The sequence below is a fragment of the Oryctolagus cuniculus genome, chromosome 6 (genome assembly GCF_964237555.1).
Source record: "Oryctolagus cuniculus chromosome 6, mOryCun1.1, whole genome shotgun sequence".
Classification (NCBI taxonomy): domain Eukaryota; kingdom Metazoa; phylum Chordata; class Mammalia; order Lagomorpha; family Leporidae; genus Oryctolagus; species Oryctolagus cuniculus.
In genome coordinates, this window is record NC_091437.1 from 140,812,392 (window position 1) to 140,956,570 (window position 144,179).

The following is a 144,179-nucleotide window of genomic DNA, read 5'->3' on the forward strand; positions in this document are numbered from 1 at the left end:
ATTAATGAGACGAAGATACTGTACTAGTTCCCATCCTCCACTTGGCTTTTGATCCCTTGAATTGAGGTGTTGCAAAGACTACTGCATGGTTTCAAGAGTTCCTGCACCTTAAAATTGCCTACTGTGGCCAAAACTGGAGTAGAAGACAGAGAAATTTGCTCCAGCATTTAGAGGAAAGTGTAGAGGTCTCCCTTCTACTATACGAACTACCTGGGACTCCTGGATGCTGATCTGATGTGTCAGTAGAGCCTGTAAACAGGGCCCTGAGCCCTTTAGTCCTGTGTGGGAGACCAATTGGGAATTCCTGACTGTGGAGTCCTTGGCCTTCAGGAGCACCCAAACGTCCAGTGGTCCCCTCTACAAATGGGACACAGCCCTGGGGGTCTATTCCATTTGTCAATCTTTCACTGTCCACTGCCTCTGCAGCAGTAGTATCAGGAATGCGGCTGTGCAACTGCCACCAGGAGCATATCTCACCTCCTATATTTTCACTCCTGCTTTTGGGTCCTCTCCTCATCCCTGCTTTAAAAGACCTTTAAGAGATTATCTATAGTGCTTTCAGGTCACCCTGCAAATTTTTGGAGTTTTCTCCTGGTGTCTGCAGTGGACTGGGTCAGTAATTGTTCCTTTAAAATTTCCTGTCCTGGGGCCGGTGCTATAGCATGGCAGGTAAAGCACCCACCTGCAATGCTGGCATCCCATATGGGTGCCGTTTCTAGGCTCAGCTGCTCCTATTCTGATTCAGCTCTCTGCTATGGCCTGGGAAAGGAGTAGAGGATGGCCCAAGTCCTTGGGCCCCTGCACCCACATAGAAGACCCCGAAGAATCCCCTGGCTCTTGGCTTCAGATCAAATCAACTCCAACTGTTTCCCTCTATTAAACAGACAATAGGATGCCTTCTTCTCCAATTAGCTGCAGGATCACTAAGGTCCCATCTAGGGTCTTTCTGGGGAATGGCCTACTGACCAGTAGGGAATGGCAACTCTTGTTCATAGATTGCAGTTTTCAAGGTCATGTCCAGAGGATACATACAATGCATTCCCAAATTCCTCTGCTTCCTATAAGGCTGCAAGTTTTTGTGATGTTGTTAGGGTTTGGCCAAGGAGCAGCATTACATCATTCCAGATTAACTCATACGCCTGTGTTGAGTTCTGGAAGGCCTCTATTAAGCGATCTGGGGCATCTATGCATCTACCCAGATTTCACTTAATCTGCCCAAGATCTTGCAAAGAAAAAGGAGTTGGACCCAAATAGGCTTCTGCCCTCCAGACATTTTTCAGAACAGGTAGTAAAATGGCATGAGACCGTGGAGGTTGTAAAGACTTGCTGTATAGAGGACAAATGGGGGAATGGGTGGATTTACAGGGAGGGCATTGTGGTTCTGGAGAAGATAGGGCCACTACGACAGCTGAGTCAATCCAATTTGTTCTATAAAGTTCTGGACTTGTCTCATGGCACAGAGAAAGCCTGGACATAAGAGACTTCAATAGAAGAGATCTAGTTTGGTTGACGCCGCGGCTCACTAGGCTAATCCTCCACCTTGTGGCACCGGCACACCGGGTTCTAGTCCCAGTCGGGGTGCCAGATTCTGTCCCGGTTGCCCCTCTTCCAGGCCAGCTCTCTGCTGTGGCCAGGGAGTGCATTAGAGGATGGCCCAAGTACTTGGGCCCTGCACCCCATGGGAGACCAGGAGAAACACCTGGCTCCTGCCATCGGATCAGCGCGGTGCACCAGCCACAGCGTGCTGGCCGCGGCGGCCATTGGAGGGTAAACCAATGGCAAAAGGAAGACCTTTCTCTCTGTCTCTCTCTCTCTCTCACTGTCCACTATGCCTGTCAAAAAATTTAAAAAAATTAAAAAAAAAAAAAAAGAAGAGATCTAGTTGAAGAATGGTACTGCAGTTAATACTTCCCTTTGGAGGCTAACTTTCTCCATCCTCTAGTTTGTAGCCAGGCCAGTAAAGGGTGCAGGAAAAGATCAGGCATTTCTTCGTTAAGTTCTGGGTGTCAAAGGAATCTCTACATCTGAAGATGCACCCTAAGGGAGTGCCTTCTGCACATGGTTTGTTTCCTATCTGGAATGAGAAGGTAAAAAGACATGCGTCCCTCAGCTTTTCTCTCTCCTGAGTTTGAGACATCTCTCAAACTTTCTTGCTGCCTGTGGCGTCCAGATGTGCACCGAAGCCCATAGGGAAGGGAGGGCCCCAGTTCTGGCCATCACTCCAGCCTATGATTAAGCAGGCAAGGAATAAGGGAGTACAGTGGGGAAAGGAAAATTCTCCCCTAGTCAGCCACCTTTGAGGTATGGGCCATATTAAAAGGACCTATGGAGGTGGACCCACTAGGAGAGACCTGAGAAGGGAAGAGGACACTGGCAAACATGCCAGAGAATCTGTCTCCACAAGTCCAAGTCCATGCCATGAGGGGATCTAGGCCTCAAATTCTGCTCCAAAATTAGCCAGATGTTTAGGGAAATACCAACTAATGAGATCAGGAATTGCAGTTTGCAAGAAATGAGGAGAGCTGGTGGGACCAAGAGAGAACCCAGAGGCCACAGAGTAGCGAGGCAAGCAAAAACGAGGTGCAGATCTTGTCAGAGTCTAGGGTAGAGTAAGGAGACACTGGGGCATTGGGAAATGGAGCCCATGGCCCCACCCATGTGGGTGTAGACCACACCCAGTCTCACGGAAGGAAGAACAGAGTGCCATTCTCAGCTGACAGTCTGACAAGCTGCTGGAGTCATGAGAACATTCAGGGAGCCTTTGAAAAATATCAGTGTTGCCCTGGCCTGAATTTCACAGTTACTGTAAGACTTTCTCCCAGTCTTGCAGGATGGGCCAATCCCCACCAAAGGAGACTTAGTTGGCAGGACCAACATTCCCAAAACCAAGACGAGAAGTAGAGAGGGTGGAACCTCTAGTGTTGCACCTCCTGAGGACTCTGAAGGGAGATGTCATGGGCACCCAAGTCTGGGGAAAAGTCAGGAGTCATTGTCTACTGGGCACAGAAACCATGGCCTTGCCCCAGCTCACACCCAGTCTCCATAGTGCCACGCCCTCCACGATATGTACTTCCCGTCCCAACACTGTTCTGGGCTGTCAGGGTCTGGAGTCCAGCCAAGAGACTTTCAGGAAGTCCTGGGGTGTAGCCCTGGCCACAGTCCATCAGTCATCTCAAGGTCTTCACCCAGTCCCTCCCAAAGGGCCAATCCATGCATGAGAGAGGGGGATCAGAACAGAATCTCAGCTCCAGGGGCACTGATCCAGCCCTAGGCAGCGATCCCGAGGCCTGAATCTTAAAGCCACTTTTAACTGGCTGACAGGGACCTGGTATTCCTGAAAAAGGGAGAGAGCTGCTACGGGGGAAAGTTACGCTCTCTGAAGAACACGCAGAAGCAGTATGCTCACCAGGCCAGCGAGGTGATCCAATGCTAATCTGAGCCAATTCAAATTGAATCCAAGTCATGGCAGCAAGCTTTGTGGGAGGATGAGGGCCGTCTTGGTTCTTGTCTCACGGTGAAGAATGTCCATAGACAGGGATAGTGAGCTAAGCGAGATTCAAGGTGAAAAACCTCTTGCCACAGCAGTCAGGGTGGGGGTTCCAGAGCAGCAGTTGCTGAAAAAGCCTGTGTCTGCCTTTTTCATGCATGACGTGGCTCTCTCTGATTGGCCCCATTCTGCAAATCAAACCTGGATTTAATGAATCAGGGAAGGAGAAGAAAAACAGCTCATCAGAAGGCAGGGATTACAGTCTTGTCTAGCTTTGGCAAAACTAATGTGGTTAACTGATCTAACCTTTCAACTGACCCAAGTAACCATTAGCCTGTCCAACTCCACACACCCTACTTCCTTCACTAACCCAGAGATTTATTATACATAAGAAAAGCTGGATGTATCCAATGAAAATATTGTTTTTTTTTAAAAAAAAAAAAAAAAAAAACTCTTCTTCTGGTAAAGCCACCTCCTGCAGTGTCTGCATCCAAATGGGCACCAGTTCAAGTCCTGGCTGCTCCACTTCCAATCCAGCTTTCTGCTATGGTGCTTGGGCCCCTGCACCTGTGCGGGAGACCTATAAGAAGCTCCTGGCTCCTGGCTTCAGATCGGTACAGCTCTGGCTGTTGCGGCCATCTGGGGAGTGAACCAGTGGATGGAAAACCTCTCTCAATCTCTCTTCCTCTCTCTCTCTCTCTCTCTCTCTCTCTCTCTGCCACTGCCTTTCTATAACTCTGTTTTTCCAACAAATACATAAAAAAAAAAACTCCCCTTTGACATTTCACATCATAATGTCCCCAAAATGCAGAGAAGGAAAATTGATAAATAATTGTAAGGGAGATGATGCAATTCTTTACAGGATCTCAAAGAACAGGGGTCAAGGCCGGCACCGCGGCTCACTAGGCTAATCCTCCACCTTGTGGCGCCAGCACACAGGGTTCTAGTCCCGGTCGGGGCGCCAGATTCTGTCCCGGTTGCCCCTCTTCCAGTCCAGCTCTCTGCTATGGCCCGGGAGTGCAGTGGAGGATGGCCCAAGTACTTGGGCCCTGCACCCCATGGGAGACCAGGAGAAGCACCTGGCTCCTGCCATCGGATCAGCACAGTGCACCGGCCGCAGCGCGCTGGCCATGGCAGCCATTGGAGGGTGAACCAATGGCAAAGGAAGACCTTTCTCTCTGTCTCTCTCTCTCACTGTCCACTCTGCCTGTCAAAAAAAAAAAAAAAAAAAAAAAAAAAAAAAAAAAAACAGGGGTCAAATTGTCATATTGGATATTTTGTCACTTTTGACAACATTTTTAGGTAATAAAATTCTTCTTAATTACTGTGTATTACAGAGACAAAAGAGTGAGAATAATAGAATTGTGTTCTGACAGCTGTGTACTTCCCAGTTTTTCACATTTTAATCCCTTTCTGTAAGAGAAAAATTTTTGCAAGGACATGACTACGTTCAACCCACACTCCCACACTTTAATATATTGTGTACTCTATACTGACCTATGTAATCAAAAAAAATTATAATCACTTTTCCAAATATGTTTTGAATCCCCTCTTAGTAAACCAGATGATTCTTGAAGAAAGTATGACAGGTCTTGCTTCTCTTTTGCTGCTCCTCGTAGTGACTAGAAATATGTTCTGCATACTCTAAGGACCCAATCAATAAATGTGGTTAAAGAATGGAACAAAACAAACAGCAGACTTTGTTAAGCAATTACATTAGAATCTAATACAGTTGAATAAAATCAATCAGCACAGATAAAAAATTACGGTATGGGTCACATCATGACCCATATCAGCATAATAAAGCACCAGAAATCTCTTGGTCATGTCTACATTAGCACCATACTACGTTATCATTATCAATCTCCACTGGATTAAACTCTTATAATTAAAGTTTGTAGCTGTAACTCATAGCCACTTTCCTTTTTATAAGAAGAGATTCAATGATATAAGTTCAATTTTTGTTGTTTTTTTTAACATTTTATTTATTTATTTGAGAGGCAGAGTTACAGATGGAGAGGGAGAGACAGAGAGAAAGGTCTTCATCTGCTGGTTCACTCCCCAGATGGCTGCAACCATCAGAGCTGCGCCGATCTGAAGCCAGGAGCCAGGAGCTTTTTCTGCGTCTCCCATGTAGGTACAGGAGCCCAAGTACTTGGGCCTCTTCCACTGACTTTCCAGGCCATAACCAGAGAGCTGGATCAGAGGTGGAGCAGCTAAGTCTTGAACCAAAACCCATATGGGATGCTGGTGCCACAGGCAGAGGCTTAGCCTATTATGCCACAGTGCTGGCCCCTATTTATCTTTATTAGAATACTGGACATTTCGGACCAGTTTATAAGATATCTTACTCACCTTTGAAATATTGACTTTGCCTGACCAGAGCTTCTGTGAGAATCCCAAACTGTCCACATGAGGTCCACAGGGTCAGCAAAGATCATACGTACCAATTCTCTCTTGTTCTGAATTTGTTGACAAAGTGGGTCATGCACACTAGTTAACATGATTATTGTACTTAGCCATATGTACAATCATGAAAAAATGCAAAGATAGAGACTAAAACAACAGATTCGTGCAGAAAAGGAGAGATGAGTGTCACAGAAACTCCTGATAAGTGAGTCTTATTTCCTGAGTTTAGCATTTTGGGCTCCATTTTACATGAAATCTGACTACACTTCAATAACTGCTTCTCTGCGTCTTTACAGTAACTTCCACCACCTTTCAATCCGAACAGTTCTGAGTGGGTGTTATTCTTTATGTTACTATAGACTAAATATAAAACTGAATACAGATATTAAATGAATAAAGTAAGGTGGCCCTTCAGATAGTTCATGGGAAATGGAATTAAAAGTTAAGTTTATTGTGGTGCAAAAACTTTTGAAATCCATGCATTAAAGGATCTACAAAAAGTTCCTCCAAAAGGTATATTATGAAATAACTGTGGATTTCATTTTTTCTTTACACAAAATACAGTTATCCTTTAATTCTATTGTCCGTCAACTATTTGAGATACCTTCAATAGTATCCATGACAATGAATGCAGAGCCACTTGAAAAGAATAAAAATGAAATCAACTTTAACTTAACTTCTCTTGCCTAAGGAAGCTTTTCTATGATAATCACACTTACCATCATAGATTCAAATCTATGCTGTACATAGTACAGAATCTAAACATAGATGAGACAGAGAGACAGACAGACAGAGACAGAGACAGAGAGAGAGCCGGAGAGAGACTACTCCTAAGTCTAATCTTAAATCCAGATTGCTACCCCAAGGGACTCATATAGTCTCCTGAGCCTGTCTACTTAAGTTTCTAATAACACTTTATGTTTAGAAAGTTAAAATTGAAGCTCATCATTCTTCCTATAAATAGTTCGTCTGTGGTATTTTCTATATTAGCTGTTTTCATTTTCTTAACTCAAGCTGATTTCTAAATTTTACTCTTGAATTTTTCATTCCCTCATCTCAATCCTCTGACCCTCACACTCCTGCCCACTGACCTCCTTATTATTTCTCCAGTAGTCAGCCTCTTCTTCATTTGTAGCACTACTGTTTTTATTCATGATCTCGCCTCATGCAGTCAAAGCAAAGGTAACAGGATCGCTTGCCTGTCTTTTAAGATAGACAATATTAGAAACCAAAGTATGAGTCATTGGAAATTTTCACTGCCCTCTAATCAGAGATGAGAACTGGAAGTAGCGGAAATAGTTTCTTTTCATTACTACTAGCAAACAATTTTTTTCTCTCCAAAAATCATCCATGGATTCCACCAAGATGTATCCTATGTCATGTCATTATCCTCTATCATTCCTACTTTTTGTTATTGACGCATTCGTCTTTCTCTTTATTTCTTATTGGTTTTAACTGTTTGACCACTTAAATTGATGGGACTTTGTTCTCATTTCTTGATGATTTCAACATTCATACACAAGATCTTTCTAAATACTTCACTATTAACTTTTTCTCCAACAAAAATCTTTCTTAGTCACCTTAACTTAACCAAAGCAGCATATCCTTTATAATTATAATTTTTGAATCCTACTTTCTGATCATCTCCCTAATTTCCCATTAATTCCCTTTAGAACACCAAATCTAAAAATCCCTTACCTATATTAGTGTCTTCTTTTGATCCTAACTACATTTAATGTCCTAATTCCTCTCTTCTCTTCTCTTTTTCACCAACATAGATTATATTGTACATCATTAGAGCCACCTCCCTGTATAGACTTAACTGCCTTGACCTTTCTCTCCTACCATCTTGTCTTCCTTGCAAGATCCAAAGCCCTATAGAAATACAATTCTTTTGTTTGTCTGCTTGATTGTTTTTGTTTGTTACTTAAACTAGAGGAAATTTAGTATCATCCCTTCACTCACATACAAAAAAGAGTTGGTACAGCTGAGATGAAATGCAATTCTTTATATATTCTGTACTATTCTTAGTAACCAAATGTGGTGAGGTAAAAGCACCTAGCTGAATGTGGTGAGATAAAAGCACATATTGATTAAGCTCAGGTGGGCCTTTAGGTCACGTGAACATTTCTTTCTTTTCCCCCAATCCTCCCAATCTCTTGTGACTGTTGATAGCTACTGCATATTCTCCTACTTCCTCAAACTTCAACACATCTTCCTTGCTTGCCACACTGTCACAAAAACAAAAACAATCAGAAGGAAAGCTCTACAGATCTATCCATCTGCGTGTGTCTGGACCCACGTGCTTTGGTCTGCAGCATGAAGAACAAACACCGTATCAGGTCCATCACTCCACTTGCTCTTTGGAGCCAAGTCCACTTTCAAGAATCCCATTCTGGCAATATTCTTACTTCTGCTACCTCATGAACTTGCTCCTCTCCTTTGGGTAATGTCAGCCCACAAACATGCTATGGCATATCTCATGTTACAAAACGACTCTATCTTAGTCATACATGCTTCTGCAAGTACAACCCTGCTCCTGTCTAGTGTCCTTGCTCCCTAGGCGTCACAGTCTTTAAAGGAGCGGGTTACACTACCTTCTTCCGATTTATCTTCCTGTTTTCTTCCCCACCTACTTCAAGCTGGCCTCCACCATTGCATGTTCCACCTTTCAGTGTCATCATGACCAACTTCATGACCAACTTCATGACCAACTGCTAAATTCAGTCAGGAATTCTCAGTTCTTCTCTCATTTGACCCGTCTGCTGCATTTACATCATCTTGCTGTTGAAAGTTTCTTTCGTGTGTGTTTTGGGACTCCATATTGTCTTCTTCTCCCATCTCCTCAGAATCCATTGCAGGATCTGAATTATCCCATTCTTCCAGACCATGCTTTCCTTTCCACATTCTAAACACTAAGTGCCCCCACAATGAATCAGCCTTTTGAATAATCACCGATTGTTCAACATAGTCACTTAGTTATCTATGTAGCTGAAGTCTCAAATTCAACATGAGGAAAATAAAATACCATGTATTTGCCATCTCCCTAAAAATATACTAGTGAATTGTTTGTCACTACTGTAAATAAATTCCATCCACCCACTTTCTTAGGTGAAAAATGTTGAGGATACTTAGTAACTACTACCATTCTCATACTACATACCCAGAATACTTGCCAATTCTAGCATTATAAAATTCAAAATATTTTTAAAAATTTGATAATGTCCTCCTAAATTATGTTCCTTGCTTCTTTATTTGCTAGCCCATTTTGTTCTCCAGTGAGTAACCAGTGAAAATATTTGAAAAATTAAATTGTAGTATAATTCTTCTGTTCTAAAGCTTTGAGAGATTTTCATATTACTAAAAATGGCCTGCAAAAAGTGGCGTACAAAGGCCAATATGTTTAATGTCCCATACCTATATTGTGCGTTCCATCGCCTCTCTGACTTATGAATATGCCAATGATATTTCTATCTCAGAACTTTAGCACTTATTGTTCCCGATTCTGAAAAAAGCCCTTTTTTCAAAAATTTGCACTTCTCTCTCTCTCTCCACCTTTCTCTCTCTCTCTCTCTCTATTTTTCTCTCCTAGTTGCTATTTACTCAAACACTAACACATGAAATCTTCCCTTATCACTTGACATCAATGGGCAAGCCTTTCTTTTACACACACCACATCCTACTTACTCATCATTGTTTTTATTCATATAACTTAATTTTATCTTACACGAAATATGTGTTTTGTTTCTTGATTTTTTCTATCACTCTCCCTCAAATGAAGCATAAATTTGAAGAGGATAGTAAAATCACTTGGTAATAGTTTCATCTAAAATCTGTGATGGTGCCTGGTATATATTAAGCAATTACTATCTGTTAAAAAGGATGAGTGATTGAATAGACTCACGAGCAGCACAGTTCTCCATAATTGGATCTAAAAGAAATTTTGTCTATAAATCCAACAATATTTTGATTAAGTGAACATCGTTAAAACTACCCCTGAAGTGAATATCACAAAAGTTTTCCTACTAGTTCTAATCATGTCTTTCAATATAGACTAATAACACAAGTTAAAATAATCCTTAAAAAAAAAAACAATAAAATATACCCCTTGGTACATACTTCACTGATAGACTTGCTTGATTCAGCAACTAACTCGACATTCTAGATAAGTAAATTAAAATTTGTCAGGATTATAGCTTTTTTCAACTTTTATTTAATAAATATAAATTTCCAAAGTACAACTTTTGAATTATAGCGGCTTTTCCCCCCATAACCTCCCTCCCACCCACAACCATCCCATCTCCCACTCCCTCTCCTATCCAATTCTTCATCAAGATTCATTTTCTTTTCTTTTTTTTTTTTTTTGACAGATAGAGTTAGACAGTGAGAGAGAGAGAGAGACAGAGAGACAGAGAGAAAGGTCTTTCTTCCATTGGTTCACCCCCCAAATGACCGCTATGGCTGGAGCTACACCGATCCAAAGCCAGGAGCCAGGTGCTTCTTCATGGTCTCCCATGTAGGTACAGGGGCTCAAGGACTTGCGCCATCCTCCACTGCCCTCCTGGGCCACAGCAGAGAGTTGGACTGGAAGAGGAGCAACCGGGAGTAGAACTTGATGCCCATTTGGGATGCCGGTGCTGCAGGTGGAGGATTATCTTTATATACAGAAGACCAACTTAGTATTTTCTAAGTAAAGATTTCAACAGACTGCATCAACACAGACACACAAGAATAGAGAACTGTTTGAGTAGTAGTTTTACCGTTAATTCACATAGTACAACACATTAAGGACAGAGGTCCTACATGGGGAGCAGGTGCACAGTGACTCCCGTTGATGATTTAACAATTGACACTCTTATTTATGACGCCAGTAATCACCCGAGGCTCTTGTAATGAGCTGCCAAGGCTATGGGAGCCTCTTGAGTTCACAAACTCCGATCTTATTTAGACAAGGCCATAGTCAAAGTAAAAGTTCTCTCCCCTTTAAGAGAAAGGTACCTCCTTCTTTGATGGCCCATTCTTTCTGCTGGGATCTCACTCAAACAGATCTTTCATTTAGGTCATTTTTTTTTTGCCACAGCGTCTTGGCTTTCCATGCCTGAAATACTCTCATGGGCTTTTTAACCAGATCTGAATGCCTTAAGGGTTGATTCTGAGGCCAGAGTGCTGTTTAGGGCATTTGCCATTCTGTGAGTCTGCTGTGTATCCTGCTTCCCATGTTGGTTTGTTCTATCCTTTTTAACTCTATTAATTATTATTTGAAGACACTAGTCTTATTTATGTAATCCCTTTGACACTTAATCCTATCTTTTTTATCAATTATGAACTTAGACTGATCACTTTAACAAGATGGCATTGGTACATGCCACCTTGATGGGATTGAAATGGAATCCCCTGGCACGTTTTTAACTCTACCATTAGGGGTAAGTCTGAGGGAGCATGTGCCAAACTGTACATCTCCTCTCTCTCTTATTCCAACTCTTATATTTAACGGGGATCACTTTTCAGTCAAATTTAAACTCCTAAGAATAATTGTGTGTTAATTAAAGAGTTTAACCAATGGTATCAAGTAGAACAAAAAATACAAAAGGAATATAATAGCAAGTTGTTCCTCAACAGTCAGGACAAGGGCTGATCAAGTCATTGTTTCTAGGTGCTCAGTTATTGTCTCCAATCAGGGAGAACATATAATATTTGTCCCTTTGGGACTGGCTTATTTAACTCAGCATAATGTTTTCCAGATTCCTCCATTTTGTTGCAAATGACTGGATTGGATGCAATCCCAAATGTTAATTTTGGCTTTGACTGCCTGTGCATCTGAGGTCTTTTCCAAGAAGTCTTTGCCTGTGCCTATATCTTGCTGGGTTTCTCCAATGTTCTCTAATAATTTGATAGTGATGGGTTGTAGAGTTAGATCTTTAATACATGCTGAGTGGATTTTTGTTTAAGGTGTAAAGTACGGGTCTTGCTTCTATGAAGACAGCATCACCTTAATTCCTAAACCTGAAAAAGATACAGCAGAGAAAGAGAATTACAGACCAATTTCCCTGATGATCATAGACGCAAAAACCCTCAGTAAAATTCTGGCCAATAAAATGCAAGAACACATTAGAAATATCATCCACCAGACCAAGTGAGATTTATCTCTGGTATGCAGGGATGGTTCAGCATTCACAAATCAATCATTGTGATACACCACATTAACAAACTGCAGAAGAAAAACCATATGATTATCTCAATAGATGCAGAGAAAGCATTTGATAAAATTCAACACCCTTTCATGATGAAAACTCTAAGCAAATTGGGTATAGAAGGAACATTCCTCAATACAATCAAAACAATTTATGAAAAACCCACAGCCAACATCCTATTGAATGGGGAAAAGTTGGAAGCATTTCCACTGAGATCTGGTACCAGACAGGGATGCCCACTCTCACCATTGCTATTCAATATAGTACTGGAAGTTTTAGCCACAGCCATTAGGCAAGAAAAAGAAATTAAAGGGATACAAATTGGGAAGGAAGAATTCAAAACTATCCCTCTTTGCAGATGATATGATTCTTTATTTAGGGGACCCAAAGAACTCTACTAAGAGACTAAGATTTCGGCAAAGTAGCAGGGTATAAAATCAATGCACAAAAATCAACAGCCTTTGTATACACAGACAATGCCATGGCTGAGGAAGAACTTTTAAGATCAATCCCGTTCACAATAGCCACAAAAACAATCAAGTACCTTGGAATAAACTTAACCAAGGACGTTAAAGATCTCTACGATGAAAATTACAAAACCTTAAAGAAAGAAATAGAAGAGGATATGAAAAAATGGAAAAATCTTCCATGCTCATGGATTGGAAGAATCAATATCATCAAAATGTCCATTCTCCCAAAAGCAATTTATAGATTCAATGCGATACCAATCAAGATACTGAAGAACTTCTTCTCAGATCTGGAAAAAAATGATGCTGAAATTCATATGGAGGCACAGGAGACTTCGAATAGTTAAAGCAATCTTGTACAACAAAAAAACAAGCTGGAGGCATCACAATACCAGATTTTAAGACATGCTACAGGGCAGTTATAATCAAAACAGATGGATAGACCAATGGAATGGAATAGAAACACCAGAAATCAATCCAAACATCTACAGCCAATTTATATTTGATCAAGGATCTAAAACCAATTCCTGGAGCAAGGACAGTTTATTCAACAAATGGTGCTGGAAAAAACAGGATTATAACTTAATAAATAAATTCTAGGAAAATGTTGGCTGTTTGTGAATCTAAGAGTATAGTGCTTCCTTATAGTGACCAAGGAGGATTATAACATGCTGCATCCATCAGTAAAGCATAGGTAAGTTTGCTCTCCTCTTGTAAAAACTGAGAAACTTTAAAAGGTCAAATGTGTAAATAAAAATCACCCCATTTTTGTCCATGTTTGAGTCAAGGGAACATGGATGGACAAGCCTAAAATTTCCTAGTCAACTAGTTTGATTTTATTCCAATACAGAGGGATCATCCAGTCCTTGAAATTCTGTCGTGAGAAAATCCAGTTATTTTAGCATACACACACAAAAGAAAAAAACCTTAAAGAAATATCAACATTGGCCATTAAAAACAAGAATAGTGAACAAGTGTTCTGAGCATAGGATCCTATGTTAAAATGTTTGCAAACTGAGACTTTCTTTGAGTGGCTTTACTACCGAGGTTATAAAATGAAGAATCTTTATCAAGTAGCATAAGTTTGGGCAACTAAATTGTGCTTTTTACCAGATATTTGCTACTAGTGTCAGCTCTGTAGGAGCTCTCCTTGTTCAGGAAAGGAGTTATTTTGCCTATACATGAACAGACCAGCAAATATAAATTAGATAATAGACAAGTAAACTTTCATCTATAGACTGGGGGTGAATAGTTTATAATAAAATAGGCAGAGGAAAGTACAAGTTTGACTTTACCATATCACCTTGACTACCCAATAAATGTTTAAGCTAACATCTACAGAATGCCTACCAAATATCTGGCATTGTGCTAGGCACAATGTTATTTTTATGCTAAAAAGGGGGCCTATTGACAAATGAGGATACTGAGACTAGGAAGCTTTAAGTAAATTGGCCTATAGTTAACAAATGAAGGAGCCAGTGCCTGGACAGTGGTAGCCCCTAAAGGTGAAGTGTTACACAGCATCCTCTACAGACTGTACCTAGAAGCAAGCAGGGTTGAGCTCAGAGAAGTTAAATGAAACTTTATGAAAGCAATGGGCGGGAGTCCAAAGCTATCACAAAAAATCAAGGTCCAAGACACAATGAAATTATATGTCTTATAACACAAGCAAAGAGAGAAACCAGGAGAAAACCTTAAGTCAGAGTTACAAACAGCCATGACTGAATATTGCTCTCAAGGGGCAGAATCAGTGATGATTAATTAGTTCTGGCCTTGTCATCTTGTTAACAAGATTGCTCAAAAAGACCTTTTTTGGAGCACAGAGAAGGAACAGTAGAAAGAGATTTAGAGAGTTTCTCAAAGGAACTGGTGCTGGAAGGAACAAGAGCATTTTGCCAGCAAGTCAAAAGAAGAGGCATTCCAGAGAAAGAAAAAACTGGGCAAGTGCAGAGTTCGAAGAAAAAAATGAACTCAGCAACTGCAGAGAATTGGAAGTGGGAATGTTGGCAGAAAGAGAGATTTCTTGAGAGAAACATGGTCAGGTGGAAAACTAGTTTAACTGCTGAAAAAATGTTTCCATGTTTCTAAATACACCACCATAGATAGCACCTTTGAAACCTAACTCTAGATTTTTTTTTAAGATTTATTTATTGTATTTGAAAGGCAGAGTGAGAGAGAAAGAGATCTTCCACCCATTGTTTCACTCCCCAGATGGCCACAATGGCCAACTGGGCCAGACCAAAGCCAGGAGCCAGGAGTTCTGCAGGATCTCCCATGTAGGGAGCAGGGGCCCAAGTACTTGGTCCATCTTTTGCTGCTGCTTTCTCAGGTACATTAACAGGGAGCTGGATCAAAAGTAGAACAGCCAAGACTCAAACTGGCACTGGCGTAGGATGCCAGTGCTGCAGGTAGCAATTTAACCAAATGAGCCACAGCACCAGCTAATCAAAGACTTAATAGAGCTAAGTCATAAAATTTGTTAGAGCAGCAGAGAAAACTAAGAATAAGACTAAGAAAAAACACATGAATCTGGATAAATTCAGAGAGAACTTAAAAGTGATTTGCTTGATTGAAATAGTGGAGATAAAAGTAGAACCAATAAAGGCAAAAAAGAAATTGGATAAGGGAAAAAACAGGAAATGACTAGCAGGCCTATCACTTTTTGGCCTTAAAGAGAATAGCATGATTAAAAGACAGAGTTGGAATTAAGGAAGATTTCTTTTTTTTTTTTTTTTATTTTTATGAGATCTTGGTAAAACTAGAAAATTCCATCTGAAAACAGATTTTTCAAATTATGAATTGTGGTCAGTCTTTCCTGACCTGACGTCTCCAAGTCTTCTGAAACTCATTATTAATTGTTAACTATAGTTCATCCAGCAGAAAATTGGCTATTGCTTTGAAATTGCTATGACATAGAGGCCAGCACACAACAGGCTGGAACCTCTGTGTCGTGGCTGATGGGGAAGAGCAGATTGTCTTGATCATAAAAGGATTTAACAACCCAAATTAGTTTTTCATATCAAAAGGATAGGTTTATATACCAATATCTGGCTTCATTTGGACTGTCATTAATAGCAGACTTCAATTTTCTGGGAGTAAAGTAGAAAGACTTTCCAATCTTTTCCATTAAAGGAAGTGATATGAACTGAACAATCGTGGTGTGATTAGAAGAGCCTCTTGCCATTCTGGGAGGACTGACAAGTAAACCTGTATCAGTACCACTGCTTGAAGTCACATCCATTGATATTATCAGGAAGTTTCCTCGACTTGTATAAAATGACCAAAAGACATAGGTCAAACAACTGTCAGAAGATGGAAGTCCGTAAACAGGGTACGAGCAGCATTGTCAGCATTTGCTTCTTTTTTCCTCCCTTTCTTTGGTTATTTAATTCCTACTTTTTCAATGTCTGATTAATCTTTGTAGCTTGATGGGAATAAAGGAAGGAAGGAAGGAAGGAAGGAAGGAAGGAAGGAAGGAAGGAAGGGAGGGAGGGAGGGAAAGAACAGAGAAAATACATCCACTACAAAGATTTGAGAGAATCAAGAATTTTCAGTTGGGCTGATTAGTGAAGGTCTTTCTGTCACACTATAAAGACTAAGAGGAGAAACAATTTTCTTAAATGTGTAGGTGCTATCAGGAAATTATACATAACATAAAGAAAAAGGTAGAAATGTCCCAAATGAATAAAATAAATCATTGGAAACAGATACTAAAGAAGTGAAGATACACAGACTACTTGACAAAGAATTCAAAATAACTTCCACAAATGATGCTCATGCAGCTCAGAAAAATGATTAATGAACAAAATAATAATTGCAAAGGAGAGATAGAAAACCAAATTTTGGAGCTGAAGAATGCAATAACTGAAATGGAAAAAATATTAAAGAGCTACAATAGCAGACTTTATCAAGTATAAAAAAGAATCAGTGATCTCAAGACATGTCTTTGGAAATCACCCAGTCACAAGGAGAGAGAAAAAAAAAAAGAAATGAAGAAGAATGGAAGTTCACAAAATAATGGCAAACAATGTATGCATTATGACTCTCAGAAGGAAAAGGTAAAAAGATTAGCACAGAAAGATCATTTAAAGATGTAATGGCTGAAATCTTCTTGAATTTGGGGAGGGAAAGGGACATTTGGATTCAAGAAGCCAAAAAGCTCCCAACCAGAACAAAACCAAAGTCCACACTGAGCCATAGTACAATTAAATTGTCAAAAGTCAAAGATAAAAAGAATTATGAAAGCAGCAAGAGAAAGCAATTCATTATGTAGAAAAGAAAAAGAGAGAACTTTAGAAATCCATCAGTTGATTTTTCAGCAGAAACTTCACAAGGAAGAAGAAAGTGAGATGATATATTTAAAGTGTTGAAAGAATAAAACTGTCAACCAAGAATGTCATATACAGCAAAAATGTGTTTTTAAAATGAAGGAGACAGAAATACTTCCCCTAATAAACCAAACCTGAAGGAGTTCATTTACACTAAACACATTATATAAGAAAGTCAAGAGGGTATCCTTCAAGATAAAACAAAAACCTACTAACAGTAATAGGAAAACATATGAAAAATAAAAGGCTTATGGTTAGAGTTAAATATATGGTTTTTTGTTTGTTTGTTTGTTGTTTTGTTTTGTTTTGTTTTGTTTTTTGACAGGCAGAGTGGACAGTAAGAGAGAGAGACAGAGAGAAAGGTCTTCCTTTTGCTGTTGGTTCACCCTCCAATGGCCGCCGCAGCCGGCGCACTGTGCTGATCTGAAGGCAGGAGCCAGGTGCTTCTCCCGGTCTCCCATGGGGTGCAGGGCCCAAGGACTTGGGCCATCCTCCACTGCACTCCCGGGCCACAGCAGAGAGCTGGCCTGGAAGAGGGGCAACCGGGACAGAATCCGGTGCCCTGACTGGATTAACTCTAGGCCGGCGCCGCTAGGTGGAGGATTAGCCTATTGAGCCATGGCGCCGGCCTAGAGTTAAATATATGTTTTAAAAAAGCAGAATAATTTAATATTATAAAGCTGTCCTCAACAAGGGAGGCTGTTTTCCTAGTGAACCAATCTTGTAGGTAAAGAATTAAAACTTTCACCCCCCCCCCCCACCATCACCTTGACTTCTGGGGAAGAAAAGGGAGCTGAAGGTTAAACCAATCATCAACAGTGAGTGATTTAATCAGATATTTCTGCATGATGAAGGCTCCATACAAACCAACAAGAGAGAACTCAAGTGTTTCCAGGTAGCTGAATATGTGGAGGTGCTCGAAAGTGGTGGTTCTCAGAGAGGGCTTGGAAGCTCCTCACCTCCTCGCCCATATCTACTCTATATGTCTCTTCTGCCCAGCTGCTTATCTGTGTCCTTTGTAATCTCCTTTATAATAAATAGGTAAACTCCGGGAAAGTGTGTTCCCGAGTTCTGTGAGCCACTTCAGTAAACTAATCTCACCCAGGGAAAGGATCATGGGAACTCGAATTTATAGCTGATTAGTCAGAAGAACAGTCACAACCTGGAACTCAAGTGGTGGTGGTGGGTGGCAGCCGTGTGGGAATGAATCCTTCAACTCTGTATCTGATGCCATCACCAAGCAGATAGTATAATAACTGAATGATAGGACACCCAGCTGGTGTCCGTTATGGAATCTGGTGTCAGAAGTGTTGTGCTGAATGTGCTATATAAGAACAGGAGATGATGGCTGGCACCACGGCTCACTAGGCTAATCCTCCACCTTGCGGTGCCGGCACACCGGGTTCTAGTCCCAGTCGGGGCGCCGGATTCTGTCCCGGTTGCCCCTCTTCCAGGCCAGCTCTCTGCTATGGCTAGGAAGTGCAGTGGAGGTGGCCCAAGTACTTGGGCCCTGCACCCCATGGGAGACCAGGATAAGTACCTGGCTCCTGCCATCGGATCAGCGCAGTGCGCCGGTCGCAGCGCGTCAGCTGCGGCGGCCATTGGAGGGTGAACCAACGGCAAAAGGAAGACCTTTCTCTCTGTCTCTCTCTCTCACTGTCCACTCTGCCTGTCAAAAAAAAAAAAAAAGAACAGGAGATGTGTTTTCTATTTTTTTACAATATCTTTTTACTCTATAATTTTGCTAAGACAATAGGGTTCATGTTATATAGTTTTACCATAATAATAAAAAAGAAATAAAAGGATTTTTAACATGATGAAAATTGGTAAAATGAATACAAATTTACTGCTAACTTTTTAAAAAGTTTTTTTAGGGTGTATTTATTTATTTGAGAGATAGAGTTACAGACACAGAGAGGGAGAGACAGAGAGAAATGTCTTCCATCTTCTGGTTCACTCCCCAAATGGCCACACAACTGAGCTAACCCAAAGCCAGGAGCCAAGAGCTTCTTCTGGGTCTCCCATGTAGGTGCAGGGGCCCAAGCACTTGGGCCATCTTCTACTGCTTTCCCAGGCCATAGAGGAGAGCTGGATTGGAAGCAGAGCAGCCGACTATGCCACAATTGTGGCCCCCAACTGCTAACATTTTGAAGCTATAACAACAAAAGGCACTCTTAAAACTTTGAAACACTGAAATTAAGACAAAAAAAAAATAGTAAGCTATATGTCTGATTGAATAACATTCAGGAAATGGTTATATGAAAATAGAAGTTCAGGTGAAAATATAAACAAGTCTAAGAAGTATTTCAGCAAATTAACAGATAATAACCTCAGAGGAAATTAAGAATAATTACAAAATTTCCCCTAGCTATTTGAAGTTAATATCCTAGAGGTTAGTGTGCTCTCTTAAGAAAAAAAAACTCTTGATGAATTTGACCTTTGTGTAGGTCAATAATTTTTATTGCAAGATCTCTTAGGCAAAAGAAAAAAAAAAAAAAACAAGAAGAACAACACCATCAGCAACAGAGATGAAGTAAAGAAGGAAACTCTCCAACACTTGAAAAGTTTTATGCTCAAAAGTGCTGATGACACAGCAGGGATTAAGCCTCTGTCCCTGAAGCTAGGACTAGTTAATATTTTATGAAGTCACCTCTCTTCAGAAGTAGCCAAATTAATTCAGTGTCTACACTGAGATCTGAGGGCGTACAAGCTCCTCACACACACATGCTTCACCACATCCCAGCTTCCTGGGAAAGCTGCTGGAGTCCTGTCATCACAGGGGAGCTGCCAGTGGAACAGCCTGCCATGTCATGCTGGTAGAAACAGAAACAGTGGCCATTCTCAGTAGAATAGCCCCAGGAAAGCTTATTCTCCCGGCATGCACCGAGCATCCTGTCAATGGCTGAATTTTAATCCTTAGAATTATCTGCTTTACCAGCAGATCATCTTCAAATGAAGTTCCATCTGGAAATCCAATATATAAAATGATAAACAGTACATACACCTAAGCTGATGGACATGAGCACTGGAGAGGCAGTGCTCTGCCTACTTCCTTGGATCCTGCATCCCCACAATGAGTCCTACATTTTTGCTGAACTCTAAGACTTTGCAAAACACAGATTTTAGTAATCTTTACAAAAAGTTTCACTCTTTAAACATTTAGGATAAAGATTAGCAGATGTTTCCATATGCATGAAATCAAGGCTAGATAATATATTCCATTTTTTTTTTTAAGTAAAGGCATTATTCCAGATTTTCAACTAACCTGTTTAACTAGTTTATCTGGGGAAGCTGTGAGACACAAGATCAAGAAAAATTGGTTTAACTGTGTAAATTCATTCACACAATATTTAATGGCATCTTGATCCACCAGGCATGGGTGAATCCTGGGGTCGCTCAGATAGCTTATAGAGCCCAGGGTTCACCAGTTTTTGCATACAAAATTTGGCCATATTTATTCATTTTTAAAGGTACATTTTACTTATTTGAAACACAGAATTATAGAAAGAGATGGAGGGAAGACACACACCCTCAAAGAGAGGGAGAGAGAGAGAGAGAGAGCTCTTCCATCTGCTGGTTCACACCCCAAATGACCACAATGACCAGAGATGGGAGAAGCCAAAGCCAGGAGCCAGGAGCGTCATCTGAGTCTCCCACATGGGTGCAGGGGCCCAAACACTTGGGCTGTCTTATGCTGCTTTCCCAGGTGAATTAGCAAGGAGCTGGATTGGAAGTAGAGCAGCTATGACTTGAACGAGCACCCATATGGGATGCCTCTATTGCCAAGTGGCAGCTTAACTCACTTGGCCACCTCCTGGCTGTATATTAACTTAGTGCCATATAAATCTCAACATTTTGAGACCCACTATGTTGGTTAGCAGGAGCTCACTCTTTGGAAGCTTCTTGCAAATATTTCTGGGAATTTCTTGAGATACATTTATGTATCCATCTACCATGTCTGGCAATACTATCTTCCTGCTGTTGTGGTAGGAATTCATATATATGGTTAAAGGCTTCAAATCACAAAATTAAAAATTCTAATAACCTTCTGGAAATAAGGTTTCTATTAACTATTCCCCACACACCTGTCCTATTTAATTCAGACACAGCATATGATACTACCACAAACCTTTCATTTTTGGAATTGCCAAAGAGTACAGAACATATGTGATCTTAATCCCTCACAGTCCAAGGAGATGTGCCTTCTCTCACTAAGCTCAGTTTACGCAGAGTTGTCTTATTACAGATGACAACAGATGCACAAGGTGGGAGGTGGGCTGTGCTCAGCTTTTACAGTACAGCCTGGACCAGCAAAGGGTCAGGTCTTACAAGGTGGAATGGAAATTCACCCTCACATTCCACCTGCTTCTTGCCCTATGCTTCATCTGCACCTGTATTAAGCACATAAGAAGTTACTTTCACGTGAGAGTGAGAGAAGGAAGAAGAAGCAATGGGAGAGGAGTGGCAAATTAAAGACAGGGAAGGAAACACTGGACAAAGGAAGACAACTTAGGAAATTTTGTAATAAATAAACTGCCAATGAATAAACAGTAGTGGTAGAAATTGGAAGCAGCTAACATCTGGATAAATTGTTAAGAGAGAAAATAATGCAATTGACTAGAGTATATAATTCATAAATGAAACGTGTCACTGTAATTATATGTTAACAAGTTATGTAATACAACCAAGATAATTAAAAAGCCCAAGAGATTGTTTTCAGAGATTGTTGATAACATTGTTACTAGTCTAAAGAGAAGCTCCTTTCTGGAGAGGGATTGTGATTGGGGCACTCAATGGCTGTCAACGATTCTGTAGCTACAAAGCCAACTGTTGGAGGCCATCCTCGTGACACTGCAAGTTAAATCACCACTTGCCATATCAGTTCTCCAAATCAAAGCTCCAGTGTGACTCCAGTTCCTTCACTTCTGATCCAACTTTCTGTTCATTTGCAAGAGAAGGCAGTGGAAGATGGCCTAAGCCCTTGGGCCCCTACCGCCTATGTAGCAGACCAGGGTGAAGTTCCTGACTCCTAGCTTGGGCAGAGCCAAATCTGGCTGCTGTCTCTCTCTCCCTTTCCCTCTCTCCCTCTCTCTCTCTCTCTCTCTCTCTCTCTCTCTCTCTCTCTATATATATATATATATATATATATATCGCTGCCTTTCAAATAAATGAACGAATAAATAAATCTTTTTTTTAAAAAATCCACTACTGGATTCCTACGAGTCTAGCTACTCAAAGTGTGATCCATGGACTAGCAGCATCAGGGAGTTTGCTACAAAAGCTGAGTTTTAGATCCTTTCAGATTGGGCAATTTGTATGCACATTATAGTTTGAGAAACACTACTACCACAGAGGATTAGGAAGTCAGGAATACTTTAAAACATATGTGTCCCCTTCAGGAACATGCAAAGAGGATCATAAGCAGAAAGCTCAGGTTAGTATAATCCGCAGGGAAACCCAGCTCAGGGAAAACTAATATAACATCTGCTAAACACAGTATAAAATCATCTTCATAACTAGGCAGTTTGTTCCATGACACTCAGCACTAAAGTACAATTTAACTAAAGCTTACATGCAGAATGTGAGAGATTCATGGGCAGTGAGAGAAATAGAGAAGTATATTCACAAAGGTAGTATTACCTGGGACAAAAATGATTCTAACAAAATGCGTGAGTAGCCACTGTAGCGACTAGCCATTCTAGCTACATAACTACAACAAAGACACCATTCCCACCAAGATGAAAGGCAAGTCAGGAATGACAATTGCATAGGAGAAACAGAACCAGGACTAGAAGTTTGCCTCTGATCACTTCGTTATTTAAGCCTCATGAAAATAGTTCAGTGGTTCAAAATTAGCAACTGTGAAATAATTGGTGTACTTAGTTGCAGATACATTTAAATGGGCTGCTAAGTAAATCCATGTATTATTTACCTCTTGAGTTACTTTGAATTTTTTTTCTTCCCAAAGGAGGAACCCAATTCATGTGTAGAATTTTGCTAAGTCTCATATTTATTACTCCTAAAGCGGTGTTTCTTAACCCATAGTCCCTAGATAGATCACCTGCAGAACCATATGAAAGTGCTTTTTCAAAAATCAGTTTCTGGATGCAACACCAGATAATGATTCATAATCTCTGGGGATCAAGCCTAATAATAAACCTAATAAAATTCCAAGGTGATTTTCATTGATTCATTCATTCATTTCAAATATTATACCATACCTGACATCACGCAATGAACAAGGTAAATACCTCATAATTGTGATGTAGAAAACAAAAGGACAGCCCTTATATAAAGCAATCAGGAAGGCCCCTACAGGAAGATGACTTGCAATGCTAGAACCCTCAGCCCAGACGCAAAGAAGACCTATTTCCGTAGTAGTAACTGGTTGATCCCAGATGCACAGGTGCTGCTGTAATGAAGTCCTGGAAGCTGGGGACATATGTTCAGTGACACTAGAGTCAGCTCTGGATGCTGTCAATAGTAGACATCATCATTATAACCATCTGGAGCCCAGGAGAAGGAAACAGAGGTAGCTAGGAGGCACCCAAGATGACTAACCGTTGAGAAGACAGTAGATAACCCATTAGGACCCTCAGAACCATATCAGGAAAAGGTAGAACTAAAGGATGCCTAGAGCACGTAGCTAAAGAACTAGGGCTATATGATTGGAATTTTTTTAAGATTTACTTATTTGAGAGGCAGAGTTACAGAGAGAGGGAGAGACAGAGAAAGAGGTCTTTCATCTGTTGGTTCACTCCCCAAATGGCCACAATGGCCAGAGCTGGGCCAATCCTAAACCAGGAGCCAGGAGCTTCATCCGTGTCTCCCACATGGGTGCAGGGGCCCAAGGACTTGGGCCATCTTCCACAGCTTTCCCGGGCCATAACAGAGAGCTGGATCAGAACAGGAGCAGACAGGACTAGAACCAGCACCCATATGGGATGCCAACACCACAGGTGGAGGATTAACCTACTGCACCACAGTGCCAGCCCGAGAATGATTTCTTAAGGATCATATCATCTAAAGGCTAGAATGGCCTTTGAGGACACCCTATCTAAATAACTCGCATTCTGTTTCTGGCATGCTGTGGACTTTGTATTCCTAGTAAACAAGAGAGTTTTAGTCATAGAATATCAATCTTCCTTTGGTAATGGGAGCGGAAAGTCATATGGAAGTTTTATCCTTGAATTTATTTATCCCTTGCTACCTAACTAATAAAGAACTCGAGAGAGTCCAAGATAGCAGATTAAGGAGTGATGTAAAGAGAAAACTGCACTGGAAATTCTACAAAAGGAAGAGGAATATCGTGGACCCATGTAGGAACTGCAGACATGTGTCATGAACACAGACACAGCACACAGCTGCAGCAGCCTAGAGCCTGGAGATTGGAGATGGAGATGAGACGAGGATGCAGCAATCCACGGTGATAGAGCCAGAGGGAGAGTGTGGCATGCGTATGTACTGGACCCCTAGAGGCTAGTAGTTACCTCTGGATGCAGTGGAAGTCAAAGGGACACATTTATCTCACCCTATCTTCTGCCTGGCTGAGAAAGGACAAGCACCATTCTGGGCTCAGGCAGCAGCTGTGGAAGCCTTTGTGCATGCATAGAGCATCTGCTTAGACAGGACACCATCTTCTCAGCAGTAACGGCAACAATGGCAGGGAAAGAGCAACATTTGGCCAGATGCTCTTCATATGCGTGTGATCCAGAGATTCTAGTGGAGGGAAAGATCTGTAATCCCCCACTGACTTTGAGGCTGGCTGGCAGGATTCACAGGTGGCTGGCCACCTAGATAGGATTATGAGGCACCCCCAGCCTCCCCACAAACACAGGCTTAAGCCCGTTAGGCAGAGTTGGCTCACGGAACATCTGCCTCTCTGTTGACTGGACAAACTGGCAGGGCACAGCCAAACTTCTACATCCAATGACTGTAGGAGCTTTGTGTGCTGAGACTATGAGGACTCAGTGGCTACACAAAAGAGTGCAGGGTATAGCTGGGTCTCTGGGCAATCACTGGGCACAGCTGCATATTCTCAGTGCTCCTTGGTTGCCTGGGGCAGATCAAGACAGCTGGAATCATGCTCAGGGCAAGGACTGCACAAATCATTTGTGCAACTCATACAGCAGAGTAGATGAGTGTTGAACTCACTGGAGACTAATGCTTGGCATTGCTCTACTTGGAGGAGAGGGGGTGAGGGGATGATCACACCAAAAGAGGTGACCATTTCCTGCCTTCTGTTAACAAGAGGAGATCTACAATGCCCAACTTTGATGTTACCCTGGGTACTCATCACACCCTGGAGCATTGACCAGATATCCCTGGCCACACCCACCACACACCTCTTGGTATTCACTAAAAGTGACAACATTCCACTAAGCCACAGAGGAAAAGTTCAAAGGTAAAAGCCATCAGAGGAAAAGACCAACAAGTAACTCCACAAATGCCTAAAAATAAATGCAAAACTCAAGAAACAAGAATAAGGAAGCCATCATGACCCTCCTTGCAAAGGAACAAAACAATTTCAATATTAGAATGAGAAGATGAAGAACTTGATGAAATGCTGGAAATGGAATTTAAAAAATTCATCATAGAATTACTCAAAAGCAATCAGAAGAAAATCCACAGACTAAAGAAAACTATACATGACATGAATGAAAATTTTTCCCAAGAAACTGAGATTGTAAACAGAAATCGAAATATTATAAATGAAGAATTTAATAGATCAAGTAAAAAATGTCGTGGAAAGTCTCAACAACACTGCAGTTAGGTAGAAGAATTAATATCCAAGTTAGAAGACAAATCTTTGAAACAAAACATCCACAAATCAAAACAAAACAAAATCAGCAAAATGAAGAGATGGTTTTTTGAAAAAATTAACAAAATTGATGCACCATTGGCCCAACTAACCACAAAAACAGAGAGATAAGACCCAAATCAATAAAACCAGAGATGAAAAAATGAAACACAACAACAGATACCACCACAGAAATAAAAAAATCAGGAATTACTACAAAGAGCTGTATGCCAAAAATTGGAAACCTAGAAGAAATAGACAGATTCCTGGATACATACAAACTACCAAAACTGAGTCATGAAGACATACAAAACCTAAACAGAACAATAACCAAGATGGAAATAAATCAGTAATAAAGACCCTAAAACTGAACACTTTGACTAGTGAGATGGCATTGGTACATGCCACCTTGATGGGATTGAATTGGAATCCCCTGGCACGTTTTTAACTCTACCATTAGGGGTAAGTCCGAGGGAGCATGTGCCAAATTGTACATCTCCTCTCTCTCTTATTCCAACTCTTATATTTAACGGGGATCACTTTTCAGTCAAATTTAAACTCCTAAGAATAATTGTGTGTTAATTAAAGAGTTTAACCAATGGTATCAAGTAGAACAAAAAATACAAAAGGAATATAATAGCAAGTTGTTCCTCGACAGTCAGAACAAGGGCTGATCAAGACATTGTTTCTCATAGTGTCCATTTCACTTCTAAAGGTTTCCTTTTAGGTGCTCAGTTAGTTGTCTCCAATCAGGGAGAACATATGATATTTGTCCCTTTGGGACTGACTTATTTCACTCAGCATGATGTGTTCCAGATTCCTCCATTTTGTTGCAAATGACTGGATTTCTTTTTTTTTTTAACTGCTATATAGTATTCTGTAGAGTACATATCCCATAATTTCTTTATCCAGTCTACTATTGATGGGCATTTAGGTTGATTCCAGGTCTTAGCTATTGTGAATTGAGTTGCAATAAACATTAATGTGCAGACAGCTTGTTTGTTTGCCAATTTAATTTTCTTTGGGTAAATTCCAAGAAGTGGGATGGCTGGGTTGTATGGTAGGGTTATATTCAGGTTTCTGAGGAATCTCCAAACAGACTTCCATAGTGGCTTGACCAGTTTGCATTCCCACCAACAGTGGGTTAGTGTCTTTTTTTTCCCACATCCTCACCAGCATCTGTTGTTGGTAGATTTCTGTATGTGAGCCATTCTAACCGGGGTGAGGTGAAACCTCATTGTGCTTTTGATTTGCATTTTCTGATGGCTAGTGATCCTGAACATTTTTTTCATGTGCCTGTTGGCCATTTGGATTTCGTCTTTTGAAAAATGTCTATTGAGGTCCTTGGCCCATGTCTTAAGTGGGTTGTTTGTTTTGTTGTTGTGGAGTTTCTTGATCTCTTTGTAGATTCTGGTTATTAAACCTTTATCAGTTGTATAGAATAACCTTCAGTGAAATGCCAATCAAAATAAGTTTCACTTCACTCCAATTAGAATAGCTCTCATACAGAAATCAACAAACAAATGGCAGCAAGGATGTGAGGAAAAAAGTATTCTAATTCACTGTTGGTGGGAATGTACACTGGTGCAGCCTCAGTGAGAAACAGCATGGAGATACCTCTGAATTCTCAATATAGACCTATCATATGATCCAGCCATCCCAAACCAAAAGAAATCAGCATTTGGAAGAGTTATCTGTCCCCCATGTTCATTGCAGCACAATTCACAATAGCGGAGATATGCAATCAAGCCATATGTTCATCAACTGTTGACTGGATAAAGAAATTATGATACATATATATTATGATAATCACAATATATATATATATCACTATGATATATATATATATATATATATACAAACTATAGAGTACTACTCCGCTGTAAAAACAAACGATGAAATCCTGTCTTTTGCAACAAAATGGACACAGCTGAAATTCACTATACTTAGTAAAATAAGCCATTCCCAAAAAGACAGATACTGTATATTTTCCCAGATCTGAGGTAACTAGTAGAGTACCTAAAATGTAATATATTGGAGTGAAATGTACATTTTGATATTCAATGATTATTTACAGCCCTTCTTTTGGAACAATTATTTTTTTTGGTTTTTCATATTGTTTTTTTATGCTATCTGTTGAACTTTTTTACTTACTGTAGGGTTAACTTTATGATCATTATGATTATTAAGTGAACTGAAAATAGATCTTTGTTAAAAAATTGAGTGGGAAAAAAAGGAGAGGTAGGAGGAAGAAAGGTTGGGAAGGATGGGCAGTAGGGAGGGTAGGGTGGGAGATATCACTATGTTCCCAAATCTGTGTGTATGAAATACATGAACTTGTATAACTTAGATAAATTTTAAAAAAAGATACTCATGACAAGCACAATTGAACTTTCAGTACTTACTTCAGGTCAGCTCGATACTACCTAAGATTTATACACAATCCTAGAGCTACTTGAAAAGTACCAAAATATCTACCCAAGCTCTCTAGAATCACTTACAGTTAAAAAATTAATGTTTATTTCGTGTTTTTAATGTAATAAAAGTGCAATTTTCTCTTAATTATATTTCTTCATACAAAATAGTAAATTAGATAATTTGCTGAGCCCCCAAAGAGTTATAAAGTTCATGAAAGAAGAAAATGTGAGTTCATCTACATAGAAAGTAAATTACAAAAGCAAAATCACCTAGTTCATTCAATTAGTTACATCTCCTTTGAAGTATGATGGGAAAAAGGTGAAGTAGGGGATGATGGCAAGTGTGGCTATAGAGGTAGACGGAACTTATTAGGGAAAAACATGAGAGAAGATGAAGAAAGAATTCAATAATGATTAAAAACACTCTCAAATGTTTGCAATGATTGTAAGACAGGATTATAAGGCTAAAGGTGTCATTTCATTTGGAAAGATTCCTTGTAAAAAAGAAAGCATAGTATTAACATGAAATGCATTATAAAAAAAAAAGAATGCTGGAAGCTGGCACAAACAGTATTTGAAATAAGGTACAACCAAAAAATAAGATAATTTAAATTGGCAGAGAATATAGTTACTAACTAGGTTTATATTTTACTGTGAAAACATTGACAAAATTATCTTAAAAAGCAAGTGAGAAAGATTATTCTTCTGCTGATACCCAATTATGATATTACCATGATATTCTACCACATAAAAATAATCGTCAACCTAGAAAAAAAACTATAACAAAACATGAAATTGCTTGATAAAATTTAAAGAAAGGATATTTTAAATGCATTTCAGGCTTCAAATGAGCAATATAAAAAAGAAAAGAGTAGCAAATATGTGCATTTTACTGACCAAATGATCCAAGTACCTAAAATACTAAATTTTGTCAGAAACATCATTAAAAAGTGAGTAACTGAACAACGAAGGCCAGAGGAATATATGTAGAGAAAAATGCTTACTTTGGCTAAATTATATTATAATTATGTAAGATTCAGGTGCTAAAAATGATAAAAAACCAGTATATCATATATAAAACTACTTAGTCATTTTTATAATTGCAGGTGTAACTTTCTTTCTTTTACAACTTACATATATTGTTATTTTTCATAAGTAACTGATTAATGTGTTTTAAAATACTTATGGGAGTTGAAATTCTTGACTAAATAGCTACTGGAATTGCATAATTAATCAAAATACAGTGAGCAAAACTCTAAATCAAATACACAGAATTATGACTTTATTTCTATTAAACCTTAGTCTTGGGATAAATGGTAATTGGTTCTGAGAACATGAAGAAAAGGAACCTACAGTCATATATAACAAAGATATAGTAATGAAGCCATAATCAAATGTATTCAAAACATTCCCTTAGGGATAACTTACACAGAATACAAAGCAATGTGGAGTTACTATCCACGCAAGCAATAAAGCACACCCAATGCCAGCCATCTTCTTAGCTGGGGTTATGGCTTAAGACTGATACTTTGGAACAAGTATTTATATGTACAGTTATTACTGCACGTAAAGTATTAAGGCCCCAGTTATAATTCCCTTCCCCAAAATGCTGATATGCTATACTATGAAGAACAAGGACCTTATCAATTGAATATAAACTCCTTGTTAAAATAGAAGCATAAATGGATATGATGTTTTTTTCTTTTTGTCAAGGAATAAGTACACAGAAAAATGACTGGCACACAGTTGGTACTCAAAAATATTTAAGCATATAATGCACAGAAAATGGAAAAGGATTCAGATTCAGGTCCTATTCAATCTAAAATATTATGTAATGGTGACACTATCTGTTATCCTTGATTGAAATACATTTTCTCTAAGTGATGTGTTTACAGTTTCAGTCTGAGTCCTCTTGTATTCAAACTTTCCTGTTTAAATTACTTCCTTTCATTTATTCTAAATTGTATCTTTCAGGCAACAAGAGATACATTTTGAGCAGGAATCTCAGGAGTGAAATAGGAAGATGAATTATCAGCATAGTTTGCCCCCTTTTTCTGTAATCCCTGTAATCCCTGCAGTTTCCTGCAATTTCTCCACTAAGTTCTTGGATCTCATCACTCAAGATGACGTAGATAAGGAGGTAGTTAGCAAGGAGGACCTGAGGTCGCGGTATCCCTGCCTGCACTGCAACCCCACGTGTACCACCCCAAACCTCCCCCTATCATGTAGCAGAAAAGCGCAGCTTCCACAATACTGCTGTTCAGAACTGGTGCTAGCCAAAAATATCTAACATGGCTGCCAATGTGTACCTACATGACTTCTAGCTCATTACAATGTCATTATAATAAAATTATCATGTCTAGCACTCCTACACCCATCATACAGCTGGCAAGGAAATGGCAAGTACTCAAACCCGGCCCTCAACCCTGCCCTACATGAATATTAATTTAAACCCTGTCTCAAAGACCACCTCCTGTGCCTCTGGGTCATAAAAAGGATGAACCCAAACATCATTTAGGGTAGCTGTTTCTTGAATATGATCATGCTCCTTGAATGTGCAATTCTACTTTGCGTATAAATAAATCTTGCCTCTCTGCTGACCTTTACTTACATCTCATCTTTGAATTGCTTTTTGCATCAGAGACAAGAACATGGACCCTGCCACCCCACAACACATCTAGGATGACTTGGAATGCACTAACTCCCATTTTCTCTCCATCAACTAGAATTAATTCTCCCTCAGATGATTCTGGTATGCTCCACCCAGTGCCAATTGAATCAGTATCTCTGGAGAGAGCCCAGAGATAAAATTTCCCCAGGCCAGGGGTGGGTATTTGATACAACAATTCGTACGCCACTACTTGGGACATCCACATCCCACACTGGAGTGCCTGTTTTGAGTCCTGGGTCCTTTACTCACCACCCAGCTTCTTGCTGGTATGCAATGGGTCAGGTACCCACATGGGAAACTCAGTTGAGTTTCCAGAAACTGGCTGTGTCCTGATCTAGCCCTAGCTGTTGTGTGCATTTGGGGAGTGAACCAGTGGTAGAAATCTCTCTCTGCCTATCTCTCTCAATATCCATATTTCTGTGCCTATGCTTTTCAAATAAAAAATTTAAATAAATAAATGAACAAATACTTTGAAATCCTCAGGTTTTGTTGTATATCCAACATAGAGAACTGTTGCTTCATTTAGTTAGTGTTTCTCAAAATTTTGCATGTCTTTAAGTCACCAGACTTCTTAACAAACAGCAAATAGTGATCCAATAGGTCTGAAATTAGAGTCTGAGATTCTGTCTCTCAAATAAGCCCCAAGTGATACTGATGCCTGCTGGTGTAGATCCTATCTTAGAGTCACAAAGTATCCTTTAAACATTTTGGAGGAAAAGAGATTCTTTGTACTTCCCATTATTGTGGTCCACAAAATTAGGTACAGGTATCACAGTCTGTTTACCTAGTCCATGTCCCCAAGCCTCTTGCTTGTTCTGTTTCAGCAGAGTCTAATGAGCATTTTGTCTCAGAGTTTGACCATTGTAGAAATTATTTTCCCATGTCTGAGGGAAAGGAATGGACAATATCCAAATCCTCCCAAAAAATGAGGGAGAGTATCTCATTTAGCAAATGTTTGAAATAATATCAAGAAAGGCAAGTTTACATGTTAAACAATCTGAGACTCCTTTGCCAGCCAGACTGTGCCATTCTGCATTCTGTAAGATAAAGTCATGCAAAGAAGTTGTCTCTGGAGAAAGAGAGAAACCTTATGAGAGTAAAAATATATCTATATAGATAAATAGATCATAAGTAGGTAGATGATAGACGAAAGATAGATCCAATGAAACACCCTTCTCCCTTGGTTTATCTTTCTGTCTCCATTTTTAAAGTCACCTAATGACTTCTGAACTCGGGGTAAAAATAGCTAAAGAACTTCCTAAGAGAGCAAAGCCTAAACCATGTTTAAAGTAATTGAATTAGTCTCTTGAGATGAGTCTGGGCATCTGTGTTTTTTAAATTCCCCATAGATACACACAGAGTGGGTTGCAATCAATAATACAGATGAAGAGGAAGGCTACAACCAAGACCACAGGGTCACTTAGATTTTTAGGTCTTCAAAAAGAATTGGTAGCAACAATTGAAAAGCAGTCAAAATTCAGAAGATTCTGAAAATGTTTTCATTAAAACTCAAAACTCGAGCATGAACTAAAACAAACAGCAAAAGAATGAAAAAGAACTTTTTTGTAAACTATTTTATCTAAATCTGCAGCAAGCATTTTGTCTTGTAAAACATTAGTCTTTCTTTTCCTTTTTATCTTTCTTTTTTTAAAAGGTTTGTTTGAAAGGCAGTGTTACAGAGAAGGAAGGTGAGACAGAGAGAGAGAGATGTATTCCATCTGCAGGTTTCACACCCCAAATGACTGCAACATCTGGGGCTGGTCCATGCTGAATCCAGGAGCCAGGAGCTTCATCTGAGTTTCCCACATGGGTGCAGGAGCCCTAGCTTTCAGGCTGTCCTCCATTGCTTTCCCAGGCACATTAGCAGGGAGGTAGATCAGAAGTGGAGCAGCTGAGAACTGAAATGGCACCATATGGGATGCCAGCGTTGCAAATGTTGGCTTAATCTGCTAGGCTACAACCTGTCCCCTAAACAGTTGCTTTCTACTTTTTACTTATTGAACACTATAGTTAGTGAAGCATGAAGCCTGCGATTATAAAGTAAGTTGAAAGTACATTATTAAAAAAATTAAAAGGAAAGAGGCAGGAGAGAGGGAAGAAAGTATTGTTATGTTCTTAGATCTTTCAAATACATGAAATCAGTTCTCTTTATATTAATAAAAATTTTAAAAAGATATAAATTCTTGGGTATTCTCTATACGAATACATATAATGTCCTAATTCAGCATGATATTAACTGTCTTGATGAAGTAAAATAGAGGCCACTCTAAGACCAAGTAGCATAAAACTATAGCATAACTCAATCAAAAGTGCTTCTTTACATAAATTACAACAATTAATATCTGCTACATAAATTATTAAAGATTTATTGGAACAGGAAAACTAAATAAAGATGAACTTTCAGAAGTGTGCATTTTTAAAATAAAGTATAATTTAAGGATGACCCTATTACAACTAGTATTGCACTGAAGATCCTAGCTAAAGAGTAGGTCAAGAAAAGGAAATGACACAATAATTACGAAAGAAACACAAAAACTCCTAATTAGACAAAATAGTCATGTTCACAGAAATTCTTGGATAATCTAGAGAGAAAGTTTAGAACAAATAAGGACTTCAGAAAGGTTTTGAGGAAGTGAGTGACTTATAAAATTTTTGTTGTATTTATTTTCACTTTATATGAAAGTTGGAAAAACAGAGAAATAGAGAGAAAAAGACGTCATCTATCTGCTGTCTCACTCACCAAATGCCCACAACAGCAAGAGTCAGGTTGGCTGAAAGTAAAAACATGTTTCCAAAGTGACAGGTGACAGGGACCCAAATAATTGTGCTGCCTCCCATAGTGCAGGAAGTTGAATCACAAGTGGAGCTCAGACTCAAATCTGGCATTCTGATATATGTGTTACAGGCATCCCAGGCAGTATTTAAACCATTGAGCTAAATGCTAGCCCCTGGATATGAACAACTTTAAAAATACAGCATTCTTATCAAATAACAATAGCAGTAATTATAAAATTTTTACCGAAATTTGAAAAATTACTCTTAATAAAAGCATGAATAAATTGTATAATATAATGGAATAAGCTTAATTGTGAAAACAATGAACAACTGGTACATGTGTCAACATGAATAAACCACAAAAATCTTAGAAAGTTTTGTGATAATAAAGCACTCAGAATAATATAATCTCTTAAAGAATATGAATAACTTAATAAATACATGATTGATTAATATCCATGTGATACAAATATATATTGGTGAGTGAGAACTATATTGAATTGAAACAGCAAGTCCAACACAACTTTGCCTTGGGTAAGGAAAGGGGATGAAATGGAAAAAGAATAAAAAATGTAATGTATATGAGTGAAATTGACATCTTGAGACTTGATTATTGTTTATAGTCCTTGAGGAAAAGTGATCTTTCTACTTACTACTTGTTGAATTTTTTTTAGTGGAGGATTAAGCTTGTGATTATAATGTAAATTGAAAGTATATCATTCCAAAAATTGAAAGAAAAATAAGAAAGGAAGGAGGAGAAAGTATGGGAAGTACCTTTATGTTTGTAAAACTGTTTATATGAAATACATGAAATGTGTTCCCTTTATATAAACAAGTAAAAGAGATATAGGGAAAGGATAAAAAAGACAGTCATGGGACTGGCATTGTGCTGTGGGTCAAGTCACCACCCGCAAAGCTGCATCCCATATGAGTGGCTGGTTCAAGTCTCTGTCATCCGTCTTCTGATCTAGCTCCCTGCTAATGCACTTGGAAAAATAGCAGAGGATGACCCAAGTGCTCAGGCCCCTGCCATCCAATAAAATCAATCCCCTTTTAAAAAGGAGGGACTTAAATTGTATTTGTATTTATTTAGTAATATTTTATTTCTTTAAGAAATCTAAAACAAATAGGAAAATCAAAATTTTGCTTTTGTTATAAGTATTTCTTCTGTTAATTTCTGTACCTTTTGAATGTATGATAATTGTTTTCAAGAGTGGTGAAGGATATCTGAGGATTAAAATGGCTATAAGAACATTGGAGAGCAAGAGGAAGCAGATGTTTCTTTCATGAAGGTCTATATTGTGCATGGGGCCATTTGATTGGGTGATTAAAAACTTACTGAAGTGCCAACAGTAATATAAGTAGAGTAAGAAGCCCCCACATTGAGGCAGTTCCAAGATGGCAGAATAGGGAGGGAGCTTACTGATCTAGTCCAGGAGAAGATAGTTTAATAAAAGTGGAGATAGTGTAGTCTCAGGGAAGAGTTAGGGGGAAAAATGGCAGAGGAAACTCTTCTGGAATTAGAGGGACACAGTGGACCTACATGGGGGGCATGGGCACCCACGGCCCGGGACCCCAGCTGCCGACAGCCTCCACACCAGCACCGGAAAGTGAGATGAGACAAACCGCAGTAGCCTGAGACACTGGCAGAAAAGCAGCAGGAAGAGCCTAGAGGGAACAAGGCTTGAAGCCCCATGAGGGGAAGAACACCAGCCTAACTAGAGGAGAGAAAAAAATAAAAGGGACGGCATGGACACCATTCTCTTTCCAATCACCTTGCAAAGGCATACGAGCTGATAGAGCAGGCACCATTTTGGACATACGTAACAGCTGTGCCAGCTCGGGGCTGTACCAGGCACTCAGCAGAGCAGAGAAACCTGACTCCAGTGGGGAGTAATAACAGGAGGCTAAGACCTAGTATCAGATGGATATAAGTATTTTTTTCATTTACAAACGATTAGCTGCATAAACTTGATCAATCTACTGAAACTCTGTATTTTCATCTCTAAATGCCAGTGATCGGAGATGTTACTTATGGGATTATTTTGAAGATCAGATGATATTATGTATATAAAGAATGTATTATAAATATTGCGGCCTACTCATTTACTTTACCTCTCTCAGGCCAGAAAGAGTTGATTTAGTGAAGTAACTTTCCAAAAACAATAACTGCAATTCAATTGGGATCCCTCTGTGCTTCCAAAGAATTTACAGTATCATTAGGAAAGCAGAGTGTGGGAGAAAGACCTTGGAGTCAGATAAATAGGGCTTCATGTCCAGGCTCCTCCACCTAAATCTCTCTGTTTCCTTTCCAAGTTAAAAAAAAAAAAAGAAAAAAAATGGAGATAAAACAGCATTTTCCACAAATTTGTTGTAAGTACCAAAAGAGATTAAATATGCAAGAGTGACAAACAACTTTTGCAGTAAAAGGATTGCTCAATAGAGGTCCAATAGTCTTTGGAAAGGCAAGAATAATAGGAAATGTGAGAAGTCACCAGAACACGCATAATCAAATGCCAAAGCGGATGGTAAAGATAAGACTTCCAGGAAGCAAGAGGGCCTGATGTGTAAGAATATAAGAACTACTAGCTTTTTTATGGCAGGATTATCCCAGACGTGTACACTTCTCAAGTCTGGGCAGAATTACTTGTGTAAGGAAGCCACAAAATACAACTCTTCCTGTGTCTCTCAAAGAAGCGCTTGAATTTTTGGCTCATTACCCTTGGGAATCTTCATCAATCTTCTGAAACAGAATCCCTGAAGGCTTCATTCTCATATCTTATCTAATTCCACAAACCAGTTTTGTTATCTTTTCCTATTTTAATGTGGAGGCTTCCATACCTATTTGCCTAAATTTTCATTCCTCATTTGCAAGGCAGAAAATCGCTCTTGTAAAAGACTCAGCCGCAGACTAGGCTTTGGTGCCCGATTAGTTTGGACTCCTCTGAAAGAGCTGAGATAACCTCTGCAAGAGAGGCTTATCGGGCTTGTTTTTACACATCGAAAACAAGTTGCTGAACAAGGGTTTATCTCAACCAGGAGAGCTACTTAAACAATTTAGATAGCTTCCTATTTGCCAGCTGACTTTCTGTTATCAGGAAATACTATACCAAAAGGCTGAATGTATGAAATATGGGGAAATTTTCAGCACATATTTATATTCCAGCTAGAAAGATGATGCTGTTTAAATAATAGACAAGTGTTGAAATGCTATTAAAAGTGTACAAAGTACCTGCCAGTCAAAAACGCCAGAGCAAGCTGTCACAGGTAGGCTCAGGTATCAACTGCACTGTGTCTTTTTGTTTGCTTTTATCACAACTTGTTGTATAAAGAGCCGTTTACCTGACTGGATGTGGGACAGCTGCCATTTTCCTCTTTCATTTGAAAGGGTGTTTTGGGGAGTTGTGTGCCTGATTATATTCTTTGTACAGAGCTTTCTGTACAGTGATGATCCCAGAAATCTCCCAAAATTAAGACGACACGTTTAGAATGCCTCAAGATCAAAAGCTTCTTGCAGCATTTGAGGGGGTGGATGGGAACAGGATTTCCAGAGGCTTCAAAAGAAAGGACAAAACATGCTACCCTTATGTGTTTTTGAAGTGAAACTAATTTTCTGCCATGGAAGGGATTGTGAAAAAGTATCCCAGCAAAGAGGAAAATAGAGGGTGAATGTGTCCTGTGCCACACTTTGACACACGCACTCTTGGACTTCTAAGGAAATATTGCAAAAAGAATATCATACTTAGAAATGTTGAATAAAGAAGGCTACAGGCTGACAGTGGGAGGCAGCAGATGCACTTGGATGGAGCTCACCAGGAAGTTCAATAAAGTTGCCCCAAACCTTGCAACTATAGGCCTAACTTAGCAATTAGTGGAGCTTGCTAACAGTCACAGGGACAAGAAGTTGGAGGAAATGCTGAAACATAAAAATAAGCAATAAGGAGTCTTTTGTATGCAACAAATTACAGAGAGCCCAACTAAGCTTCTGATGCAAAACAAGTCAGTTCTATATGAAACAGAATACTTCTATGAAATCAACTGGCAGTAAATTTGAAAAATAAAGATGAACCTCTTGATTTTAGTTCATCTGTGAAGTAAGGTTGACAAAATTAAGAAAGAGCATAAAGAAATGAGGTAGAAAACAACTATCTCATTTACCAAAAAAGAGTTTTGTAGAAAAATATTTTAGATAAATTTGTCTTTATACTATGATACTTTTTTAAAGATTTATTTATTTATTTGAAAGTCAGAGTTACACAGAGAGAGGAGAAGCAGAGAGAGAGAGAGAGAGAGGTCTTCTATCCAATGGTTCACTCCCCAATTGGCCACAAAGGCTGGAACTGCATCAATCTGAAGCCAGGAGCCAGGAGCTTCTTCTGGGTCTCCCACGTGGGTGCAGGGGCCCAATGACTTGGGCCTTCTTCTTACTGCTTTCCCAGGCCATAGCAGAGAACTGGATTGGAAGTGGAGCAGCCGGGTCTCGAACCAGCACCCATATGGGATGCCAGCGCTTTAGGCCAGGACGTTAACCCGCTGCACCACAGTGCCGGCCCCTGTGATACTCTTAATATATCTATGGAAGAATTTTTACCAGTGAAAAATCAATCTATATTTCTTATATGGGATACAAAATTTTACCTTGAGTTCACACTAGGATTCATGTGTGTTCAAAATCAGAGTGGACCAGAAGGCAGAGTATAACCCGAAACATATTACTTCTCTTTCTGAGACTCAGTTTCACTCATTGTAATTGGGGATGATATTGATCTCCTGAAGTTGTGATGATTACAAAATAATATTTATGAAGACTTTAGCACTTCCTTGGCACAGAGGTAGATGCTTAACAACAGGAGTTGATCACTCTTAACATTATCATCACCTTCATTATGGTTGTGTTAGTCAACTTTCTGTTGCTTTAACCAAGGTACCTGGGGAAAGTTTCTTGGGAAGGAATTGTCTACTTTGGCTTACAATTTGAGGGTTCATAGTTCAAGACTGAGCAGCTCGATCAGTCTGGTGTCTGGCAGAGGTTGGCAATGGAGGGTCATGTACACACGAATGATCCCATGGTAAGTCATGAAGCAATGATACACAGTGCCTACACTCTTCCTCTGTCTTCTCTGTACTATCTCCTTATAATACAATCATGATTCAAGAACTGGGCTCTGCCCTGGCAACCTAATTCAATCCAGTCACTTCCCAAAGACTCAGCTCCCCACCCCCCTTCAGACTCCATAATTGGATCAAGGCTCCACGCTAATCCATCCACCATTAGCATTAATCCATTAACTTTGAAGTCCAAAAGGCCACATGAGTTTGGGGAGCCAAATCCTGTTCAACCCAGTCATTGAAAGCCTGGTTAGGATGCCGTGACACCCAGGTGATTGCAGGAAGCCTCAAGACAAAACATTAAATAGCATGGACTTTCATGATGAGAGAATCATTCCTTTTTAGTGCTGTTAGGTTTTTTTTTTTTAAAGACTTATTTTTAGTTATTTGAAAGGCAGAGTTACAGAGAGAAAAGGACAGAGAGAATCGTCCATACACTGGTTCAGTCAGGAGCTTCCTCCTGGTCTCTCATGTGGGTACAGGGGCCCAAGCACTTGGGCCATCCTCAGCTGCTTTCCCAGGTACTTCAGCAAGGAGCTAGATCAGAAAAGGAGCCAGCGTCCACATGGAATGCCAATGGCTTTACCCATAATGCTGGCCGTGAGTTCTGTTAGTTTCTGATTAGTATAAAGAGCAAGTATCAGTATGTGGTCTCACTTCTGTTCTTCTTCTTATTATTATTATTATTTTTGACAGGCAGAGTTAGACAGTGAGAGAGAGAGTGAGACAGAGAGAAAGGTCCTCCTTCCGTTGGTTTAACCCCCAAATGGCTGCCACGGCCCACGTGCTGCGCCGATCCGAAGCCAGGAGCCAGGTGCTTCCTCCTGGTCTCCCATGCAGGTGCAGGGCCCAAGCACTTGGGCCACCCTCCACTGCCTTCCCGGGCCACAGCAGCGAGCTGGACTGGAAGAGGAGCAACCGGGACAGAATCCGTCACCCCAACCGGGACTAGAACCCAGTGTGCTGGCACTGCAGGTGGAGGATTAGCCTAGTGAGCCGTGGCGCCGGCCTCTCACTTCTGTTATTTTAACACCTCTCTAACAATTATTGATCTCCCTTTAAGAAAGAGAAAGCAGATCTCAGGTCAATTTTTCTTGTAGGTAAGCACTATCTAAAATTTAATAATGCAGTTTTCACAATGCTCCTTCTTATAGCTGCCTTTTATTTATAACACAATATTGGTTTTCTTCTATTAGGGTAGTTTTTTTTTTATTTTTTTAAGGTTTTTATTTAATGAACACAGATTTCATATGTGCAGCTTTTAGAAATATAGTGTTTCTTACCCCCATTCCCATCCTCCCACTACTATTCCCATCCCACCTCCTACTCCCCCTCTCATTCCATTTTTCATTGATTCATTTTAAATTCACTTTATATACAGAAGACCAACTCTATACTAAGTAGAGATTCCCACTCTTTGCACCCACACAAACACACAAAGTATAAAGTACAGTTTGAAGATAGATTTTACCATTAATTCTCATAGTACACCTCATTAAGGTCCAAAATGGGGAGTACGTGCACAGTGACTCCTGTTGTTGATTTTTGAGGTCAGTGACCACTAGAAGATCTTGACATGAGCTGCCAAGGCTGTGGAAGCCTTTTGAGTCCACAAACTCCATCCGTATTTCTTTCTTTCTTTCTTTCTTTTTTTTTTTTTTTTTTTTTTTTTTGACAGGCAGAGTTAGACAGTGAGAGAGAGACAGAGAGAAAGGTCTTCCTTTTTCCGTTCGTTCACCTCTCAATGGTCGCTGCTGCCGGTGCACCGTGCTGATCCGAAGCCAGGAACCAGGTGCTTCTCCTGGTCTCCCATGCGGGTGCAGAGCCCAAGGACCTGGGCCATCCCACTGCCTTCCCAGGCCACAGCAGAGAGCTGGACTGGAAGAGGAGCAACTGGGACAGAATCTGGCCCCCCGACCGAGACTAGAACCCTGTGTGCCAGCGCCACAGGCGGAGGATTAGCCTTTTGAGCCGTGGCACTGGCCCATCCATATTTCCATAGGGCCATGTGCAAAGTGGAAATTCTTTCCTCTCTTCAGAGAAAAGTACATCCTTCTTTGGTATAAAGGGTTTGAGTTCAAAATACATATTTGTGGATATACAGAAAGGAGAAATCTAGTAAATTATTCAGTCTGTTATTAATGGTTTATTCCTGGTAAAGTTTCTTAAAGTTTACTTGATTTTTAAATTATAATATTGGGGTAATAAGTACTATTTACTTCATAGTGCTTTAAAAGTATTAATCAAATTATAGATAAAATGTCTTCAAAAGTTCACAGGAAAATTCACATTATGAAAAAATAACCTGTGCATAAATTTCAAAAAGTTTTGCACCAAAATAATCCTATCTTTACTTCCATGTTCCCACAAACAATTTGAAATAACTTTGTAAATGAATAATTTAAGAGGAAGCCTAACATGTGGTTATATATTCTTGCCATCATTTTACAGAATGCCAATTCTTGAATTCAAAGTGTTCTCTATCATTCTATGGAATCAATCTCCAGGTTTAGCAACCGAATTACATAAGTTATCTCCTACTTAAAAGGAGACAAGATGATACCGATGAACAGTACACAATACACAAATATTCACAGCCATTCAGAGTTGTCATTTTTTATCAATATCCAATAAACTTTAAAAATAATGGCCAGGCCATCCATATATATCAAAAAAGAGAATCACATTGCTGTATGTGACTGAGAAATAAACTGCATTATACGATTTAGGCTAATTAATGGTGAGCAACAGATGCTAATTGTGACTGACATAAGCACGTTGGAATTTTTTGAAAATTAAAGTTGAGGGCTGGTGTGGTGCAGCTGGGTAAGTCACCACCCGCAATGCCAGCACCCCATATGTTCACCTGTACAAGTCCCAGCTGCTCCACTTACCAGCCAGCTCCCTGCTAATGCACCTGGGAAAGCAGCAGCAGATGACCCAGTTACACGGGCCCCTGTGGCCCACATTGGGGACCCGATGGAGCTCTGGGCTCCTGGCTTCAGCCTGGCCTAGCCATGGTTGTTCCAGCCATTTGGGAAATGAACTAGTAGATGGAAAATATCTCTCCCTATTTCTCTCTCTCTCTCTCTCTGTAATTCTGCTTTTTAAATAAATAAATACATTTTTAATAAAGAAATAAAATTGAGGAAGACTATAAAACCAAGATTGCATGAGCAAGGAATGAAGATGTCTCAGCAGTTCACTAAATGGGATTAGTTAGTTAGGATGCTGCTATTTGGATAAAATAAAAACTCTATTTTCAATGCCCTTTCCTTTATGTTAAAACTTCAAACTTGGGCGGCACTATGGCATAGCGGGTAAAGCCACTGCCTGCAGTGCCACCATCCCATATGGGCACCAATTAGAGTCCTGGCTGCACCACTTCCAATCCAGCTCTCTACTATGGCCTGGAAAAGCAGAAGATGGTCCAAGGGCTTGGGCACCCGCACCCACGTGGGAGACCCAGAAGCAGCTCCTGGCTCCTGGCTTCGGAACAGTGCAGCTCCGGACAACTGGGGAGAGAGCCAGCAGATGGAAGACCTCTCTCTCTCTCTCTCTCTCTCTCTCTCCCCCCACCTCTTTCTTTCTTGTGTAACTCTGATTTTCAAATAAATAAATAAATCTTAAAAAACACCTTTAAACTTTAGAAAGAATTGTTATTAGTATTTTAAGGACTCTCTTTACATAACTCTTTCTCTTGCTTATTAATACCTAAAATATTTATGCCAAACAATTGAAAGTATTCTATTTTATAAAACTTTAAAGTTTTAATATTGTGTTTATTTGCTAAATTGATTCAATCCCTCTAACTACAGTTTTGATACAAATAAGTTTACAGAAAAAAATAAAATTTTCAGTTAAAAGCTGAAAAATAGAAATCAGGAATTATAAATATGATTATAAATGTGTCAACTATATGAGGTTAACTTGTGGATGGAGTTTGGATTAAACGTCCTAAGGTCACATGAAATTTTAAAAATCCGACTTAAATAATTAGTTATGTATGTTAGAAAGTATAAAAACTGTGGTTAAAATTACCAATGATATTATACTGGAACTTAAATTTATCAACACAGAGATATAAACAGTAGGCACAGCTCAACAGACTGAAGTCTGCCCTTTCCCTATGTAAGTGGATATTAAAGGGGGAAGGAAAAAAGAAGGACATGAGAACACTGGGAGAACACCTGCCAAAGGGACCATAGAGCAATGCAATGAGTGATAGGGAGGAATAAGACAGATTTCAGAGTTTGCTGAAGGTCTATCTTTCCATTTGATGGGATGAAAATAACTAAAATACTCAGTGGAAATTTATGATAATTTGTTATATCTATATATCTATTCTAATTTAGTCAAATTATCTGTGATGATTGGGAGGATTTGGGGCTGGGTAGGTTTGTTATTGCTTGCTTGTGGTTTCATGTTTAAAAAAAAAAAAATACATGTCCAGGGAAAGAGGCAAGATGGCGGAATAGGAAGGGAGCACACTGATAGTCGGGGAGAGATAGTTTAATAAAAGTGGAGATACTGCAGGTTCAAGGAAGAGTAGGGAAGGAAACAGCAGAAGAAACTCTTCTGGAACATGTGATTCACAGAGGACCTGCGTGGAGAGCATGGGAGCCCACAGTTCGGGACACCAGCGGCAGACTCAACACACCAGCGCTGGAACGCGAGGTGAGCCGAACCTCAATAGCCCGAGACACCGGCAGGCAAGCGGAGAGAGGAGACTAGAGGGAACGACCCCCGGGGGGGAAAAGTTCACCTGGCTAACTGGAAGAGAGAGAGAGAAAAAAAAAAAAAGGTGACTGGTACGGACACGGGTTTCTCTCTCTCCGCTCACCTCTCAAGGGCGAGCAAGACAAAGAGCAGGCACCATCTTGGACATACATCATAAGCAGAGCGACCTCAGGTCTGCACCGGCCCTGAGCCTAGCAGAAAAACCTGACTCTGGGTGGGGCAAATTAACAGGAGATTAGGACCTAGTAAATTTGTGGTGCTACTGAACTGAGACTGTGAAAAAAGAGACGGTGGAGGAGAGAACTCACAGAATTCACATGAGTACTCTCCAGAGATGCTACAATTCCGTAACTTTGACAACCCAGTGGGAGACTGAAGGAGAATTTGAGCCCACTCTGAGGGCCGAACAGATTCCCTGTGTGGTCCTTGGGAAAGAGCTTCTGATCTCTGGCTCCTGTGGGTATATCATTTGCCTGCTAACTACCTCCAACTTCGTTCAGCTGTGCGGAATTACTTCCCTTTTGAATCAAAAAAAGAAAGAGAGAGAGAGAGAGAGAGAGATTTACCATGCCTACCTGGGAGCGTCACCTTTGGCACACCAAACAGAGCTCTCAGGCCACACCCATCTCAAGCCCTAAGGCTCCATCAAAAACAGACAGTCCACTTAATCTAGAGTCATAGTATAACAAGAAAAAGCACCACAGTGAAGAAACCAAATATCTCCAATATGCCAAATAACAAACGCAAAAACCAAGGTAATAAAAACAAGGAAGTCACCATGACGCCCTCAAATGAAAAAGACACCCCAATTCAAGATTATGAAGATGATGACATAGAAGAAATGCAAGAAGCAGATCTCAAAAAATTGATAAGAACATTAAGAAGTTCTCAAAAACAAATTCTTGAACTACAGAAATCCTTAATGGACAAGATAGAAAATCTCTCTCGTGAAAATGAAATATTAAGGAGGAATCAAAATGAAACGAAACAACTAGTACAACAGCAAACTGTGATAGTGACTGAAGAATTCAATAGATCAAATGAAAAACACAATAGAGAGCCTTACAAACAGAATGGGTGAAGCAGAAGAGAGAATATCAGACTTAGAAGACAGAGAACAGGAAAGGATACAGTCAGACCAAAGAAAAGAAGAGGAAATTAGAAATCTAAAACATATTGTCAGGAATCTGCAGGATACTATTAAAAAAAACCAACATTCGGGTTCTAGGAGTTCCTGAAGGCATGGAGAGGGAGAAAGGATTAGAAGTCCTTTTTAGTGAGATATTAGCAGAAAATTTCCCAAGTTTGGAGAAGGACAGAGAAATCCTAGTACAGGAAGCTCACAGAACCCCTAATAAACACGACCAAAAGAGATCCTCACCATGACATGTTGTAATTAAACTCTCCACAGTGAAACATAAAGAAAAGATCCTAAAATGTGCAAGAGAGAAACGTCAGATTACTCTCAGAGGATCTCCAATCAGACTCACAGCTGACTTCTCATCAGAAACTCTACAAGCTAGGAGGGAATGGCGAGATACAGCCCAGGTACTAAGAGAGAAAAACTGCCAGCCCAGAATATTATATCCTGCAAAGCTATCATTTGTGAATGAAGGTGAAATAAAGACTTTTCATAGCAAACAGAAATTGAAAGAATTTGTCGCCACTCGTCCAGCCCTGCAACAGATGCTTAAAGATGTGTTACACACAGAAACACAGAAACACGGTCATCAATATGAAAGAAGATAAAGGAAGGAAAGCTCACAGCAAAAGATCACAGGGAATTCAAAGCATATATTAGAACTTACCTTTGGCAAATGGCAGGGCAAAGTTACCACTTTTCATTAGTCACATTGAATGTTAATGGCCTGAACTTGTCCAGTTAAAAGACACCGATTGGCTGATTGGGTTAAGGAACAAAACCCATCTATTTGCTGCTTACAAGAAACACATCTTTCCAACAAAGATCCATACAGACTGAAAGTGAAAGGCTGGAAAAAGATATACCATGCCAACAGAAATGAAAAAAGAGCGGGCGTAGCCATCTTAATATCGGACAACATAAACTTTACCACAAAAACTGTTAAGAGAGACAAAGTGGGGCACTATATAATGATTGAGGGATCAATACAACAAGAAGATATAACAATTATCAATGTATATGCACCTAACTACAGGGCACCAGTTTATCTAAAAGATTTGTTAACGGACTTAAAGGGAGACTTAGACCCCAATACAATAGTACTTGAGGACTTCAATACTCCACTCTCAGAAATAGACAGATCGGCCGGCGCCGTGGCTCACTAGGCTAATCCTCCGCCTAGCGGCGCCGGCACACCGGGTTCTAGTCCCGGTCGGGGCGCCGGATTCTGTCCCGGTTGCCCCTCTTCCAGGCCAGCCCTCTGCTGTGGCCAGGGAGTGCAGTGGAGGATGGCCCAGGTGCTTGGGCCCTGCACCCCATGGGAGACCAGGAAAAGCACCTGGCTCCTGGCTCCTGCCATCGGATCAGCGCGGTGCGCCGGCCGCAGCGCGCCGGCCGCGGCGGCCATTGGAGGGTGAACCAACAGCAAAGGAAGACCTTTCTCTCTGTCTCTCTCTCTCACTGTCCACTCTGCCTGTCAAAAAAAAAAAAAAAAAAAAAAAAGAAATAGACAGATCAATAGGACAGAAGATCAACAAGGATACAGTAGATTTAAACGACACTATAGCCCAAATGGATCTAACAGATATATACAGAACTTTTAATCCTACAGCTAAAGATTTTACATTCTTCTCAGCAGTACATGGAACCTTCTCTAGGATTGACCACATACTAGGCCATAAAGCAAGTCTCAGCAAATTCAAAAGAATTAGAATCATACCATGCAGCTTCTCAGACCATAAAGGAATGAAGTTGGAAATTAGCAACTCAGGAATCCCTAGAGCATACGCAAACATATGGAGATTGAACAACATGCTCCTGAATGAACAATGGGTCATAGAAGAAATCAAAAGAGAAATCAAAAACTTTCTGGAAGTAAATGAGGATAACAGCACAACATACCAAAACTTATGGGACGCAGCAAAAGCAGTGTTAAGAGGAAAGTTTATATCAATAGGTGCCTACATCAAGAAATTGGAAAGGCACCAAATAGATGAGCTTTCTATTCACCTCAAGGATCTAGAAAACCTACAGCAAACCAGACCCAAATCTAGTAGGAGAAGAGAAATAATTAAAATCAGAGAAGAAATCAACAGGATTGAATCAAGAAAAACATTACAAAAAATCAGCCAAACGAGGAGCTGGTTTTTTGAAAAAATAAACAAAATTGACACCCCATTGGCCCAACTAACTAAAAAAAGAAGAGAAAAGACCCAAATCAATAAAATCAGAGATGAAAAAGGAAATGTAACAACAGACACCACAGAAATAAAAAGAATCATCAGAAATTACTACAAGGACTTGTATGCCAGCAAACAGGGAAACCTATCAGAAATGGATAGATTCCTGGACACATGCAACCTACCTAAATTGAACCAGGAAGACATCGAAAACCTAAACAGACCCATAACTGAGACAGAAATTGAAACAGTAATAAAGGCCCTCCCAACAAAGAAAAGCCCAGGACCAGATGGATTCACTGCTGAATTCTACCAGACATTTAAAGAAGAACTAACTACAGATCTTCTCAAACTATTCAGAACAATCGAAGAAGAGGGAATCCTCCCAAATTCTTTTTATGAAACCAGCATCACCTTAATTCCTAAGCTGGAAAAAGATGCAGCATTGAAAGAGAATTACAGACCAATATCCCTGATGAACATAGATGCAAAAATCTTCAATAAAATTCTCGCCAATAGAATGCAACAACACATCAGAAAGATCATCCACCCAGACCAAGTGGGATTTATCCCTGGTATGCAGGGATGGTTTAATGTGCGCAAGACAATCAATGTGATACACCACATTAACAGACTGCAGAAGAAAAACCATATGATTATCTCAATAGATGCAGAGAAAGCATTTGATAAAATACAACACCCTTTCATGATGAAAACTCTAAGCAAATTGGGTATAGAAGGAACATTCCTCAATACAATCAAAGCAATCTATGAAAAACCCACAGCCAACATCCTACTGAATGGGGAAAAGTTGGAAGCATTTCCACTGAGATCTGGTACCAGACAGGGATGCCCACTCTCACCACTGCTATTCAATATAGTTCTGGAGGTTCTAGCCAGAGCTATTAGGCAAGAAAAAGAAATTAAAGGGATACACATTGGGAAGGAAGAACTCAAACTATCCCTCTTTGCAGATGACATGATTCTTTATTTAGGGGACCCAAAGAACTCTACTAAGAGACAATTGGAACTCATAGAAGAGTTTGGCAAAGTAGCAGGGTATAAAATCAATGCACAAAAATCAACAGCCTTTGTATACACAGACAATGCCATGGCTGAGGAAGAACTTCTAAGATCAATCCCATTCACAATAGCTACAAAAACAATCAAATACCTTGGAATAAACTTAACCAAGGACGTTAAAGATCTCTACGATGAAAATTACAAAACCTTAAAGAAAGAAATAGAAGAGGATACCAAGAAATGGAAAAATCTTCCATGCTCATGGATTGGAAGAATCAATATCATCAAAATGTCCATTCTCCCAAAAGCAATTTATAGATTCAATGCAATACCAATCAAGATACCGAAGACCTTCTTCTCAGATCTGGAAAAAATGGTGCTGAATTTATATGGAGGCACAAGAGACCTCGAATAGCTAAAGCAATCTTGTACAACAAAAACAAAGCCAGAGGCATAACAATCCCAGATTTCAGGACATACTACAGGGCAGTTGTAATCAAAATAGCATGGTACTGGTACAGAAACAGATGGATAGACCAATGGAACAGAATTGAAACACCAGAAATCAACCCAAACATCTACAGCCAACTTATATTTGATCAAGGATCTAAAACTAATTCCTGGAGCAAGGACAGTCTATTCAATAAATGGTGCTGGGAAAATTGGATTTCCATGTGCAGAATCATGAAGCAAGACCCCTATCTTACACCTTACACAAAAATCCACTCAACATGGATTAAAGACCTAAATCTATGACCTGACACCATCAAGTTATTAGAGAACATTGGAGAAACCCTTCAAGATATTGGCACAGGCAAAGAATTTCTGGAAAAGACCCAGGAGGCACAGGCAGTCAAAGCCAAAATCAACTATTGGGATTGCATCAAATTGAGAAGTTTCTGTACTGTAAAAGAAACAGTCAGGAGAGTGAAGAGACAACCGACAGAATGGGAAAAAATATTTGCAAACTATGCAACAGATAAAGGGTTAATAACCAGAATCTACAAAGAGATCAAGAAACTCCACAAAAACAAAACAAACAACCCACTTAAGAGATGGGCCAAGGACCTCAAGAGACATTTTTCAAAAGAGGAAATCCAAATGGCCAACAGGCACATGAAAAATGTTCAAGGTCATTAGCAATCAGGGAAATGCAAATCAAAACCACAATGAGGTTTCACCTCACCCTGGTTAGAATGGCTCACATGCAGAAATCTACCAACAACAGATGCTGGCGAGGATGTGGGGAAAAAGGGACACTAACCCACTGTTGGTGGGAATGCAAACTGGTCAAGCCACTATGGAAGTCAGTCTGGAGATTCCTCAGAAACCTGAAGATAACCCTACCGTTCGACCCAGCCATCCCACTCCTTGGGATTTACCCAAAGGAATTTAAATTGGCAAACAAAAAAGCGGTCTGCAGCCTAATGTTTATTGCAGCTCAATTCACAATAGCTAAGACCTGGAACCAACCTAAATGCCCATCAACGGTAGACTGGATAAAGAAATTATGGGATATGTACTCTTTAGAATACTATATGCAGTAAGAAACAATAAAATCCAGTCATTTGCAACAAAATGGAGGAATCTGGAACACATCATGCTGAGTGAAATAAGCCAGTCCCAAAGGGACAAATACCATATGTTCTCCCTGATCGGTGACAACTGACTGAACACCAAAAAGGAAACCTGTTGAAGTGGAATGGACACTATGAGAAATGGTGACTTGATCAGCATAGCCCTGACTGTTAATGAACAACTTAATACATTTTCCCTCTTAGTAGTTTTTTGGTCTGTTCTGCTTAATATGACTGGTTTAATTCTGTAATTAATACACAGTTATTCTTAAGTGTTGAAATTTAACTGAAATGTGATCCCTGTTAAACATAAGAGTAGGAATAAGAGAGGGAAGAGATGTACAATTTGGGACATGCTCAAGCTGACTTGCCCCAAATGGTAGAGTTAGAAAGATACCAGGGGACTCCAATTTAATCCCATCAAGGTGGCATGTACCAATGCCATCTCACCAGTCCAAGTGATCAATTTCAGTTCACAATTGATCATAATGAAAGGACTAAGAGTCAAAGGAAGCACATAAACAAGTCTAGTACCTGCTAATACTAACCGATAGAATAAATAAAGGGGAGAGTGATCCAACATGGGAAGCGAGATACTCAGCAGACTCATAGAATGGCGGATGTCCTAAACAGCACTCTGGCCTCAGAATCAGCCCTAAAGGCATTCTGATCTGGCTGAAAAGCCCATGAGAGTATTTCAGGCATGGAAAGCCAAGACACTCTGGAAAAAAAAAAAAAAACAAAAAAAAAAAACCACCTAAATGAAAGATCTCTGTGAGTGAGATCCCAGTGGAAAGAACAGGTCTTCAAAGAAGGAGGTACCTTTCTCTGAAGGGAGGAGAGAAACTCCACTTTGAATATGACCTTGTCTAAACAAGATAAGAGTCGGTGAACTCAAAAGGCTTCCATAGCCTTGGAAACTCATGACTGGTGCATAGGGAGATTACTGATGCCATAAACAGGAGTGTCAATTTGTAAAGTCAACAACAGGAGTCACTGTGCACTTACTCCTCATGTAGGATCTCTGTCCTTAATGTGCTGTACATTGAGACTTAATGCTATAATGAGTACTCAAACAGTATATTTCGCTTTGTGTTTCTATGGGGGTGCAAACTGTTGAAATCTTTACTTAATGTATACTAAACTGATCTTCTGTAAAAAAAAAAAAGAAAGAAGAAGAAATTATCAATTCCCAACTTGACTCTCACTGGGATTAAACATGACAATAGGTCTGATCTGATTTCATCATCATTTAAAAAATCATCTATTATTTTTCACTTTATGTTTGTGTGGGAGCAAACTGTTGAAATCTTTACTTAATGTATGCTAAACTGATCTTCTGTATATAAAGAGAATCGAAAATGAATCTTGATGTGAATGGAAGGGGAGAGGGAGTGGGAAAGGGGAGGGATGCGGGTGGGAGAGACGATATGGGGGGGAAGCCATTGTAATCCATAAGCCGTACTTTGGAAATTTATATTCATTAAATAAAAGTTAAAAAAAATTAAAAAAAAATACATGTCCAATTCATTTTGAGAAAACACTGTAGGATTTCTTCCTCCTCCTCCTCCCTCTTATTCTTTCTTCTTCTTCATTTGAGAGGCAGGCACAGAGAGAGACAGACAAGAGCTTCTACCTGTGGTTCACTCCCTAAATGCCCACAATGGCCAAGGGTGAGTTGAGCTGGAGCCAGGAGCCAGGAATGCGATCCAGGTCTGTCATATGGCTGGCAGGGGGCCAGTCGCTTGAGCCATCATCTTCTGCCTCTCGGTGCCTCTGCATCGGTAGCAAGCTGGAACCAGAACCAGAAAAAGAATGCAGGTACTCTGATGTGGGATGCATGCATTTTAACCTCTAGGCTAACTGCCTACCTGGTAAGATTTCTTATATAAAAATCACTACAAATAATTTTATGTGAATGTTAAAAAGATTTTATATTCAAATTTCAATAACTATACTAAACACTGCTGGTTAGATAGATTAGTTCTCCTAATACCTCAAATAAAATGTTATGCTAAGAGTTCTCAAAGAACACAGGAGGAGATGAAGCAGGACTATCCTTAACACTTGTAAAGAGACCCACATGCCTTCTGTCTCAAATATTTAAAGTTACGGAGCATGCTAACAAGCTGATAAATAAGGTGTGTTTGTTTATCTTAACTTCTTACCCATTCACAGAATTGACTCAAACATAGAATTATTGGATTCCATGAAATTGTACATGAAAATGTGAAGGTGCTTATTCACCGGATTCCTACTCTATCCTTTGGCTTTCTCCCCTTTTCTAACTGACCCGACTCCGTCTAAATGTAAAGGGTCACATGAACATGTGTACCGTTATGGACTGAATTTTTTTCTCTCTCAAAATTAATGTTGAAGCCCAAAAACCCTGTGAGGCTATCTTTGCAGTAAGGGTGTAGTTAAGGTGAAATGAGGTCATAGGATGAAACGCTGAACCAATAGAATTAGAGTTTTCATAAGAAAAGATCCTAGAGAACTCATTCTCTCTGTCTCCAAAAATGCACAAAGGAAAAGTCAGGCAAAGACATAGCAATAAAATAACTATCAGTAAGGCAAGGAAAGAGACCTCACCAGAAACCCAACTAGCCACAACCTAGATCTTGAACTTACAAAACTACGGAAAATAAATTTCTGCTGTTGGTGCCACCCTGTGTGTTTTACAATGGCAGCCCAAGCAGATATGTGTGGATATCCCATAAGGAAACTCAATCTCTGGAAACTCAATCTCCCAGCAAATAGCCACTCTTTTGTTACCACTCGCAACAAGAAATGTGCACTGTAGCGACCTATGATGCCATCAAGAGGACAGATTTGGTCAGAGGCTCTTGCTGGACCTGAGTATCTAAATACTCATACAGCCTAGAAGAGCAGTCACAGTCCCCGAGCAAGCCTGTACTCTTGACCAGAGGAGTGCTTCCTTTACAGAAGAGTGTGACCAAAAGAGCTTCAAAGGGCCTTTCAAAATTTGGGACTGATTCTCAGATCTTATATCCGACGCTCAATTTTGATAGATCTGTGAAGCCTCCTGGAATTGGATATTTGCTCATCTGTGGGCAATCTGATGAGGATATCTCATTGGAAAACTTTCTTCTAAAGAGAAAGAATTGTGTGACAGTTAAATGCATGGCAAAATGTGGTTAACTACATTCTAAAATCCAAAATGTTAAATGCTGGCCTCTATTGGGACCTGGCCACGGAGTCTACACAAATTACTTAATTTATTTATACTTTATTCCCTCACTATAAAATGGGATAAATATAAGTGCTTAATTTATATGGTTGTTATGAGGATGAAAGAAGTGAGTAGGTACACACATTTATAAATGTGGATGGCACTTAGTGAAAAAAATCAAGAAAAGTTAGTGAACATTCATGCCTATTTGAAATAATCATGGAAAGAGTGTGGAAGAAAGGAAGACAAGCATATTCATCAAATCAATTAATAAATTTTGCCAACACTGGATAGATAAAGTTATTTAAACCAACATTTACTGTAAAGTTTTTGACATATGCTAAATTTAAAATCGTCTGTGTTCCTCCTATATTCATTATCTTTCTCCTTCGTTAACTCTCATAATTGAAACTTCATCTGGAATATAAAATGCAATGGGGCTGCCAATAGGGGTAAAATTGTTGTCTCTACATAGTGTGAAAGTCATTCTATCTCCACTGCGTAAACTCCCACTTCTAAGAGTGCAAACTCCATGTGCGCCTTGAAGGATTTCCCATTTCTGGGCTCACCAAATCGTCTTGTGGAAAGACACCTCACTGCTTATTTTCAGCATACTGAACTCCTAATGATGCCCCATCTCACCCCCATGGAAAAGACATGCATATTCTCACAGACTAAGCAAACACTTACTGAGAACATAGAGCTCGAAGCAAGCAGGCTAATGAAATAATATTTCAGATCTCACATTTCCATGTGGCAGAACAGGAATAGAAAGAAATCCCACTAAAGCTGGTACTGACATTCCCAGATGTGCAGCCATTAACACATGCTAAAACAGGCTTTTTTAAAAGTCTGTGCATTTTTCTCCAAAGGAATATAAAATACTGCTCTCTAAAGCAGCCCCATAATGCTCCATCCTCCTTAACTTAGGAGTTACCAAAGCAGCAAGCAATGTTCTGGAACATTGCCACTGTCGTGAATATCATGAGTGGGAGAAAAGAAAGGCAATGTAAATCAACATGGTGTTTTTATTCCTTTTTGATTCTTTTGAATTCTTATAGAACCATACAATATTGGTTGAAGGAGGAATAGACCAAGTTAGTCTAAGCATCATTGAGGAATGGATACTTGAAAGAGTCTTTACTCACTATTGTTTATGGTTACCCAACACATTTTTGGTGATGAGAGGACTCTGCCAAACTCTAGGTAAGAGCAAGCAGTATAAATCCACTCTGCAGCCATGCTGGTAAACCATTAAACACAGCCCCTTCCTGGACCAGAGGAACATGCTATACTTGAAATGACTCTATTGGGGAATATTGAAGAATGTGATGTCATCCAACTTTTTAAAATGTGTTAAAATGAAGTCCAGACATTATCATATTAATTTACATCACTTAGAGTTAGAAGCTATTGATTGTACACAGGAGAATGAAGCTGTAAGAATTGTCCCATAAAACCTTAGGACCGAGCCATATTTATCATAGAACTCATAAATGTTAAGTATAAGATAGGTTTTTATTCAATTGTATTTTACCAATGATCATTAAAGACAAAAAACAGCATTTTGTAAGACCTTCCTTTGACAAGGTCTTAATGTAGTCTCTCTTCAAGACTACATTAAGTATATGAATAATTATAGGTGAATATTATAATGAGGAAATTTACAATAAGTTTACACGAAGCGTAAAAGCACATCTTCCTCATCATTGTAGCCTTCCTGTTTGGTGTAGCAGATTTTAATTAAACATTAAACTTAAATAGAATGAACATCCACTCAACAAAAATGCTTGCATCTTTGGAGAAGACACTGGCTCTTACTTTTTTTTTTTTTTTGAAGGTTTTATTTATTTATTTCAGAGGCAGAGTTAGAGATAGAGAAAGGGAGAGACAGAGAGAAAGGTCCTCCATCCACTGGTTCACTTCCTTAATGGCCACCACGACTGGAGCTGGGCCGATCCAAAGTGAGGAGCCTCCTCCGGCTCCACTACGTGGTTGAAGTGGCTCAAGCACTTGAGCCCTCTTCCTCTGCTTTCCTAGGTTATAAGCATAGAGCTGGATCAGAAGAAAAGCAGCCAGGGCACAAACCACCACCTATATGGGATGACAGCTCTGCAGGCAGAGGCTTAGCCTGCTATGCCATTCGCTGGCCCCAGAATGGCTCTTACTTTCATCAAACGGTTTATTATAAGACATTGTCAATATATACCATAGAAGGAATGTTAAAGAAGTGTGGTAAACTGATTGCATTGGTGGCTTCCCAAAATCAACCATTTCTGTGTCTCTTTTTTTCTATAAACTTGTCTTCTCCTCAGGTCTGACTCAAGGCCTGGTCAAATGACATGTTTGGGCTTCATAAATGTTTATTGTTATATGTCATTAATTGTTATGCAGCATTGACTAACTGAGCTGGTTTTGTCTTTCTACATTTTGTCTGTACACAGAATATTCTGGGAGTTTTAAATTTAAATCAGCAAAAATAGAAATTTGGCATCTACTCATATTGTTCCTCACCTCTATATTTTTAATAAATTTCTACATAATCTGTATTATAATCTACTTTCCCCTCATTAGTACTATTTCATATCATCTCTGTTTTTACCTCAAAATATGCATATTGCTACTGAAAACGAGCAACCAACAAGCATCCTATAAGACAATGAACATAAAGTAGGACATTGGTGTGGCCCAAGTGTGTCCGCCAGAATCAGGTGTTGGGAAGTTTAATTCTGAGTGCAGCAATGTTAGGAGATGAGGCCTAGAGGGAGAGGTTTAAGCGGTGAGGAATCCATCCTCATAAACTGATGAATGCTACTGAGAGAGTGAGGCTTGCTGAGTGCAGTTCGTTCTCTTTGCCCTTCTGTCATCTGACAAAACAGCATTTGCCTCCCTCAGACTCTTCTACTTTTCACCATGGGAGAACAAAATAAGAAAGCCCACACCAGGTGCCAACACCTTCTCTCGGTTTTCCTGCCTCCAGAACAGTGAGAAACAATTTTCTGTTCTTTATAAATCACCCGGTTTCCAGTATTTTGTTCTAACAGCACAGACTCATCAGATCAGGCATACTTTCCTTTGAGTTGTGGACCAAGGCTTTTGCTAACAACTAGGTGATCCTGAAGAGCAAGTGTGCATTTCTCCCAAAGAATCTCCAGAGTCAAATTGTGCCCAAGAGGACAGAGCAGCTCTATCTAGTTGTTGCTACAAAAGTAGGATACTACATTTTTGCATAAACTTGTGTTGATTTTATATTTTATATGAATTGCTTCTCCTGAGCCTAGAAAAGACTCTTGGTCATGTCACCAAATCGTGCAAAAATATATTTTGCTTGATGCTTATGATTACAATAAACTGAACTCTTTGGAGGTGTAAATTGGCTATTAGTAGGTTAATCCAAGTATTGAGAATGAATGTGGTAGAATAGGTACTTACTATTTGTCAAATAAATGGCTAGATGATTGAATAAACATTCATCTCTGAAGGCACTCCCCAAATAGCCTAGTGAATTGTCACAGACGGGTAAAATTAAAAGGAGCAAAGACTGAAACTAGAATCATCTGTGCAAGATTAGGATTTTTGCCAATGTGCTTTGTTCCTGGCCCTCCAGTTTCAACAACAATCAATTGTGTCACAACTTGTCTTGTCAATCTTCATTTAAGCAGGTTAGCACACTAGATTTGTACCTCTGTTGACCATTTTTTACTACAAATCTAGTCGTAATCATCAAACACAGTAAATCTTGTCTCTATAATCTGACCAGATTGTGAGTTCCTTATTAATAATTCATCCACTCATCTATTAATGTATTATACCTCATTAATATGGGCTACATTTTTGTAGGGAGTATTCAATAGCCATGTCTATATGAGATATGTTAGCATGGGCTGCCATGGAGCTTAATGGAGATAGAGCGAAGTCTAAATAAGACACATTAAGTCAATAAGTTTACACCACCAAATTGCATCCTTTAGTTATTGCAGTAGAATATGGCTATTTTGGAATTCAAGTTTAATTTCACTAAAATTATAAACTGGACATTTTTTAAAGAGGAAAGCTCTTGTGACTACCCTGTGTGCATTTGTGTAATATATACTTTATGACAACACCAAAAAGCTTTATAAAAGCGCCATAGATAGTGATCACTAAATAATAAATATTATAATGAGAGAACAGAAAAGGTTAAAAACAATAGCATATCTACCGCCTGCTATGAGCCAGCCATTTTTTTTAATATTGCAGCAGGTAGTCTCTGAAGATGACTTCTATCAGTGCCTTCCTATGCTGTATGCACATGTCACTCCTCAAATCAAGGGGCGGGGAGTTTTTCACTTTCCTGTAAGTTTAACAGGCTAGTTACGAGCTTTCGTTAATATACAGCCTCAGCCAGTAGGCCTAACCCTGAGTTGCTGCTTCTTCCTCTTGAAAGCCAGCAGCCATTTAGGAAGACCAACTACCGTGAGATCACAATGCTGTGAGGAAGCTCATGCCATGTGGGGAGGCCATATGGAGAGAGAATGAGACAGAGACAGCACAGCCAGCTCTTGGCATCCCTACTGATGCTCCACACAGGGGAAGGACAAAACCCTCTTGGACATTCCAATCCATACAACACAAGTACCCAGCTGAACCCAATTCAGACATTAAACTGTAACAAAGAGTAAACTGACCTTGTTTGAAGCCACAATTTTGATGGTGGCTCTTTATCAGCAATAAAAATGTGAGAAAATATGTATTTATATAATTTAACTTGCAAAGCAACCCCATGGGCAGTTACTATAGTATTCCCATTGTATAGATAAGAAAACTGAGGAACCAGAAAGTTGAGATAGCAAATAGCAGAATAAGAACTTGCATCAATGCAGTTTGCCTCCAGAGTCCTTGATCTTAACCTTCATGTGCAATTGTTATCAATAAAACAGTCATGGGACCTGGCCATAGCATTCACAGAGATTATAATGCTGTGTTACAAGATATGCCATTCAGTCTTTATTCTTTGTAAACACTGTCCCTAGAATTGTGGAACTTTTTTGCTCTGCACATGCTTAACGTAAAAATATTTCTAAATTTTCTGACTGTGGGATTCATTGAAAATATCCAAATACAAATAAAATTTAAAGGAATGGTTTACTCTAGAATCATCTGGTAGTGGCTTTTTTTCTCCATGTAAATAAGGATTCGTTAGGGCACAGAAAGTGTAGGTAATAGTGACTTTTTTTTTCTGACCAATGCAACTACTAAAGTGGAATTCCATTTTTATGCCCTAAGGAAAACACTTACATTTTATAGCTGCAGAGACCATTTAATGGTGTCACATATGGACCATCAGGATGCCCATGATTTATGCACTGTGGGAAAGGCTTTTCAAATTTAACTCAATCTCAAGTTATCCTTTCTACCAAAAGCAACAGGGATATAAAACCATCTTGTCACTGTCACAGCCTGCAAGGAAATGCATCAAATAAGTTGAGACATGATTCATCCTATCTCCAGCCCTCTTAAAGTAAAAGCTTGTCTTTGATTGCTATTTATACCTAGATGGAACATTCCTTCTGGATTTTTTTAAGCTTTCAATAGTCAATGTCCTGTATATATGTTTCAGCTCCCAAGAGAAGTCTCAAAATGTGTCCTAAGGATCATTCCTCGTCTCCACTAACATACTCTAAAATACAAGGAAATTTTGCCTGAAGTTAAAATAGTAAAGAATTCAGTTTGGATAAGGACTCCTCTTCAAACAGCTGGTATCTTAAAACAAGTACTACCATTGATTTTGTTTTTAATATCCGTTATTTTCCCCAAACTTCCCAAGAAATGATTTGAAAGAAGTTGATGTTTTCCAGTTACATTAGATTGAGCAGTTCAATTTAGCTCCGCTTTTATGTCTTAGAGCTATCTTGGGGATTACTTTCTTACTATCCTAAAATGCTCACTATTAAAACAATGGGTTAGTTTTTTACATTATCATGGCTGTACCGTGTTTAATCAATATTTATTAATTTTTCCATCTTAGAGAAATCTCAATGTTTAAAAGAAAAAAAGCTGGATAAATGAAGACTCTTCTGAAGCAATAGCTTAAAGTACCTGTTAAAATGTTGCTGGGCCAGTGCCACAGCTCACTTGGCTAATCCTCCTCCTGTGGTGCCGGTTCTAGTACCAGTTCTAGTTCCGGTTCTAGTCCTGGTTCTAGTCCCGGTTGGGGCACCGGATTCTGTCCCGGTTGCTCCTTTTCCAGTCCAGCTCTCTGCTCTGGCCCAGGGAAGGCAGTGGAGGTTGGCCCAAGTGCTTGGGCCCTGCACCCGCATGGGAGACCAGGAGGAAGCACTGGCTCCTGGCTTCGGATCGGCGCAGCATGCCTGCCATAGTGGCCATTTGAGGGGGTGAACCAACGGAAGGAAGACCTTTCTCTCTGTCTCCCTCTCACAAACTCTGCCTGTCAAAAAAAGAAAAAGTTGGTTGCTGGGTTGTCACTGTGGCTCGGCAGGTTAAGCCACTACCTGTAGCACAGGCATCCATGTGGGCACAGGTCCTGCCTTCTCCAGTTCTCTGCTGGGAAAGCATCTGGCCTGGCCTGCATCTGGTTGTTGCAGCCATCTGGGGAGTGAACCAGCCAATGGAGGTTCTCTGTCTCTGTCTCTTCTCTCTCTCTGTAACTCTGATTTCAAATAAAGTAAATAAATCTTAAAAAAAATAGTTGATTGCTATCAGATGCTAATGTGCCATGCATGACTAATGAATACAATACTAACAACTCCATAACAGATATTGAAAAAATTAAGGAAAAATAATCTTCTGCAACCATAGGAGCTGGGTATAGATTATAAGTTATTATATTGTGATATTTGTGAATCTGGCATTTTAAAATAATTAGAAGATACAAATGTCAACATTTGATAGTCTAAAAAGACAACCATGTGATATTAATTTTTGGAAGAAAATTTTAAGATTTAGCTGTTGTATGTCACAATGCTAACACCACTATTTTCTGTTTAAAATGGTTTTTTTCTACTTAATGGACCAGTACAATTCCCAAACTATACTACAGCAAATGCCCATAATAGGCTTTTGTTGGAGAGAGGAGTGTGTGTGTGTGTGTGTGTGTGTGTGTGTGTGTGGCGTGCATATGCAGGAATTTGTCAGGTCATATGTTTGGTCATGCTTGTTTGCTTCCTCCCCTCTAGGAGTTCTTCAATTCTGGATATTCTAGTACAAACTCTGCCAGTGATTTTCTATGAAAACCTAAGCAAGTAGTTTAATGTGCTTACAGTGTAGTTACTTTATTTGAAGAAGGGAAAATATATTAATTAGATAATTTATAGAAATTATTCAAAGAAATCATTGTCAAGCATTCTGAAAAGTACGACACACTAATTTATTTATTTATTCATTTATTTATTAACAGGTAGAGTTATAGACAGAGAGAGAGACAGAGAGAAAGGTCTTCCTTCCATTGGTTCACCCCCCAAATGGCTGCCACAGCCAGCACTGCGTCAATCTGAAGCCAGGAGCCAGGTGCTTCCTCCCAGTCTCCCATGCGGGTGCAGGACCCAAGCACTTGGGCCATCCTCCATTGCCTTCCTGGGCCACAGCAGAGAGCTGGACTGGAAGAGGAGCAACCGGGACTAGAACCTGGCGCCCATATGGGATGCTGGCACCACAGGCAGAGAATTAACCAAGTGAGCCATGCCACCAGCCCCAACACACTAATTTCACTCAGGATATTTCTGAGAACATTCAACTCTTCAGTTCTGATTTAGTAAACTAGTAAAACTGAAGCAAATTTTAAAATATTTTATTTCTATAATGTAACATATAGCTAAAACATTACACCAGTCATCAAGTAGATAAATTATTGTCAAGGGTATGTTATTGAGAATCATACATGTGGCCAGCGCCATGGTGCAGTAGGTTAATCCTCTGCCTGCAATGCCGGCATCCCTTATGGGCGCCGGTTCTAGTCTTGGCTGTTCCTCTTCCAAACCAGCTCTCTGCTGTGGCCTGGAAAAGCAGTAGAAGATGGCCCAAGCGCTTGGGTCCCTGCACCTGCATCGGAGACCTGGAAGAGGCTCCTGGCTCCTGGCTTCGGATCAGCGCAGCTCGGGCCATTGCGGCCATTTGGGGAGTGAACCAACGGAAGGAAGACCTTTCTCTCTGTCTCTGTCTCTCCCTCTCACTGTCTGTAAATAAAATCTTAAAAGAGAGAGAGAGAAAGAGAGAATAATACATGACAAATACAACTATCAAATAAATTCTGTACTCATCCATGACATTTTATTTTCATTTAAATTTTATTTATCAAATTCCCTCAATAATAAAGGGTGGCCAAGTAACATGTAAAACAAGACTCAACTTTATTATTTAGGGAATTTAATTAGTTTATACTCAAGGTTATTATTGATAAGTGAATATTCATTCTGTCACTTGTATATTGTTTTCTGATTGTGTATTCTTTTGTATATTCTTTGGTCCCTTTTACTACTTTAAATACTTATTTCTGTAATTTGGCGGTTTTGTGTATTATATGGTCTGATTCTTTATTTCACTTGTGCATCTGTTTTACAAGTGAGTTTTACCCTTCTGTGTATTTTCAGGATTGTGTGTTTTTGCTCTCCTACTTCTGGATATAGGATACCCTTGAGGATTCTTGTATGGCTGATCAGGCTGTGAAGAACTAACTCAGGGTATTTTTGGTTTGTTTGGGAAAGGATATTTCTCCTTCACCTATGAAGGATAATTTTGTGAGTTATAGCCTGCTTGATCGGAATAATTTTTTTTCAGTACTTTATATAGAGTCCCATTATCTTCTGGCCTATGATGCTTCTGTGGAGATGTCTACACTTAGTCTGATAGGAAATTACTTACAATTGACTTGACAACATTTTACTGCTGTTTTTCATTTTTTTTTCTTTTTTTTTCTTAATTTGAAAGTCAGAGATACAGGGACAGACAGAAATCCTCCATGATGTGGTTCATATTCCAAACACCCCAAACAGCTAGGACTGAATCAGATCCAAGCCAGAATCCAGGAACTGAATCTGATTTTCATGTGGATATCAGGAACACAAGTATTGTACCATCACTACCTGTTACCTCCCAGGATCCGCATGAACAGGAGGCTGGAATTTAGAACTCAGCCGTCTGATAGGGAGGTAGGCATCCCAAGTAGCATTTCAGCCACTGCACTAAATTATCTACCACTGCTGCTTTCAGAATTTTCTTTTTGTCTTGGACTTTTGACAGTTTGACTATCATATGCCTTATGATGATGGATCATTTTAATAGAATGTGATTGGTCTGCTTTGAGCTTACCATTTTACAAAGGTTTGTGTCACTTTCAAGGTTTGAGAAGTTTTCATTTTTTCATAAAATAGATTTTCCATTTTACCTTTTCTTTCCTTATGAAATTACAATAATGCAAATATTTGTTCACTTAATTATGTTCTGTGAGTCTTTATTCTTTGTCATTGGTTTTATTTTTGTTTAACTAGGTTATTTCAAAAGATATGTCTTCAAGTTCAGAATTAGTTCAGAATTGGTTGCTTCTGTTTAATCTTTTCTTTTGTTGAAATTCCCAATTCTATTTTTCACTCACTGAACTCTTTAGCTCCAAGATTTCTGCTTGGTTCTTTCTATGATGCATCTTTATTGAATTTCTCATTCAGGTTGCAAGTTATTTTCCTCATTCCACTGAACTGTTCTTCTGTATCCTCTTACAGCTCACTGGGTTTCCTTAGGGTCATCATTTTGTATTCTTTTCCAGGCATTTTGTCGACTCCTTTATTTTAAGATCTGTTTCTGGGAATTTAAGACATTCTTTTGGAGGTATCAGGCCTACTTGCTTTTTCATGCTTCCTGTGCCCCATCTTGATGTCTGCACTCCTGTTAGAACAGTCACCTCTTCCTACTCCACAGAGTACTTTTTACAGGAAAAGACTTTTTCCTATAGATGAGTCATCAGGTGTCAGTTGAGTAGATTCGTTTGGTTTTCACTCTGATCGAACAGAGACGTAACTTCCGTGGTGTTCCTAAGGTAGAGTCAACATTAGTGTTGATTGTTTCTCCATGGTTCAGAATGCAGGTATCAGTGGAAGTAGTATTCATAAGGCAACTTTGGGGTGTCTGTGGGCTTCTGGGGCTTTGTGACCTCAAGGCTTAGGGAGTGAGCTCTGATCACCAATTGCAGCCAGGCCTCCATCAGTGACAGTGATCCTGCTGGAAGCACAGGCCACAGAACAGGCACCCTCAGGCCTCTCAGGAGCTCTTGTCCCTGGTGATCAGGGCCCCTGGTAACAGCAATGGTGGCATGGGGGTGTGTAGTGTGGTGGACATGTCCCTAGCACCACAGGGGCAAGTTCCACGGGTAGAGGGAGCCTCTGGTGGTTATAGCCGTGATGCTGGGAGTGGACAGTGTACAGGATGTGTCCACAGCTGTGCAGGATTGAAATCCACTGGCAGTGGGGGCTTCTTGCAATGGCAGCAGCAGTGCTGGAGAAATGGAGCGTGTGTTCTCAGGCCCCATGGGGGTGATCTCCACTAGTGGCTGCAACTTCTGGCCAGTGCTGAGGACATGGACGAGTAGATGTATTCTTAGGCTCTGTTGGGATGAGAGTCACCGGCGTGGGAACTTCCAGTGTGGCAGGGTGTATTCGGTATGGATTGTAGTGAACATGTTCTCAGGTTCCACATGAGGGAGCACCACTGGCAGCAGGGGCCTGCCATAGTGGCAGTGGTGGTACCAGAGGCATGGACCATGGGGGATGTGTCCCCTGGTCCTCCTCGGGTGAATGCAACTGGCAAATGGGGTCTCCAGAGATTGCAATGGAAGTTGTATGGATGTGGACTGTGGACGGCATCTCCTTAGCTAGCAGTAACGAACACTGATGTTGGTTGGGCCATGGGCGGTGACAGCAGTGTCACCACAAAGAGGGGAAGGATTAGTCTCCAGGCTCTAAGGGACAAATGCTTCAGTTTCTCAGTTGTTGGGGGTGACATCTTTTACTGTTCTGAGCCACCTGTCCAGTGTGAAGCAGTGTGCTGTGTGGGCTTCGATGCTGTTATCACAGTTGTCCCAGGGGTTTTAGCTGGGTTCGTGCGATTGTAGCTTTTTGTGAAGTATGGTAGAAATTTGTCAGGCTCTGGTGTTGGGGAGATGTGCAGACTTCTGGCCCCCAGGGCAGCATGGACTCTAACAGTGGCTGTGTCTTCAAGATAGCTCCATACTGCAGCACTTGGGTTTCCACAGGTGAGGTCAGAAGGAGATAATATGAATCTTACATTGAATTAAAGCCAGTGTGTGTGCTCAAAGCCACCCCCAAGACTGGGCTCCAAGTCCATGAGGACTGTGGAACTCTCCTATGGTCAGAATCATCAGCAATTGAAGTGACAATGGGATGCACTGGGACTCCCTCATTCACCCTTTACCCTGCATTGGTCTGTAGCTGGGGTCGCAATGGTCATGAACTTCATCCCTTTCTCTGCTGTCATCCAACTTCGTGCCTTACAGGTTCCTGTCACTCCCTTGCTGAGTTCCAGGCCTCTCCTTCAGTCACTCACCTCAAAACCAGAGTTAGTCATGTGTTGTTTTGGTTCTTATTTGCAGAGGAGGTGAGTGCTGGGCTTCTCTGTTCACTCATCTTAGACCCTCCTTCAGGTTTTCCTTTAAAAAAATTCATGTGTGATCCTCTTTAAGAAACTATTCATGCCAGGCAGTAATTAAACTTCAGATACTTCTATGAGCACATAAGGTGGGGAATTATTCTCTTAGGGCTTGTGGCACAGTTTCCTAGCAGGATTTGCTCTATTATGCAGCTGTTGATGAATAAGTCGTGCAACAGTATCAGGAAACATCAAAAATGTTTGTGGATTGGAATAAGTTGCTGGTAGAAAAGTTCAAATCATTCTTTGTAAAAAGCTAACTTCTAATTTGTATAGAAATCAGTGGAATCCCAGAGGCTATGTGAAAATCCCCACAGTGCTTTCTGAGAAAGAGACCTAAGCATAGCAATTATTGCATTGTTTGTGGTTATAGTGCAGTTAACCTCTCCTTGCTATATCCTCAGGCATACAAAGAAATTTAATACAGCAAAGATACACTTTTTTCTTCTTTTCATACCTAATGTCTTTGCTTTATGTCATTGGAATTACAGACTTTTATTTTTAATTCACCACCCAAATTTTTTAAATTGAATTATTTAATTGAGAGGCAGAATGGGGATTGGGACAGAGAAAGAGATAGAGAGGTAGACTGATAAACAGCCCCGACCTCCCAGTTTACTCCCTAAATGCCCATGACAGCCAGGGTTGGGCCAGTCTGAAACTGGAGCCAGGATCTCAACCTGGGTCTCCCACGTGGGTGGCACAGACACAAATACACAGTCACCACCTGCTGCCTCCCAGGGCGCACATCAGCAGGAATCTGGAATGCAGAGTACATCAGCAACTCAAACCTAGGTACTTATGCTTTTAATAGTAGAGAAAAAGATTTACACTAAAAATATCTAACAACCTCTTCAATAGGAGTGATGTTTAATCAGAATGATGCCAAACTACAGCAGCAGCCAATGAGAAGAGTTCCATGTGTAAGCAACTCACACAGACCAGCTTAGGACCAGCCATAGTGAAGGATTTTTATAGTGTCAAAGAAACTTCCAGAAACCCCTAAATTTCAGATCTCTAGTCCTTATTTCCTTCCCTAACCAAAGTTTTTAAATTCTAAGGTTTCGCTGGTGCCACGGCTCAATAGGCTAATCCTCCACCTGCAGCGCCAGCACACCGGGTTCTAGTCCCGGTCGGGGCGCCGGATTCTGTCCCTGTTGCTCCTCTTCCAGTCCAGCTCTCTGCTATGGCCTGGGAGTACAGTGGAGGATGGCCCAGGTGCTTGGGCCCTGCACCCGCATGGGAGACCAGGAGAAGCACCTGGCTCCTGGCTTTGGATCAGCGCAGTGCGCTGGTCGCAGCAGCCATTGGAGGGTGAACCAATGGCAAAAGGAAGACCTTTCTCTCTGTCTGTCTCTCACTGTCCACTCTGCCTGTCAAAAAATAAAAATTAAAAAAATTAAAAAATTCTAAGGTTTCTAGATGACATCTACAGCAAAATAAGGCTTGGAGATATCATCCAAAGTCAAAGCCTGAAGTCAAAGCCTGAAGTTATAAATGCATACACACACATGCACATGCACACACACACACATAGGCATTTAACTATAAAAGCATCTATCTATCTATCTATCTATGCAATATTTGATGGTAACAGATGTGATATATCTGAACACTGACCCTGGAAATCAAACTCAACATCCGTCTTCTCCCAAGCTGGCTCCCTCTCCATCTTTACGCATCTCAGTTGACAGCCACCTCATCTTTCCACTTGTTCCGGGTTAAAGCCTGGGAGTCATCTTTGTTCTTTCACATCCATCTTCAAATGTCAGGAAATCGTACTTCCTCTGCGATTGAAAGAGATGCAAAATCTGGCGTCTGACCATTTCCTCAGCTCTCACTAGTGTAAACACGATCCCCTGAGACCCACTAGGCTGCAATAGCCACTTGCATGGACCCCCTACCATCATAGGGTACCCCTACCTTTATTCCACTTGGGTCTGTCTTATTTAGTACCTTTAGAAATATAATTCAGATCCCATCAACTCTTGGCTGAAAACCTCACAATGGCTTCTCATGCCTTTCAACATAACAGCAATGCTCTTATAGTGTCCCTAACCTGGCCCCACTCCCATTATTTTTTCAACCCCATGTCCAATTCTCACCCTTGGTTCACTTTGTACTTTGGTTCACGAATCCCCCTGGTCTCCTCACTATTCCTCCAAGACAGTAGCCTTTCACTCTGCTACTTCCCCTGCCTGAATGGTCTTTTTTTTTTTAAATCTACATGCGCTACTTCTGTTTGTCCTTTATTTTTTTAAAAGATTTTATTTATTTATTTGACAACCAGAGTTACAGACAGTGAAAGAGAGGGACAGAGAGAGAGTCTTCCTTCCGTTGGTTCACTCCCCAGGTGGCCGCAACAGCTGGAGCTGCACCAATCTGAAGCCAGGAGCCAGATGCCTCCTCCTGGTTTCCCATGTGGGTGCAGGAGCCAAGGAATTGGGCCATCCTCCACTCCTTTCCCAGGCCACAAGATAGCTGGACTGGAAGAGGAGCAACCAGGACTAGAACCAGGGCCCATATGAGATGCTGACACCACAGGCATAGGATTAACCTAGCGTGCCACGGCGCCAGCCCCTCTGTCCTTTAAATAATTGCTCAGTATGTCTATCAAACCTACCACTGTGTTTAAAATGGTAGCCAGGGACTGGCACTTGGCGCAGTGGTTAAGATGCTACTTGAAATACCTGCCTCCCATATTCAAGTCCTGTGTTCAAGTCCTGGCTCTGCTTCCCATTCCAGTGTCCTGCTGATACACACCCTGGGAGGCAGCAGTGATGACTGAAGTAATTGTTACCCTGCTATCCATGTTGGGGACCTGGATTGAGTTCCTAGTCCTGGCTTCAGGCTAGCCTAGCCCAGTCTATTGCAGGTACTTGGGGAATGAGACTTTCATATAAATAAAAATTTTTCTATTTCCAAATTTCCTAGAATTTAAGACTGTCTACATACTCTAAAATTACTTATTTGTTGGATTGACGCCCTCTCTTCCCACCAAAATGTAACTCCTTTAGGCCAAGGACTTTTGCCCATTTTATAGACTAATCTTTAGAGCTGTAGAGTAGGGTTTGTAGCAATGTAGACTTGATAAACAAATTTTGATTGGAGAAATCAAAGCATGAACACTGTGACGTCACAGTACAAGTCAGTGGACAATGAGTTAAGCAAATGCTTCTGCAGAAGAGATGATGAGAACCTGATCCATATATTATTGATCTTGGTATGCCACAAATATAGTACGCTTAGATATACATTTAACTATGTCTGTTTATGAAGAGAGAGGCGAAAAATGGAAAAATTACATGGTAGTACATGATTATTATTTCACTTATATTTCTCTTTTTTTAATTTTTTTGAATTAGCATGTAGCCTTTATAATCAGGAAATATAAATATTACCTTTTAAGCATAACTCAATTGAACATTGCTTCCGCTAGCCATGTTTATCTGAACATTCAGTCTGACTCAACACTCAGTCTGACTCAGATTCTCATTTTCTCCTACCCACATATCTCCAGGTATTTAAACCACAATGGTTGACTAAATGGTTTGCATTATTGTTGCGTGTACAGGTTATTGTCTACAAGACTTCATTGCCGAAGTGACCTTGTGTCTCTTGATAATGTGATTTCACTTCTCCATCAGGAGGACCAGTACTCTTTAGAGGTTTCTTTCTATTTTTGTGTTTTCTAAAAATTTTGTTGACTAAGAAGGAAGTTAAAAATATATTATTGCAAAAATTTAAAAAAGAAAGAGGGAAGGGATAGAGGGTGTCTGAGGGAAAGGGAGAAAAGGAAGTACCATTGTATTCTTGGAATTGTATCTATGAACTACATTGAATCTTTTCTCTTTATACTAAATTAGTATATACAAAATATAAGCTCTATTTTGTAAATTTTAAAAAAAATTACCTTTCCTTACAAGCAGGGAAAACAGTTATGTTAGTATGCCACTTAACCCCAAAATGTTTATTTTTATGAACTCAAGTTCTGATCTTTGTGCTACTCAGGAAATTCTGTATTGTTGTATCTTCACTTTATGGTATAAATGAGCTACTAAGAAAATTTTTATTTCACTAAAATTAATGCCCAACTGCAACCATTTAAATTCTATAACAAAAGTAACGAATATTCATTGTAGAGGAAAAAACAAATAAATTCTGCCTGGAAAGAAAAAATCATTTTGTATTTTTTCATCAATTTTTCCCTTTATACATTTTTTTCAAGGGTTTTGCAATATTTATTATCAGTAAGAATGGGAACATGACTATCCCTCACCAACCAAAGGGACGCCCATATTGCCCCCAAAAATTTGTAGCATAATCCATTTCAGTCACCTAAGATTTATTTTGTCCTCTATATTTTGTAACATTGTTGCCCTGTCATTCTTTTCCCATCATTGTGTCCACTATTTCACTTCATACAAAATCAAATGCTGAAATCATCAGGTGGCAATTGTATTTGTTACTATATTGCCTAGAACCTGGTAGAAGCTCAGTAAATTGATATTAGGAAGAAAATCAAAATAAAAAGGTATTGTTATGAAACCTCATGAGTGTCACTTGTTCAAATGCTTTTTTATACTCATATTTATGAAATATTTATGGAATTCATTCCCAGTTGGCTTCTCCAATACACCCAGTAGACCCAGTGCCTGAGTTTCCTAATGCTTTTAGGGGTTTATAAAGGTATTTAAATTTCTTTAAAATCCAAAGAAAAAATTAATATAATCCAACCAACCTAATCCCTTTATACATTTAAATATAACTTTATTTTTATTACAGAAGTAGAATAATAAGCCTGATTTCATAACAATGATATTTAATACTGAATTTTCCAATGCCAATTAGTAGATTTCTACAATATAATTTTAGTAACTCAGTAATAGCCCATGCTATTCTGGACATTTACATTTGTTTGTTTTGCTTTTCTTTTTTGAACAATATGGTTTTATCTCCTTGCATCAAAATCCTTGCATTTATTTTTTTAAAATTTCTTGAAGATGAATTCCTAGAAATGATGTTATTGATTCCAATGGGCAAGAATGCTTTGTTTTTTCCCTGATAGCTCTATTACCAAAATTATTACAGCTTCTGACCAATGCCCTCAATTTTTACTTCAGTAGCCTATAAAACTGATTTTTCAATTACTTTTGTAGCTAAATTTTAGGTATACTAAAAATGTTAATATTTAAATACTCATTGGAATGAGCTTTGTTAAATTGCTTTCTAAATTACTCAGAATCTAGAAGGAGAAAGTAAAAAATCATCACAAATAGTTTCAGCAGTTACATGTGGCACATTGATATGTAAGCAGTGGTAGATTCACATTATGAAGAACTTTGAAATAAATCAAAATTACATGGTGCTGTAAATGTATCCACTAAGTGTAGGAGCACAATTAGGCATCTAATTATATGGGGAAAAGCAATCATATCCCAAGTAGGAACCTAAGCCACAAAACCTGTTCCTACTTGAGTCGTTGTGCTCTGCAAACCCTGGGGCTCTTCAGTGGTTTCCATGCTTTCAGGACTTTCCACAAACTTGCCCCAGTTGTTACTTCACACCTCTCTCCTTAATGGACACTTCATGTGAGCCTCTCTGTCATGTTATCTCCATCAGATTCCCTTTGTAATTGTTTTTTACTTCTTTTAGGTCATATGTCCAAATAGGTTGCCCACCCAACTTGCATCTGTCAAACCCTGCCAAAAACCATCGTTCAAAATTTGGCAGTCTTAAGACCCCTCTCTGATTAAGAAACAAGCGAAGATTGGTGGAAATTCCTACTGTCAACCAATTCATCCTTCAAAAGGTCACACAATTTAAAAAAAATCCTTCCCTCTGTTTTACTCTTAACCATAAGACTTAATGTTTAAATAAAATTTCATGCAAGTGTGGAAGGCATAGAAGACATTCATTTTTTTTTGGAAAGATATAGATCAGGCATATAAGATTTTAATCTGAAAAGGAGGTATAGATGTATAATGTTCATGGCCAGATAATTTCAAGCAATCAGTGGATGTTATGCCCTTACACAGTTTTTGTTGCTCTTGTTGTTGTTGGGGAAGAGGTGGTAGAATTGGAGGACCAAGGGCATTTGGTCAGCTTAACACATGTACTAATTCCATTCTTCTCCTTCCTTTTTCACTATAATTTCACAGCAATGCAGCAGGAGCAAACACTCAGCCCAAAGATGTCCTCCTAGTTACCAGACCACACAAGACATGAAGCATTCTTTTGGCTGTTCATTATAATTGTTGTCTTTTTAATTTCTAAAAAAAAAAAAAAGTAAAAATAAAGTCACTTAACACTATTGCCTTCTATGTGCCAATATAACTTCCCAAATACTATTTGATATGTATTTTATTCTTACTATTTGTCTTTCTAGTATAGTTGGAGTATCCGTTTCTTTCCATTAATGGCAGAAGTCAACTGGATCTTCTAACTCTAAATGTATTTATACATGCAACTAGATTCTAAGTAGACTCCAGAAACCCAGTGCCATTATAAAAGTCTGAGATAAATGATATAAAAGAGACAGACACCTTAGATGGAATCTAAGAAAGTTCAGTTTGGAAAGCAATTATAGTTTTACAAGAAGTCATAGCAGAAAAAGAACACAATTTAGAAGCTATTTTTGTACAGAGGAGGATGAAATCCCTTACTAGAATTTCATTTATTCTCTTTGAGAAACATGGAAAAGGAAAAAGAGGAAAAGAAAGCTTATCTATAGGGGTGGAGTTCAGAGAGGGAACCTTATTAAGGAGAAAGTTTGGGTTTGGGATTACACAAGAAAATGCTGTATAAATCACTTTAGTCATTTGACAACACAAAGACAGAAGGGAATTTTACTCCATCCTATTGAATAATGGGAGGAAGTAGAGACTAGTAGCTGAGAGCTTCTACAAATAATAGGACACCATGGAGAAGAGGCATGGTTGGGAAATCGTGTATGAAAACTACATAAAGGATGTAGTTTCCATAACATCAATGAAGAATAAAATAGAGGAAGGATATTGCTGTAGTAACCACCAGGTCTGGATCATGGTAAGAGGATAAAGTCTAAATGACACCAGCCATAGATACTGCAGAAGTAGAAGCAGCTGAGACAAAGATTTCCAATGACCAACATGAGAAGATCAATTCAGAGACCTCAAACAGAGGATGCTGACAGCTAGGGATGAGCCTGGTATCTGGTCTTCAAAATAATTTGGCTGTGTTTCATCTCCTAAAAGAATTTTGAAGGTTATTTATACTTTGTCAATGTTTAAGTTAGTAACTATAATATTCCACACTAGTTAAATAATTGTGAAATATGTCATTACTGGTATATTAGGAATATTGATTTTCAAAATATGTTATTTTAGTCTTTAAAATGTATGCAATGAAATCTAAATGCTACACAGATTTGATATCTGCCATAATCCATTTTTAAAATACATGAACTAGCTAGCTATTCTTTAGAGCCAGAAATTTATTTATTTATTTATTTTATTCATTCATTCATATTCATGTCATTTGAGAGAGACAAAGATCTATCAGCTGTTTCACTTCCCAAAAGCCCACATAACCAGGAGCCTGGCACTCAATCCAGATTTCCCAGATGGGTGGCAGATCCATCTTCCTACTAATGTGCAGCCTGGGCAGCAGCAGGTGGTACCTCAAATATTTGCCTCCCTGCCACCCATGCCACAATAGATTCAAAGAAATCATCTCATCTTTTCACAAATTTTAAATACATCTATTTAAAACCAGAGAGTTGTAGATGTAACTTACTGAAAAGCCTCCCCTGTAACCTATGGGAAAGGCCCATCTTTATTGTCAGATTCTTTATCCTGATAGGATTTACTTTCTCCCAGAAGATGTCTAACTTGACATTTCTGTTCAGATGAACATACGCGTTTTCATGACAAAGATACGCTTCTGACACCGAGTTCCAAGATATATAGATAAGGCAGAGATCCAGGCCAGGAGTTTGTCATCTGATGAAATGAAGCACATAGCACAGAGTATTTCTTACCAAAGCTTTCTTTGTGCTGCTTTGACTGTATTCTCATTCAACAGCAATGCATTCTTCGACAATAGTCAAGAAAAGGAACAGGCAGGATTCTGAATCAATAACAATTCATCACCCCCACTGTTTTATCCTGTGCTTTCTTAATTTAGAACATCCTCATATAGTCCAAGGCATGTTTTTTCTTCTGTCACTCCTCATCTGTAAAACATACAGATAAAAGACAGAAATCTAAGAAACTCGGGCATGGGTTGTGTTACTTTGAATAAAGGAGGTTTTGTTGGCATCACACAAACTTACCCGTTTGGTAAGTTTGGAGGCCCGATGTTTCTACACCCAGGCGCGCTGCACTAAAGTTAGACTCAGCATGTGTTATCTTTGTTAAGCTGGAGAACGGTAATTGTGAGGGAGAAGCAGCGGTGGCAACATACATCAGCAGCAGGGGAGGCCTCTGAGCAGCTTGAGGAAAGGAAACGTATGGAAGAAGACACACCAGGCATTGCTTCTTTGAAATTCTCCTTTCAAGTCTTCCTCTTGGAAAGGCTTCAGGTACCCCAATGGTACATGTCAAGAGGACATATTCCTAGTCCATGGCACAAGAGAACAGCTAAAACCAGAGACGTCGACCTGAAATAGTGGTAATGGAAGCTTCCCTTTATCTTAGGGAGAAAGGCCATAAAGAAGAGGTGAACTGAGTATTTACTCAAAATTAATGAAGTTATTTTGAGAAAGACCAAATTCTAAAATGGAAGACATTAAGTCATGCTTCATTGACAGTCATGGAAATGCGTTGTGTGCATATGAGCGCATTAAGTCAGGTTTTATTTCTGCATATTCAAGTCATGGACAAAATTATCCCCATTATGGTACAGATTAGAAATGAATGGGAGCAGGAAGACTTTTACGCAAGAGCATTAGTCCTTGTAGAGCGAGGTTCTAAATGCTATTCTGTTGTCAACCATTCTGAGGGTTGGGGGAGCAGGATTTTATCTTTTAATAAAGAATTTTGCTGTTGTGTTTGTGTTTTCACTGCCCAAAGGAACTAAGGCATCCTCCCCCAAAACAAAGCCTATTAAAAATGTTCTGGTTGAAGCATGAGTTGGAAGTCCAGAACCTTACCCATTTGGTCTCCTATTTACCTCTCAGAGCTTCCTCTGAGTCTCCTTCACAAAGGCTTTGGATTTCACGATATTTAACTTGTAAAATATTGGGCTATATTGATTTTTAATAGACCTTGAGATCAAGCTTTCAACAACTTCAACATTTATAATAAAGCTGGAAGCCTCAAAACATTGTTTTACAATTTCTGAAGTAACTGATTCATCACTAAAAATGCTAGGGAATCAGGAAATCTGCGTTTGCATTCTAAATAAATATCTTGAATGATTAATAAATTTATCAAGCTACTAAACCTTCCCAAATCTCAGTTAAGCTACCTGTGATCGCCTACTTTACAGGTTTCTTAGAAAGATTAGCCCTAAGTGATGCATATGAAGCATTTAATATGTACTACTACATGACACACAGTAGGACTCAGCAAATCATGAATAAATTGATGAGATTTTAAAAATTCATGTTTTAATTAAGCTATTTCTAACCAAGTTCTCTTCTGCATATGTCTTCAATTTTTTCTTTCTTCAACACACATCAAACTCCTAAAATCTTACTTGAATGTTCTTCTCTTTGGGACAGAGGGAGAAAAAACATGCAATTGTGAATAACTGAATGTTCAAATAAGAAAAATAAACCGAGGACAAATGACTTAGGTCCCAGGAGAGGGGGGTGTTGAATCATTTTATAGCCTTCTAACATTGCACCTGATAAGGTAAAGGAGTATGAAATCAAAGGTCCGTGGGAGAAAGAGGAGAATGACAACCAAGTAAAGCTGCAGCAGAAGTGAATTCCTAAGTCTGGATTGAAAACCTATGGTAATAAATCACAAAGGGTCATCATCATGTCTCAAATCGCCAAGAAAATTTATAGCTATCTTTAATAAGTTATATCAAAAAGTAAATTATCTTAGAAATGCTACAAAAATTTTGACTGTTTCAGGATATTCAATTTTCTTTCCTCAGAAAGTTCATTGAGATCACTACCTATTTACTCCAAAATGATAGAAAATATTGGAACATGGTGCTGAAAAGTTGATGTCTTGCAGGCATACTACCTGATTTCAATGCAGTCAGAGCTCTTTTTTTTTTTTTTTTTTTTTTTTTTTTTGGACAGGCAGAGTTAGACAGTGAGAGAGACAGACAGAGAGAAAGGTTTTCCTTCCGTTGGTTCACCCCTCAAATGGCCGCTATGGCTGGTGCTGCGCTGATCTGAAGCCAGGAGCCAGGAGCTTCCTCCTGGTCTCCCATGCAGGTGCAGGGCTCAAGCACTTGGGCCATCCTCCACTGCCCTTCCCAGCCACAGCAAAGAGATGGACTGGAAGAGGAGCAACCAACCAGGACAGAATCCGGCGCACTGCAGCCAGAGGATTAGCCTAGTGAGCTATGGCGTCGACCTACAGTCCAAGTTCTTGAGTTCAAAATCTATCTAAGCCATCCTTAAGTCTGTGACTGGGCAAGTTAATCTTAACCTTGCTAAAACTTGCTTTATGAATCTGTACAATGGAGTTAACAACCATAAATAATTTGCAACTTCATTGTGAGAAATAAATGAGATGGCCCGTGTAACATATTTAATACAGTTCCTGAAACATTGTAAAGATTAAGAAATATAAGTACTTGTAATATTATTACTTCTAGTATTGGTGCTAATGTACTATAACAGTAGTAGTAGAAATAGCAGTAGTAATATGACTGCTAGTATTAGTATTATATACAAGTGCTTCAATTTCAATTGTTTCATAATTTTGTTGATTCACCCACCTACATTGCAATTTTCTTGTAATAGAGTCCATTTATCACTATTTTTAAATCTATCATAATTCTTAGCCTTGCAGTAATTCCCTAGTAAATATTTCTTAATTGCTTCATACATGTACAGAATAGTTAGGTAAATGTGAATTCATTTATATTGTAATTCAACTACTTAAAAAGAAAACACTTCACAATTCATGTCTCCATTTACTCAACTTTATGTTGCAAACAATTAGTGATGATAAGACCCTATTTGAGCTTTAGCAGACTAAAATCTGCAGATTTTAATACAACCAACTGCCTAATTCATCTACATTGGTCCAAGTGCCAGGAAAATATATATAAAGTAAAGATTATTTGGTTAATGAAAATAAAGGGAATGGACTTGACTATGACTTTTGGAGTCAAAAATTTAGCTTTGAGAAATGATTTTATTGATGCTTTCATTTATAGTGTGTTTTATGTATGACAGAAATACCAAAGAAATAGTATTTTGCCTGCAGGGATATTCACAGGTATAGCATTAGCCAAGTAAACATGTCATTAGTTGTGTTCAACATTTTTCAAAGTAAGACAGAATGAAAACATTTCAGTTAAAAACAAATGTGGGGCTGGCACTACGGCTCACTAGGCTAATCATCTGCCTGCAGCACTGGCACTCCGGGTTCTAGTCCCAGTTGGGGAGCCAGTTCTGTCCCCATTGCTCCTCTTCCAGACCAGCTCTCTGCTCTGGCCCGGGAGTGCAGTGGAGGATGGCCCAGATCCTTGGGCCCTGCACCCCATGGGAGACCAGGAGGCAACCCCTGGCTCCTGGCTTTGGATCAGCGCAATGCACTGGCCGTAGCAACCATTTGGGGGTTGAACCAACGGACAAGGAAGACCTTTCTCTCTGTCTCTCTCTCTCTCACTAACTCTGCCTGTCAAAAAAAAATATGAATTCTGATGTCCATACAAAGACCATGTTAAACACACGAATTACCAATGGAAGGTACTCCCTATGCAAAGATTCTAGAGTAGCATAACTATGTTTGCTGAATTAGTTATTTTTCACTTTTCACTTCCACTCAATGCAATTAAAATTAGGTAATATCAACTAAGTTCTCTAATATTAACAAAATGGTACAATATGAAATAATATATCTAATCATATTGATTTTATATGGCTTCCATAAAATCATGTAAAGTTCTAGGTTTTGGATTTTACTTCATTTTTGGAAGGCCAGAGGGAACTCTTATAGTTAAAACTACATAAATTATCTCTCAAAAACTGTATACTTTTGTATCAAATGATACTATACATAATATACACAGTATTAAATGATATAATTATATAAATTAAATTGATGACATGCTATATGATATCTGGTGTGTGATAAATTATAGGTTATCTAATATCAGATATTTAGAATGATGGATAGATAGACTACCTATTATGATTAAGATAGATTTTAATTGTTAATTATTATTATTCATTCTTCCTATCTTCTTTTCTCCCACCCCACATACCTTAAATTTTTTATATTTCTGAACACACTATACAACAATAAATGACTATGCATAAAAATATGGGTTTGAGGGCCAGCATTGTGGCATAGCAGGCCAAGTCACCTGTGGCACTGGAATCCCATATGGGAGCTGATTAGTGTCCTGGCTGCTCCACTTCTGATCCAGCTCCCTACTAATGGCCAGAGAAAAGCAGTGGAGGATGGCTCAAGTGCTTGGGCCCCTGACAGTGTGGGAAACCTTGAAGAAGCTCCTGGCTCCTGACTTCAACTTGGCCCAGTGCTGGCCATTGTGGCCTCTGAGGGCTGAACCAGCAGATGGAAGTCCTCCCTCTCTGTCTCTCCCTCTCTCTCTGGAACTCTGAGTTTCAAAATAAATAAATAAATCTTAAAAAAAAAAAAGGTTTTTGATTGTGTTAATTTTATTACTGACAAAAGTGCCCTAGAAAAACTACTTCAGACTTAAAGAAAGAGCGAGAGCGAGAGAGAGAGAGAGTGTATGAGAGAGAGAGAGAAAGGAAAAAGGCGAAGAGTAGAAAGGAAATGAATCGAGAAATCAGAAAGACAGATGAGACATGAACTAGTACCTGTTTTTGGTCACCTGGGATGGATGTTTCAATACAGTGGCAGATTGTATTCACTGCCATTCCTGTAGCTATTGCATGCTTCCTCACCTGATTCTGTTTATGCCAATAATCCATTAAAAGAAAAAAATCTAAATTTTACAGTCCTCGCAGCTAGAAAAACTCAGTCTTCGTCAATGAGATATCAGTGGAAGAGGACGGGAAAGCAGGAAGTTCAGAAAGAGTTCTGTAAATGAGAGACTAACAGCAAAATCATTTTAGGCTGTCAAAGACCTGCATGAAATATAATATGCTGAGAGATTACAGGAGTCAAGATAAATCACCCAGAAATGACTTGCTTTCACTGAAGTAGACAAGCTTCATTATAATAGTCATGATTTGGTTGCAGAAAACATAATCCACTTGAGACTCTTTTTAAATAGCAAAAGTTTATTACAGCACATTAAGTGACTTATAGAATTTTTGCAAATGACAACAAGAAAATATTTAATTTAAACTTTCAAAAATTACTTCAGAGCTACCTGAAAAGTTTGAGTCACTTAGACAGCCACTGTTTCTGCCATGATCAGAAAGCCTGGAGACCGGAGCTTCACTGTCATGGTCAATAGGCTTCCACAGTCAGAAAGGTGACACCAGTATGGCCAGCTCCAGAATAAACCACTAGTAAGATCTGTGACCTTTACCCTGTCAACAAAGGATGGCACAGATATTGAGTGCTGGTTCATTTTGTCCACTATGGCTCAGTAGAGCAGGGCTCAGAAGTTGGGGAGGGGTTTACTGTCAAGGTTGGGCATATGGTGCTGAGTGAGCGTCTCCAGAAATTGTATATTCCATAAGTCTCTCTTGATTCCACCTTTGTTTTAACCAAGTTCAGGGCCAAATATCCACCATGGTAATACAACAACAGGAACTAGATTTGTGTGAAGAGTAGAACTAGGAAGTAAAATTAGAAATGCTAAAGTCAAATTAGAACTGCTTACTGTCTTGTGACAGGGTGGGAGCAGAGGGCTCTTTTTCCAGAATTTTTCTCCTATTTAATGTGTTTGTGAAGGAAAAGTTTTAACGACCTTAATTGGTGTTATTGAGTGATTCAGACAATGTGCAGCAAAAACTATGGTAACCTATGCCACACCCCTTCAGCCTACAATTCCACCTGCAGCTATTGTAGATAAGTCCTCTGAGTGACCTGGAGCTCAAAGCTTCCCGCCTCAAGTACACAGGGCCTTTTCAAACACTCTAGAAACCAACAAATGGAGCCTTATGTGCTGGGAGCTAATCACCCCATAGGAAATTTCCTCCTACATGGAAAAAGGAGCCAGTAGATAATATTCCAGCCAAGGGCCGCTCAATCTATTGCAATAGAGACAGTTGTCTCTCTATCTCCTATCTTTCCTTCCTTTAAGTTTTCACGCACATGAAACCAACACTTTCACTTTTGCAGAATCATACGTTTACATGTGGCTGTGATGTCAAATTGCTGTACAATATTGTAGAAGCTAACTGATGGCTGGCACTGCAGCTCACTAGGCTAATCCTCCACCTCGCGGCGCTTGCATACCGGGTTCTAGTCCTGGTCGGGGCGCCGGATTCTGTCCCGGTTGCCCCTCTTCCAGGCCAGCTCTCTGCTATGGCCCGGGAGTGCAGTGGAGGATGGCCCAAGTGCTAGGGCCCTGCACCCCATGGGAGACCAGGAGAAGTACCTGGCTCCTGCCATCGGATCAGCACGGTGCGCCGGCCGCAGCGTGCTGGCCGCAGCGGCCATTGGAGGGTGAACCAATGGCAAAGGAAGACCTTTCTCTCTGTCTCTCTCTCTCACTGTCCACTCTGCCTGTCAAAAAAAAAGAAGCTAACTGCTTTCAGAACCTGACTCTGTCATGGTCTGGCAGACAGTCAGCCAACAGTCACTATTCTGCAGACTGCAGTTTGGAAAGCACTATTTTGTCTTCAAGACAACAATCTGGAGATTCCGTGTGGAAACCCTGTTTCCCACAGCAGAGACACGAATAACCCCCACTTCTGTTGACTTTTCCTCCCTCCCTGCCTCACTCTTCCCATTCCCTCACTCTTAGAATTGCTATGTTTACCCCATGCCCCTGAGAATCAACAGCCTGTTAAATGAAATTCTTATCTCAAGTTCTGCTTCCCTGGAACCCAAACACTGCAGGAGATTAGAGCAGATAAAAATTGCGAAATAGACCATCTTCCAGAGAAGGATAGAAGTCTTTTTAATATGTTACTTCTCATTGTTCTCTATTTTTATATGTGATAGTATGGGAAATACCTGGCTAGATATTTTTACTACAGGAACATGAAAAATCTTATTAAAATGTATGGATGCTATCATCTCTGATTGCTAAGTCTCTGTACCTTAATTTCCTCATCTATAAAAACAGTTTAATCTTAAAATATACTTGATAGACATCTTTCTAGGATTAAAATAGAAACCAAGTAAAATTTGGTAAATTACTCAGCAGGAAATAGTTTTTAGGAAATATTTATTTTTTATCTACTGTTAGTTTCCCTTTCACTCATGACACTCCAGATACCACCTTATCCCTGGTCCTCAGGGTACCAGGTAAATTATGTACCTTCTAACACCATGTGCCCTTCCCCCATTGCTTCTATGTTAAATTATGCTCATTTTTGAATATGCATATCTGTGACTTCCCCAAAGAAGCATTTTTGACACCATAAACTATGTCCATCACTATAGTCTGTCATTTTTCCCCATGATTTTTCCATAACATTTACTGCAATTGCATTTTAAAACTAATTTAATATATTTTCTAGTTATCACCCTATTCTCCATCATTGATGTTGAGGGAGTAACCATGTAGGGTATAACCCTCTGCCTAGCATAATGGCATATAGCAGATCTGTAAAAATATTCACCATGTAGATAGATGCTAACATGGGATTCTTTCTGTCTACATTTCCTTGAAACTACATAATGCCTAGGACAAAACAATAATTGCAAGTAAGCCACATATCAACATGATTTGCAGACCTCCTAAACAGGACTTTCAAAAATAGTGACCAAAGTGAGACTCGTGATCCTTCCCCAACAGCCATTTGAAAAATCAAATGGAATATGGAAGAGAATAGGTTGTGGGAAAGAGTACTTCCCACTTGCCTTAACCTATGGAAAAGATTCCAGAACATTGCTGAATTGATTGCTAGATGTTCCCTAAAATCTGGACATCAGGACTGCTATCTGAAACACACCACAGGAATTAAGTTGCAAGAGATTGTGGCTGTTGGGCTGGGCTGTGTTGGCAACAAGGATGAATGATCGTTTCTTGCCAGTCAGAGCTAGCCCACCTTTAGATCCAAGATGGGATCATTTTTATGATCTTTGCAAGGGGACTTCCTGGAATGATTATGTGACTCTAACAAAAGGGTAGTTTCCTAATGCATAAGGCGTGGTGCCCAAAAGAGGAGATGACCAACCCATTTCACAAGAAGTCTAAGAGAATGTTCCAGAGGGAATGTGGGAGGAAGCACTGACCGTGTTTATGAGAAAGCAGATTCAGTGAGATTTTTCCTGTCTCTAACGTCTCCTTCCTACTGTTGCCCAACCTCTAATCCTGGAAGAGACAGAGGCGGTCTAGTGGTGAAATGGTGAAAATGAAAGAGAAAAAGCTCAAGTTCCTAACTGAGAAAACATTATTTTCCTATTAAGTTTGGAGTTTACATTGGACTGAAAGAAAAAATGCAAACTGTGACTTGTTTTGTGATTGAAAATGTCAAGAGGATAATTTTATGTGAAAGTGATTAGAAAAATCATAGATCCATCTCAAACTTTCATTCAATATATGAGACAGAGTAAGCACAATAAAGGGGGTTTGAACTGTCACAGTGCATGAGGGAAGAAAAAGTTATTTTCAACAGTTTCCATGGAGTTAAACTGGAGAGATGTAGTCTCTCAACCTGATGGTTACTTCTGAATGAATAAAAGAGTGAACATAAATAGTCCTATTTTCAATGCTCATCTTAATAATGTATTGATGAATAGAGTTATTGCATGAGATTTTGTACAATAAAATTTTCTTTTGTGTTTTAAAATTATGCATAAAATTAATTTATTTTTCTTGTTTAATAAAATATCACAATTTGTGGTATTTACTCCATTAATGACACTAAAAATTTCCAAGAGAGTAAAATGCATGTATGTAAGTAGAATTAATAACTTGACTATCTAATGTGTGTCTAGTTCATCATCCATGGAATACTATATAGATTCAGAAAATTCTTATAGCCTTCATTAAAGTTTTAAACAATTATGAAATAACAATACCCAGCACATGGCTTAAATATTTTATGCAACATCTTTAATCACCCTTCTATAATTTACAGTGTAGATTGTAAAATCATTACAGATGTGCATTAATAATTAATGTGTAATATTATCTTCATATCAATACATGTTACAGAAGCATTTAAATTCTTTGCTTCCAAAGGTGAATAATAGAGTTTCTTTTATGACTGCCACAAACATAAAAGTTTTATTGTAAATGTTTGTATCATGATAAATTTTTCAGGCTCTCTTATTACCACCTCAATAATTTTAAATCGTGATAACTAACCTTCGGATTATAAAAATAATTTCTGTATGGTATTTGTTAGGATTATCACAAATATTCAACTTTTTCTTTCAGATCCATGCTGATTTATTTTTTTCTGCTTCTCTTAAGAATGTATTTGGTCCTGTGACTTGCTTTGATCAAAGAAATATGCATAGAATCTATGTTTCACTTCCAAGTAGAAGGTCTAAGAGTCTCATGATGTTAGAAGCACGTGTCAAGACCAAACTTCCATGAGTCTGGCACCCTGACATTGGCAATCATGCCCATCCCTACAAGGCATGTAGCAAAAGTGAGAAATATAATAGTTTGGGCAGGCGCCACGGCTCAATAGGCTAATCCTCTGCCTGTGGCGCTGGCACACCAGGTTCTAGTCCCGCTCGGGGTGCCGGATTCTGTCCCAGTTGCCCTTCTTCCAGGCCAGCTCTCTGCTGTGGCCCGGGAGTGCAGTGGAGGATGGCCCAAGTGCTTAGGCCCTGCACCCCATGGGAGACCAGGAGAAGCACCTGGCTCCTGGCTTTGGATCAGCGCGGTGCGCCGGCCGCAGCATGCCAGCAGCAGCCATTGGAGGGTGAACCAACAGAAAAGGAAAACCTTTCTCTCTGTCTCTCTCTCTCTATCTCACTGTCTAACTCTGCCTTTAAAAAAAAAAAGAAATATAATAGTTTGATACTGTTTATCACAACATAATCTAGACCAGGAGGTGGTAAAATTTCTACAAAAGATCATATAATTAGCATTTTCAGTTTTGATGGCCATGAGATCTATGGCAATTAGCAACTCTGCCACTAAAATGTAAAAGGAGTCATAGGGATAAAGAATAAGAGAAAAGTCCTGTGCTCCAATATGGATTTACTAACAAAAGTTGTGTTTGGTGAACCAGGTTTTGTCTGTGAGGATCTAGTTTGCCAATCCATAATCCAGCCTCTCTTGACATACTTTCATAATGGAGTGATGGGAAATGCATGGAAGAAAACACCAAATCATGTATTTAGACCAATCATTTGGATGTTTCATATGCTAGAATTTAAATTAATACTTCAGAGACTGGCATTGTGGAAAGAGTGGGTTAAGCCACCACTTGCAACGCTGGCTGCCTGTTCAAGTCCTGAATGCTCTGCTTCTAGTCCTGTTTCCTGCTAATGTGCCTGGGAAAGCATTGGGTGTTTCAGACACTGTGATCCAGGTGGGTCACTCCTGGATGGAGTTCTGGGCTCCTGATTGTGGCCTGGCTCATCCCTGGCTGTGAAAGGCATCTTGGGGAGTGAACCAGTGGATAGAAAATCACTCTACATCTGTCTCTCCTTTTCTGTTACTCTTTCAAAATAATAAGTCTCTTAAAAAAAACCCAAATTCTTCAAATAATTTTTGAGATTCTTCTTAGTTTTTATTACATATTTATTTTAAATAGTAATTAGAAAAGCATTTAAATTGAGTAAAATAAATGTGTTTCTATATCCTTAAATTGAAATATACAGATATTTTCTCTGTTCTAGGACCAAATATAAATATCTTAGCAAGATTGGGCAGCATTGTTTTATATTTTGTTATTGAATTATAGGAAAATGAGCTATTTCAATATATCAGTCATTAAGTTGGATAGAGATATATATACACATATTTATTTGATTAGATTAGAAAAAAAAAAAGAGGAGTCATTTAATCCAACAGGAAGTCTTGTCCCTAAAACTCAGTGAGGTCAAATAGATGAAGAAATGAAATGGTTTGAAAATACCAATGATAGATTCATTCATTTACCTAGGAACCGTTCTACAAAGCTTGAAAACTTAGCTGTAACCTGGAAGAAACACTTTTTTCTCTTTATGTAGGTTTCTTTATTTAAAAAATTGCAAATCTGAAGTTGCTGATTAGTAATGTGTAGAAATCCCTTCAGGCCTGGACTGTGGTATACATTAACACTTTATCATGTAAGAATATATCTGCACATTTTCAAACTAACACGTTCTCCACATACAAACACAGCTATCAATTGTTTAATAGTTAAAAAGGAAAATGTTTGAGAAAACATAATTTCCCTTCAAGGGAACCATATTCTCTAAACAACATCACCAAATAAACAAAATTTAAATTCTTATTGCTTGTGACTTACAATAATTGATATCTTATAAAATATATTCATAGTCTTCATTCTTTTTCTCAGATAAATGTGAATTGCATCAATATTTAAAATAAATGAAGTGAAATGTTAAAAGTTTGTGAAGTACTTGACCATTAGTGTAATAAGTGACTATATATTCCAATGAGCACACTTTTCAGCGGTTGGCTATTATACCTATAAAGAAGTCATTATGTTTCATCTACATAATTCAGTGAATGGATTTTTGACAAGGCAAATTGTATTAATTCCTTTGGCTCCATTACTTTTTCTCCTGTAAAAGCCTTGCAGCATTGGGATTATTAGGATAGTAGATTCTTAGGCTTCTAAAAGTGTTGATTAATTAGCCTAAAGGAACATTCATTTAATTAAAATTTTTTCCATTCATATGATAAAAAATTAGGTGAAATTATGCCCTTAATGCTTCTAAAAGTCTTGAGTTTTTATTCTGATAATTGTGTGTGGAAGGTAACAAAAGCAGCTGAAACACTGAACTTTGCTCCATGTGTGTGTATGTCTGTGTGTGTGTGGTGTGTGTGTCTGTGTGTGTGTGTCTGTGTGTGTGTCTGTGTGTATGTCTGTGTGTCTGTGTGTGTGTCTGTGTGTGTGTGTCTGGGTGTATATATGTCTGGGTGTGTGTCTGGGTGTGTGTCTATGTGTGCCTGTGTGTCTGTGTATGTGTCTGTGTGTTTCTGTGTCTGTGTATCTGTGTGTGTGGTGTGTGTGTCTGTGTCTGTGTGTGTGTCTGGGTGTGTGTCCATGTGTGCCTGTGTGTCTGTGTATGTGTCTGTGTGTTTCTGTGTGTGTGTATCTGTGTGTGTCTGTGTGTGTGTGTCTGTGTACGTCTGGGTGTGTATGTCTGGGTGTGTGGGTGTGTGTGTGTGTCTGTGTATGTTTGTGTGCATGTATCTGTGTCTGTATCTGTCTGTGTGTGTCTGTGTGTGTAAATGCAAACCCTCTAGGCATGTAAAAAATGCACTGGCTCAGATTTTCTAGATTCACTCTGAAAGAAATATTTAGAGTTTGGTATTAAAACTATCAACATTGTGGGTTTTAATGGAAATGGTGCCCAGTCTTTCATGTACTGCTCTAAATAATTAAAGATTTAAAAATTATTGGTTTGCTTTTTGCCATGTAGATACACTTATTCCACTCATTAGCACAACATCATATAACATGGCCCAAATTAACAAAATACAAAGAATGTCAACCCAGCAGGAACCCTGGAACACGCAGTGGATTTCTATCGCTGGCATTTTTGCTAAAGCTCATTTGGGCACTCTCAATATGCTGCAGTAGTTACATTTATATGCTGGAATCTGACTTAATCTTATGGTTTTTCTATATAACAGAGTCAAAAGACTACAAATAAGTTCTCTGTGTGGATCACGGCTGTTTTATTTTCTTTTGATACTTTTCCCCTCTGGGTTTGTTTGTAATTAAAAGAAAGTTGCTTACAGGGAGGTCTTAAAATTTTGCCTCTTTTTCTATTATTTGAGAAATAGTCTTTTGTTTCTGAGGAGTTAAAAAATGCTCATTACTTGGATTTAGATAACAATGTCTTCAATATAAGACCTAGCAGTTTACGTAAAAGTAGCCTTCTAGACAGAAAAGCTAATATTATGAAAAGCTATGAGATGCAATAATTTTTAAACTACATGTTCAAGTCCATAAAGTGTCTATTGATTTTCTGCTGTAAAAATAAGAAAGTCATGCTGTGCTTTCTGGCTCTTTCCTTTCTAAAAGTTGCTATTTCTATTAATTATATTACAAAGTACATTATAATGTATTTATGTGTATATCATATAACTGAAGGCTTATAGCTTCAGCAATCACAATTTCCATAATTCTCTTTAAATTAATACTTAAATGGATTTAATAAACTGCACTATTGTCAATTTCTACGGCTTCTCCTTTCCTGAGTTCTTTGTTTACTATCTCTTGGTTAAAGGGTTTTATTGTCAAGTAGTTCTTTTCAAGAAAGACACATGGGCACCTTCTAATCCTTCCACGTTTGAAGCCATTTGCTACTTACTCTTCATGCTTGAGGTGCAGCAAATGGAAAATTCTTGAGTGACACTTTTCTTCCCCTGAAGAATTTATACCTGTAATGCTGATGTTTCCTGGTATTGAGTACTGCTGTGCAGTTGTGGTAAGCTTAGGTTTGTCCTATTGACTTGTTTTGTTTGTTTTTCCTATACAATTCTTTCTTCATTATTAAGATTCAATATTTTTATCACACCATTTCTTGACTTTCTTTTGATCTGTAGGTTCAAGTATTCTGTCATCTGAAGAGTTTTTCCATATGGAAAATTTCCACTGTTATCTGTTTGTTCTATCTTCTTCATACATTATGATTTCTGATTTATCTTCCTTATCTGTAGCTTCTCTATTTTGATTTATACATCTTTATCTCCTCTATTATTATTTATATATTATTATTCTTTTCAGTTTTGTTTTATGGGATTTTTCTTGCCAATCTTGAGTTCTGCTTAATTTATCTTATCTCATCAGATATGTTTTTTCTTCCAACATTGGTTCATGCTTATCTTCCATTTGATTTCTGAGTTTCATTACCATTTATTTCTTTCCTGTTCTTTCTTTTTTTAAAAAACTTTTATTCAATGAATATAAATTTCCAAAGTACAGCTTATGGATTACAATGGCTTCCCCCCATAACGTCCCTCCCACTCTCAACCCTCCCCTTTCCCACTCCCTCTTCCCTTCCATTCACATCAAGATTCATTTTCGTTTCTCTTTATATACAGAATATCAGTTTAGCATACATTAAGTAAAGATTTCAACAGTTTGCACCCACATATAAACACAAAGTGAAAAATACTGTTTGAGTACTAGTTATAGCATTAAATCACAATGTACAGCACACTAAGGACAGAGTGTCTGTCCTGTTCTTTCTTTTATCGAAATCACTATCTTTTTTAAGGTGACAATTTAGGGTAAATCTCATTTCATTATCTACTATTTATCTAAGAATGAGGAATTTTTTTCTCAGAATGTTTCTTCCATTTCCTTGGGTAATCCCTTTATAATGTATATGTTTATACTTTATGTATATTTTCTGGCTCTTTCCTTAGGTTCTCTTCTTCCTTTGAACTTTGGCACTTTGCAATGAATTGGGTATCACTCTGAAAAGACCACAGTAGGTGTTTCAAGTAGCAGATTCCAATGCAAGTGTGTTGGAAGGGCAGAGGGAGCAAACAGGTAATGCAACAGTAATGCTACACGAAGAAAACATTCCCACCCATAGCAATGGAGCAGCAAGCAGGAAATAATAGTGTCATCCAGCACCCATAAGTGTGCCCACCACTGAGGCTCCTGGAGCAACACTTTTACTACTGCAGTAATGAAGGATTTCCCTGCTTCTGCCATTGCTGTCATTGTAGTTGTCCACCACAGTATTCTTGCAAAGGCCCTCATTGCGGGAGGACCCAGTCACCTGCACAACACCTCTTTTCAGAACAAAAAATATCAAGGAAAAAACTGACTTCTCCTTTCATTTTTCATTTTCTTCTCCTAGTGGTACCTCCCACTATCAGGATCTCAAGGGGTATGCAACTGTCAAGGGAGTTAATGAAATACCAGTATACAGGTTTCTAGTCCTTGGAAATGCAGGAGACAGTAGAGAATGGCAACATATGGTGGAATCCAAGAGTCTGGCATATACAGTACCCATTGATAATACCAGTACTTGTTCCCTTCCGATTAATGCAAGCTTTTTAATTTGCATAAGCAAGAGAGTTAAGTGGTTGTACATTGCAGCTAAGCAGAATAGCTCCTTTTGAATATTTTCTCACCAAAGCTACTGATTCTTTTTCTCTTATGGCTCCTTTCTGACATTTTTTCCTCCAAAGAAGTTGGTGTATCTCAATTGGAATCACATAACACAAGTAATTTTTTGGCTCAAATATACTGATAACTTTTCCTTTCCCTCTACCCACTTCCCATTTTTCCTCTGTCAAAGGCTGCTATTTTGACAGGGGAAACTAGTGCTCTCCCAATATCTACCTATCCTCCTTTTTCCCTAGTCTCAGTTTCAGCCAGGATGTAAGCCATGTGACTCTTCATGGAGACAGGATTAAGAACAGAAATGAGGGGCCAGTGCTGTGGCTTAGTAGGCTAAGCCTCTGCCTGAGGCACCAGCATCTTATATGGGCATCTGTTCATGTCCCCGCTGCTCCTCTTCCAATCCAGCTCTCTGCTTATGTGGCCTGGGAAAGCAAGATGGTCCAAGTGATTGGGCCCCTGCACCCAAGTGGAAGACCAGGAAGAAGCTCCTAGCTCCTGGCTCCTGGCTTCAGATCGGCTCAGCTCTAGCCATTGCAGCCACCTGGGGAGTGAACCAGTGGTTGGAAGACCTTTCTCTCTGTCTCTCCCTCTATCTCTTTATAACTCTGCATCTCAAACAAATAAATAAAATCTAGATGAAAGAAAGAAAGAAAGAGAGAGAAAGAAAGAGAGAGAAAGAAAGAGAGAGAGAAGGAAGGAAGGAAGGAAGGAAGGAAGGAAGGAAGGAAGGAAGGAAGGAAGGAGAAAGAAAAGAAGTGAATGTGCATATTCCCCATGGCACTCATTAGGATGGCAAAGACAAATGTGGAAAAAACTTCTCTGAGTTGTATCACACTTTATACAAATAATCCTTAAGTCACTGATTGCTGCAGATTTTCCAATGTTCAGTGCCCTGACTGTTCAGAGACAATAAAAATGGTGATGAGTCCACATCGCATCTCCCTTTCAGCTACAACACTCTTTCCATTTTGTGGGTTCCAACTGGGCTTTACAGAAAGAGTTGTTATTTACCTCTTGGGTCTCCTATGTCCCTTGGTGTCATTATTCCAACACATAGATCCTTATATAGTTTTTTTTCTCAGAAATTTTTTTCTATTCTATATTTTATGGGGAAAATGTGTCAGCTCTTGGCATCTTTTTTCACTTACATTGAAATTTAGTAATGTCATAGTATGCAATCATACATTCCAAGTTGTTTTGGAATTTGAATGGCTTCCCTGTGTCATAGAAGATAAAATTGTCTTTTTTTTGGTTTCTTAGTTTGCTTTTAGAAAGATTTTTTAGTAAATGTAAAAGATCACTTTTCCCATTTGTGAGTCCCATTGGCAATTTTTAACTTAAACTTTGAATGTACTGAAATGTTTAAGTGATCACATCCGTTACACAAATGGCCTTCCAAGCTCTTTCCGCTTTACCCATCTCCAGTGTAAACAACACGGCAAAAATAGACTAAATGGACATTGAACTGACAATAAGAAACGGGTTAGAAAACTTATTTGAGCAAATGAATGAACAAGAAATGCATTTAGGAAATTGTATAAAATTTATTTTTACATTTTAACTTCCCTCTTGATTTTAAAGATATCCACAGCTGTCATGTTCATCAACTGACAGTAACCTACACTTACTTCTAGGTCCAGCTTGCAGTTCCTTTTTTACTTGATCACTCATTTCAGTAGTTTTTTATACAATATGCCCAAAGGAAAAAAAAAGGATACCAATTTTCTATAGGCAATTTTTCTTCCTTTGCACTGTAGTCTTTCATAAGTTGTTCCATAAATGCCTTCTCCTCCAAAGTCTTGAAGCAACCATTACCAAACTTGCAGGTGGTGTTAATGAGTGTTGTTAGTGAAACCGGTGCCATCTTAAGCCTTGGGCGCCATTTAGGCTCTGACCCAATCACCATTTTGCACAATAAGTTTCGGTTTCCCCGATATAAGTTTCAGTTTCCTAAGTCCAGCCTAATTTACCAGAAATCAGTTGACCAAATAGCTCAACCATATATGTTGCTTTTGCCCTACCCAGTGGAATTTGCTGAACTTACATCTCTGCTAAGCTATATGAGACATGTTCTCTTGCAGGCTGCTGTTTCTCTTATGTACAGAGAGGCAGCCATGTCGGCCAGCAATAAACTTATCCTTACTCAAGTGTTTGGTGTGTTTTGTGGTAGTCTTTCAAATGTAAGTTTAATTTTCTGAAAGTCCACTATGTGGTCTGTACCAGCAAGGACTTGCAGATGAAGAACATTCATTCCTTGGTTCCCACCACGCAACCTTTCAGCATGACAACGTCACTGGTCATTTCACCATAGAGAACAAAACACCCAAGAGAATTGATGCTCCTGTTGATTATAATCAGCACAAGCATTGTTCTTCATCAGTTTCCCATTCTTAATAAGGTAACCCTAACCAATCTAGTAAATTTGTTGATGTTCATGTAGTGAATGTAGCCTTTCTGCTCAACCCATGTCACAGAGAAGGCTACACAAGCAGCATTCCATGCCCCCAAACAGACAAGCTTGCACAGCCATCAGTGGCTTTTTGTCATAAGCCAGTGGCTAGTGACCTGTTTGAAGCCTTTGCTTCAGGTCATCCCAATGACATCCATAAGCTCATCCTTCTCAAATACTTGGTTCATAGGAACACTGCTCTAGTTGCTCCCAGGTCCTACTTCTCAGCCACTGTGATCCCATTCTCCTAGATCTCCATCAGGGGCTTTGCACTGGGTATAGGTGAGGATGTGGAATGACCTGGGTGGTACTTCTTCATTCTGTTGAAGTTCCTTGTCCACTACCTCTTGCCAATGCCGTCCTACCACTTCTTGCAGTATTTGATGAAGTCCTTCTTAGATTTCTGACAGTTTTCATGGAATCACCTTTTGTACTTGTTGCTGATACACTTAGAAAAGATGGGCTTCAAGGTCTTGAGGCACCAAAGTGTTTCCACACATCCCACAATGCCTATAACTACCACGAGCAGTGTCTCCACTGCCCCAACAGCTGCTTTCTTGTTCATCTTAGATCCTTGTCTATCAACTTCCTCTACAATATGGGCCATCGTAGCATTGTGGTCCAGGAATACTTTGACAAACACAAATTTGGACAAGTCATCCTCAGGGAAGTGCTTCATCTTCCCAAAATGCATGTAACTGTGCTCCTGAGGCAAGAAGCCCAGGGATCTATGTATGGGAACAGAGAACTTCCTGTGAAACATCTTGCCATCAAATCCTGCCAGTGGAATCCTATAAATTTTTTTTTGGTCTTTGTATATATAGTAAAAAATATTGAAAGCAGAATGGAAAGCTAATAAAATATACTTCATCAGGAATAAGTATATTATTTAAGGAAATTTTCTTTGGATATTCCATTTCTTATTTCATGCTTTGAAATTTACCCAATATGGGCCAACATTGTGGCGTTGAGGGTAAAGCTACCACTTGTGATAATGGCATCACATATGGGCTCTGTTTCAAGTCCTAGCTGCTCTACTTCTAATCCAGCTCCCTGCAGATGGCCTGGGAAAGGCAGCAAAGGATGGCCCAAGTGCTTGTGCCCCTGCGACCTATGTGGGAGACCTTGATGAAGTTCCTGGCTCCTGGCTTTAGCCTGGCCCAGCCCTGGTCATTGTGGCCATCTGGAGAATGAACCATGGGATGTAAGATCTCTCTCTCTCTCTCTCTCTGTAACTCTGACTTTCAAATCAATCAATCTTTTTTAAAAAACATATTTACACAATAAAGGTATAAATATTTAAACTCCCACCACCACCAACACACATCCTCATATCTTTTTATCACTAAATACAATTATTCCCAGTCACCTCCCTAGCATCCACTATTAGGATAACATCTATAAAATAGCCTTTCAAAAATAATCATCTCCTTACCACTTTTTAGTGCCTCCTGCCCTTGCTACTACTATTATAATTACTTTTCCGACTGTTATTACTATTATTGTCCTCAATTTTTTATGAATTTTTCAAAAGCTTTTTTGGTGAAATGACATAGTAGTATTCAAATCATTTATTAGAATGAGGGTATAAAAATTGAGAACATTGTGTATGTAAGTAAACTCATTCTTTTTTTAAAAGATTCATTTATTTATTTCAAAAGTCAGAGCTAGAAAGAGAGGGGGAGAGAGAGAGAGAGAGAGAGAGAGAGAGAGAGAGAATCTTCCATCTGCTGGCTCACTCTCCAAATGGCCTCAATAGCCAGGACTGGGCCAGGCTGAAGCCAGGAGCCAGGAGCTTCATCTGGGTCTCCAATGTGGATGCACAGGCCCAAGGACTTGGAGAATCTTCTGCTGCTTTCCTAAGCACATTAGTAGGGAGCTGAATCAAAACTGGAAAGCAGGGACTCGAACCAGCACCAATATGGGATGCCAGTGTTGCAGGCAACTGCTTAACCCCGTAACACCACAATGTCCACCCCAAAAATCATTCTTTTGAAAATATAGACTGTGGGACTGGCATTGTGCTATAGCAGGTAAAGCTGCCACTTCCAAGGCCATCATCCCATATGAGCAGTAGTTCCTGTCCCAGATCCTCTGCTTCTTTTTTAAAAACATATTTATTTATTTGAAAAGCAAAGTTACAGGGAGAGGAAGAGACAGAGAGAAAGTTTTTTATCTGCTGGTTCACTCCCCAAATGGCCACCATAGCTGTTGTAGCTGGGCCAATCCCCATACAGGTCTCCCATGCGGGTGCCAGGGCCCAAGGATCTGAGCCAGCTTTCACTGCTTTCCCAGGTCATTAGCAGGGAGCTGGATGGCAAGTGTAGCAGCTGGGACTTGAACCAGTGCTGATGTGGGATGCCAGCACCGCAGGCGGAGGCTTAACCCACTATGCCACTTCTGATCCAGTGCCCTGCTAATGGGTTGGGAAAAGCAGCAGAAGATAGTCCAGGTCCTTGGGCCCACATGAGAAGGACTGGCAGGCACTGTGGCACAGTAAATTAGGCACCTCTTGCAATGTTGGCCTCCCATATCAGAGCACCAATTTGATTCCTTGCTGTTCACCTTGTAATCCAGCTCTCTGTTAATGTGCTTGGGAAAGCCTCAGAAGATGATCCAAGCACGTGGGCCCCTCTCAGCAAACATGAGAGATCCAGACGGAGTTCTGGGCTGGCCCAGACTTACCTGTTACAGCTATTTGCAGAATGAGTCAGTGGATGGAAGATCTCTTTGTCTCTGCCTCTCTTTCTGTTGCTCTGCCTGTCAAATACATAAAATAAATTTTTAAAAAAAGTTTTAAATGATAAAGTGTCTAGAAAGTGAAGGTGACCATATGTGAGAATTTGTTTTGGCACCAAAAAATTTTGTTTTGGTACAAAAGGATTATAACCCATGCCTCTAATTGGTCTTTAAAATTGTTATGGAAAATATATATTATGAACAACTTATGCATGGATTTTAAAAAATAACAACAAAACAAATTTCCTTTAATTCCATTTTTTCAGTGAGTTTTTTAAAGTATAATCTGAGAATAGAGAACAAAAGTATACAAGAGGGGGATAGATCCAAAACTCAGGAGAAGGAATGATTATCTAAAATGCATGGAAACTCTCTGTTCTTCCCAGCCAGTTGAAAGAAATAATTAATGTAAATGTGAGTGCGTCCCAGGTACGGCAATTCTGAGTGTGAGAATTTTCTATACAAAGTTGTTATCTGCTGAAAATGGCAGGTGAAGGTAGTGCTCCTGTGTTCAAAAGATTAGAAAGGGTACAAAAGGCCATAGAAGAAAGCTGAGTAGATATTTCACCAGAGAAATGTAGAATGGTCAAGCAGTATTAAAAACTCATTTGAATGCAGAGATTCCAAAGTAATAGTGGAACCAATGTGACCTCGTGTGACCTTTCCCAATGCTACTCGTCTGTTCCCAAAGTACCAGCAGTGACAATCAGATACTAACAAGGAATGGTTTTACTTGGAGGTTAAAGATGAATGTTTTTGTAATAGCAAAGAGTTATCAAAATGACAAAGTGTAAAATCTGAGCTGGATGGTGAGGAAAATGAAATGATCAGGAGAAGCAGAGAGACTGACACACAACTATCACTGAAGAAGTGGAAAGAGTGAAAACCGTAGAGTAGCTCTCTCCTGGTTACCTTAATTAAGTAGAGACTAGATTATACGGATGTGTTTGGGACTATAATATAATTTGAGCCATTTTCATAAGGTGTAGGCTATCCCTTTATCACATGAAATGTTTCTGTATGAAACAGATTCACAACTTCACACCAAAGTTTGTATTTTGGGGAGGGAGAGGTAAGGAGAAGGCATCAAAGAATTGTTTTAAAAATGTACTAAAATGCATCTTCTCAAATACAAAACTCCTAAACAAAAAGTAATTACTAGTTCAAGCTGGGTGGTCTTAAGCTTTCATGTGAAAGTTCCAACCAGTTCTCATTCTGTACATCAAATAACATTTGGTGTGGGTATACACACACATCGATGGATAATTAGCATTATATATGAAGCCACAATAGCACGCATTCCTTTGTAATGAAAGGCACAATTCACTGTTTTAAAAAAGAACAAAAATAAACAAACACAATAAAGACATTTATCCCCAAGTTTAACTTCTTTGTATAATTTGACTAAAGTCCAAGATTACTTTTGTTTTGTTCTTAAATGCCCATGGGCTTTTTGAACAAAGTTACTAATAGTTTTTTGAAAAAATGAGTAGGTTCCTCTAATGGCGATATATGATGAAAGAAAATATCAAGTGGAGGTTGCGCCATTATATTCATGAGCAGATAATAAAAGTATTTCAGACTGATTTTTTGATAAACTTACTTTTTAAAAATAATTACGATTCTAATTTAAAGACACCAACTGGGATGGGAAGAAGAACTGAGATGGGATGATAAAAACTAGTCATTTCTAAGCATGGTATAGGACAAAGTTGCTTCTTATTCTTTTCTATCACATATTTCTTACTCAAACATCTGGAAGCCACTCAGGGAATTCAACCATAGAGTGTTTTGTCTTCTGTCAATGGAATGTCTGTGCCTATTAATTCTTTAGTTGATTTCTGCAACCTTGGAATTTTCAAAAGTAGCAATAGATAAAGCAAATGAATGAAATCTTGGATATATGGAAAAATATTGCTGGGCCAGTTAGTTTTTCTATAACCTGCCAACATCTGAGAGTGTTTAGCAAATGTATGGATTATGCTTCTGTTCAGTAAACTGATCTCCACTTAATGATTTGTTTATATATTAGAAAGCTATTGTTCTTCCTAGAAAATATGGTATATCAAAATAATATTTGTTGAGTCTAACAAAGCACTGACCTTCCTGGACATTAGCCAGTTAGCAATAATGCATACAACAGGGGAAAACGTATGGAATCACATACTCAAATCATTGGCATTGGAAGGAGCCTTGGAAATTCTTGAGTTCAGCCCATTTACTTTATATAAATGGAAACTAAAACCTAAAAGAAAGGGTTTGCCAAAGTTTGTACAAGTTTTTATAAACTGGAACAAGACCAAAGCTCAAGTCTTGGATTCTACAACCAATAATCTTTCCTCCAGCTGATGAACATAACAAGAAGAGGAATATCACTTTTTTAATGCATTAGCTCTATTGTAATCTCATAAAGATAGGTTTATAGCTTTGTCAACATGTTGGAACACAAAACTTGGTAATTAGAATTGATGCTACAAAAAGGTTTGTTATTTCTCATTTTGAAGTTGTCACAGATATGATAAAGAATATGTCTATAAATTTACAACTCACATTCTTGTATAACCATTACTTAAGTCTTAGACTACTCAAGGCATCATGACTACTGAGATTCTAAATTGACAAATTAGCATGAAAAGTGTGCTTATTTAAATGAATTTGAAGCTATTTTATATTTATAAACAGAATAAATTTTATTTTTTGACTTGAACAGGAGAGACTATTATACAGATACTCAACTTATGATGAAGTTACATCCTAATAAAACTATTGTTTTATAAAATACGTAAGTAGAAAATATGTTTAACACACAAAGTATCCCAAATATTATAGCTTGGCCTAGCCTACCTAAACATATTCAGAACACTTGCATTTGGCCAGAGTTGAGCAAAATTCACCAAATAACCCAGGACCTATCTAATTATTTTTTAAATGTGTTGAATATTTCATATATTAATTGAATGCTGCACAGAAATTGAAAAGCAGAATGATTGCATTGATATGCTTTCATACTCTCATAAATAAATCATTGTTGAACCATCATAAATCTGGGACTGTCTATATATATTTCCTCAACTCCACTATATCTATAACGTATTTAGATGAACTGAGAATGTGATAACCAACCTATTAGGAGAATAAGATTTGAATTTTACAATCTGTTGTTATATATGTATGGAGGGGTGAATTTCACAGCTAACAGTAGCTAAATATATATGACTAGAATGTGTATGTCCCCCTTCCTTAACTTAGAGTTCAAAATGAAGTCTCTTTTCATAGAACCTTCTTATTTAAAGAGCCAAGTCACCATCCAAGATATTGCCTCATTCTTTCTGTTGTTGTCTTCACTGAGAAACAGTCAACATTTGGAAGTGCTGACTAATTCCTGGCAATGTCAGTATAAAGAAACACGACCAGAAAATCCGATGTCTCCAGCAGAGTCCCTAACTTGCTGCTGTTGTTAACGTGGCTGCCACATGGCGTCACTGTTGAAAACAGGAGATGCTGTAGCCCAGACACATTATGTGTCAGTAAGCTGACAGAGACTGGGCTTACTACCCCAGTGTCCCTGCAACAATCTAGTGCAGTTTTCATCTTCTGGGGGAAGACTTAGCGGCACCAGAGCACAATGCCCCACCAGTAAAGTCCACTTTCTACTGAAAAGCAAAAGCAAAGCATAACAAAATAAATTGGGTGGCTGAGGAACAGACTGTAGTTCCACCTGACCGCAGTAGTTTCCCAGTAGGCGGTTTTCCAGGATGCAAGCAGCTGAGCCTCTTGCCTCAGAGCTTGTATCTTGGGGTCTTCCAACAACCTTTTGGGTTATGTTGCTAATAAAAAGGCATTTTTTGTTTACCTCAACATCTGTCCACAAGGTCAGCACGGCTGGAAGAAGCAGGGTCTTAATTACAAACTGCCAGCATTCCTGGCTTTGGGATGACGATGGCCATCGATCCAGGTCCTGTATCCCAAGAAACTGCACACTACAGCTTTACTTTCCTTTTAAAAAGAGGAAAGGGATAGATATTGTGACACCGCTGGTTACGCCATAACAGAGTGCCTGGGATCCAGTTCCACCTTCACTTCCGTTTCCACTTTCTGCTCATGTGCCTGGGAGGCAACAGATGATGCTGGAGTATTTGGGACCCTGCCACCTACCTGGGAGACCTGGATGGAGTTCTTGGCTCCTGGCTTCAACATGGCCCAACCCTCATTGTTGTAGCCATTTGGGCAGTGAATCAACAGATAGATCTTTCTCCCTCCCCAACCGCTCTCTGTCTCACGTTCTGTCTCCATCACTCTGCCTTCATAAAAAAAAAAAATATTTTTTTAAATGTTTAAAAAGAGTCAGAGGAAGCATGCTCCATCCTGTTGGGTACTGGGCTATATAAACAAGAAACTTACCAAGTACTTTATCATCTATGGATCTATGAAATTTTTTTTCAAAATTGTTGGAACTTTCAAATATGCTTATAGACCTTATCACTGATGATTGCTTGGAAACAAAATGAGCTGCAAGGACAAAACATGCCTTTCCCCTTCCCCCATCAACCAAAAGCCCTATTCTTTGTTTTATTCACTCAATATTAACAAATATTTATTAAGAACATACTATATCTTTAGCCTCATTATGCCCCCTGGGAGAGCAAAGATAAGACATAAATTCAGCCCCCAAAGATCTCAAAGCCTAAAGAAAAAGAAGCAGAAAAGTGACACGCATAAGGCATTACAGGAGCAAAGAACTAATATTGGCAGGGTAATAGTCATTGACCAGAAAAGGTCATGGAGAAGGGGATAGTCCAAGCAGGAGAGATCAGCAATTGCGATTGCAGAAAGAATAGTGGTTGTCTTCTTGGAACTGCATCTAGGGAATGCATAAAATCTGTTCTCTTTATATTAACAAAAAAAATCTAAGAAAGAAAATGGTTGAGGTGGACACAAAACATTTAAATTGTTTCCTTCGTCTGGAGTGTAACTCGTGAAGCTTGGATAACCAGGTTAAAGTAGAAAGAAAAGTGTGGCCCACACCTTTTCAGTGTTCTATACTATGTGAGTTTTGCTCTACAGCCCAGCTATTCACAAGTGGACAAAGGCTCTGGGAGAAACATGGAGAATCATGTGATAATCCTTTTACAAATACACATGGTTACCATATGTGTTTTGAAAAATGTCTCAGATGATTGATACAGCATCTCCTTTCCACCTGATTTTTAAAGTCACTCTATGGATTATGGACAGCCACTGAAGGATTCTAAGCAAGGAAATGAATAAAAAGATTTGTCTAATACCTAGACTTATAAGACCTTGAATGACATTGAATATTTACTCCTTGCCCAGTGCCCACCTGGTACTATGCTTACCCCTTTGACCAATAGCCAGGATAGATTCAGCTCTGCATCATGTTAAACAGAAATGCAAGGATTTTGCAGAAAATGTCACAGGGAAGTACAGAAAATAATGTGCTCCATTTAATGTAAACTTGTTAAAAACTTCACTTTTATATATCGCTGTTTCTCTGCATTGCCATTTTCTCATTCTTGTTTTTCCTTAAAAAAATTGTTATCCTGAACGATTTAACTCTTTACCCTCAGATTGCATACCCTACCCAGGAAAACAATAGTCCAGCAGTCATAAGTTATTTTTCTTCATTCATTTTTCTTACAGGGTCTCAACCCTCTATTCCTAGCAGCTCATCAAATTATTCAAGCCTCTTAAAATTCAGGAATCTAAATGTTAGATGTTTTCTTACATATTTTTATAAGTATTAGAAGCATTAGCATAATTATTCATTCATTCATTTCAGAAATGCAGTGAAGACCTACTATATGCCAGCCTCTGTTAATTCACAGATGCTAATCTAATGATCAGTCTTGCCATCACTACCTCTCTAACACAAGAATGCCTTGTAACAGTGAAAAAAAAAAAATCATGCAAACATACAACTGATGTGTTTCAATTGCAAAAGCACTATATTGTGATCGTCTGATGAAGCTTTTGCAAAAACAGTGTTGGCCCTTACATATTTTCTTGTTGAGACTTCCATTCTCTAGTAGCTTGTCTACAATATTGCCAAAGATAGGCAATTTTTGCCCTGCTATTTTGTCATATAAATAACAGATTCCTCGTTGACTATATGCACGATCATCATCACTTAAGAAAAAAAAAGAGTTTAATTCCTTTCTACATGTAGGAGATTTTTAAAAGGCAAATTCAGTTTTTGGTTTTCTCCTAATTAATTATTTCACATTCCCAAGGAATAATAATTTTATAATCATGACAAAGCAAAGGCATCAATCTAGTTGTATCTTCTTCTCAACCAAAGACAGATGCTTGAAATTCTCCTCATGTGGATTTATAAAAGTTGCACTGCCTTTTTTGAAACTAATTGGGTGAGCCCCAGTGTATGACAGAGAGAGAAGCTGAATTTTCTCTGAACTGTTTCCTGGTGGAATTAGTTAGTCCTCCAACATAGCAAACTACAGGAGGAAGCTGAATTACTCCCTATTCAAATCTAAAGTTCCAGTTTGGAATGTTTTCCTAAGAAATGTCTTGATCTGAAAAATTCCACATTAATATCTTTTATTTGTCTAAGTCAAATATTTGAATAATACATTAAAACTATCCTTAAGACAAAGCGTGGTTTTAAAAATTCCCCTAAGACACAGAATCATTTAATGGAGCTCTGTATTTTGTCCATGTTATCCAATTCTGTTTGAAGATAGAAACTTTGAGTAACAGGCAAATATTTCAGGAAAATAGATTATTTAAAACAAAGGCTTTTTTAAAAAAAGATACATTTATTTAAAAGTCAAAGGTAGAAAGAGAGACAGAGAGAAAGAGACAGAGACAGAGAGAGATCTTTCATTCACTGGTTTACTCCCCAGATGGCCACAGGTCTAATGCAGGGCCTGGCCGAACCTAGGAGCCAGTTTATTCTGTGTCTTTCATGTGGGTGTCAAGGGCCTGAGTACCTGACCCATATTCCTCTGCTCTTCCCAGGCCATTAGCAAGGAGCTAGATTGGAAGTTGAACACCTTCATCAGTAGGGATATGTGTGATGAAGATTGAAAGTGGTTATCTGAAATCCTTTTTATTAAAAAAAAAAAAAAAAAAAACCTGACTGGGCATGTGAACTGTCATATTAAGTACTTTTTCTCTATCTATGAAATGTAGACCTTGTATATGTAAGATCACCAGACTTAGCAAGCAACAAGACAGGATGCACAGTGAAATTTTAATTCCAGATAAACAACAGTTTTTAATTTAAGTATACACCACGAAACATTTTGTGGGGAGCAATCCGGACTAGACTAAGTTACTGGAATTAAGACTTATTCTATGCATCTGCTCTCCCACTGTGGGGAGCAAACCGGACTAGACTGTTACTGGAATTAAGACTTATTCTATGCATCTGCTCTCCCACAATATGGCGATGGGAGAGAAGTAAACAGCTTCCGCACAGCTGCCTCCAGTTCAACTAATAAACTGTAGGACTTGCTCCTGATTGGAGGAGAGCAGCGTACTCGGCGTGTGGGCAGCCGAGTTAGGATTGGCGGAGGAGGACTATAAAGGAGGAGAGAGACGGCATGCACCAGGAACATCTATGGGGAACATCTAAGGGAACCCGTGCAGCCCCCGAGAAAGCCGGCCGGCGGTGTGCCGCTCCCCTGCGGAAGTGGGGAATGTGGCCAGGGGGAACTGCCCTTCCACGGAGGTGGAAGGGATAGTAGCCAACCCGGGAAGAACCAGCAGCAAACCCGGGGAGGGCCGAGCAGACGAAAGAACAGCGCAGGGTCCTGTGTCATTCCCCCACGAAGACGGGGAGCGACAACATTTGGGACATACTTGTATTTTATCTAGTAATTCTAAGTACATGGCAGCTAAGGGAATGAGATGTTGAGCCTTCAAAGAAAAGTAACTGGATAAAATGCAAACCTTATGCTAGGTTGATGTTTGTCCAGTCACTTCTCTTTCTTTTCAAGTCCTGGCATAAGGTGTTTGTGATTAATTTTAAAACTTTGGACCTAGAAATGTGAGTGTTCTCATGGTTCACGGGATGTGAGCAACCAGGATACAATAGACTTCCATACCTGCATTAAACTCAAGTCATCAGCTAACCAGGAAACGCAGTTGGAATGTCTCATCTCATGGAAGGAGAACTTTTCTCTCTCTATCTTTTCTTCTCTCTCTCTAACTCTGATCTTCAAATATATAAACAAATATTTTTTAAAAGAAAAAAAGGGAAGGAATTATTTTTATTTAATATCTTGAGGAGTGACTTGGCAATTGAAGGTAAACTCTGAAAAGAGGAGTTAAAAAAATGGTAAGAAACACTATCTTACTTGCTCCTCAGACACTCACTCTTTTGAGAATCCTTGAATATGTTGCTCCCACATGCTGCACAGTACTCTAGACTAACCATTGGCTTAGATTTATCAACTGTGTAGTAATGGTCAGTCAAGTGTAGGCAATCACACTTTCCATTGAACAGTAAGACAGGGACTCTGAGGGCAGGAAGTAGACCATGGTTTTTATTGTCTCTATAATGTCTTATATATCACAGGTGCTTAAAAGATGCTCAGTGAAATAAGGAAAGATAGAAAGCCAACAGGATAGAGAAAAGTTTTATGTTTATACCTACCAAAACAATTGAAGCTTCATAATTCTGTGAAAGCACATAGCTTGAAAACATTATTAAAGCTTAGAAAATTAGCTGACATACTTCTTAGATAGTTCATATGTCAGATGAATGTCGAATTACCAACCCAAATCTTGACACAAAGGAGAGCTAATGACCTCAGTTGGCATAAATATGTCATGAAGATAAATTAATTTTGAATCACTGTAGCTGTTAGTAATTGGACTGGGACTTCTGTAAAATTTTACCTGGAGCAATAGGATGCTAAAGATGCCACCAAGTTGGCCTTTAGGTAGCAGAGGGATAATCAGGTGTAGACTGTGTACCGAACTTTTAGTGACACTGAGGATCCACAGAGATCACTAACAATGAGGCAGGAAGTCAAAAGTACTGAGATAAATATTCCCTCATCTCTTTAAGATTGTCATCAAAGCAATCAGAGTCCTGGTCCCCATAGATGAATGTGATAATTATTTCTAACAGCCTATAAATAATAAAAGCAATCAACTTTAAATGAGTTTTTTTTTTTTTATTTTTAAGCCAGATTACAAACCCTATTACATTATAGATTTTCTTCTCTTGTATTTATAAAACCATTCATTTATTCATTCATTCATTTATCCAGTGCTTATAGAATGACCACTATATACCAGTCACTAAATGCTGCGAATACTATAGTAAATGCCATATACTTGGTTTCTTCCCTCTCAAGTTTACAAGTTAACAGAAAAGACAGACACTGAAGGCATAATAGAAAATGTGATGAATAATTCTGAAGGAGCTTGGGAGCTTAGGGCAATGTGATCTAACCTTACGTTAAATTTCAATTTTAGAGGAAGAAAACAAGATGAATACTGATGGAAAATTCAGTTGGTCTACCCAAAAAGAGTTGAAAGGAAGCTACACCAAATATATTACTGTCCTGTCCTAGTATTTAAAGGGTTAATAAAACCAAAGTCAAACCAAACCAGACAAACAAAACACTTTCTCAACCCCACAGGAAAAATTTAAACTCAGGACATTTAAGAGTAAAGGAAAAGTGGGTCAGCTATTAGGGGTCCAAATCTTTATTTAATAACAAGCCTAATAGGGTCATATGATGGGCCCCAAGAATACATAGGAATACCTCGTTTATAAAAACAGTATTATGTGTGACTCACATCCAAGTTTTAAGGCCTCTAAAATAGTTCTCCCAGTAGGCCTCCACTTTGCACTAAACAACTAAGCCGGAAAAAAAAATTATCCCACAATACCACCTTGATTTTTAGCTCACTATGATTTTCTTTTTTATTGCTTTGGTAGAAAAGTAGATATGGTTGTCAATTTTCAGAATTTTCCAAGAAACCCCAAAAAGAGAGAAAGAAGCTCAATGTGTGAAAATAGGATAAAAGAAACCCTAATTTAAGCAATGATGAAAAAGCAATAGCTCCACATTCCTTTTCCAGCTCCTCTGACCAGGGGTGGCATGGGGATGTGATACAGGCAAAGCATGAGAGAGGACAACCTGAAGATGCCTCACAACTTCCTCCAACCTCTTTCAGGGTCCTTTCCTAAAGAAACCTGGTCTAGTCTGCGTTCGTCACCAGTATTTTCGAGACAAGTTATCTGGCCCTAGTCCCTTCCTGCACCGCAGACACTTCTAACTCCCTGGCTTCCTTAAGACCCTTCTACTTGGGAATTCTGGAGCACTCAAGTTTGCGCAGTGATGAGAGTTGGTTCAACAATGACCTATGTCACCATTTACCTCTGTTTTGCACCAGTGGAGGCCTTCCTTTGATTGACCTACTCAGTCACTGGCTGCTTAATTCCTCACCCTGGATGACCTCCATGTGTGACCCAGACTCCACTTCCAGGCAACAAAAGGAAACAAAGCATTGCCAGTTTAAAGAAGAGGTTTCCTTTGACATGCCTGATACCAGAGTAGTGTTCAGGCCACATGCAGTGGGGAAGTCTAGAGGTCTTTTGTTCGATGGTTTAATATTTAACCTTTCCTTAATATCTCTTCTTTAAGGAGCTTTAGCATTTTCCCTTTGATCTCTTTGCCTCCTTTTTAGAAATGAGGACCCCAGCTCTGCCCACCCCATTCACCACCATCTTTCAACGGCTTAACCCACTGCCCTTAACAGCAGCTCCTGAAGGTATTGGCACCTCTTCAGCAATGTCCCCCTGAGAATGTCACCATTATACTTATCACCTTTCTGATTAACACCTCCAGCATTCATCCCCATTTTTAAGTACTTGTGAGAGCTTTGTTCCAAGAAGAGAGTTATGTTTTTGTGAAATTTCTCCCCAAAGCATACTTTCCTGACCATCTTTCACCACATTTCCTTTAACAGCAAACTCTATTCATCCAATTGAAATTCAGATGGGAAAATCATATGAAACCTCTACTTTAGGCACTTTGAGGAACTAACTAAATTATTTCAGACCATAAAGCATTAGCTGGTACAACAGAGCACAACTGCGTAAAAACCAAACCTTTGCCGACAGCACTTATTTTTCCACAAAGTGTTTTCACAGGTATTATTTTATAACCTTGTGTGGAAGACTGGCCAGAAAACAGAAGGACTCAGAACATTTGAGTGACTTTAAGACTAACAGCCACATATCAATGATCAAACAACTGAAACACAGCAATGCCAATGGGTAAGCACCCACTGTCCTGACACTCCTGAGAGCACCCCACCTACTGCAGTGGTCCCTACTCTACGATCTTCCCATCACTTCACAAGGCCTGGCACCATGGCATGAACATCCAGGGCTATGCCAAACAGTTCTCACTCTCAACATTTAGTATACGCTAGCCATGAAATGTCTAATATACATCTTAGAATACTTGAAGTTAAACTTTCAGCTTTTAGAAGGATAGAGAAGTAGAAGTCATATTCCAGGAAGTTAAATTCCAGCTGCAAATCTGTATAAATGCAAAATCCTAATTAGGAATCTTCAAAGGAGACCTATTTTTTTTCTCTACATCCAACATGAAGTAAGGTTGATACAGACCAACTTGCCTGGCTTCTGTTGTGAGATTTTTGTTCTTTAAAAATAGGTCATTTTCTGGATAGAGAAATTATGGGATATGTACTCTGTGGAAAACTACACAGTAGTAAAAAAATATGGACATTTTCAGCAAAATGGATGAATCTGGAAAACATCATACTTAGTGAAATAAGCCAGGAACAAAGTTATAAATACCGCATGTTTCTGATCTGTGATAACTAAGAGAGCACCTAAAAGGAAATCTGTAGAAGTGAAATTGACACTTTGAGAAGCAATGATTTGAATAGCCCTTATCTTGACTGTCAAGGAACAGTTGTTTTTTTCCTTTTCTCTTCCTCATACCATTTGTTGGACTCCTTACTTAAGATAGATTAAATCATATATGTATAAAGTCACTGAAAACAGATCTCAGTAAAAAAATAAGGGCCGGAATAAGAGAAGGAGGAGGAAGTTTGTAACTGTAAAGCTGAATAGTTCTTCATACATTTCTACAGACTTACATCTAAGAGTACATTTTAAAAACTTGCCATGAGACCTCAAATCCCATTAAGCTGGGTGGTAAAAATGCCATCTTAAATGTTAAAGGGATCATATTAAGTCTTAAAGTGATCATATAGACCGGATTAAGTGTTAAAAGGATCATATAAATAAGTTCAAAGTTCTGGTAATAATAATAGATAGAATTAAACAGGAGATAATGTCCCAACATGGGAAGCAATCCACACAGCACACTCAGAGAATGACAATTGCTTTATGTAACACTCTGACCTCAGAATCAGCCCTTAAGGCATTCTGATCTGGCTGAAAAACCTATGAGAGCATTTCAGGCATGGAAAGCCAAGACACTATGGCAAAAAAAAAAAAAAAAATCCTACGTGAAGGATCTCTGTGAATGAGACCTCAGTGGAAAGAAAGGGCCATGAAAGAAGGATGTAGTTTTCTCTGAAGAAGGAAAGAACTTCCACTTTACTTATGGCCTTGTCCAAATACTGACAGAGATTGTAGATTCAAATGGCTTCCATAGCCGTGGCAGCACATGTCAAGAGCCTCGGGTGATCACTGATGTCATACATAAGAGTGTTAATTGTTAAATTAACAACAGGAGTCACTGTGCACTTACTTCCCATGAAGGATCTCTGTCCTCAATGAGTTGGATTATGACAATTAATTGTAAAACTTGTTCTCAAGCAGTTTTGTGTGTGTGTGTGTGTGTGCAAATTGTTGAAATCTTTACTTAGTTTAGAGTTGGCCTTCCATGTATACAGTTAACTGAAAATGAATCTTAATGGAGAATGGGACTGGGAATGAGAAAGAGGAGGAGGTTGGGTGAGAGTGGGGGCAGGAGTGCAGGTATGGTCAGAAGAATCACTATATTCCTAAAGTTGTACTTATGAAATTTATACTCATTAAATAAAAGGTTTCTCTGGTAAAAAAAAAATAGGTCATTCTTTGGTGTCCAAATTTTCTGTAAGATTTGCCTTTTTATCTGAGCACACTTAACTTGTGCCTTTGGCTGTGTCCTGTCTTCCATGAATACATGTCTATTGCAACTCAGGCTTTATGTTGCCAGTGACTGGAATGCCACAAGCACATGCCAGATCTGGCACTTGCTTACCATCTGGATTTGAACAATTCTGGCCACTGATTATTTCCTTTCCTTTACTGCTAGTTCAGCCACGCTTTTAATAAAATATGAGTTCTAGTCCAGAATTTTTCAGGTGTTTCATACTAGCAGGGCTTTCTTTGAATATCTTGTCTTCCATGATGCCAGGAACAGAAGTCTTTGACCCATGATTTGCTGTTTTACCCTTCACTGGCTGCCAAACGTGTCTCATACAAATCTCAAGAAACAATGAGCTTGCAAAACTGGCACAGCAAAATGGCATTGCGTTTCTGATAGTGCATGGAAATGAATCCTAGGGGTGCGCAGAAGGCAGTGAAGTCGCTGAAATTGCTATCATCTGGAGAAGATGCTGTGACCATAAGCCAGGCACAGGGGTGTAGCAAAAGCCAGTTTGCACATTCACACATTTATTAACTAAGGCTTTCTTTAGGAGGAGAGAGGACTTTTTATAAGTTATAGTAGCAGCTGCCATGGGAATTCTAGTAAAAGTACATTGCAACAAGGAGGACCTCGGTGGGCGTCGAGCCAACATAGATTGAGAGCCACCAGTGGAGAGGAAAAATGCACGCATCTCATGCAGAAGAAGGAGACAGCTTGATTTTCCCTTTGTGCCAGGGACTGTGTGTTCCTTCAGGGGCCAAGAGAGAGACATTCCCTTCAGCTTCGTCCACAGTCACCTTTTCAAGCAGATTTATTCGCAGCCAAAGGGAAGGGAAGCATCCAGCTCCAGCTGTAGGAAATTCTCTTTGCCTGCCTGCTAGGAGATTTGTTTGCTAAGGCTGAATTTCAGGCTCTTACCAAACGGGAAAATCCTTCAAGAACGACGTAGGGCAACACTATTGAGAAATCACCTCAATAAATAGATATGAAATATATTGGGTAAGACGAACACCAAGAAACAATAGGAAGACAATAGTACCAAAGAGTCTAATATAACACAAAATGTTGCCTCTGAATATTTTTGCATGCTGGAGTTCTCTCAAGCATTAATAAAAAGGAGGGCCCTTAACAGTGACATGGCTAACATTGCTTTAAAGGAGGAATTCTAGTACATCAGGAGAGATATACTCATAGTAATTAATTCATTCCCCAAATATTTATCCAGCTCCTAAAATGTGCTAGGCAATGTTCTAACAAATTGTTCAGTGTTCAAAATACAAATTACTATCACTGATAAGTAATATGTTTTCATATAAGTCTTTGAAGATTTCTAATCATTTGTCTGCACCTATATTACTTTCCCACCTGAAATTTCCCAGGGGTTTTTGCCCTTCCCTGTCCTGGATGCATACATGCCCTTGTGGATTTCGTGGCCAAGGACGGTCCCTGCAGGGTTTGTCATCTTGCGTGTAGCTGTTTGGAGGAGAACGGCCTCTATGCAGCTCGCACGGATTGGCCTTTGTGCCTGTGAGCTCACATTCTCCCCAAAAAGATGATTCAGGATAACGATTCTGGCACATTATCTCATTAGGCCTCCTGATACTAAATGAAGAAGGCAGTTGAAACCTAACACTCCATTTCACAAGAGAGAAATCTGGGGCATGCAGAGGTTAAATAACTTCTCTAAATCAAACAGCCAGCAATTGGGCCTGGGACAAGGACGGAGATCTTTAAAATTCACGTCACATTCTCCATCCCTTACATTGCACTGACTTTAGATTAAGTTTAAAGAATTCTGACAAAACCCAAGGATGTACAAAGAGAAAAATATAAATATTAAACAGAGTTGCTGTTTCAGAATATTGCTGAAATCTGGATATCGTCAACAAGAAGCCAAGATTGCAAAAAGGTTAATCGTGCACATAGAAATGTCTTTTATGAATTAATTCTTGTTTTCTTTGATTAGATAAAGCTGTGAGATTGTATTTTAAAATGGTAACATTCCAGATGTCTTTTTTTTCTCCTAACACTGATAACATAGAAACACGCAAAACTTCCAGAAAGTGTTTACAATATAGTGCTGCTATCTGAGGTTTTAAAATCCAAGCTTGGAAAATAAAATGCATAAAGGAAAAAGCAGAGGGAAACACATTTGTAAATAACCTGGAAACATGAAGAAAAGAGATCAAGCTGAAACTGAATATCCAGCTGTGTAAACACATTTAGGTACTTTAAAAAAAAAACTCAAATTGATGGTATTCATAGGGTCTTTCCAGTGCCAAAATCATATACTGCACATTAATTCTTCTGTGATTCCACATCCTTCCCACACTGCATCAGTCTAAACTGTCTAGTTCAGATGGAACCACTCGAATTCCATGAATGTTTTTGTTTAATCAACTGAACACTGTAAACTGTTGCTCTTGGTCACACACTCTACTTTTAAATAAAAATAAGAGTTTTGGAGATGAAAGATTGGGGTGCAGGTGCTCAATATTTGCACATACTCCCATTACTCCCAGAGATCTGAAATACAAATGGAGAAGTGGGGCCTTCATAAGATTCGATGCAGGAAAGAGCATAAAATTCCACTATTTGGTGGGGAAATTATTTTCTATCGAAAAACAAAATAAAATATCTAAAACAGAGACATCTCAGAAGAGTCTTTGAATGCAATAAAAGTCATTAGTAGTTCTAGCCACACATTGAAATCTCTCTTCCAATAAAAAGAAATTAATAGTAAGGAGAATACATACAGTGCCTGGCATGACGAAAGGGGTTAATTTCAACCCTCATTTCAGTCTTTATAATGATGTTGGAAACACCTCGTTTGATGAAATTGATTACAAAGCAAATTCTCATCCGAGTCTAACAGATGTAACCACCTTAATGAATTCAGCTCCGCTCACCTGTCACCCAACATTGGTCAATAGGGAAGTGTCAAATGGATGCTAACCAATCAAATCTACTTAAAAGCCTCATTCGCAGTTTGCAAAAACTTTATTTTGGGCATTAATTAATCAGTTTGGAACTGCAGTATTGATGTTAAATATAGTTCAGTTCACAGTATTGATTTTCCACCAATGCTGTAACTACAGAACGTTTGTTCTACCTATTTCCAAAGCAAGACTTCCCATTTCGTGAATCACTAGGTGCAGCCAGCATATAAAATAAACTTTACCTGATATGAATAATCATTTTCTTGATATCACAAAGGTAGTATTGCTAAGTTTGGTAAGCAAAAATCCATGGTACCTTATCAAAATTTGAATCTCAGATAAACAATGAGATTTTTAGTGTTAACATATTCTAAATCTGTACGAGACTTACGTTAAAATGTGTTAGGCAAGCGCCGCAGCTCACTAAGCTAATCCTCCACCTAGCGGCGCCGGCACACCGGGCTCTAGTCCCAGTGGGGGTGCCGGATTCTTTCCCGGTTGCCCCTCTTCGAGGCCAGCTCTCTGCTGTGGCCCGAGAAGGCAGGGGAGGATGGCCCAAGTGCTTGGGCCCTGCACCCCATGGGAGACCAGGAGCACCTGGCTCCTGCCTTTGGATCAGCGCGGTGCGCCGGCCACAGCGTGCCAGCCGTGGCGGCCATTGGAGGGTGAACCAACGGCAAAAGGAAGACTTTTCTCTCTGTCTCTCTCTCTCTCACTATCCACTCTACCTGTCAAAAAAAAAAAAAGTTTTACACTGTTTATTTAAAATTCAAATTTATGTATGCATATTGTATTTTATATGACAAATCTCCCCAAAGGCAACATGATAACCAATATATAGCAAAAGAGGAGGTGAAATATTGGGCCGAAACTATTCATCAAAGAATTGTACTTTCTGTTTTTTTATTTTTTGATAGGCAGAGTTAGTGAGAGAGAGAGAGAGAGAGAGAGAGAGAGAAAGAGAAAGGTCTTCCTTTTTCCCTTGGTTTAACCCCCAAATGGCTGCCACGGCCCACGCGCTGCACCGATCCCAAGCCAGGAGCCAGCCAGGTGCTCCCTCCTGGTCTCCCATGCGGGTGCAGGGCCCAAGCACCTGGGCCATCCTCCACTGCCTTCCCCGGCCACAGCAGAGAGCTGGACTGGAAGAGGAGCAACCGGGACAGAACCCGGCGCCCGGACAGGGACTAGAACCCAGGGTGCTGGCGCGGCAGGCGGAGGATTAGCTTAGTGGGCCGCGGCACCGGCCTGTACTTTCTTAAATTGATCAACATCCATTTTGTTTCCCTGTCATTTCAGATTTGTGATCACAGTGGAGTGCTGGATGATAAAGTGAGTGAATTTTGGTTAAGTACAGTGAAAACTTTTTGAAAAAGTAATTTTAAAATCAAAGAAGAGAGCCTTTTTCCTAAGCCCTTCAGACTTTAAAAAGGGTTAATTTAAGACTGTTATTTTAGGAAAAGGATAGTATTCATGAAATCTATTCATTATCTAAAAGACATAAGAAATATTCATTAACTTTTTTAGAAAAATAAGGAAAAGAAGGCAAGAATTTTTGCAATGTAATGAGATTGATGAAATAAAATTGTGAAAGTTTATGTCAGATCTAAGAGACAGATAGATGGTTACCAAAAGTAATACTAGTTATATTTGTTCATCTATATAGAATATTTTGCCATAAAGTCTTTATAAGCAAGTATCCACTGTTCTACCAGATACTAGGATTTCAAATACCCACCTATAGCTATAGCCTATATGCATACATATAATATGTATACTGTATGTATCTATCTATACATACAATAAAATTGAATTCACCTTGAGAGATGGGGATTTATGTTCTATGCTATTTAAATATCTTTACTTAAGAAATAATACTATAAATTAGAAAACAAAATACACTAAAGAACTTCCAAAAGTAGTGATTAGAATTATCAAATATTAACAAACAAAAAAAAAGTCAAAAAAATACAAGGTTATCAAACATAAGTTCCAGCCAAGAGAGAGAGGTGCTACTTCTTTTTTTTTTTTTTTTAATTTTTTTTTTTTTTTTGACAGGCAGAGTGGACAGTGAGAGAGAGAGAGACAGAGAGAAAGGGCTTCCTTTTGCCGTTGGTTCACCCTCCAATGGCCGCCGCGAACAGCAAGCTGCGGCCAGCGCACCGCGCTGATCCGATGGCAGGAGCCAGGAGCCAGGTGCTTCTCCTGGTCTCCCATGGGGTGCAGGGCCCAAGCACCTGGGCCATCCTCCACTGCACTCCCAGGCCACAGCAGAGAGCTGGCCTGGAAGGGGGGCAACCGGGACAGAATCCGGCGCCCCAACCGGGACTAGAACCCGGTGTGCCGGCGCCGCTAGGCGGAGGATTAGCCTAGTGAGCCGCGGCGCCGGCCGAGAGGTGCTACTTCTACAACCCTCTTAGGTTTAAGTTATCAAGTGGCCTGCTGCTGCCTAATCCCATGAGCCCTCACGGTAGCTCTGTGAGGTGTGTGTCAGCTCTATCCCCTTAGAAAATGAGAGGAGGAAGCATCCACCTAGCAGCTTTTATTTCCAATGGTCAAATATGATCACATGGGCATTAACTCTCTCACACATATGGTTGCTCAACCAAGTGTACAAGCTTGTTTGTGTCGCTCCCCCTCTTCGTGGAAGAACGACACAGGACCCTGCGCTGTTCTTTTGTCTGCTCGGCCCTTCCCGGGTTTGCTGCTGGTCCTTCCTGGGTTGGCTACCGACCCTTCCACCTCCGTGGAAGGGCGGTTCCCCCTGCCACTTTCCCCACTTCCGCGGGGGAGCGGCACACCGCCGGCCAGCTCTCTCGGGGGCTGCTCAGATGTTCCTCAGGTGTTCCTCTTAGATGTTCCTGGTGCATGTTGTCTCTCTCCTCCTTTATAGTCCTCTTCCACCAATCCCAACTCTGCTACCCATACGCCGAGTACGCTGCCCTCCTCCAATCAGGAGCAGAATCAACTCCTGCAGGTCATCACTCAAGTTGGCGAGAGGCAGCTGCATAGAAGCTGTTTACTCCTCTCCCAGCGCCATATTGTGGGAGAGCAGATGCATAGAATAAGTCTTAATTCCAGTAACTTAGTCTAGTCCGAGTTGCTCCCCACAGTTTGAAAATCAAGCCTTATGGAACAGGCATTCAGTCTACTGGTAAGGATGCCTGTGTCCTACATTTGGACAGCTGTTTTTCATCTCTAGCTCTAACTCCTAACTCTGGCCTCCCACTAATGCAGCCCCTAGGAAGTAGCCAAGATGGCTCAAAACCTCAGTGGCCTCCTCCCATGTGAGAGATCTGGATTGAGTTCCTAGCTCCTGGCTTTGGCCTTTCCCGGTGCTGGTTGTTGTACTAGGAGAGTAAAACAGTAGCTGGATGATCTCTCTCTTTCTCTCTATATTCCCTTCTCCTTGCATTTCTCTCTGTGTCTTTGTCTCGCTCCTTGTATCTCAGATTAACAGTAACTTTGAAAAAATTTTCATAAATAAAAAAAGTCAAGCCCTAAACTTTCAGGCACATATTCACATATATTTCTAATTGAGATTTTTGGGAGGCAAGTAATGTGAGTTGGACTAAGTAGATGATTAATTAAAGACCTTTCCAAGGATGATTCTACAACAAATGTATAACTAATGGACTTGATCAGAAGAACAATGAAAATTTTAAGTGTGTCTTTTTCCCATTTATAAAACAACTTGAACTTTTACTCCAAAAGCTAGGAATATAGAATCTAAAATGTCTCAAAGTATCAGATCTTCAAGTTCACCAAATTATAAGTTAAATGGTTAATATAATCTCAAACTGCAATTTTGTTATAAGTCAGAAGACACAGTACAGTGTAGATTTAAGTTTGTGCCTTAAAGATTAAATTGTAACTGACAATAATAGTTAACTGATGTGTATATGTATTTGGAGGGAAGTCCACGCTCACCAGAAGGAAGGTGAGGGAAGACATAAGGTTAAGGACAGAATCTGACTTTTCTAATAAAAATGATATTTATCACTAACATTCTTAACATCATCATAAAAATACTATACAGCTAACAAAACTGAGTACGTCCCATGTGTCAAGCATTTTATTCAATCATTCCTCACAGCAGTATAATAGAGAAGATTTGTGCCTATTTCTCAAATGAAAACACTGAGATTCAGAGGTGCATTAGGGCCTCTTTTTGCAAAATTCCAAATTCTAACCTCCTTTCCTGGCCCTCTACAACCATTGGCACCATACTGCATTCCATCCACTCTAACTCCCCCTCAATTTGAAATGCATGTAAATATGTGTCTAAAGCCTTAGGGTTTGATTTGATTTATTTAAAAAATTATTATTATTTTGAGAAGCAGGGGCACACACACAGGGTGGGGAGAGGGAGAAAGAGAAATAGAGTCTATGGCCATACCACCCTGAACTCAAGATCTTGTCTGATCTTGGAAGATATAGAGAAATCCAGGGGAAGAGAGACCGAGAGCTTTCATCTACAGGGTCACCCCTCCAAGAATCCAAAGTGGCTAATACTGGGGCAGGATCAAGTGCCTGGGCACCGGTCTTCCATATGGGTCACTTCATAGCCCTCTCCCTGCCACCCTGCAGCCCCAACCACCCGCACCGTGACTCCACCCACTCCGGCAGCAACCAGTTGTCGAAGGCTTTGACTACCTTCCTACAGAATTTCTTTTCTGCGTTCCATACTCTGGGCTTGTCCAGAGTTGTAAGGGGACCCACAGGGATCTACTGGTCCTCACACTGGGCAACCCAGGGGCATGGAGGGTTAACACCATACAGTCGTACTTGACCACTGGGGGAAGACAACTGCTGAGAAATGCATTCTCTCTCCGTTCTGAATCACACTTCCTAAGACTCCAGTCACGGTAACAGCCAAGGGATCAGGCCTTATTCTGTGGTCCCGTGGATAAACATGCATTTGAACTGATTTTTTCCTTCCTTTTGTGTTTCCTTCCCTCTTGTCTTTCTCTCCTCTCCCTGTACACAAACTTTTGTTTCAGGTACATTTTAGGGGGAATCCCAGGCTAAGACAAGAGATCAAGTAATATTCCCAGGGATACTGAGTTAGTAAGTAGCTGAACCTGTATTAGAGCTGTCTAAATCCAAAATCCTGAGTGAGTAAGCTTAGTGAAAAACCAAGCTATTCTTCTTCCTTAGCAATAACATCTGGATTTCTACCACCTCCTGTGCTTAATTCTCTGTGAATTCTCATAAGGAATGTATACATATTTTTTCTTATGTAATAATAATAATTCAAAATTTTAAATATGGCTATACATTTTAACCCACCAAACTCAATATCCCCTGTACATACAACATGGCACTTCACATCTCTTCAGCCAGGCAAGACAGACTCCTCCACTGATACACCTCCATCTACTTCTTGCTCCAAGTTGTCTTTTGAATATTAATGACAACAACAACCAGCTTATGAATTTTGCATTGTAACACTGCAGAATTTATCTCAAGCATATGCATAGTTTTCCTCCTCCTACATCCTTCAACTCCCTCCCCCAATTACTTCCTTAGTAATGGGTTGTTTCACATAATGGCATGTTCTACTCCCAGAGGAGAGATACCCCTGTTAAACAACATCTCCTAACATTTTAGGAAGCAGAATAGGATAGAAAGCAAAACAATTAACCAGGAGTTCAGTCAGCTGAGTTGTAGCCCTGTTTCTGCCTCTAACTGCATATTTGACTTTGAATAAGTCACCCAAACTCTAATTTGCCAGGACTTATTCAACCTGATACAGCTGTTCTTCAAGAAACAATAGAGTTCTGATCTTTTACCAGTTGCCTTTAGGAAGCCACAAGCAAATTGGTAGATCCAATTTTTCCCTGCTTAATTTTTCTCCCATGTGAAATTTGTATTAGCAATGACTAGAAAATCATATAAGAAAACTTGTACATATGTAATCAAGCTTGTTTTCTATAAAACTATTCAAGAACAGAAATATAAGGATGGAAATGATTATCTAAATGCAAATATCCTTTGTTAAAAGCATTTATCAAATAATTCATGTTTTATAGTGACTTCTAGTTTGTCAATTTACAAAAGCAGTTGCTTTGCAAACTGGTAGCTACAACCTGCTCAAGAGAAGAAAAAAAAATATCACAACGGCAACTAAAATGCAATGAAAATAATTTTATGTCTAATGTATCATTGAGTTCAAATGTAATAGTTTTAAAACTACATAATATGTTGGTCTTGGTGCTTTTAAATTAAAATTTTTGTGCTATTTCATCTTTAAAGTAGTTTTTACTAATTTTATAAGCTCACTAATCAATGTCTAAATCTACACAATTTTTTAAACTTATATTTGACTTCCCAAAATAGTGTCCTTAAAAATAGTATCCTTGATATGAATGCCAAAAATAATGTAAATCCCTTTTACTCCTTTATCAAATGAATCTGTTATTCCATATGTCAGCATTATATGTGATAGAAATATAAACATGAAAAAGATATGGTGCCTGACTCTACAGGGTTTGCAGTGCAGTGGGGAAGTTAGGCAGACAAGAAACAAATAATAGAAACTCAGAAGACTACAACATTATTTCCTTTAGTAAGTATTTATTGTTGAACACTCAGTATTTGCTGGCAGTTGACTTAAGTGTTAAAGAGATAACAGTGAAGATAAACAGCAACAATAACAATAACAACAACTTTCTGTCTTCAGACAGTGAACATTATTGCAGAGGGAAAGAAACAATGATAACAAAAACCTTAAAAAAAGTAAAATTTTTCATAAGCCAAATATGGATAATGCTGTAGAGGAAAACAAAATGTGAGAAGGGAGAGGGACATGGCGGAGGCGGGTGGGGAGATTGAGGGGTGGCAGGGGTCAAGGAGAGTCTTGAAAGCTTCATGAGAGCTTGAAAGCTTTGTAGTGCAGCGGGTTGAGACTTTGCTTGTATGCTGCCATAGAAAATCAGAGTGTGAGTTTGAGTCCCAGCTACTCCACTTCCAGTTCAGCTTCCTATGAAGGCACCTGGGAAGGCAGTGGAAGAAGGCCCAAGTCCCTGGGCTCCTGCTACCCATGACGGAGACCTGGATGAAGTTACAGGCTCTTGAGTTGTAACTGGCCCAGACCTGGCTGTTGCAGCTGTTCAGGGAGTAATTAATAAATAATTAAATCTTTTTTGCAAAAGGATATGTACATTTAGGAAGTGGAAGCTCTAGAATTTTCTTCTTTTTTCCTTCCTTCCATCCTTCCTTCCTTCCTTTATAAATATAGCTGGAAAGAACTAATCCTGAAAATGTTTTTATGTAGCCAAAACATTTTCACTTAGCTGGTGTACTAGTATGGGCATGTGGTTTGAGAGAAGGAGGCCAGACATTAATGGAAGGCTAAATAACATCCAAGCCCATAGTGGAGCCATCATTAGATCCTTTCTGACCTGCACAGCTGGCAAACTATCGATGCTATTTAGTGCACCTTGGGCCGCTCACTTTGGAAGAGGACCAGCTTGGTTTTAGCTGGAGATCAGGAGTTAGATTTGTATAGAAGAAAGGTCAACACGTAGCCACTTAATCTTTTGTAAATAGCTACTCATGAACTAACAAAAAGTTTTAAAGCTTATAGTGTTATAAAATAAACACATTCAATGCTTAATAAAATAACATTATGTGACTCCACTCTTCTGTCAAAAATACTCTTTCTCATGCTGAGAAAAAGGCAAATGGACTTGTGTTTTAAAGGTGAGCAGTATGTTCTGTCCATATTTAAATCTGATGCTACTGAAATACTTTTAAGAAAGCATGTGCTTCTCATTCACCCCCATATAGCTATGAATTAACATCAGTGCACGGGCCGGCGCTGTGGCGTAGCAGGTAAAGCCACCACCTGCAGTGCCAGCGTCCCATATGGGCACCAGTTTGAGACCCGGCTGCCCCATTTCCGATTCAGCTCTCTGCTGTGGCCTGAGAAAGCAGTGCAAGATGGTCCAAGTCCTTGGGCCCCTGCACCCTCATGGGAGACCTGGAGGAAGCTCCTGGCTTCAGATTGGTGCAATTCCAGCTGTTGCATCCAACTGGGGAATGAACAAGTAGATGGAAGACCTCTCTCTCTCTCTCTGCCTCTCTCTCTCTCTGTATAACTCTGACTTTCAAATAAATAAATAAATCTTTAAAAAAAAATCAGTGCACTCAGAGTTTCCCCCTCGACACTGTTGGGTATGCTAGGGGAGGTGATATTCTAAATAAAATCTGGGGTCATCGTCAGAACATCATTAATTAATCTGAATGGTTGCTGAAATTTTGAGCTGCTTCTTTTCTCTTGTCCTTTGTCATTGCTGATTTGTGGGTCTAGAGATCTTGTGGATTGGCATTACCTCTGTCAGAGTGTATATAAAAGGCATGCGGTTCAGGCAAAAAAAAAAAAATATCCTTCGAGTAACAGTATTTTGGCAGGGGCAAACATTTGTGAACAAAAATCATCATTTTCTATATTTCCTTCAACCTGATGAAGAAGACAGTTCTTAAGATCCTGGAGACTTTTCATTCGTTGGTTGTTCCAGCATGAAGTGATAGTGTGGGACTGCAAGATTAGCAGACCTAAGCAGTTAAGGTTTCTGCATAAGGAAATGGAAGCAGAAGAATAAATGCCACTGGAGAGGACGACTTCGAGAAGCTCCGGGTGTGAAGGAGAGATGGGATCACAAAAGGCCGAAGCGGTAATGCTGGAATAAAAATAGACAATAAAAGAGAAAATAGGGGGAAAATGCTGTGTGCTAGGTGGTGTAGAGCATCCTTGTTTTTTTCTGCAACATCTTCAGTAAAATATTTAACTCTAAAGCCTTTGGGAATTACAGAATTTTTTTTTTGAGGGAGTGAAGTATGAGCTTCTGCTCCAAGCAAGCCTTGCCTTGTGTGGGCAGTAACAGCTCAGAGCCTGCCCCTGGGTCCAGCTCATATCTGAACTAGTTCCTTATTCTGCCACAGAAAACCGTTTCCTCTTTTCCAGCCAGATTCTCTATTAAAATTTGATTTTTTTGGGCCAGCGCTGAAGTGTAGCAGGTAAAGCCACTGCCTGCAGTGCCAGCATCCAATATGGGTGCTGGTTTGAGTCCCAGCTGCTCCTCTTTCAACCCAGCTCTTGGCTATGGCCTGGGACAATAGTAGAGGATGGTCCAAGTCCTTGGGCCCCTGCACCCAATAGGAGACCCAGAAGAGGCTTCTGGCTTCAGATCAGCACAGCTCTGGCATTTGCAGCCATCTGGGGGGTGAACCAGTGGATGGAAGACCTCTCTCTCTGTCTCTACCTCTCTCTGTAACTCTGTCTTTCAAATAAATAAAATAAATCTTAAAAAAAAAAAAAAAGAACCAGGAAGCCAGACTGAGTTGCAAGCAGCCTCATTACAATCAGGTGGAGGTAAGAACTTAGTAGGTATTTTAGGAGCAGGAAACAGGAATACCAGAGAGCTAGGTGTAGAAGGAGAACTTTGCTATTTGGGAATAGAGAAGAGTAAGGGAGAAATGATAGCAAATAGGTACCAGGAATCAAAGTTAAGACAGATAGAGTAAAAGAAATCCAATTTCTTTTTTTAAAGATTTATATATTTATTTGAAAAGCAGAGTTACAGAGAAGCATAGTCAGAGGCAGAGAGAGAGAGAGGTCTTCCACCACTGGTTCACTCCCCAAATGGCCAGGACTAGAACCGGCATCCATATGGGAGGCTGGTGCTTCAGGTCAGGGCTTTTTTTTTTTTTTTTTTTTTTCCTTACAGGCAGAGTGGACAGTGAAAGAGAGAGACAGAGAGAAAACAGAGAGAAAAGTCTTCCTTTGCCGTTGGTTCACCCTCCAATGGCTGCTGCAGCCAGTGCGCTGCGGCCTGCGCACCGCGCTGATCCGAAGCCAGGAGCCAGATGCTTATCCTGGTCTCCCATGCAGGTGCAGGGCCCAAGCACTTGGGCCATCCTCCACTGCACTCCCGGGCCATAGCAGAGAGCTGGCCTGGAAGAGGGGCAACTGGGACAGAATCCGGCGCCCGGACCGGGACTAGAACCCAGTGTGCCGGCGCCACTAGACAGAGGATTAGCCTAGTGAGCTGCGGCACCGGCCCAGGTCAGGGCTTTAACCCGCTGCACCACAGCGCCAGCCCCAAGCCTTCCTGGTTTTTTGTGAACCCACTCCTGCATGAATCCTAAAGGAGATCTGGCAGAGTCTCAGAATATACATGTTACTGGATAGAATGCTTTTATAGTCATATCAGTGATTATATTATATTATATTATATTATATTATATTATATCATATCACTATCTCATTATTGTCATCCTGCTATTACCTAACATTAACATAGTCAGCATTTGTTAGGTTCCCATGTCAGATACTGTACTAAACAATCTGTAAGCATTCTTCCCCTTAACTCCTAAATTAACTCTGGAAGGTTAATATTGTTAGTCCTATTTATACACGCACACACACACACACACACACACAGACACAATGGCAAAGTAATTAGTCTAAAGTTACAGCAGATCCAATATGTGAGCCCAGGCTGCTGATGCCAAGATTACGAGTACCATCGCCATATACTACACCACATTTAACCATCATTAGTATTCAAATCTATTAATAAATAATGAACTTGGCTGGCGCCGCGGCTCACTTGGCTAATCCTCCACCTGTGGCACCGGCATTCCCGGTTCTAGTCCCGGTAGGGGCACCAGATTCTGTCCCGGTTGCTCCTCTTCCAGTCCAGCTCTCTGCTGTGGCCTGGGAAGGCAGTAGAGGATGGCCCAAGTGCATGGGTCTTGCACCTGCATGAGAGACCAGGAGGAAGCTCTTGGCTCCTGGCTTCGGATCGGCGCAACACGCTGGCCTCAATGTGCTGGCCATAGCAGCCATTTGGGGGTGAACCAACAAAAGGAAGACCTTTCTCTCTGTCTCTCTCTCTCTCTCTCTCTCTCTCTCACTGTCTAACTCTGCCTGTTAAAAAAAATTATTAAAAAAATGATCTTTGCATTAAAATACAACATACAAAAATGTTTATGCTGTGTTGTGCTCTAATAAGGTATAAGAGATATCATACAAATGGAATTGGAGAGATTTGAAATACCATAAAAAGTTTCCCACTAAATTGAAAAATAAGCTTACATATTGTTTTTGTGAGGAGATTCAAAGAGCTAAAATCAAACCACATGGGTAAAATGTAAAAAGTTAAAAACTGACATTCATAATTCAGGTTGCTAGCTTTCAAAAATTTCATTTTGCACTGAGAATTGTAAACTCTACGGTGATGACTTCCAAGAGCATAAAAAAAGTTCTGATGACTGGGGGAAAAGTGAAGTAAATTTGGGTATAGTCAGCAGAATGAGAAAAATTAGGACCAGAAAAAAGGAAAGAGGAGGAGGAGGTTGATTTTATCTAGAAGCTTTTAAGTCCAGGAAAGCCTCGGGAAAGTGGCTGTGGAAACATTATTAATAGTGACAAATTGACATCATTGATTATGAAATTAATGGAAGTAGGAAGAGCCTGTCTCTGAGCTTTTATCCAAAGATTTCAAATGTTTTAAAAGAGTCCCATGGTCAATTCTTTCAAAAGAGACTGATAAATTGAACATAATCAAAGCGCAGATCAAGACCCTGTCAGCCAACATTCTGGGATCATTATGTTCTCCCCAAAGGATTGCCTCTCCACCATGACAGAAGCCTAAAAGCTGACAGCCACAAAATATTACACTGCCTCTAATGATCCCGGGGATGATGTGGCTCAACTTCCAAGCTACCTTCCCAGTGATTTCCTGTGCTCAGAGAAAGTTAGCTTGGCAATAAATAACCCGTTTGCCCATAGTCTGGGAGGATTATTTGACAACCAGATGAATAGAAACTATTTTGAAAATAGAGGAAAAATCACCCTTCAGCAGAGGAAAGACTGATAAATGAGATGCTCACATTGGTCTCCGTTAACCGTTTTAAGAAGTAGGAACAGCATGGATAGATCAGTTGGTGGTTAGACATAATCTCCAAACCATCTGTAGTGTCAGGCTCTGAAAAAGCAGTCAGGCACAGCGAAGCAAAAGGTAAAGAAGGATCTACATGTCACGACGGAAGAATGGTCAGCATTAACTGGGCTCGGTTCTCTACATCGAGAAGATATTATTTCTCTTGGTTTTTCAAGCCAGCATAAAACTGCATGGCTAAACAAATATAGTTCAAAGAGGTGGATATCTTTCTTTAGCTCAAGATAAATCTCATTTACACATGATAAAGGAAGCAGTTGAAAACTTCAGACCAGAGTTAATCCACTGCTGTTCATTAGATCAAGGCTTGAGGGACTCTCCTTTGGGCCATCCAGCCAGGGGGAACTAGGTGGTTTGAGAAACATTTGTGACGGGGAACTTTTCTGGGGAAGGGGACAACCTGGTTTACAAATCTGAAAATCTGTGACTAATTAGCTTGAACAATACAATTTGAAATTAAAAGTCAGTTTAAGTAATATCCTACTGCCACGTTTGAGGCCACACAGACACTATTGCAGACTCTCTGCCTATCAGTATAGATTCCCAATGAGTGTGGCACACTCTGTCCTCTATGTCCTAGGCACCAATAGATTTCGGCCTGATTGGAACTCTATGAATGTATCAGAACATTTGACCTTCTGACAGGGAGGAGGCCTACTTGAACCATCAGTAAGTGCATAGCTATGTGCTCCATACAGCTCTTAAGATACAGCAAATGCAAGGGGTCTTCAAAAAGCTTGTGGAAAATGGAATTAAAAGTTATATTTATTTTGGTGCAAACATTTTTTAAAATCCATTCATAGATTTTTCATAATACATTTTTTCCATGAACTTTTTGAAGAGCCCACATATGAATACATATTTAATTAAAGGACATAATGACCCTCATTACAGCAGAGAATTTTGTACTGAGGCAAAAGTGAATGATATTATAATTTTTAGCAAAGATGTTAAGAAACATTATTCTTACAAAAAACACAAGGCAAGAAAGAACTACTTAAAATTCTACCCCCAACTCCTCAAACACATTCAGCACTGAAAACCCATTATTCAAGATAACTAAAAAGCAAAAATATGCACCCTTAGGCAAAGGAAATAGAAAAGACTTGTTAAACTAAGGAAAGAGATCTGATTCATATCATGATTCCATAAATTGGAATAGACTTTTTGGAGGGCAATTTGACAGTATTTATGAAAAATTTAAAGTACATTTATTCCTTGATCCAATAACACTACTGTTAGGATTCTAACCCAAAGGAATATTTTCAAGTGTACACGGAGACAGATAAAACTTAATATATGTTGTTTATTAAGCAGTAATTTTTTTTTAACTTTTATTTAATGAATATAAATTTCCAAAGTACGAATTATGGATTACAATGGCTTCCCCCACATACCGTCCCTCCCACCCACTACCCTCCCCTTTCCCACTCCCTCTCCCCTCCATTCACATCAAGATTCATTTTCGATTATCTTAATATACAGAAGATCAGTTAAGCAGTAAATTTTAACTCAAACTAAATATGTATCAATATGATATCATTACATCAATTGTAATAAACTCATATGATAGGCTACTATGTAAAGATTTAAACTAATAAGAGTTGTATATTTTGATGTTTGATGATTTTCTTTTTTTTTTTAGATTTATTTTATTTATTTGAAAGAGTTATAGAGAGAGGTAGAGACAGAGAGAGAAAGGTCTTCCATCTGCTGGCTCACTCTCCAAATGGCAGCAAATGCCAGAGCTGAGCTGATCCGAAGCCAGGAGCCAGGTGCTTCTTCTAGGTCTCTCATGTGGGTACATGGGCCCAAGCACTTGGGCCATCTTCTACTGCTTTCCCAGGCACATTTAGCAGGAAACTGGATTGGAAGTGGAGCAGCCACTCGAACTGCCCATATAGGATGCCAGTGCTGCAAGCAGGGCTTTAACCTGCTGTGCCAGAGTGCTGGCCCCTATTTGATGATTTTCAAGGTGTATTACTAAATAGAAAAGGAACAGAAAAAGAAAACACATATGTATTTGTGTGTATATATATATATCATAGTATGATTAAAATATGTTTCCACTTACCTGTATAATATTCATACATGTAAATACATTTACAAAAAATGTGAATGCTTATTACCAGTGGTCATCTCTGGAGAGGAAGATGGATTTTGAAAGGGGAGATAAAGAGCATTCTTAAAAATGTTATGAGTAGCTATATTATTTAAATATCTTGTTATAATTTTTAATAATTAAGTTTGCATTAAAGTTGTACATATTTATGAAGTACTAGATGATGTTTTGATGTATACATTGTGCAGCATCCAATTTGGATAAACATAATTCTCTCCACAGACATTTATCTTTATGGTAAAAACCTTCAAAATCCTTCCTTCTAGTATTTACAATAAAAATATACAGTATTTTATAGTGATCTATAGTTTCCTTATTGTGCAATAGAACACCATAATTTTTCTTCATTTTAAGATTTATTTATTTGAAAGGCACAGACAGTGACAGAGAGAGAGGAAGAGATAGGATAAGATCTTCCTTCTGCTGGTTCATTTCCCAAATAGCCTCAATGGCCAGGTATAGGCCAGGATGAAACCAGGAACCAAGAACACCATCCGGGTCTCCCATATGGATGGCACAGGTCCAACTACTTGGGCCATCTTCCTCTTCTTTCTCAGTTGCATTAGCAGCTAGCTGGACCGAAGCAGAGTAGCCAGAACTTGAACCATCACTCCAATATGGGATTCCTGTATCATAAGCTACAGCTTAGTCAGCTGCACCACAAAGCAAGTCCCAACAGCATAGCATCTGACTCCTATCTGACTATACTTAGTACTCATTAATCAACCTTTCCCTATGCCTCCCTCTACCCACTACAAGAGTGCACAGGATTAAAAATGGAAACACTTAAAAAGATTAAATATTATTGAAGCAAACAAACTGTGCTAAAGATGGCCTGGAGTGCATTCAGCAGCGCCAGTGTCCCACTGTAGCACATCTCATTTGGCACAGTCCCTAGTGGCTCCACTTTGCCTGGGCTTTCCTCTGGAACCAGGACTGACAACTCAGTTTCCTCCAGGATACTGTCAGTTATTGTGGTAGAGGGAAAGGATGCATGGGGCATGCTTCACACCTCCTCTTTGCTTACTAAACAAATCAAACCACATTGCCAAGTCCAAGTTCAACAAGGCAGAGCTACACAAGCATTTCATGGGCAAGTACCACAAGGATGAATTCCCAATGAGCAACAAGCTCTTTTAAAATTATTGGAGGAGTCAGTGCTGTGGCTCAGTGGGTTAAAACCCTGGCCTGAAGTGCCAGCATCCCATATGGGCGCCAGTTCTAGTCCTGGCTGCTCCTCTTCCAATCCAGCTCTCTACTATGGCCTGGGAAGGCAGTGGAGGATAGTCCAGGTGCTTGAGCTCCTGCACCCACATGGGAAACCTGGAAGAAGCTCCTGGCTCCTGGCTTTGGATCGGCTCAGCTCTGGCTGTTGCAGCCATCTGGGGAGTGAGCCAGCAGATGGAAGACCTCTCTCTCTGTCTGTCTCTACTTCTCTAACTCTGTCTTTCAAATAAATAAAATAAATCTTTAAAAAAATAAAATTATTGGATAGGTGGAAAGATTAGATAGAGTTCTCATCTACTGGTTTACACCCTAAATGCCAATAACAGCTGGATCTGGGCTTGGCTGATGCTGCAGAGATGGTAAGTCAATCTGTCTCCCATGGCAGGGACCGAACAACTTGAGCTATCATGTGATGCTTTCCAGGGTCGGCATTAGCAAGAAGCTGGAATCAGGAGGGGAGCTTGGACTGAAGCCCATGCACTCTGTTATAGGATGCTGGCATTCCAAGTGACAATAGCTTTTTTTTTTTTTTTTTTTTTTTTGAGATTTAAAAGTACTTATTAGAATCAAGGACCGCCAGCCAGAGTAGCATGGAAGGGGGCTTCCAAGAGAGGAAAACCCAAAGGGGACTGGTGGCAGTTGGCTTTAAGTACAATTTTGAAGGGTAAAAAAAACTTGCTGATCAGATTGGCATTCAGTTACTAGGCAGGGTCAAAAACCATCAAGAGACCTCACTTACAGTTCTCCATCCTGTCTGGCCTGCCAAGGGCTGGCGCTCAGGAGGAGCTCCCTTGCGATTCTCATGGGAAATTTGGAGATTCCAAAGGAAGTAGGGCAGCCTGTGTGTTCTTGCTAAAGATAACGTTTTGGAGAAGGAAGCAAATATTTTACACCCCAAATTCCATTGGGATCCCCTGACTATTAACCCATCTGACTCCTCACATTCCCACCTCCCGGATGGAAACCCTAACATCTGTTAGTGGGAACTGGGTGACAATCGCTCTGGCTGCTGCCGCCTGCAGCACAGAGTGACAAAGTGCTCTTCTGCTTCTTCATTTTCCTACTTCTTAAATATGTACAAAACAGAACTCACCCACACAGGCCAAAGCTCCACTCAGCTCTCTAACAGCCCCTTTCTCTAAACTCCACCACCCTCCCATGCTATTCCCCCTTGCCCTACCCCCTTTTCTCTTTCCCTTTCTGTTCTCTCAGGACCAGAAATATAAAATACAAGTTAAATAACTCTATTTACTAAACGCTATTGTCTGCTACACCCCAGTCAATTCGACCTCAAAATGTCTCTTATCTCCCACCTCCACAACCTTCAGTGCTCTTCCCTCCAGGCAAATACCTCCAAACCAGCCCCCCTTTCCCATCCCCACATTATCTCTTTGTCTCTATATGCTCCATTTTGCTTCTGGAATTATCTTTCTGGAACGTTAATCCAATCATCTGTTTTTCTCCTTCAAAGTCTTTGAGTCAGACTTTCACCTAAAGATAAACCCCTAATTCCTGAGGATGTTTAAAGCTGTTTAAGATCTGACTCACACGCACCACATTCTCTCTTCTCCTGGGTCTTACATACAGAGGTCAAACTGCAGTCAAAGCAAACTCTTCACTGTTCTCCAAATATTCTCAGCTATCTTGCTTTTTTTTTTTTTTTAATTTGAAAGGCAGAGTTACAGAAAGAGAGACAAAGAGAGAGAAAGAAAGAGACAGAGACAGAGAGAGATCTTCCATCTGTTGGTTCACTCCCTAAATAGCTGAAAGGGCCAGGGCTGGGCCAGATGGAAGCCAGAAACCAGGAGCTTCATCTGGGTCTCCCACGTGGTTGGCAGGGGCCCAAGGACTTGGGCCATCCTCTGCTGTTTTTGCAGGTGCACTAGCAGGGAGCTGGATGGGAAGTGGAGCAGCAGGGACTCAAGTGGCTCCTAAATGAGATAACGACATTGCAGGCAGTGGTTTTACCCACTAGGAAATAATGCCACCGCAGCGCCCCTCCACCCCAGTTTTTAAAAATTTAGATGAAAAGCTAGTACATTATTCTAGCAATTAAATCTTGCCTATTGAATAAAATTAAATTTCTCAGCTACCAAGATGTTTTTTGTGTGTACAGTTGTTAAGAATTCCTGTTGAGGCCGGCACCGCAGCTCACTAGGCTAATCCTCCGCCTGCGGCGCCAGCACACCAGGTTCTAGTTCCAGTTGGGGCACCGGAGTCTGTCCTGGTTGCCCCTCTTCCAGGCCAGCTCTCTGCTGTGGCCCAGGAGTGCAGTGGAGGATGGCCCAAGTGCTTGGGCCCTGCACCCGCATGGGAGACCCGGAGAAACACCTGGCTCCTGGCGCGATGTGCCAGCCGCGGCGGCCATTGGAGGGTGAACCAACGGCAAAAGGAAGACATTTCTCTCTGTCTCTCTCTCTTACTGTCCACTCTGCCTGTCAAATAATAATAATAATAAAATAAAATAAAAAGAATTCCTGTTGATAAATTCAAGCAATATAATTTTTTCAGATGACAAAACAATCTGAACTTCCACCTTGCTAGTATAGCAGAAACTCAGTCTTATTTGGTGGGTTTGTCCTTTCCATGGGCTTCCAAGTTTCAGGGGTTTTTGAAGGTGTCAAGGCATTTGGTTGAGGGAACTCTCAAGTACCTCTGCTGGACACCTGTCCTGTGAGATGTTCCCTAACGCCTCTGAAATGATCCTGCTCCTTCCAGCCCCACAAGAGCACGGAGCTATCTGAGCAGCTGTCCACACAGCCTTGACCTTGGACATAGCCCAGCACCAAGCCCTTCCAGAGGTATGGGCATTTCCCCTCCAGTCTTCAGGACAAGGTTCCTCCCTCCATCTTCCTCTTAAGCTCTGTCTTTCAGTAACTCCTCCCCTTCTCTCTTCCATGCAGGGCAGGAAAAATGTTCTCTTTTGCTTTCTTTAAACGCATCAAGCAAATCCTCCTAATGGATCGACACTTTTAGAAACCAAAAGCCCTGAAGACACCACTTTTTTCTACTTCCTGACATGTTACTTTAGTTCCCCAAGGCGGTGAGCTCAGTAAGTGGGTGAAGGGGATGAAGTGAAAAGAGGCACAGTAGAAGGAAAACCTTCATATTGCAACCATGTTATGCTACTTCAACTGCAGATGGGGAGGCTTTCAAAATAAATTTTGTTTTCTGCATGACTTGGACTGCTGAGGTCTTTTTCAACATTGGTTCAGCATCCAGACATGATTTTTACCCCTGTTGTAACTCTTAAAAATATGCATTTTTTAAGAATTAGAAAATTTTATCTGACATATGAAAATTGTACTTATTTATAGGTGTTGATTATTTTGATATACTTATTTATATTTTGATACATGCATAAATTGTATAAAGTACAATCAAGGTAAACATATCTACTCTTCAAACATTTAGCATTTGTTTATGGTGAAAACATTCAAAATCTTTTTAACCCTTTTTTCCAGTTTTTTTAAGAGAAATACACAGAATTTTGTAGAAATTATATTCCATCTAACTAACTTCACCTTCCTCCATTTGACCTTCAGGGTTTAGTGTAAGTATTTAATATATATCTGTTGAGGTGCAATGTAAAATCAATTTCACGTACGCTAAAACCAAAAGGCAGAGAGGATGTAAGCAGTACTGAAATCCAGATGTGATAACAGATGGATGAGCTCTGTAAAATTTATACTTAACTCTCAATTATTTAGTGCATAACTATCTACATTATTCAGCTGGGAGCTCAAATAGTCAGGGGAATGGCGCACTTTCTGTATTGATACATGCTTGTTCAAAAACACTGAACCATCTTTCTACCAAGCCTTAGAATAGACTGGTCGCCAATTTACCAAACTGATTCTATTCAGAGATAGTAAATATATAGGGAATCCACAGTGAAACAAATTAAAGAAATGACTTCTATCATACCTGAGAAATTTAAAGTGCCCATTAGCATAGCTAAAGCTTCTGAGGAGTTCTGCAAAAAAATGAACAATGTAGTTTTCTTTAATTTAGTATTTTTCAAACTTACTTCAAATGCCATGAATTTATTGTATATGTAAAGTACAATCCATAGATGGAGATATTTTGCATTAACTGCATATGTAATGTAAGTATTACATATACACATGATTAAGCACCTGATGAAGAATTTGTGTGCAAGTATTGCCTTAAAATGTTTCTTGATCTACGCTGGGACTTTTCTTTTTCCCCATCTCTTCCTTATCTTTCTTTCTGTGTACTTACAATGAGTTTACCCTCCTCCCTTTTACCACTCTTTCACTTTGTAAACATTCACTGACAAAGGAAATGACATCATTCTACATTTTGAAGCTTTTGCAATCTACAAAGTTTTTCTAGATATTTGAATCAAACTCTAGAAGAGACTGTAAAACATAAGCCTGATTTTTAATGTATTTGTTTTCTCAAGTATAAATTTTTTTCATAGACCAAGAAAAGGCCATGCATCTGTCGGAAACCTGATCGGGGTGGCCCGGACGGAGAGCCATACCTAAACAGCAGTGGAGCAGGGCTCTATCTAGTCTTGGACATTTGTTTTCAGGCAGGTGGTCGAGTTTGGTTGGTTCAGTTGAATAGCTTTCCACTTCAGTCAGTGGAGAAGTGAACTCCTTCACTTTATTCTTCCATCGAGGAAATAAAATTCACCTCATTGGTGAGACGCTGGTAGCCACTGGGCCAAATCCTAGGCGTAGGTTACTCTTCCTCAAGCATGGGGAGTAGGCTAGCTCGCTGCCTCAGAGACCACCACGTGTGTCTTGTATTTCTATTCTTCGTGCTTAGACTAGTGCTTCTCCAACTTTGAAGTACACCAGAATCATTTGGAAGACTTGCTAAAACAGATTGTTGGACCCCTTCCTCAAGTTTCTCGTTTCATAGTTTCAGGATGGGGGCCAAGAATTTGCATTTGCTGTGGTTCCTGGACCACACTTTAAGAACCACTGTGCTAGACAAAATAGTACAGGACTTTTCCTTACTGATTATCCAGATCACTCGCATCTCGGTTCCAGCAGCTTTTCTTCTGGCTGGGCAAGTAATTCAGGAAAGTGTCTTAATTGTACACATGGCTTTTAATTTCAGTGAAGGCTAACTGCCTCATTTTCTCTTGGGTGTAAGTTACTGTCCTCTCACAAAAGATGGACAGTGCAGTTTGTACTTTGGATGATAAAATTAATACTGATATTTGATGCTTGTGCTTTTTAAAATTTATTTTTCATTTGGTTAAAACTCATAGTGTAGTTGGAGCACTTGATGGAATTGTTCTCAAGATCTCCTGGCCCCCCTTCTTTCTGCCTGTTGCCTCCCTAAGCAACAGATAATCTTCTGCCTAGCTTTGCAGAGATTACATGTGATTTCTCTACAGTTGTAGTTTGCTAGGAAATAACTTTTTCTAATAGAAAACCCTTCTGTCAGTGTAAGATACTCCGGTGTCTGTTTCCTACAGAGCTTTATGGAGCCTTTTCACACATGAGAAAGTGGCAGGTGTTTTCATATCTATCCATCATTTACGGTTCATTGCCATGGATCCATGACACCAGAATGCACATTAATCACAAAATTTAATATAAGGAAAAGTTTTTAAAGGTTCCTGGTCTCCAAACACAATATCATGTTTTTTTACTACAATGTCAAAAAATAGGATGGTCATTTAACAAATAAGGAAGCATAAAGCAAAGCCTACTATATTTGCTGAAAAAATGTGGTGCATTACAAAGACTACAAATGTAGTCATTAATTTTCTTAAATATAATAACTATGTTTCATGTGGTAACCTTAAGTAGAATATTGTTAAAGCCTTTGATAATATTGAAATTAATATAGCAAAATTTCATTACAGATGTTCCTCACCCTATTATTCATAGATGTGAAATGTTACAATGACTTAATTTTATTTTTAAAAAGGCTTATTTATTTGAAAGGCAGAGTGGTAGAGAAAGGAGGGAGAGAAAGCAAGCTTCTGGCTGTGTTCGCAACAGCCAGGTCTGGGCCAGGCTGAAGCCAAGAGTCTGGAACTCCATCCTGGTCTCCCACATTAGTGGCAGCCACCCAAGTTGGGCCATCTTGTGGGGCTTTCCCTGATGCATTAGCAGGAAGCTGGGTCAGAAGCGGAGCCGTAACTTGTCACGGCACTCTGACATGGGATGCCAGCATCACGGAAGGGGTAGTTTAACCTGCTGCAACACCACACCTGCCCCTGACTTGATTTTCAACAACTGATACTAGTGCACTCAATAATAGGTCATCTATTTACATGTTGGGATATTAATAGACACTAGGGTAAGGCTTGTAAAGAATGCTGAACAATGAGTGAATGGTACATGTTTCACTGGACACAAAGGCTATCAGGAAATCATGCTGAGCTCCTTAGGTAGGGCTTACTCTTGGATAAAGTATGTTTCAGCTTTCTGGCATGTATTTCCTGATTTACTATAAAAGTTACTCAGGGTTAGTCTTCCCATTTTGTTTTAGAGAGATTTTCATCTCTTTCCTACTTGGTAAAGTAAGATGTCAACAATATGGGAATTAATTCAACCTGAGACACACTTTAGTGTCAAGATATCTAATAAAGTCTGAATTCTTTCACTGTTTATAATCAGATGCTAAAAACTCCTACAATGAACAGCAGCTTATACAGCTAGGTTGACTTTAGCCTGATCTTCAGATGAATGTTGAACCACGTTAGCATCTGAGGCAAAAGAAGAAGTAATATTGATCTAGTCTTGACATTTTGGGTATATTCTTCTCATGGTGTTAGGATTAGTTTTGATTTAAAAAAAAAATTCACCTTAATTATTGAGATGTCGGTGGCCGACCAAGGCGAATGCCTCATTTGCCTCACCTGGTCAAGGCATTGTTGCAAATATGGCTCTCTTTATTAGAAGATGAGGATGAGTAAGGATTTGGGCTGTTCTTTTCTATAGAAAGCTCCATCCTCCAAGTTTTTATTGTGTAATAATTTGTTATGAATAGTATCTTTTTTTATGACTGTTGAAATAATGGTACAATGAACTTCCTAGTCCCACCATCTAGTTCCAACTACCACTATTTTGTTCCATTTGCATTATAAATTTATCTTCAAATAAGCTTTTGAGAATATGAAACATTTCAAAGTACACTGTAAATACTTTGGCACCTATTTCCAAAAACTACATTCTCCTACATAACATGATGTAATTATCATACCTAGGAAAATTTTTAATGTAATTGATACTTTAACAATTCTCAAATGGTGTAGTAAGGAGCCCACAGGGCTGCAGAAAATTCACAGGAAGCATAGCCATAGATGATGTCTGCCAGGCACTCTGTGAGCTCCTGACTTGAAATGGTTTACAAATTCAATATTAGAGATTCCTGATGTTTTCATTTTGATGGAATGCTGCTTTGCTTAGGTTTTAATTCTTTATAGACATGTAATACATTGATGCTTTTGTGGGGGTCATTGTCATGTTTCAGTGCATAGATACAGCACAAACTGATGGAATCAAGGAATTAGATTTTCAGTTTCCTTTCTTCAATGCTTTTCAGCCTTACAGCGTGCAATACACCTTTTTGTACTACGTCACCCCACTGTGTTGTGGAACACTAGAACATATACTTCTACCTAACTGTGTTCGTGTACACTATTCCCCCTTGTCCTACCCTTCCCAGCCTGTAGTAATCACTACTCTTAGTTCAGATAAAACTTTTTTTTAACTTCCACATATTCCACATATAAGAAAGAATATGTGGTATTTGTCTTTCTGTGTCAGACTTGTTTTATTTCACATAATGACCTCCAGTTCCATCCATTTTGCTGCAAATGTCAGGATTTTCTTCTATTTTATGACTGAGCAATATTACATTATTTATATATACCATGTTTCCTCTATGCATTCATCCATCAGGAGACACCTAGGTTGATGCCACATTCTGCTCAATGAACAGGAGAATGCAGGCATCTCTTTCATAGGCTGATTTCATTTCCTTTAGAAATATACCCAGAAGTGGGAGAACTGGGTCATATGGTAGTTCTACTTTTAGTTCAATTTTTTAAAATTAATTGATTTATTTGAAAGACAGATACACACACACACACACACACAGAGATATACACAGAGGGAGAGGGAGAGAAAGAGGGAAACAGAGAATGGGAGAGGGAGAAAGAGAGAGAAAGAGAAAGAGAGGTCAGTTTTCCAATCTGCTTTTTGTTATTTGAGGAACTTGCATCCTGCTCTCCATAATTTGCATTACCACTAACAGTGTATAAGGTTTCTCTTTCCTCCATATACTTAAACAGAATTTGAATTATTTTTCATCTTTTGATGATAGTCATTCTAGCTGGAGTGAATGATAATTCATTTTGGCTTTAATTTGCATTTTCCTGATAGCTAGTGATACTGAACATTTTTAAAACCTATTTGCTGGCTATTTGTATATCTTCTTTGAGAAATGTCTATTCAGATCCTTTGGTAATTTATTAGCAGGATTGCTTATTAGTTGCTTGAAATTTTAGCTTCTTTACTATTCTAGATATTAATTCATTTCTTCAAAGGAATAGTTTGCAAACATTTCCCCCAACTCTGTTGCTGTTCACTTTGCTGTTTTCTTTGCTACACAGAAACAGCTTAGTTTGATATAATCCTTTTTGTCTTGTGTTGTTTTTGTTGCCTGTGCCCCAGTAAGTTCTGTATTTCTGGTATCAAGTATGCCCAGACTGCAGGATGTATTGATGTTCAGTGCCTAAATGTATGTACAATGGATGAATGAGCATATAGTAAGCATTAAATATTTATAAAATCTCCAAATATTTATCATTAATATTATTACTGCCATAGAAATTCTCTGTGTATTTATCGTAATTCTAAGTGACTATGTGCATGTACTATTTTCAGCATCAAATTTTCCATAATGGAAGGGGCCATTCCTGTTTTGTTCACCCTGTGTCATCAAAACTCATCACAGTGCCTTTATTTGAGAAATGTCTGGGGCCAGGTTGTGGTATAGCAGGTAAAGCCACAGCTTTTATGACCAGCATCCCATATGGGTGCCAGTTTGAGTTCTGGCTGCTCCACTTCTGATCCACCTCCCTGCTAATGTGCCTGGGAATGCAGTAGGAGACAGCCCAAAGGCTTGGGCCCCTGCACTCATGTGGGAGTTCAGGAAGAAGTTACTGGCTCTGGCTTTGGCCTGGCTCATCCCCAGCTGTTGTGGCCACTTGAGGAGTGAACCAGTGGATTGAAGATCTTTCTCTCTCTGCCTCTCCCTTTCTCTCTGTAACTCTGCTTTTCAACTAAAATAAATCTTGAGGAAAGAAATCCTCAATAAATACATGTTAAACGTAAAAATGAGTAAACAAATCAGAGCTCTTTTGCATGAAGCAATGATAATCAAAGTGTCTTATTAAACTATATCACACTTGAGAAAAGTAATATGAAAAACAATACCACAGTCTCATCTCTCTTCCCATTCAAGATTAGTTGGTCTTATGAAAGTTGAAGTTCCACAATCATTTGGTTTGACATGAGTGGCCAACTAATTTCATACATCCTGCACTTGCTCTTCACTCAAATGATAATAACGTACTTCACATCCTGCTCTAAGCAATTTGTTTAAAATAACTCTCTATTAGATGAAATAGGTATAATTGTGATCATCAAAACCACCTTGACATTTAATATCTCTGATTGGTCTTCCTTTTGAGCATAGTGGTAAGACTGTACTTCTTGGCCTTGGAGCCCCATCTGGTCAATTTTTTGGGAGTGTGATGGCATGGTTCGCTTCTGGGAGTACACACTTGCAGGAGAGAGGCCTTCTGAGCTTTGTCCTTGGGTGTGGTGACTGGCAGTACTCAAGATAGTAACCTTGTGTCTGTCCATGTCCTTGAACAAGAATAGCATGGAGCTGAGACCCCAGTAGATCTGCAAGAAACTGTAGTATTTGCAAGCAATATCCTCTATTGCTTTATACAGCTAAGATGTGAAGCTTTGTGGAGTAGTACAATTGAGAGCTGCATGAGCAATCCAATAATCATTCCCACTTAGAGATGAAGAAACTGAGTTCAGAGAGTGGGCACCTGAACCCACTGTCACACCTCCAGTAATCAACAGAAGTGGGCTCCCCCCCAGAAACCTGCCTGCAGAATGTTCCATCTCCCCCTCTGCTGCACTGTTCTTCCTTGACATTAGCCATCTTCAGACTGGGACACTTTGCCTCACACGCAAAGAAGCACACACAGCTGCATACATTCAAAATGAGAAGTGGGTAATGATATAAAGAACCTGTTTAATAGGGCCAAACCTCAGAGAACCATTTTTCTCTCCTGATTGAGCACTCTGTCATTTTAATGGGACAATCATAGTTTCACAAATCATTTAGTTAAGACAATTTCTGGGATAATTACCTTGTCAGTTAAATTTAAAAATACTGAAATTAACGTTGATGTTTGAAAATTATTCACAGCTTTTGCTTTCTCTTTGTTTTATAAAACCACCAAGAATGTCCAGAAATACATGAATACTCTGATATTATAAACCTGAGATCAAATGAAGTGTAATCAATTTTTCACAGTGGTTTAAAAGGACCAAGGAGAAAAGCATGCTTTAGCTGACCATGGAGACAAGGACTTATTATTATAATATAAAATGACTTGAGTATATTTGCCAAAGTAAATTGTTCAAGAAATTAGAAAAACCGATATATTATTTTACATGATACTTTTTCTGATACTTACAACAATTGACATAATGTGTTTGTAATTAGATGCCAAGCTTTTTTTTTTCCCCATGGCAATGAAGTATACAAAAGGACATTAAATTACTGGTGTTCTTACTTTCCCTGTGGTATAACAAAAGCACATGTAAATCTTTTTAGAAAGTTTGCAGGTCTGTACTAATACAGTCGCCACTAGTCACAAAATCACCTTTAATGAGAGATAGGAGAGGAGAAGGTAGGGAAGGGGAGAGGAGGAGAGGAGGGGAGAGAGGAGAAAGGAGGGAAGGAGTGGGGAGGGGAGGGGAGAGGAGAGAAGAGGACCAGCTGCTCAGCCCTACTAGCCATGTGTCAAGTGCTGCTCTGGTGAAGGAAGGCAGGCTATTTCAGTAACGTGTGTGAAAAGCTAGTCATGTGCCTGGAAGTCTTGAAGAGGGGAATTTTCAGCACTTTGTTCAGGGAAGCCATGCTAAGAGATAATTTGTGATCTATGTCCCGACAGCTCAGTAATGAGAAAGATAGTCAAATCAGTTTGGGGAGGGCACAAAAATCAGAGGATACAGCGTATGTAATAATACTGATTTGAGATATCTTTGATGTGTTGTGAAACTAAATCTACTTACATTGTATCAGGGATTAATGAGTGATGAAGCTGTCAAGGTTGATGGGACTCTGCCACTGAAAGCTTTCCTATGCAAAAACACTTGCTTGTTATTCTGTAAACTAAGCAGGGAGCATGAAGGTCTTAATGTAGGTGAATAGCAAGTTCAGATTTTGTGGTGTTCACTTGGCTATGTGAACCAGGAAGCTATATTCAAGTAGAACATGACCATGTCCTTGAGGAAACAGTCCCCAACTGGGACAAAGGTAAGAAATGCAGACAGGAGCTGGCAGATGAGAAACTGCATAGCAAGTAGAATGAGCAAGACCTGTTCCAACGTTATACAAGGAAGTGAGAACAAGAGATGCTAGCGTGACTCCCAGGTGTTTATTTTTATTTTCTTTTTCTTTTAATGGGATTATCTACTCACATAGTTTATTGTAGGAAAAGATACATAGTTACCATCATGCAGATGACCAATAAGTATTGTTCAACAGACCATACTTAATTTTGGATGAAAGAAGTAGGAAGTGATGTTAAACACTTGAAAAATAGCAGATTTTCACCAGTGACTAAAGGTGGAAGGTTGTAAAAAGTTACCTAGTTTGCTCCCTACACCAGACTACATGGAGACTTTGGAAGGCCTTTTGTTTAGCAAAGCACCATTGTTGTTTCAACTGTTGGAGGCACTTGCGTTGCTATGAAGAACTAACCTGAAAGACTTACATCTTAGTCCACCTGTGCTGCTATGACAAAATCTCCTGAGCTAGTTGACTTTAGAAACAAGGAAAATTTCTCAGTTTTCCAAACTGGGAAGTCTAACATCAAAGCATTGACAGATTGTCTGATAGATCACCATCTTTCCCTGCATCTTCATATGGTAGAATATCTCTCTTGGGTCCCCTTTATAAGGGCACTAATCTCACTTATGAGGGCAACCCCAGTATGAGGTCATCCCTAATAACATCATCTTGGGACCTGGGATTCAACATATGCATTTTACTGGGGAATTTTCAGATCATTCATAGGAGGACACAAATAATTTAGTACAAGTTGGATTTTGCAGTTTCTCTTGAATGTATTTTAGTGATATAGATTGCCAACCTGCATTTCCAGTTCCTGGTTAGTTATACCCAATCCTTGAGCCTTCATGATTTAATTAATATGTTTTGACTCTGTGACTTATATGTTTAAAATAATTTAGTTGGTATTAAATTTTAAATAGAGAAAATGAATCCAAAGAGTTTATGCCTCAAACAACTCTCAAATGTAATTTTCTATTTTTGTTAAAAACTCTTTCCCTAGTTGACATTTTTTGGAGCATTAATGGATGATTCCACTGAATCTAGAAAGTATTTATTAAATAGTCACTATTACTAGATACTCTGGGAGGTATTCAGAACAAAGAAAAAATGAGCTCTATTTTTATTGATATTAAGCCATAAAGTTAATCTAATATATATATAATATATCTATTATATATATATATTAACCTTTTCTTTCCTTCCCTATCCTCTTCTGGTAATCACAAAAATGTTTTCCAAATAGATCTAAGGCAAGTAGTTGAATTAGCTTCTGTATCATCAAAATTGTACACATAGATAGTGCTGGGTTGGATATTCTGCTGTGATTTCCTAAAGAGAAATAGAGCAAATATTCTCTGTCCAAAGTGACTGTTTTTGTTCACTTCCCAGTGCTTTGGGAAAGAAGGAAGCTATCCAGATTCCACAACCACAGGTGAGGGCTGGCATCTTGGAGCAGTGGATTAAGCTGCCACTTGTGATGGCCGCATTCGGAGTGACAGTTCCAGTCTCAGTTGCCTCGCTTCTGATCCAGCCTCCTACTAATGTGCAAAGGAAGGCGGCAGAAGATGACCCAAGTGCTTTGTCCTCTGCCACCCTTGTGGGAGACCAAATGGAGTTCCTGGCTCCTAGCTTCAGCCTGGTCCAGACTTGGCTGTTGTTACGTTTTGATAATCTAAAAACTAAATGATGATCTAGTTACTTTATTTACCATCAAGCCCATTATGATGGCACACCACACCTAAGGATCCTGTATGTAAAACATCATCTATGACCAACAGAATGTCTACAAACATTTATGGATAAGACCAAGTTGATTTAGTCAGCTTGGGAAATAGAAATTAGTAGGTGCTAAGAAGGTACAGAGCTCAATTCATTGCATGCAAGAATCTGCATTGGAGCCCTGGAGAGCTTTACAGATTGTACTTTTTGCCTGCTTTAATAAATTGCATATTTGCTAAAGGGTATGGTATCATCTCCTATGTATTTCTATTAATAAACATGGCCTGTAAACAAATGTTTTTGAAAGAAAAGCACAGTTAAAAAAGAAGAAGAATACCTCTGATGGCTGATTGGCTCCTAAGCCTTCATTATAGTACTCAAAATTTTGTTATTGTGACAATTGATTAGAAATTTCACCTAAAATTTCATGAGGATTGTCCCCAATGTAGAAGTTAGTATGTTACAGCAACGTGTAATGATTGCGGATTTGTTTACTATTGTTGTTATTGTTTTATATCTTCCCTGCAGACCAAAGATATTTAAAACATATCCCAATGTATTATTGCTTACAAAATGTTGACTTTTACTTCCTTAGTCCATCTTAAAATAATACGTTTTTTAAAATTATCATGGACAATGGTGTGTACTAATAGGAAGTACTCTTTTCCCTGGGTATCTAACTTTTATTAGAAAAACATTTTATGTAAAATAACGTGCTGTAGCTGAATTTAGTGACAGAAATTCATATTGATGCTTGTCTCCAAAACAGCAGTTGTTAATCATAAAGCATTTAAGAGTTTGCTTTTGAGGTTAAATTGGTTGGGGCGGGAAGGTCAAAAGGAGGATGTTTCAGTGGCTTCTTTATTTAAGTGCATGTGAGCAGAGTCTGGGAAGCGGGCGTTCAGGAGTAGGTCTTGTTAAAATGATGTGTTGCTCTTGAAATTTAGCTAATTGAAATGATTATCTGCCCGCAGTTTATGTTAGAGTATTACTGCCATCCTGTAATGAAGGAACATGCTGCTGAAACTGTGTTTGTATCAAACTTTACTCAAATGGAATAGTTCAAAATGCCAAAGAAAACAGTCCATCATCAATAGTCCACTCTCCAAAAGCAAATGACCATCTATTTCCTGTTGAACTCAAAGATGTGACTATGGTAACAGTGTTTGAAAGTGAATCAGAGGACACAAAGGCATCCAATGAGAAAGGCTTCCTTTGCTTTTGCGAAAACATTTAACAAACACTAACACTTAAATGCAGTCTTTAAACTTATGAGGCAAGTGTAGATGTTTAATTTAGAGATTAAGACCCCTGTGTCCCATATTCGAGTGCCTCTGTTTGACTCCCAACTCTGGCTTCTGGCTCTGGCTTCCTGATAAGGCAGACCTTGGGAGACAGCAGTGATGGCTCAAATAATTGGGTTCCTGTCACCCAGGTGGAAGGCCTGAATTGAGTTCCTGGCTCCCACCTTTGTCTTGGTCCACCCTTGTCTGCTGGGGGCTTTGGGAAATGAACAGGCAGAGAAAGGAGCTATAAGTTTGTCTCTTTTAAATTAAAAATGATGATCATGATGATGACAGGGAAATCAAGACCAGTAGCTTGTGCTCAACTGAGGAAGAAAGTTAGTATTAATTTTTGCTGTTGTTACGGCTGGTATGAAGCAGGAAGCTGGGAGAAGTGGTGATAGATGCCTCATGTGATACACCCTATGCCAGTAGTGGCCTCCGATGATACATTCTATATGAACAGTAACAAATGGTGCTCTTCATATTACCAACACCCTGAATATATTGAAGAACAGTATTGTAAAACTAGAAATCAGATTATGAATAATGTTTAAAATTTTTTATTCATGTCGGCGCCGCGGCTCATTAGGCTAATCCTCCGCCTTGCGGCGCCGGCACACCAGGTTCTAATCCCAGTCGGGGCGCCGGATTCTGTCCCGGTTGCCCTTCTTCCAGGCCAGCTCTCTGCTGTGGCCCGGGAGTGCAGTGGAGGATGGCCCAAGTGCTTGGGCCCTGCACCCCATGGGAGACCAGGATAAGTACCTGGCTCCTGCCATCGGATCAGCGCGGTGCGCCGGCCGCAGCGTGCCGGCCGTGGCGGCCATTGGAGGGTGAACCAACAGCAAAAGGAAGACCTTTCTCTCTGTCTCTGTCTACCCTGCCTGTCCAAAAAAAAAAAAAAAAAAAAAAAAAAATTTAATTCATGAATATGACCAGCTACAGCATGCAAAAGCCCTTCCCTCCACATCAACTGTTAGTGTTTGCTTTTCAACTCCTGTTATTTTCACTCTAAGTTATGACAGGGAGGAGGATATAAGGAGTTCTTGGCCATTACGGAAGATTAACTTTAGCAACTATAAACTTGAATAGCTTTTGACATTTCTTTGTTCATGAAAGGATGAATTTGTTCATGCCAGGATGTTTAAAAACAAGCAAACACACACCACCACAACTGTACTTGGGGTTAACAGAGAAGCAGAACAAAGTAATTGGCTGTATATTTTAAAAAATGGCTTATTTTTCTCCTGCACAAATGTTTTAGTCTTAGACAATTTTGGCTCTGAAGGAATCAGGCTGGTGTCGCAGGTTTCCTGGTACAACTGGAGATGCACCAGGACCTGAGACAACATTCAAGAGAAACACAAGGGACTTCTGTTCTTTGGACAATTTCCTCCTGCTAGTTTTCAGAGTACACTGATGTTCAGACTCCAGGGTCATACTCTGGCAGTCTAATGGGGGAATTTATTCTGAACCAGTGTTTCGTTTAGTTTGCAGTATTAAAAAAAAAAAAAAAAGCCAGCATATGATGTTTAGAATTCCCTTTGTCCATTTTTTCCCCTGAAAACTGAAAATCTGGGAACACAAGTCATTCTCCCTTGGCAATATTCTTAGAGCCCAGGCACAACTATTTTCATAGGGGACCAAGCTCTCCTCTTCCTGGGAGTCTCCACCCACCAGGTTCCTTGCCTGCTCCTTTTTTGTGTTTGAGTTTCTGAGCCCCTACCCTCCCAGAGAGCTGAGACCAAAAGGCAAGGGAGGAAGGCGGAACAGTGCTGATTCACTGTCTTCCCTCCCTGCAGACAAGAGTAAATAGCTGATGGCAACACATTTCTCCTCTAATGGGATTCTAACAGGAAGACTCCACTGCTCTATAAGGAAAAGTCATCACATTGTTATTACTATACTCTTATCTTGAGAACATTGCCTCCAGCTGGGAAACAAGCTCCTTACAGTTGTGAAAGCCCCTCAAAGAGTCTCCGCTCTGCTGTTTTCAAAACATGGGCGATGGGAAAGAACAAGGGGGAAGAAGAAAAAGTAAAAGGATTTGTTCCTTAATTTGGGTTCACAAAAATGAGAAATAAAGATTGTGCAAGCAGGATGCACTAATTATTTTGGAACTTTTGAAACTAATCTTCTGAATCAATTATTTATGTACTTTATGTCCTGTGCTTTGGTGTCTCTTCTTCTGGTTAAAAAACACTTGGGTGATTCTTCCCACAGCCTCTTTTTCTCACCTGGGTTTCTTCCATGTCTTTCAGAATCATCAGAAACTGGCACTGGTGAATTCCATTTTAGATGCACAAAGTACTATTAAACATTTTTTAGATGATTTGTCAGGATCCTCACATCCTAGTCACTTGGGTATATTCAATTGAGTCAAAGTTGAAACTGTGCAAGCAAGAGTTTTTAATATTTTAACAAAATTATTACTCGATAGTCAACATTCAATACTTGATACTCAATAAATGTTTTGGAAATAAACACAATTTTTATTGTTAATCTTCCTAAAGAAACTAGCATAATTTTTACACAAAATCTATCAATATGAAATTGGTTAAAGAAAAAAAGAAGCAAAGTAAAACAAAACAAGATGAGAGAATCCAGGCTTCATCAGTCTTAGAAATGTTTTTTAAAATGGTGATGTGATTTCACCATCCGGTCTGTACTTCCTATTGCTACATGGATGAAAAGTGAATCCATATAAACCATACCAACGCCATTATGTATAACTGGTGGTAAAACTTTATTATTCAAGTTTAGATGTAACAGACATCTTTGCTGCCTGAAGATTGTTTGCATAAGAAATACACCAAGAACATGTTTGTGAGTAGAAATGAACATGCACTATGAAAACAAAATAAAATAAAACGAAAAAATTCCATGTGTTGTAAGAACAGAACTATTATAGCCAACATTCTAATATTCAAATCAGGACTACAAATTGAATTCTTCTTCTTAGCAACATGAAATCATTCCATATGAAAGACATTTTCTGCTGGTGAATATTGCTGAAGGTGAATTTGACATTGGCATTTTGAGATGCTTCCCACTCCCAACCCTCCCCCCCAAATTACCCATGTTGTTGTCAAATAGTCCACCCTAAGGAATTTGGCATTGTGTTACTGTGATATTTGCCTTGTTGGTAGCCATTAAGAAATTATGGTTTTATCAGCCTTCTAATAGTTTTGCCTCTTCATAGTCAACACTATAGGCTGTCTACTTATGATATTTACAGCTCATCTTTAACAAAAATGACCCCAACCTTTCCTGGCCCTTGCTAAACTGAGAGTTTAAATAACCCCCTTGGCCACATAATAATACTTGGCGCTCCTATGGTACCTTTCAACCAAGGATCTCAAAGTGCTTTACAAACAAGTACTACATTACCATTATTATTATTATTAATATTATTATTATTAATATATTTTTTCCATTTTACAGCTGAGGAACCTGAGGCACAAAAAGAAAAAAGTGATTTGCTGCAGTTCATATATTGAAAAAAAAAAAAAAAAACAAAACCAACAAACAAACAAAAAAAAGAACAACCAAGGGTGTAACCAGGATCCAGTTTGGGACATATGGGTCTTGAAGAACCATTTTTTCTGATGCAGGCTAAACATTATTTCCATGGTAAAGTTACTCTTGCTTTTCTCTGGCACAAAAGCTAATAGCTCTTCCCTTGAAGAGACCAATCCATGAACACACATTATCCCGTTTCCATGTGTGAATTACTGCTGAATTTCACATTTTCTTCACCCTTGACCTGACACACTTCTGCCCTAGCATCGTCCAGAGGGTCTAATTACTGAAAATAGCTGGGGATGCTTTCTAAACAACTGCACCACTATCAGGAACGCGTGAGTCAGCTAAGAACCAGCAATGGAAAACCAAGTAGAAGTGCTCTACAAAGACACTAAGCCTCTGCCCGTGGCCAAGGCTTTTCTTTGGGAAAATAACACTGCCCTCCAAAGTCTGATGCATTCTTTCTATATATTCTTCACATTTACAGTCAGCTGCCTGCTGATAGAATTCCATCTAACAGTACCTACCTTTGGTTAGCATATTTAGTTTCATACTCAGGTTGCATTTCCATTCATCGGCTTTCTCCTGTGCCTGGGTCAGTCAGCAAGCTGTCACCTACTTGCTCACCAAAGACACCTTGAGTTCATTTTGCCATGGCCCTCAGTCAACCCAAAGACAGGTAGCTGTGAGCACATCTAAGGTTTAGGCAGAAGGCTGGCATAGAGCATAGAAGCAAACCACCAGCTTCTCCACCCCATGTTTCCACAGCTGGATGGCAGATACTCCCCCTCCAGGGATGCGTTCCTGTTCATGGATTAAACAGGCAGGCAGGTCGCAGGTCTCAAGACAAGTCACTTTGCGATGGTATGCAGCCACACAGCAGAAGGCTAATATTTTAATAGCAGTATTGGTATCTTCAATTTATTAAGAAAAATGTATTTCCTCAGGCATTTTAAAATATATATATATATACATTTAATATTTTTGGAGCTGTATTTGCATTGGATCATAATAGAATATGTGCACATGTGCAATCATAAACATAATGTGCTACCACAGGCTTCAACAGAGAGCTGTAAAAGATAATCACTTTTTTTCTTCTTCTCATTACTATTACCTTAGATAAGAATCCCCATGCTTGTTTTCTAAAATCTACCTTTATTAAAAGAGGACAGTTACAACAGAACATCACTATCTTAAAAGTGGATTTTTAAAAGAGAACATCTCAATATGTCATGTAGAGAGAATTGGGCACACTTTTTACCTTCTGAACTACAGAGTGAAGGGGTTAACAATGAGAGCTCCATCCTTTTCCTATCTATTTAGTCTTGGAGTGTCTCTAAATCCACAAACTTCTGAGGTGGGCTGGCTCTTTATGATTTTTCTATCCCAAACAACAGTATGGATCTAGGGCTGAATGCTAATGATAGAAAGAGTAAGAAAAGGAAGAGAGAATGCTGGCCTAAAGTTTGACTCAAAGCTCAATTTAGAACATAGACAAGTCATTTTTCAAGGATCTACAGCTTTTAAATGGCATTCAGTTTTAGCTGACATACAGTTTTCATCATAGGGGAAGCCTTTTCCAAGAGGGAAAATTCCTAAATCATCTTGAAAGTCCTCTAACAAAAGATTAAGAATCGAAATAGCTCATTTAAAATCACAACTTAAGACAAAATGATCAGAGATCTTAAAACAAAAAAAAATATTTTGAGAGATGGAATAAAGGCTTTTATTAAGTCAAAAAATAAAGAGTATTTTAGTGTTATAATTTTAATTTTTTTTTTTAAAAGCCCAGCCTCTTCTCCACCAAAAATATGTAAAATAATGAAAG

General features: G+C 39.4%; 1 protein-coding gene and 1 pseudogene across 7 annotated transcripts in view; both read right to left on the reverse strand.

Moving 5' to 3' along the window:
* Positions 1 to 8,012: 8,012 nt before the first annotated feature.
* Positions 8,013 to 90,839, reverse strand: LOC100346870 (large ribosomal subunit protein uL3-like; annotated as a pseudogene).
* A 50,711-nt stretch (positions 90,840 to 141,550) lies between these two features.
* The window catches only part of TRPS1 (transcriptional repressor GATA binding 1), a 269,366-nt gene continuing 266,737 nt past the window's right edge, over positions 141,551 to 144,179 (reverse strand). For all 7 annotated transcript variants that reach the window (XM_051843996.2, XM_051843995.2, XM_070075419.1 and 4 more), the window contains one exon: positions 141,551 to 144,179. This exon is cut by the window's right edge and continues 3,917 nt beyond it. The gene's annotated coding sequence lies outside the window, so the exon portion shown is untranslated.